The sequence below is a fragment of the Lissotriton vulgaris genome, chromosome 6 (assembly GCF_964263255.1).
Source record: "Lissotriton vulgaris chromosome 6, aLisVul1.2, whole genome shotgun sequence".
Classification (NCBI taxonomy): Eukaryota; Metazoa; Chordata; class Amphibia; order Caudata; family Salamandridae; genus Lissotriton; species Lissotriton vulgaris.
Window position 1 is genome coordinate 286,199,869 of NC_141694.1, and position 144,179 is coordinate 286,344,047.

Here is a 144,179-nt window from a genome sequence, read left to right on the forward strand (position 1 = left end):
ATATCACACACAAGTACTGCACTAAGAAAAGGCACTTTGGGCCACATGTACTAACCATTTTTGCGGTTCTCAGAATCGGCCAATTTGATGCAAAAAAGGGTTTTCACATATATGAAACCCAAATTACGATTCAGTAATATGTTACCGAATCGCAATTTAGGTTTGCGATTCGGTATTAGGAAGGGGCGTGTTTAGGGCGTCCCTTCCTAATATCGAATCGCATCGATATGTATGAATGTTTTGCGACCGAAATGCGTTCACAAAACATTTGCATTTTACCATCTACTTCAAGTAGGTGGTAACCCATTCACAATGGGGAAGGGGTCCCCAAGGGACCACTTCCCTTTTGTGAATTTTTGTAAAAGCATTTTTTAAGAGCAGGTAGTGGTCCCATGGACCAGTGCCAGCTATTTGAAAATGAACTTTTCATTTTTCTTGCAAAGCATCCCGTTTTCCTTCAAGGAAAACGGGATGCTTTAAAAAAAAAAATGCTTTATTTAAAAGCAATCACGGACATGGTGGTCTGCTGACCCCAGCAGGCCACCATCCCTGTGACGTTTTGCGATTCCTAGGGGGTCGCAATTTGCAACCTCCTCATTAATATTCATGAGGTAGGTCATTTGCGATCCCCTAGAAATCGCAGAAAGTGTTCAACACACTTTCATGCATGCAGTTTTGCGATTTTCCTAGTTGCGAATCGCAAGGATTTGCAATTAGAAAATCACAAAACAGGGCCTTCCTACATCTGGCCCTTTATGCTTAAAAGTGTGCATTTCAACTGGCGCATCCTGTTGCTTAGCACATTCAAAATAACAACACAGAATATTATTAAAACAGCACTAAAGCATCTTACAAACAACAAAAACAACATAATACTTCTACAATAGTGGAAATATCATCTAGCAACCTAATGCCCTAAAACCTACTTCAATGTGCTATACTATGAGAATATGGAGTGGCCTAACCTGCATCTAGAGTTTGTTAGGGAGAATCAACAAACTGCATAACTGTTTACAGCAAGAGTCTATAGTTATCAGTAGCCGGGAGAGTGTTCCCTCAAAAGGAAAACACGCATCAGCTTCTCTCCTTCTTGACTTGGCTTGGTATCAGCTTTCAGCGCAGAACAAGATGCTGCGGCATCACAGCAGGCTAGAATAGTCTATCAAGATCATCTAGCAGTACCTTGTGTGATAATCTGGAGTGAAGGACCTCTCCTGCCAAGTGTTTACTTGGCGTGTCCTCAATGCTGTGGCTTATCTGATAAGGGAATTTCTGATAAAACCTTAGGAATGTCTGACATAACCTGTGTGAATCCATATGCTAGTCTTAGACACGTTATTATAAACAAATACGATAAAAAGATGCAAATTCAGACTACATTGTTTGTTAATATTATCTGACCTTAAAATATAAATAACAAGGCACATATCACAGACTGATGCCACATCAGATGTCATATCAATGCCAATGTCTGCACATCAGGTGTCTTATCGATGTCATTGTCTGAATGACTTGACACTTTCACTGTTTCTTGGAAAGATAAGGACATCAGAATGACTTGACACTTTCACTGTTTATTGGAAATATAAGGATAGATGGCATCTATGTCAAAGGCATCCATTGCGATGATTAGGTAAAAATAGAGAAAATTGAGTTTCGGCCTGTTTAAGATGGAGTTGCTCTTAGGGGCGTTATGTTATTTTGGATCCGTAAAACCAGCAGCATCTGTCCAAATGTTTGCGAGAGATCATGCAAAAGAGGTATTTGCTTACATGACCCCCCTCCAGATGAAAGGCGATAAGCAACCAACCTGCACTCTGGTTGTTCTCATCATCTAAGTGGAATGTCAGCTAACCTGGAAAAGCTATCTGCATCAACATGGTCACTCCCAGGTCTGAGTATCACTGTGAAGTCCACACACTGTAGAAAAATTGACCACTTCGACAGTTTAGGGTTCTCTCCTCTCATCAGCATAAGCCAACTAAGAGGCTTGTGGTCAGTGTGAACTCTGAAGTGAACCCTACACAGATAGGGTCTCAGCTTCTTCAGGGACCATACCACAGGAAAAGCTTTCCTCTCAATAAAACTCCAATACTGCTCTCTGGGGAGGAGTTGCCTACTGATAAAGGCAACTGATTGATCCCGGCCCTCATCATTTACCTGTGCCAACACTGCCACAATCCCATCTTCAGAAGAATCTGTTTGAACAATGAATACCTTGCTATATGAAGGTACTTTTAAGACATGTGCCGAGCACAAAGCCACTTTCATGGCCTTTTGACACTCCTTATTCCAAGTAACCCTTTTGTGCTGCTTCTCCAAAGTGAAGTCTGTCAATAGTGCCACAGTGGTACAATACTCCTTCAGAAATCTTCTGTAGTACCCAGACAGGCCAAGAAAAGTTCTGCCATGGGTCTGAGTATTTGTAGGCTCCCAAGCCAGAAGGGTCTAGATCTTGGATTGAGGTTGTTGTAAATGGCCTCCACCTGCTTTGTGGCCCAAGTATACCACAGCATTTTCCTGTTTTTCACTTACTTGAATTAATAGTTAGTCCTACCTACTGCAGGGTCTGTAGCATGTCCTTACAGTGAACCATAAGCTCCTCCCAGGTGGGACTAAATACAACAATATCATTCAGATATGCTGCACTGAAAGATTCCAGAACTGGTAGGGCTATATTCACCAACTGTTGGAAGGTGGCAGGTACATTCTGCAAGCCAAAAGGCATCATTTCGAATTAAAAGTGGCATTTTGTGGTTGAAAATGCAGATCTCTCCTTGGCCTATTGGGTTAGGGCAATCTACCAGTAACCTGAAGTTAATTCAAATGTACTTAGATACTTGGCAGCCCCCAACTTGTAAATCAGCTCATCAGCTCTTGATATTGGGTGAGCATCAGTCTTAGTGACTAAAAACACGTAGGCCTATGTAGTCCACTCAGAGCCTCATCTCAGGTTTGTTACCTTTGGGTTAGGTTTGGGCACCAGCATCACAGGGATGTCCCAAGGACTGTTAAAGGGTTCAATCACCCCATGATCTAGCATTTTGACAACCTCAGCCTTCATGCTAGCTCTCACCTGGTCTGACTGTCTGTAACTCTTACTCGACAGGCAATCTGCCACCTGTACCCACTACAATTTGTCCAGGCAAGGGAAAACAGACCAGAAAACAGCCTCCACAAATGCTAACAGTCTCTTTAGTGTTGGTCTGCTAAAGTGGAAAAGGGCACAACTCCATCCACTGAATCATCCTTGGCATTATGTGTAGGTCTTCTTTCCATCCATCTGTTTCTATGAGCAGTTTCATGTCAGCCTTGTCATAGTGTGATTTTAGTCAGTTGACATATATCACCCTATAAGGATGTCTTGGGGTAGCCAAATCTACCAGATGGGTGACTTTCCCTTTCTTCTCCAAAATTGGGTAGGGCCCAGTCCATTTGTCTTAGACAGCCCTGGAAGCCAAAGACTCCTTAACCCACAAAAATTGACCTGGCTTGTGCTCCACCAATGAGGACTTCTGGCCATACCAGTTGACAAGCTCTTGGCTGACTACCAGATTCTTATTTGACTTTTTCATATATTCAGCCATGTGGGAACACAGGCCTAGTACACAGTCCACTATGCCCTGCTCTGGTTCCTTGCGAAGCTTATCCCAACCTGCTCTGACCAAGCTTAGTGGTCTCTTCACAAGGTGTACAAACAAAAGTTCAAATGGGCTGAATAACAGGCATGGCAGTAGTGCATCCCAATTTCTCCTGAGTTTGCCCAGAAAATCCAAGATAATGCCTTTCATAGTCTTGTTGAACCTTTCAACAAGACCATTAGATTGAGGGTGATAGGGAGTGGTGAACTTGTAAGGAATACCACATTCGTCCCATATCGTTTTTAGGCACGGAGACATGAAATTAGTTACCCTATCCAAAATCACTTCCTTAGGAAAACCTACTCTGGTGACAATGCCAAGTAGGAGCCTTGCCACTCTGGGTGCAGTGACTGTCCTGAGGAGAATTGCCTCTGGGAACCTGATGCATGATCAACTACCACCAGGGGAAACCTATTCCCAGATGCAGTATAATGGTCAAGCATTCCAACAACATCAATCCCTGCTCTGTCAAAGGAAGTCCTAACCACTGGTGGTGGTATTAAGGGAGCCTTTGGCTTGCCCCTGTCTTGACACTGGCTTGACAAGTGACTCACAAGTGACAGAACTCCTTCACCTTTTGTGGCATCTAGGGCCAATAGAAATCGTTGACTAATCTTTCCCAAGTGTTGGTCTGTTACAGATACCATGGGCTAGGTTTAGGAGAAAAACTTTGCACTTGCTCGAGGACCACCACTCTCCAGGCTGCTCCTGGTTTGGGGTTGCTTGCATCACTGTACAGAAATACCTCATCCCAGTATACCGTGGGTACCACTGCCATTCACCTTCTCTTGTCTCTCAGCCAACTGACTAAGGACCTCAAGAATAGGGAAAGGCCTCTGCTTCTGGCCCAAGTCATCTCCGGAGGGACAGCCTTTGCCCAAGGGTTGAACCGCTTTTAGTTTTGAGGACTTTTTGAAGCTGACTGTCCAGTCAAGTTGCCCTTTCATTTGCTTTTAGGGACCTGGGCCATTTGTCTAGGCTCCAGGTTCTCTTGACTCCCATGTAGTGTTGTTTGTGATCTTGTTTGTGATCTTGTCAGTTCATCCTCCAGGGTCAAATGCCTGTCTCTCTCCACCACTGACACTAGTTCTTACAACAAGGACCCCCTGAGCTGGGTACACTATTTCTTCATCCTAGTATCCCTCTATAGGATGGTATCCACTTGTCAATGTCATCCTTCTCTACAAACTTAGGTGAAATACATTTGGGAATCCTTGTATCATAGGCACCCCGACAGTTGCCTCAGCCACCTTTTCACTGCTGCACTTCTTGCTGGGTTGCAGACATCACTTGTCCCTCCAATTGTTGAGGGCCAGTCTCTTCTGCCCCAGGGCCAACCATAATTCCTCCAAAACAAGCAGCCTCATCTGGTCCTCGAGGTTTCTAGGCCCCCCTCTCTGAAGTTGAGCTTTTCTCACTTCCAGATATATGAGTGTAGAGGTCAGGAAGTCATCGTACCCCCATCCTCCTCATGGATGACTCACCGGTCAACCTCCTCTTCCCAGCTGTGTGGGTTCATTTCATCTTCCTAAAAGGCCTGGGCTCTGTGAGCCTCTTCAAGGCTCTGAGGGCTTTCTCACTGTTCTCTTTCTTGACCGAGGAAGCTAAGTTGATCTTCCTGTCCTTGCACAAAGCTCTCAGTTAGTTGATCCTGAAGGTGGCAAGTCGATCTATGGGCCCTATTAGGATGGCGGACGGACCTGCGTCCGTACGCCACCCCAGAGGAGGACGGACCATCCGCAGGGGCAGCGGCGGTCCCTTCGTGCAAATTAGGATGTGACCGCCACCCTGGCGGTCACATCCTGTATGTTTAACATTGCGGCGGGTGCTGATTGAAGCAGCACCCGCCGCAATGTTAAAAATGCAAGCAGTGCATTTGCATGCACAAAGCGGCAGGCAGCGCCCGGTGCCTGCTGCTTCATGCATGCAAATGCAGGGGGGTACCATAGGTACCCCCCATGTGCACCCCCACCCCTCCTTTAACCTGGGGGCCCGCAACGGGCCTCCAAAGACAACACCGTATGCCTTTCTACGGCGGAAATGCCGCCGTGGAAAGGCATATGACCGCAGCTATCGTAATATGGCTGGCGGTGTCTGATAGACACCACCAACCATGTTAGAGCTTTTCCGCCGCGGTCTGAAGGCGACCGCGGCGGAAAAGCGGGTGACGGAAAATAGATCCCCCAGCCATCCTAATCTGGCGGGGGGTCATTTTCCAGTCCGCAGCGGATAATCCGCATCCTCCGGGCCGGCGGTGGCTTCTGCCGGCCCGGAGGATGCGGATTATCCGCAATCCTAATGAGCCCCTAAGTGTTTACTGAACTTTTTACCAACTTTAAGACACTTTGCAAAAAATTTCAAAACTTTTTCAAAAATTTTCAAAACTTTTTAAACGTTTGGTAAATTAAAAAAACTGCTTTTGATTGAGACTTCTGAACTTGACAAAATGAAGCAACTCTGATTAGCAAATGCTAGGTGTTTGCTTGATGGATTGTTACGTTTTTGTATCTTTTTAACTGCAGGGTACTTCAAAACACAAGTTATAGATCCCACTGGAAGGCGCAAATGTGAAAAGTGTGGTTTATTATATGGTGTGGTTATACAACCTCATTAGTGAAGTCATAAATCTGCATTAGGTCCAGTCAGGTTCTTTTGTAAAACCTTAGCTCAGTCCTTGGCAGCTGTGGCTCAGTGCAGACAGTGTGGGTGTGTGATTTGGGGCATGACTCTCTGAGTGGCTCTGTCAGTGGGTGCATGAGTGTCTAGGTAGGTGTGTGAGAGGGTGCATTAGTCTCTGAGTGGGTCTGTGAGTGGGTGCCACTTTCTCCCTTTTCATTTGAGCCCACGGACTGTACCAATGAAACAAAATGGCGGGCGCAACTCTCTGCTCAGGTTGCAGCCAGCCAATTACTGCATCTCTGTTGGCAAGCACATTCTCAATTCGGTGCAAAATCATCTTGAATACTTTGCTGCCACAGATATACAAATTTGGATTGTCTTTAATTTCTCAAAGAGTACTGAACTAATTTACACCAAATAACAAAAGCGCAATCTGCAGACCAAAAGCTAGCTTTCTTCTAAATCTGATGGATTCAGTCCAGCAACTTGGGCTGCAGGTGTATCTCAAGAGTCTATGGGAATTAAAATGGAAACCAGGGTATTATTTCTGATAAGGTACGTCTTGTGCAACACTTACTATGGGTTAGAGACTGGATGAACCCAGCTGCAAAGTTATGTAGGGATATCATTCTCGATTGTCTCATGCTGGATAAGACCTTTTCATGTCTGAGATATATACAGGATACCTTAGCAACCCTGGGTTTATCTTCATGCTTTACTGAACCCAGCAGTATTTCCAAAACGTATAAAACAGAGGTAAAAGCAACATTCTCGGAGCACTGTGTAGACACAAGAATGAAAAATGAGTTAGCAAAACCTTCAGTCTTGAATTATTACAGATCTTTAGTCACAAGAGAACCCCCTATGTATTTATCTTTAGCTCTAAACAATGGGAACAATCACATTCTCTTTCGCTTCAGGGCGGGGTCAATTTACTGGTCCCTGTTTTTTAATAACTCCTTAGACCTCGCGGGGAACACTGTATCTTCTTGGCCCTGTGATGATGAATCTGCAAATTCACTTTTGCACTTTATGCTCTTTTACAAGTTTTGCAGTTTTGCTCGCAAGCACTTTCTGAAACCCTTGTGTCGCAAGCTAGGATTTCAATAGTGTAGCATAGCCATTCTCCACTCACAGTTTTTAAGTTCACCTGAAATATCCTACCATGTCTGTGCCTTTTTGAAAGCAGCCACTCGGACTAGAAAAACCATAATAGGTTATTTGCACTCTGGTCTTTGCGTGCTTTTATACTTTTTTATTGTATTTCTTTATTTGTATGCATCTCTAGGGTTTTTAGGAAGACTCCAATATACACTTATCACATGGGAGGAGAGTGATTTCCTGTGTTAGCTTCTTTATACCTTTGCTTATCTGCTAATGTGTAGGTAGTCATGTCTTGTACTGAGCCTGCCTGTCACAGGTGGAGCTACACTGAGACGCCTCTTTTAACTTTGCACTAGTTTCAGATTTATGTTCTCCGCCTCTTTTCATTTCTTCTTTTTAGCCTCTGCTGATTGTGATATGAGTGTATCAGCGCCTCAAATTTGGAACGTGGATTGCATCTTTGATCCTTTATAAATGTGGTTATTTGTTGAAATGTGGAGTCTCAAAGCACGTCAATGCTTATACATTTTTAACAAAACAATTTTTTTATCAAATGTAAAGTTGTTTTAAAACTCTTTAAGAGAACATGGATTTGTATTGTATTTTATGCACTTTTATGGTCTTTTTTTAATTAGACTGAATAAAGATTTTTAATTGAAATTGATTTGAAAGGGAAAACACACTTTTTTTGGCCCTCTCACAACACAACCTAATTTCACAATTTTTTGGGAAAATTTAATAAAGAATCGTCAAACGGTGCCAAAGAGATAAGCAAGTCGAAAAATGCTTTTCCTATGGAAACAGGGTCCTAACTATATACATATCTATATGTCAAAACAATACCCTTTCAGGCATAGAGTGCCCCATAAAATATGCAAAAAAGAAGCAGAGAACTCTGGGTAGTTCCCAAGTTAAGTGGAGAACAGCTTCTGTAGAGCATCCTACAACATCAGAGACAAGCTGAGCTATAATGATAGCGAAACACGTGTCAGGGGTTGCTTTTCTTCTTTCCTGCTTGGCCTGGATGTTATTTTACTAATCCAAAAATGTAATACTGTACATGGAGTGGTAAAAGGCATTTGCCATTTTACAACTCAGCGTGGATGACACAGTGCTAATCCTATACTTAAAGACTTTGCTGTAGAAATAACGAAATACTTTGTCATTTTCTATCTCTGCACGTATAGCACTGTGCTAATCCTATTCTTAATAACTCTGATAGAAAAGCAAACATTTGAGCATATTCAGAGTGTCGCTGGTGTTTTAGTATGCTCTATACAGGAGCTTCTCTCCACCTAAACTTGGGAACTACCCAGAGTTTTGCATACATATACACACACACACACTCACGCACACACACGCACACACACACACTCACACACACACACAATTCTTTTTTAACTGAATAAAACTGTTGGAAACTGAGGTATGATCTTATACCAAACACATAAAACTACAGATATTTCCCACTTATCTTTTGTGGCAAGCACAGCTCATGCCCCACGAAACATAACTGGCACATTTCAATAGTTGTATGTGTTTGAGCCAGAATCATAACTCATTTTCTAACTGTGGCATTTTCAGTGATTTTATATATTTTTGATAATCTTTAGTCTAATAAATCTTTAGTCCAATAAAGCGATCTTTATTCCTAATCCCCCTTAGCATACCCTTCAGCTGTGCTCAACAGGTTTTGGCAGCAAGGAGACAAAAGCGGTGAACCCTCACAGCACACAGACTTTAGTTGTGCACTGTGAAGTTTGCAGGCCAGGCCCTGCACCAAACCTGTTGTGGTGTTAAAACCCCCAGTGGATATGGATCCATTTGTATAATGTGCGATTTACCAGTTGAGCCTGGCCTCCAGCTTGGCCCTGCACTGAACCTGCCATGGTCGGACAATCTCTGCTGCTTATGGCTATGCGCAGTAGGGGTTCGCCACTAGACAGTAAACTTTGGTCCTTGGTTCCTGGACTGGTTGGGAGATCAAGGCGTCATTTTGAGGGGTCTCAGGATACGCTGTTCCTTTTTGCGATCTATAGTCCTGAAACACCTAAAATGGTGCCAGTGGGGTTATTGTTCACGGAAAGGTACCACAAACCCTAAGTGCTATTTTAGGTACTGTGGATCCCAAAGAGGATCTGTGGACAACTTTTCAGTTTTGTTTTTTTCTAAACCATGTGTAGTCCTTTTGAGAGAACCTCTTTTTTAAAGGCCTGTGGGTCTGGGTGTACTCACCCTGCCATCTTCTGTGGACTTAATTTCTTTTTTTTCAGGAAACAGGCACCATGCCTTGCATCCTGAAATGGTGACCTCTAGTTAAAATGTTCTCTTGTGGACAGCTACTTGGAGCGCTTGGATCCATCTTTGGATTTGTGATTCTGAAATGGACAATTGGATTAAAGGCTCCTTTGTGCATTGGAAAGCCTTTATTTCTTAAAATTCTTAGATTCGCGGATGTACAAAGATCCTCCACAAATAAGACAGATAAGATATATAAATAATGTCTCCCTTTTAGGCACATCCTGTAACTTTTTTAAATGCTAATATCTAAAAACCTATTGATCTGATATATAACACATCGACAAAAGCAGAATTTATTCGGAAAGTTCCACTCTCATGCCAAGTTTGGAGTATATACATTCAACGTTTTTTGCTGCAGGCAAGAGAAAACTATCCAATAGGATCTAAAATAGCAAAATATCTTTTTTTACCCCTCCCCTTTAAACTCTTCCCCCCCAAAGAAACTGCATGAAACTAGCAATGTCAAATCTTAGCAGATAATGACACACAACTCATCATCTCCCTCACCGATGAGAACTACACCACCAAGATTAATTTCACCTCCACCATGACCAACGTGGCCAACTGGATGAGGGATAACTGCCTAAAACTCAACAAAGACAAAACTGAGATCCTGATCTTCAAAAACAAGAGCTCCCCATGGGACTCATGCTTGTGGCCAGCCTAACTGGGGCCCACGCCCCCTCCCAAAGCTCATGTCAGAATACTCAGTATCATCCTACACAACAAACTCACAATGACTAAACAAGTGAACGGAGTGACCTTACCCATCTACTTCATACTTAGAATTCTCCACAAGATTTTTAAATGACTCTCCACATACATGAGACACACGTTCACCCAGACCCTCATAGCAAGCAGACTGGACTACGGCAACGCATTCTGCACCAGAATCTCAACCCATTCACTCAAAAACTACAGACCTTCAAAACACCAGCGGCAGGCTCATTCTAGGCATCCCCAGAAGCGCTCATATCACTGCCTACCGTACAGAACCACACTGGACACCCATACACAAAGGATGGGAATTCAAGCTGCCTGTCCACTCCTACAAAGCCCTCCACAGCACCGGACCTGAGTACCTCGTAGACAGACTTCAACTCCACCATCCAACCAGACATCTAAGTTCAGCCTCACTAGCCCTCGCTCTTATCCCCCGCATCTGCAGAAGCAAGTTAGGAGGACACTCCTTCTCCTACATTGCCACCAAGACCTGAAATAAACTCTGTTAACACATCAAGACCGCCCATTCACTACTTAACTTCTGCAAGAAACTGAAGATCTGGCTGTTCAACTAGGAAAACCACATGACTTACGTTTCTGCTCCAGTGCTTGGATACCCTCTTGGGGGGAGCGCCACATGACGTACGTTTATGCTCCAGTGCCTGGATACCCTCTGGGTGGTAAGTTGTGCCATACAAATCGACCTAACATAACATAACATAACATAACATAACATAACATAACATGAAAATTTCCATGGCAAACCTTAGCTGACAATGCTTTCCTATTGCCAAAGGAAGTGCAGAGCCATCCTGTAGGAAGCTGGCTCTTTATATACTAAACCAACTTGAAGTATATCATGCAAAAAGTCCAGCGATTTCCTTATGAGTGGACATGGGCTTGCTCTAGCAATCCCAATGTGCTCTTCTAGGGGGTAGTGTGGTCGAGCATCTTTAGGATTATCAGAGAGGAGTGTTAGACATCTGCTAATACATACAATAGTCAATAAATGAAGCACAAGACTCAATTATGAGATCCACACCAATTTATAAAAATAACACAAATCTTTATATATGTTTAGGCACCAGAATCAAAATGATCAGGTAAGTACATTTTTGCAAGAGAAATACTTTGCGTTTAAAAAGGCGACACTACGTGCATTTTTCAGAAGCTGTGGGAGGAAAAACAAGAGTGCCATTCAGGTACAGTATTGTGACTTACAAGACCAATCTCTGGGACGACAGAGTCAGGTGCCAAAGGTTAGTCAATGGGGATCAGTCTTCATGAAAATAGCCTGCAGGTTTTGACTGGGAGGCCAGTCGGGTTGAACCAACAGGAGGGTTCTAGTCTTGCAATGCTAAGGGGCATTAGGACACCCGTGTTCCTCTTCTTCTTGGGCCGGGGAAGCCGGGTTTCTTCTTGCTGGAGGAATTGCGGTTGAGAGGGCCTGCAAACAATGTCTGCAGGTGATGTTGGGAGTTCACGAGGGGTGATCCAAAGTCTCTTGAGGGCTTGGGGACCATGCTGACACCATTGGCCCACTTTGACATGGGTTGGGGGGTCTAGAGTGCCGTGGTGCTTGGAGGCATTGGGTTGTAGCGGTTCCGGAGTCCTCCCTTGTTCTTCTTGGGGAGCCTGAAGGATGCAGGAGAGCAGCTCTGCTACTCCACAGGAGTTCCTGAGACTTTATTGAAGGCAGGCCATCCTCCCAGCCTTTGGAGGCATGACAGTTGCAGGACGAGACATCTTTGGCGCAGGTTCAAAGGGAAACCACACATAGATCGGCAGGGCTGGTGCCAAGTCCGTTGCTCTTCTTCAGTCTTCTGCTTTTGGGCTTTTCAGTGTCCTTCTTCTTTGTAGGAGCTGATTTTCTGGTGCCAAGGATTCAACTAAATACAAAATTTATGGGCGTTAGGGGAGTGTAGGGTAGTAGCCAATGGGTTACTTACCCCTGGGTTCACTACACCCCATATAGGATCACTTCTTCCGGGAAGAGGGCATAACCCTGTCCCAGAGATCCTAGATTTGCCATCACCAAGATTGCTTACTCGGTAAAGTCACCTCCACTTTAGGTAACCAACCTTAGGGGTGGTACTGGCCTTAGGGTGGACATGCCTATTTGTCTAGCAAATCTTCCCACCTGTCCAGGTGCCAAAGTGCCCTGGACAAAGGGGCTTGGCTTGTTCTCCTGTGAGAGAAGCCAGATGCACATACCAATGGTGGTGGGCTCTTTGAAGCTCCCCTGCCTTGGAAGGCTAATCTGCAGGTCACCCCATGTGTGTGGGGGAGGTGTAAGTACCCTTTGCCCCAGCAGGCTTGATTTCTGGCCTCCTGAGAACCAAGGCCCTCACCCTTGGGGGTTAGAAACTTGTCTCTGGTGGCAGGCTGGCAAAAACCAGTCCGCCAGCACATCAGTAGCTGGTAGGTTTTCAGGGGGCACCTCTAAGGTGCCCTCTGTGTGCATGTGTCAATAGGTCCAACACTGGAATTGTGAGGGTTTATTAATACGAGATTTTAATACTAAACATCACAATTTTCTGTGAAGCCATCATGTAGCTGGGCAACTCGTTTTCACGAGTGTCCAGCACATGTACTTAAACTGGCTCCCCTTTTCAATTGTACTGGCAGCAATAGCGCTGACCAGCACAGGGGCATGTTGGCTCACGCAGATATGCTCATACATGCAGTTGAGTGCACCCTGACTTATGACCAAAGGGCTTGCTGTAGGGGTGATGTACCTATACTGAATGCAGTGTTCTGGAGGTGGCACACAGAGATATGTGTCATGTTGTGTTTTCACTTTTGTCTGCATCAATACACGCAGCCTGCAGTGGCAGTCCATATGTGTTTGGTGAGGGGGGTCCTTTAGGGTGGCACAATTCATTCTGCAGCCCTTAAGGACCTTCGACCCTGCCCGCAGGTAGGTCGCCCCCCAGCCGCCCCACGGTCCTCCCGTGACGCGTGAGCCCCTCAGGTGATCGCCACTTTGGATTTGTGTTGCTCCGTTTATTTTAATTTTTGTGACTCTTGCTCCGATGTTATTTCATTTCTGTGTCTCTTGCTCCCCTTTTGCCTTGAGCCCCTTTGCCTTCTGTGACCCCTTGCCTCTGTGACCCCCCACTCCCCGCATTGTCCCACGCTCTCCCCCGATCCCCTCTGTGCCTTCTCCCCACCGCTGCGTCCCTGCCGCCCGCCCCCTGCTGTCCCCATTCGTCGCCCCACTCCCGCCTCCCAGCTGCTCCCCCCTCCCTCAGCCCCTCATATGGAGGCCGCGTGGTGCTGAAGGGAGCGACCTTTGACCCTGCCCGCAGGTAGATCGCCCCCCAGCCGCCGCACGGTCCTCCCGTGACGCTGACACCACTGTCCCCTGCCCCCCGCCGCTGCCTGGTGCCGTATGATCCCCTCAGGTGATCGCCGCATTGGATTTGTGTTGCTTCATTTTATTTTTCATTTTTGTGACTCTTGCTCTGTTTTTATTTCATTTCTGTGGCTATTTCTCCCCTTGTGCCTTCACCTTTGCCTTCTGTGACCCCTTGCCTCTGTGACCCCCCGCTCCCCGCATCGTCCCACGCTCTCCCCAGATTCCTTCTGTGTCTACTCCTCGCCGCTGAGTCCCTGCGGCCCGCCCCCCTGCCATCCCCATTCGCCGCCCCACTCCCGCCTCCCAGCTGCTCCTCCCTCCCTCAACCCCTCATATGGAGGCCACAGCGCGGCCGCGTGCAGCGGGTGCGCCGTTGGCGCACCAAAGGAGCACCAAAGGCAAGCCCGTCTGCGCCCGTCCGCGCCTGGACCGTGCCCAGAGCCAGATCCCCTGGTCCCCGCCGGAGCCAAGGTACCCGACTGAAATACGACTCCGCCGCCCTCAAACCACTCAACACCGGACGACCACCCGCCTGCTACCGAGTCACTTCTAAACGGAACCACAGACTCTTCACCTGTCAAGCCTGTAAATTCACCTGCCTCTGACCCCGCCCCCCGCCAGCCATGCCAAGCAACAACGACAGCCACCTCAAGTGCATCCTCCTCAACATCCGCTCCGTCCACAAGCATGCCGTCGACTCTGGGACCTCCTCGACTCAACAACACCAGACGTCGCCTTCCTCACGGAGACCTGGATGAGCACGTCCTCGGCCCCCCACATCGCCATAGCAATCCCGGATGGCTACAAGATCACCCGGAAGGACCGCACCAACCGAACCGGAGGAGGAATCGCCATCATCTACAAGAACACCATCAACATCACGACCAATGCCAAAGACACACTCTCCACCGCTGAACACCTACACTTCCAAATACACACCGACCCCAAGACCACCCTGAGAGGAACGCTCATCTACAGAACCCCGGGCCCACGCACACAATTCAGCGAAACCATCGCCGACTTCATTAGCCCGCACGCCCTAGCCTCACCAGAATACATCCTCCTAGGGGACCTGAACTTCCACCTAGAGAAAAACAACGACAACAACAACACCACCCTGCTCGACAACCTGGCCGACCTCAGACTCAAGCAACTGGTTGACACACCCACCCACCGCGCCGGCCACACGCTCAACCCCATCTTCTCCGCCAGCAACCATGTCTCCTTCAGCCACTCCACAGAACTACACTGGACCGACCACAGATGCATCCACTTCACCTTCAAAAAGAATACATCCCACCACCGCACACAACAAATCCCCTGCAGATGCTGGAGCAAAATCACCACAGACCAGCTCCTCTCATCACTAAGTTAGAACCCGCCAGCCGACACCGCTGAACCTAACAACGCAGCCCACAACCTTGCACAATGCATCACCAACTGCGCCGACGACCTCGTTCCACTGAAGAACCCCCCAGGCAAGATTGGCAACAGGAAAACATCATGGTTCACAGACACCCTCAAAGAATCAAAGAAATCCTGCAGGACCCTCGAAAAAACCTGGCGCCACGATTGGACTTCAGAAAACATGACAGCCCTCAAAAACGCCACCCGCGAACACCACCAGTTGATCCGCACCACTATAAGGATATCGTTCAAAGACTGGACAAGAACACCCACAACAGCAAGGAACTCTTCAGCATCGTCAAAGAGCTCTCCAACCCCAGCGCCAGCAACAATGACATCACACCGTTGCAAGACCTCTGCAACTCCCTCGCCACATTCTTCCACCGTAAGATCACTGATATGCACAACAGCTTCGGACCCCAAATGCCGCCTCCAGTCACAGAACCAACTACGCCTACCACCACCCTCAACGCATGGACGCCCATCAGCACGGAAGACACCACCCACGTCATGAACACCATCCACTCCAGATCCCCCACTGACCCATGCCCCCACCATATCTTCAACAAAACCGACAGCATCATCGCACCCCACCTCCGGAACGTCATAAACAGCTCCTTCACGTCAGCCAACCTCCTGGAGAGCTGGAAGAACGCAGAGATCAACGCTCTACTGAAAAAACCCACAACGGATCCCAAAGACCTCAAGAACTTCCGCCCCATCTCTCTTCTTCCCTTCCCGGCCAAAGTCATCGAGAAGACCGTCAATAAACAGCTGACAGCTTTCTTCGAGATGAACAACTCGCTCGACCTGTCCCAGTCCGGATTCTGAGCAAACCACAGCACCGAAACCGCTCTCATCGCAGCCACCGATGACATTAGGACCATGATGGACAACGGAGAAACAACCGCCCTCATTCTCCTAGACCTCTCGGCAGCCTTTGACACCGTCTGCCACCGCACCCTAATAACCCGCCTCTACAACACTGGGATCCAAGGAAAGGCCCTGGACTGGATTACATCATTCCTCTCTGATAGAACCCAGAGAGTCCGCCTCCCTCCCTTCTGCTCCGAAGCCACCAAGATCATCTGCGGCTTACCTCAGGGCTCCTCACTCAGCCCAACCCTCTTCAATATCTACATGATCCCACTCGCTCGCAAACACAACATCAACATCATCTCCTACGCCGACGACACCCAACTGATACTCTCCCTCACCAAGGACCCAGCCACCACCAAAACTAACCTCCAGGAAGGAATGAAAGACGTCGCAGAATGGACGAAGCTCAGTCGCCTGAAGCTGAACTCAGACAAGACGGAGGTCCTAATCCTTGGACAAAAACTCTCCGCCTGGGACGACACCTGGTGACCCACAGCGCTGGGCCTTTCGCGCGGACTCCCACGGACCACGCAGGATTCATCCTGGACTCTTCCCTCTCATTGGCCAGGCAAGTCAACGCCGTATCCTCATCCTGCTTCAACACTTTGCGCAGAAAGACTGTCACCCAGGCCCTCGACACCAGCCGACTGGACTATTGAAACGCCCTCTACGCAGGAACCACAGCCAAACTCCAGAAACAACTTCAGCACATACAAAACGCCTCTGCCCGACTCATCCTCGACATCCCCCGCCACAGCCACATATCCGCCCACCTAAGAAACATGCACTGGCTCCCCGTCAACAAGAGGATCACGTTCAGGCTCCTCACCCATGCACACAAAGCGCTCCATGACAAAGGACCCGAATACATCAACGACCTCCTCTCGTTCTACACCCTCACCCGCCAGCTCCGCTCAGCCAGCCTCGCCCTCGGCCCGTTCCACGGATCCACAGAACCACCGCTGGAGGAAGGTTGTTCTCCTACCTGGCCGCAAAGACATGGAATTCACTCCCTGCACACCTTCGACTGACCCAGGACCACCTCCCCTTCAGGAAGCACCTCAAGACCTGGCTATTCGAGCAATGACAGCACCCCTCCCTTTAGCGCATTGAGACCCTCACGGGTGAGTAGCGCGCTCTATAAATGTACTGATTGATTGATTGATTGATTGAAGGACCCTCTTTAGCCTCCTTGCTCTGAGTGCCAGGGGTAACATTTACTAGGGACTTACAGGGAGTGCCATAGGTATTGCCAATTGGGGTACAATGGCACAGTTTTGAGGAAAAGATATAGGCATGGTATGGTACCTGGTTAGCAGGAACCCAGTGCCCTTGCAGTTGAAATTGCATCACTCACCAGGCAAAAAGTGGGGGTAACCAAGTCAAAAATGGGTACTTTTCTACAGATCCACAGGAGCCACGCCTACATGCTGCTCCTTATTAAACAGTGGCAACTTCCTCTGTGTAATATACATATAAATACGCATTCAATGAAAAAACAAAGGTTAAAGTGAAGTTATGGTAGCCTTGATTATAACACTTTAACATATTTAACATACATCTTAGGATCTCACTTTAAATTCATACTTAAAATGCAGTTGTGGTTATGAAGTAAACTAAAAAAATCACACAACGTAACAAAATATGGTTTGGACCATAATCCATAACTCACATAAGAGCCATCCAAACCAACCATAACTAGCCCTCAAATGCAATGATCCTGACTTTGCCCTAATGAAGCAGCTGCAATTGCAAATGTTTTAAATCGTCTTGCAGATGTTATTACATATCAATTACCCTTACCACTTTTACAGAGATGACTATAAATGTAGTATCATTTATTAGTTTGTGTGGTGTTATTTTGGTATGTACATTTCTCTTTTAGGTGTTGTTATTTACTGGCATAAATATTGGAAGGTCATAAGCATTGTATGTGGTGTGTGACGTATGGTCTGCCTGTCTGTTGTGTGAGTTATGGATTGTGGTCCTTTGTTTCTTTCCGTGATTTTGTTTAGGTCTCGCCTAGGCAACGCTTGCGCTGTCCCTTCGAGACATGCTGTATTCATCTCCTTGTGTTTGCTGTATTCAGGATATGGGCACTAAGCTCCATTCATGTCCTGCTCATCTTTACCATTGGCTAATCTTCCTGTCTTTTATCAATGATGGATTTTAATTAATCAGCAGGCTTAGTAGTCCCTCCTTAGTACATCCCTCTCTCCTGTTGTTACCTCCCATAAGCAGGGCCGGACTGGTCATTCTGGCCACCGGGCAATTCCCCAGTAGGCTGGATGGGGTGGGGGCCGGTTTTTGTGACCGGGGGCCGGTTCTGTTGTTGGGGCCGATTTGGACCGATTTGGCAGGTCCAAATCGTTCCCAACAACAGAAGACAGTGCTTACATTAAGCCCAATTAGGCCGCTGGCCTGTCTGAGAGGCCTGGTGTGAGCACGCTTCTCATGCTGGCAGTGCGGCACCGATTTCGAATAAATTACTTAATTTTCATCAGGCGGCAGCCAGGCCGCCACGGCGCCACCCGGCCCTACTCATAATTTATTACACCCCTTCGTCACGTCACCACCTGACCTGTGACTGTCACATGATCATGATGATGTGTAGGAGACACGGCGCGCAGCGCGCAGATGTCACTGCTTCCGCGTCTGCGCGCCGCTTTTTTTTTTTTAAGGGTGGGGTCTGCTTCGATGCCCATGCACATTGGGAAAGTGCGCGTGACTGAGGCGAGGTAGGCATTCAGAGCGAGGCCAGAGAGGGAGACAGCAGGATAGCCAGGAAAGAGAGCGGCACACGCACCCCATAATTTTCCCCTGTCTGGACTGCCGCCCGCAGGTGAGTGTTTTTTCTTTGCAGTGGTGGCAAGATCTGATTGATTTATGGGTGGTGGCACAGCACTGTCTGGGCCTGGGGGCCAAGGGAGCATCGTCATGTCAGTGTCGGGTATGGAAGGAGGCCTAGAGATTGATGCCCTGACTGTCTGGTGGTGGGAGACAGGCCTGGTGGGCGAGGTTCCTGTTGGAGGCTGAGGACTATGAAGCAGCGCCTCTGCAATTGAGGCGGGGGCACTCGCCTCTAACATAGCACCCCTGGATACGCTCGAATCTGCACATGTGGCTGTATCCTGATCTCTTCTGTGCTGCACATGCCTAGAAGGCCCTGCGTATTTCCTTTTCACGTTTTCAGGGCATCCATTAAACTCACATATTTAGTGTAGGTTTAGTAACAGCAAAGTCTGGTGATTATTTTATTGTGCTTCTGCCGTTGAACTCCATGCACTAACTGGGAGACTTTTCGTGTTAATGCATGTGCGGAAGGTGCAAAAAAGAAAGGCACATACATCCTTCTGCTCTGGCGTAGCACACAAACATGGTCATGAAACGGCCCCTGGTGCATCTCACTTTCCCTACACCAATTGAGACGTAGGGCTGCCACAGGTGAGTAAAATGACTGTAGGCGACAAATATGTTGCCCTGTCTGCATTGCAGACCCTGTACTTAACCTCCCATGAAATGCTAAGTGATGTAATACAGACTTGTACTACAACCCCTAGAGATGGCAATGTAGATGCTGCAAGGACCGACATACACAGTACATGTTAATGCTGCCCCTATGGGTAATTTGGGTATGGAGCGGGGCCTGCTGATATCAGCAAACCCCACCCACGAAGACCACGTGGCTCGAAGGAGCTGCTGCAACAGGGAGCAGCGACATGAGCCTGTAGCATGCTATGCACGGAGGGCCAGGCAGAACATGTGAGTGCAACTTCTGTGATGCTATTGAGCGCATTATTGTGATTTGAACCTTTGGGCGTTGAAACGATGTCCACAACATTGGTGAGGGGCTACACGGTTGTAGAATCTGACCCTCGTTTACAGCCCTGAGCTTTCACTTGGCACCTCACTGCATTCTTGAGTTGCAACCTTGGGTCACTGACATGGACTAGGGTACCAGATTACAGTGTCCTTAAAACGGATGCATGGTGTCCCGGTGACATGAGTCACGCGGCGGCCAGTATGACCACACAGTTTGAGTGGTCCGTGAGGCTCACTGTCGGGTGTTTACTTTCTGATATTCCTGCACACAACTATGCTCACAACACGCCTCCTTTGTAATTGTAAAGTCTCACCGTGGCTGGTGGAGGACGGCGAGCAGGACGCTAAAGGAAGGCAACGGCGTCCAGCAGGGAAAGTTGGACAGCTGTTCGGCACGACTGTGTGCCCTTTCCCTTTCGCTGAGCTGAGAAGGAGAAGCCACAACGAATGTAAAGGGTGTTGACCGCGAGTAACGCCTGTGAGTTTCAGGTTCCACCACAGATTGAGCTGAGTTTCTATATTTGCCAAGTTAACTATATTCAGAAAAATATTGTGATAAAATATGCAACTACAGATAGCAAATAACATAGTCTTGCAACAACGTGCGTTTAAAAATGCAGAACACAATGAGTTGGAGTTAATTTAGAGTGCATATTAGAAACAGTGTCTTTACAGGCCTGTGTAACAAAGAGCTTTTTAAGAATTTTGTACCGTTTCCTGCCTCTCTGTTATCCCCTATTCCGATTTTTGACCGACACCCTTTATATATATTTTTTTGTTTACTTCACATTCTGCAGACCTTCTTCTGACCAATCAATTTGTATGTCTTATGTGCACGAAGCCTGCACTATCAGCTGCACCATCATGGTGAAAGTATTATATTTTCTACTTACTTTAATGGGCTTCGGTTCATCCTCCGTAAGACAGTGTCTTTTTTTTTTTTACTCAAGAACATTTAAGCATTGTCTTGAGACATTGTCGATCACACCTTGGATCACCCTATTGGATTATTTTATTCTTACTCTTTTCCTATGGATTTTTGGATGTCTCCTTCCGCTTTCACTGGAGTCCAAGAAGGACTACTGTACATTTGAAATCAGTTAGCGAGTGGCCGACTGAGAGAACGCTGACCAAAGTATCCCAAAAAATGGTGCTGCAGAAAATAAAACAGTTCTTTTTATCTGTAGCACCCTTTTTCAGATGCATTTGCCTGTGTTTTAGTAAAGCAGGTTTAACATTCAAACAGCGTGCGCACTCCTGATATGAATATCGCACAAATTTCAATCCTACATTGTATGCCAATGCAGGTGCAAAATTACCCCCTTCTCCCACCCCAGCTCATTAGGGAAAAAACTGTGTAAAGTGTCAAATGAATTTGAAAGAAATTGTAGACAAATCCAAATGTATTTTCATTGTATTTTTGTTACTTTATATTCGTTATTTATGTTTCTTCATTGTTGTTTCACTATCTTTTTTTTACTGGTGTATTTATGCATAGATATGACATTTCAAGTCTGGTTAGTCTGCCCAGTATCTCCTCTTTGCACCCGCGAATTTTAGGTTCTTATTCGACTTGGTTTGATCACTAAATCTTCGAACCTACTAACACTGGCTGTTCCTTCGTCTTCCTTGTTAGACCTCTTGTCACCCTTCCCTCCATCTCTTGAACACTTCAGTCTTTTCATCTAACCTGAAGAGTACTGGGAACCAGCAAAGTATTCTGCTTGTTAAGCTGAGCAATGTCTTATCCTCTTATGAAACTATTGATCAATCATAATGCTAAGAAGTAGATGACCCACCTTCATTTTAAAGTAGATAAGATAATGTGGAGGCCAGCCACAGGCCCACACCAACCCATTCCAGTGATCCATCCCTGTTTTGGATTCGTGTCCATACATAGTAGTGTTCACAAATGATGGTAGCTTGGACTCTGGAGCTATAGGATCTACAGTTAAATTGAATAATAAGGCAACATATTGGGTCCATTCTATTGTTAAGTGTGGCACTAACCTGTTCAAGGAGATTCTTTTTGTAAGAAGAGTTGGTGAAGTATGTCCTGTGCCTAAAAAGTATCCAGGGGAATGTATATTTTTACATTTTGGCTATCCTATGGTTGTGGGAGAAATGTTGGGTTAAGCCAGAGGAAGCACTGTTCGGTCTGGAGTAATAAGGGTTCTACCCCTGGAATTTGTCTACAAATATTTCAATCAGGTTAACTCTGCTCATGATAATAGGAACACGTCTTTCCAGCTTCTGTATCATGCGAATCCATTCACGTCCAAGAATACATTTATGGTTCCATCTGGCTTTGAGGATAATGATTGATGGAGTGCTGCGGGGCAAAATGGTAGTTCTGTTCCTGGCCGCATACACTTCCCCGAGACTTGTAATTTGTGCCTTTTGAATCATTCCAGAAATGTTGGCTTGCCATGTGGGCAATGTTGTACAGAACAGCTAACTTATTTTCCCTGTATTTCCCTGAGCCTGGTAGGAGAGCAGGCCCTTCCTGGTGGGCTGAAATACCCCGCTGCGGTGGTATATATTCAGAACACAGGGATAAGTCCTCTAACCAGCCCAAGGGGACTTTCAAATTGTTGTGTTGAAATGTTGCCGGTCTGGCTTCTGAAATGTTAATTGAAGATTGGTGTAAGATTATTAACAACTTTCACATCATACTTTTGCAAGAGACCTGGGCTATGGGTGATGTCTTTTATGATGGGTACAAATGTTATAATCTCCATACCTGTCCAATGACTTCTGGCCGGGCCAAGGTGGGATTGGCTGCATGGTGTAAGTTCTATATTGGTTGTAATATTGTGCAGTTGTATCCGGGGGGAGGCGGGGGAATGCAGGCTTTTGATTTGAAGTAGGGCCTCAACTTAGGTCTGGTTCTCCAGTCAGTGCTTAATTTGTAAAATATTAAGTTCCAGGGCTCTGACCAGGAAGCCACTGCAGCTTGCATCACCCATCACCCTTGTCATCACTGCCCAAAAACTACTAACCATCTCTCTTGCGCGTAAATTCAGATTATTCCAGGTCCCCAAAGCTAAAGGAATGGTTGGGGAGGCAGGTATTATCAATTTTAATGTATATTGTATTCCTAAATTACCGTTGTTCTGCTCATCTCTAAATTAGATGAGCAGCGCCACCATGTGTTCTAAGTATGGTGCTGACAATTAGGTGCCGGTGCCGAGCAAGCAATTAAGTGCTGGTGCTTAGCACCGGAACGCCCCGGCTCAAATTAAGCACTGGTTCTAGTAAATTTTTATAATAACAATTTTTCATTTAGATATCTTTCCCCAGCTGTTGTATTTTGTGGATATATTGACAAATAGGAGTTCAAGTTAATGTTTGGGTTTGCCATTCAATATGATTTTGGCTGGCCATTTCAAAGCAAAATTGGAGGCTGCTCCGAATCTGTCTGCATCAACTATTTCACCATACTTATTTGATGCCAGTTCGGAGATAGATTTGGATTCTAGGGGGATCTTTTACTCAATCTTTTGGCAGTACATGATTTGGAGAGTATAGGGGCTGGTCTCACTTTTACTTTGTTCTCTGTGATTCACTACTTGTGTCTATTTTTGATGCTCTCTGAAAGAATGTCTATGGGTACATATGACTGGGTGGGTAACCTGATGTTCTTTATCTACTATTTACTGTGCTTTGAAAGTTGATACAATTTGAATATATAATGAAAAATGTGCTGTAAAATTCACCATTTTGGTCTGTTGTTTTCCCACATTTTCTTGGGGGAAAACCCCCGAAACCCCCCTAGTAGCGGTCGGGCTTGCTCGCTACGCGCCGGACGGGGGCTGGTTTGGCAAAATTTGCCAGGGCTGCTTTCAGTTCCCAGTCCGGCCCTGCCCATAAGGACACCTCCTCTTAAATGTGTCCTTACTCTCTAGCTTTCATTAGCAGTTCGGAGAACTGTTTACTTAATTAATGTGTTGCTGAAGCAGGCACAACATGCTGTTTGGCAGCTTCTTTTATATCCAGCCAGACACAGCAATGCCTCTTTAAAGCTGCTCTGTGGCGTGGCATCCACCCTCCCCTCTTTCTTCTTTTTTTTTACAGCTCACCGCACAACTTTTTGTTTTGGTTTTTCACTATATGTTTACTTTTATTCAGGCAGTAACAATGGCGGCCACGCAGGTATGCACAGCTTGCCAAACTCTTTGCCGCTCCGTCTTGTTTCTTGCACGGCGGTCTCTTAATGGGGGTTGTCCTATAACTTTTAAATATGCTTTATTCCCTCCTCCCTTCCCCGCTGCACACACGCCATGCGAAGCGGGTGCCGTGCTAATTAAATAAATCTGCAAATGATTTCCTCCATTGTTCCTCCTCCCTCCTCATCCCTCCCCCATCCATGCCCTTCATGTGGCTTGGTTTTTTTGTTTTGTTTGTACCGAACGCGGTGTCCACTCCATAGTATTTGAGTTTTTTTCTTTTTTTCCACATAAGGGAAGCCCTTACCCTCCATTAATCTGTCCTCCGTCTCTGCAGCTCACACAGTGCTACCTCTACTCCGGTTGCAGTCAGTGCTCCCGCAGCTGTCCAACACACACCTTCGCCACTATCAGTCTTGCAACCTGGCCATGGACAAGGGGGAGTAGGAAGGATCCATGAACCTCCCTGAGGCGTGTGTCAGAACGTGAATAAACTAAAATGTACACATATGGAAGAGTTTTGCATTCATATCAGGTATTTTTGATTTATTTCAAATAAACATTTTTGCACAAAAATATATGGTTCCTTTGAGCCATTTTCATATGGTAAATATGCTTTATCGTCCCCCTTCCGTCACCCCCTTTCAACACCACGGGCACCTGCATTTAACAACACGGGCGCCCGCTTTCAAAATAACAACACAGGCACGGATGTCTACAAACGTCAGTTTGTTATCCAAAACTACAGCCTTCAGGCACTAGAAAATAATGGCGCCCATGCCTTACAGTTCCTCATCCTGATCCTACCCACTCGGCGACCTGCTTTAGGATTGAGCACAGCACCCGCAGGCCTGGACTCCCTGTCGTGTAAAACGTTATCTGTCACCTTTTCTAAATCTCTTTGCACTCCTCTCACGGCAGGCTGTAATTCAGTGCACCCAGATAGAGTCAATCCAAACGTTCTTCACCTCCCTCCTTAGACATCATAAGGTAACTAAAACTGTGCAAAAATGTATCCTTCAAATGATCTTGGCATCCCCATGCCTGTGCACTGAGCTATTATAGATGTTCAGTGCACCTTCACAATCTCATGCACGCCAATTAATGACAACGTCACCTTGTGGACAACCTCAGAGCAACCAGGCAACCAATCAAACCTGACTGACCTACACTAGGCTGTGTCTAAGCAGCAAATATTTCAGCGCTGCAAGGTCATGGTTATGCACGAGTTAATCATCCCCCCTTTAACTTTCCAGACCTATGCCCATCTCCTTTCTCTCCTGGTCAGACCTACACTCCTAGCCATGTTGCATGTTGCAGTACCATATGTAGCCAAAAGTAGTTTCATGGGACCTCTTTTGGCCACTTATGGTACGACACCCTGCAACATGGCTAGGTAAGAAAGCATTTGCAATGCAATAGGTCTCGCATTTGCGAAAGTTTTAGCTATTGGCATTATAAATGACAATGTCTTTTATTTATATGTTTTGGAAAGCTGCAAGCGGTGTGTAAACCGGCACTTTCTACCTATAGTCCTTGCTTATAAGAAGCAAGGCTGGCAGTAAAAGAGGCGCAGTTACAGCCAGCATTGCTTCTCATAATCAACAACTATAAGTACAAAGAGATACTGTGTAGTGAGGTGCACACCCACCGGTTCATTAATATTAGTGTGCCAGTAGTCGGTTCAACATTCCACTACACACAATGGTAAATGCTGGGACATGGGCCTGAGAGCGAATCGCAGACCTCCGCTCCAGGATTGAAATGCAGCATGTGCCTGCATTTCAATTCCAGTCCCTTAAAGGGTTGTTAGTCATTATGCCACAAACTTACTTTGTGATATCTCAGAAGCGGTCCTCAGACCCCAGAGAACCACAAGGACGGCCTTTGACTGCCGTGCATTCCAAATGATCCGCAAGGTATGCACTGTGTGCATGCGATTTGCAATGGTTATGGCAAATGTGCATATATTAGCAAAAATAGCACATGTGCAGAAGATGTGCAGTGCGTAGTAGTGCTTTGCGTTTGCAATTTCAGCAGCACCGTTTTTTGCAAATATAAAGAACTTTTATACGTGGATCCCCATTTTAACATCATCAATATGTATTGTTCATACAAGTTGTTTGTGCATACTATATTCTTGGTGAGTGGTTTATTTATTTATTTTTATTTATTTTTTACACTTGTATGGCGCACAGCTACCCAAAAAGGGTTTCCCGGCGCTGATGGCTTGTCGATGAACAGAAGTAAGGGATGAATTAGGTCAGGAGGTTTATTTCTGGAATGGCCAGGTCTTTATGTTCTTCCTGAATCTGGCATAGTTTTCTTCTTTGCGAATTTGAGGGGGGAGTTTGTTCCACAGAGTGGGCCCTAGGACAGAGAAGGATCTCCCTCCCATTCTCGCTAGTTTGAACCTGGGAGCCACAAAGTTTGCTGCGGTTTGGGAGCGCAGTTCTCTTCCCGGGATGTATGGGGTCGCTAGAGATTGCAGGTATTTTGGTGCGGTGCCAGTTTTGATCCTAAACATATAGCTCAGGGCTTTGAACCTGATGCGGTTTTCTACCCTGAGCCAATGTAGGTCATTTAGGTGTTTCGACACACTGGCAGTTTTAGGGATTTTGCATAGTAGTCTTGCAGCCGAGTTTTGGACCAGTTGTAGCCGTTTAATGACAGCTTGATATGAGCCCAGATAAAGAATGTTGCCGTAGTCAAGCCGAGACGTAATCAGTGCATTGACTACGGTCTTTTGAGTTGCAAGGGGCAGCATCCATAGGATTTTTTTCAACCATTTCATGATGGTGAAACATAGGCCTACCACTTTGTTTGCTTGTTGTTTCATCAATAGGGCGTTGTCGATGGTAACCCCCAGATTTCTTATGTGGGTAGCAGGGGTGGGGATGTTACCTAGCTCGGAGGGCCAATGAGAGGAGTTCCATAGGTCTTTTTTTTCCCCAAGAGGAGGACTTCAGTTTTGTCTCCGTTTAACTTCAGCTGGTTTGTAGACATCCAGCTGAAGATATTTTGGAGCCCCTGTTTGAGACGGGATGGGGCAGTAGGGTTTGACTCTGACAGTGAAAAGATGATCTGAGAGTCATCTGCATATGTCATGAGGGTGAGTCCTGACCTGTCTGCTAAATCAGGCAGGGGTCTAAGGTAGAGGTTAAAGAACAATGAGCTCAGGATGGAGCCCTGTGGTACTCCATGTGGGGCACTGACCGTGTCGGAACAGGCGATGAAGGTTGCGATCTGAAATGTTCTATGTGCCAGAAAAGACTCAATCCATTTTAGTGCGGCACCCCGGATACCATTTCTCCCAAGTGTAGCCAGGAGTTTGTTATGTGAGATGGTGTCAAAAGCCGCACTCAAGTCTAACAGGATGAGTGCGACTGTTTGACCGTCATCTAGGAGTTTCCTGATGGTTTCGGTTACTCCCAGTAGGGCTGCTTCTGTGGAGAAACCCGCTCTAAAACCTGACTGTGACGGATGAAGGAGGGAGTTATCTTCGGTGAAAAGAGTGAGGGGGGAGTGAATGTGTCTTTCGAGAAGTTTTGAAAAGATAGGGAGAAGAGATATGGGTCGGTAGTTCGCAAGTGATTCAGGGTTGGCTGTGGGTTTTTCAGAAGTGGACTGACCATAGCGTGGTTCCAGAGTGAAGGGACTGTGGAAAGTTGAAGAGAAGAGTTTAGAGTGTCGGCAATAATGGTCAGGGAGGGGACATCAATTTGTTTTAGAACACTAGCGGGTAGTGGATCACGGGGGGAGCCTGATTTGATGGTCTTGAGGGTGGATTTAAGCGAATCCAAGGTGATGGGAGGCCAATATTCTAAGGTGTTTATTTCGGTCGACCAAGGGGGCATTACTTCTTGTGGGCCGTCAGCGGAGGTGTTTATGTTGATCTCGGAGATGATTTTGTCAATTTTTCCTCTGAAAAAGGAAGCACGGTCTTGGCATTGTTTTTTGTTCAGTGGGCGGGCCGTTGCGGTCGTTTTTGTACCAGCAAGATCTTTTACCGTGTTGAAAAGCGTTCTTGCCTTATTGGGTGCTGTATTAATGGCGTTCGCCACATAAAGGGCTCGAGCTTTAATGCAAGCAGAATGGTATTCATTTCTGGCTTTATGGTATGTCATTTTTTTATCATGTGCATAGTCTTTGCGCCACTTTCTTTCGAGGGTTTTACATTTCGATTTTTCGATTTTCAGGGACTCGTTAAACCAGGGGGCTGGGGGACGGTGGGTGTTACTTTTTGTCCGAGCCGGGGGGAGACAGCCTTCAACGGCGTTTTTCAGCCATGAATGTGTAGCCATGGCAATACTATCCATGTCAGGGGCTGGAGCAGGGGGATTTATGGCTAGAGTTTTGTTGAATTTTTCAACGCCAAGCAATTTCCAATTTCTCGTAGAGGACACAGGCCAGGCATTGGTCGTTTTAGAGGATGCTGGCAGTGTTAGGCAGAAATTAATAAGATGGTGGTCTGACCAGCATATCAGGATCGTATTTAGCCATTTTAGTTCAGGAATATTAGAAAAGATGGGATCTAACAGGTGTCCTGCCTTGTGGGTAGGCCCAGAGTTAAGTAGCATTATTTTTAGTGCTGCTAGGTCGTCTAGTAGGTTGGTGCATGCCACGCTAGTGGGGTTGTCGAAATGCAGATTTAAGTCTCCAATTAGAAAAAAGTTTTTAGATGCGAGATGAAAAGGTGTGATATGGTTAGCCAGACTTGCTGCCCATGTGTTGGCATTCCCAGGAGGCCTGTATATTAGAATGCCGGAGGCCGTAAAATTGGGGTTTAGAGTGATTTTGAAAAAAGCCGCTTCACACACAGGTCTCAGACTCCATGTGAGTTCTCTACTGAATATAATAGCGATACCCCCCCCCTACTTGACCCTCTCTGTCTCTCCTGACAATAGCATAGTTAGGGGGGAGGGCAGTTGCTATATCAGGACCCGCACTTTCGTGCAGCCAGGTTTCCGTTAAGAATAGGGCACAGGGTAGGGTTGGTAATTGGTGAGAGTGAAATTACAGTTACAGCAGGAGGTGTTTCTTTTTTGTGAAGGCGATAGTACAGTACAATTTTTATGTTTTTCGGGGCGTAGGCCCTTTAGTTTGTCGGAGCTCATACCTGTGATTCGCAGGATTGGTAGGGTATAGCTCTGTGCCCCATGCCCCGTACTGTCCCGGACGGGCCCAGACGGACTGGTCTTAGGCTTGTCTTTGGCGCGGCTATGGCGTGGTCGCAGCGCGTAGTCGCTGCGCATCATAGAGGGCATCAGGCTTATGTAGAGGACGGGCTAGTCATCAGCTCCGCCTCTACACGCTCGGCCAATCAGTGCCTGCCTCGGCCGGGAAGCCGGAAGAAGGTACCTGCCTGCGCCCTCCACACAAACAAGCCTAGCGCTTGCGGTGGACCGGGGCTGCAGGAGTGACGAGTGCCTCAGTGGTGAGGGGGTACAATTTGTATTACAACAATTAAACACACGGTGCAATTAGTAAAATCAATCGACGCAGCTCATTTAAAATATTTATCGCGCTTTTAAAACATAGAAATCGTTTAGTCTGCGCAGGTCAAAGTACAGGCATTTAGTTCAAGAAAGTAGGCGGTGCAATTATCATTCTCAATCACACAGCCAGAGTTTGTTAAACTCCAAATCGCTTCACCATTTACTTCGCGCATGTCATCAGGGAGAGTGAAGGTGTACAATGGGCTTATGTAGAGGACGAGCTAGTCATCAGCTCCGCCTCTACATGCTCGGTCAATCAGTGCCTGCCTCGGCCGGGAAGCCGGAAGAAGGTACCTCCCTGCGCCCTCCACACAAACAAGCCTAGCGCTTGCGGTGGACCGGGGCTGCAGGAGTGACGAGTGCCTCAGTGGTGAGGGGGTACAATTTGTATTACAACAATTAAACACACGGTGCAATTAGTAAAATCAATCGACGCAGTGCATTTAAAATATTTATCGCGCTTTTAAAACATTAAAATCGTTTAGTCTGCGCAGGTCAAAGTACAAGCATTTAGTTCAAGAAAGTAGGCGGTGCAATTATCATTCTCAATCACACAGCCAGAGTTTGTTAAGCTCCAAATCGCTTCACCATTTACTTCGCGCATGCGAATGTCATCATGTTTACAGAAATCATCCTTTTTTGTCATTCAATTGGAGTGCGATTTTGAGTATCTTTTTAAAGATACCTGAGGATACCTCTAAGCAGGGCCGTTTTTAGGTGTTTTGCCTCCCTAGGCTAGAATAAAAAAATGCCGCCCCTCCCTTTTACAACCATCACTTCCTCGCCCTGTCATCCAAGCTAGAAGAATGAATGCAGTAGATATTCCCGATCTCATGTTTTTTGCCGCCCTCACCCTTTTGCCGCCCAAGGCGGCCGCCTAGTCTTGCCTAATGGTAAAAATGGCCGTGCCTCTAAGGAATAAACGTGCTTCGATTGAAACATTTTATAAATTTAGCTCTGAAGAGCTTTAGCCTCTGCTCTATGGTGACGTGCAGAAACCACCAATATCTGTGAATACAAATTCATCATGTAGATTGCATTTATGGAACACATCATGATGATTAAAGAGCATCCTGACACTACTTTCAAATTGGTGCAGTGAGACTCTAGATAACTGATTTCACTGGTGTCTTGTGACTTCCACACTCAAATTCCAGTATATAACACTAGTAAGGAAAAAGCAGAATGAGTTGGCCACCCAATAACATCATTTAGATCTGAGTGGTAGTGGTGTGGAGTGCAATAATGTCTATTAATCAGGTTACCAGAGATTGTCCGTCTTTTTCCTATATTTTATTGTATTGTATTGTAATTGCGTTTATATAACGCTTACAACACATCCATATTTCCAGAAGTTGAAATGGTCTTTTTGCTTTTTTTGTGGTATTATCAATTCACCTCTCTTAGATGTTTTTTATTGACAGCGCAGGATAAAGTAATGACGTAATTCTTCAGATTACTAGACAGATGTAAATATAACAGAAACAACCAATCCAGGGACCAAGAATTTAACAGGAAGGATACTGTATCAACAGCACACCTCTTGATAGTTTTCAGCGATTTCTAATGGTGCAGAATTATCATGTTGCTCTAATGCCAACAGGCCTCATTTACAACAAAATGACACACCGCTGCACCAAGCTGCGTCATTTTAAATGCACAAGGATGTGTCTATTTACAACAATACAACACATCCCTGTGATTTTCCCTGCGCTGGTGCACACTTGGCTGCCATGGTGCAAGGGTGCCTGCATTGCAGGGATGATTGTTGTTGTGCATGAAGGACACCTTCCTGTACAAAATATTAATTAATGGTGTTTTCCTCTTCCTGCAGCACGCATAGAAAGAGGAAAAAACAAGGAGAAATAAAAGTATTTCTCCTCATTGCACCTCCTTACGCTTCCCCTGGGGAGGCGTAGGATTCTGAGGAGTTCCTAGGTTAACGAAACATTGTAAATCTGGAAATGCAGCAGAATCCATGAGTGTTGCATGGGAACACCTAGAGAAACACCTTTTAAAAGGTTCGCCCAGCACAATGAAGGCAAATGTGTTGTATTATCATAAATACACTGCCCTCAGGTTAGCTGCAAACTTGCTCTGCCCTGAGAGCAACCCATTCATGTAAAAATACGAGCGGCTGCTTTAAGAGCTCTGTGTTTTAACAGAGCAGGTGGCACCTACCTGCACTGTTAAAGGGGAGTAGAGATCCCCTTGCAGGTGGGTGGAGTCAGTGACTGCACTAGCCTGCAAGGGGATATCTGGGTGGTCAATGGGACCCCCTTTCACTCCGCCAGAGGCCTGCAATCAGGGGGCACACTGACAGTGCACCACCTTTTAGGTGGCGCACTGTCAGTGCGCTTCTTGAGAGCTTCTTTGCATATGTCCCAATGTATATAATACGGTGTGGTCACAGACCCAAAGGGATTCCCCCATGCAACTGAGGGAACACCCCCTTAAGATCATGCTGGCGCTTTAGTGGTACCAGTACTATCGGTATTACAGAAGGGGCTGCACAAATTTCTGCAACCCCTCGCTCCTCGCTTCCGAGCAGAGTGGTCGCTCCCCTGCTGCTGCGTCCTCGTTGCAGAAGGCTTACTACAAGACTTGCAGTATTTTTTCACATTTATATCCTGCTTTACGTTCTGATTGCCGCTGCGCGCTCTGTGTAACGATTTAGCCCATTTGCATAGTTAATTAGCTGACTGCTACAATTGTTGCATTGCCAGCGTGACTTTAGCTGCAGATTTAATCCCTGATTAGTTGCGTGTGCTCAAATTCGCCGCTTTGCTTATTGTCATTGTCAATTCACAGCATTTCTCAGCATTTGTGTTCTCCCCCCAAGCGCTCTCTCTGTCCTGACCCCTCCGCCTCCATTTTGTTATTGTTGACCTCCTCCTTAGCCCGACCCGCCTCCCAGCTGAACCGCCCTCCCACAGTAAACAAACAGCGCTCCATTGCCTGGAAGCGCCGTGACTCGCTCCTCGCTTCCGAGCAGAGTGGTCGCTCCCCTGCTGCTGCGTCCTCGTTGCAGAAGGCTTACTACAAGACTTGCAGTATTTTTTCACATTTATATCCTGCTTTACGTTCTGATTGCCGCTGCGCGCTCTGTGTAACGATTTAGCCCATTTGCATAGTTAATTAGCTGACTGCTACAATTGTTGCATTGCCAGCGTGACTTTAGCTGCAGATTTAATCCCTGATTAGTTGCGTGTGCTCAAATTCGCCGCTTTGCTTATTGTCATTGTCAATTCACAGCATTTCTCAGCATTTGTGTTCTCCCCCCAAGCGCTCTCTCCGTCCTGACCCCTCCGCCTCCATTTTGTTATTGTTGACCTCCTCCTTAGCCCGACCCGCCTCCCAGCTGAACCGCCCTCGCCCCTCCCCTTCCTCTGTCCATTAATGTCAGATGGTCCCACGCGCAGCGTCCACGCGCTTCGGACACGCCGAAGGTGCGCCAAAGGTAAGCCCGTCTACGCCCGTCCGCGCCTGGACCGCGCCCAGCGCCAGACCCCCTGCCCCTCGCGCTACCCAGCCCTCCCGCATTACCTACGATGCCGCCACCCTCCTAGCCCTTAACCCCGGTCGCGCCCCCAACTGTGTCCAAGCCGCTCCTGGACACACCCATGGACCTTTCTCCTGCTACTCCTGCAAATTTAGCGGCACCGACAACATCTCCGCTACGACCACACCACAGATTCCCGAACCCAACCACCTACAATGCATCCTTCTCAACACCCGATCGGTGCACAGGCACGCCATTGACCTATGGAACCTACTAGACTCCTTCTCTCCAGACGTCGCCTTCCTAACAGAAACATGGATGAATGCTTCCTCCGCACCAGACATCACCATTGCCATCCCTGAAGACTATAAGATCACCCGCAAAGACCGTACCAGCCACACAGGAGGAGGAATCGCTATCGTTCATAAGAAATCAATCCGCATCTCAACTAGCTCTGACGCCAACCTCGCCAACTCCGAACACCTCCACTTCCAGATCCACATCGACCCCAAAACAACGCTCAGAGGCACTCTCCTCTACAGACCACCAGGACCTCGCGCAAAATTCAGTGAAGACATCACGGACTTCATCACCCCACACGCGCTCCCCTCCAAAGACTACATCCTTCTGGGAGACCTCAACTTTCACCTCGAAAAGATCAACGACCACAACACCGCCACCCTCGTGGACAACCTCGCCAACCTCGGACTTAAACAACTAGTCACTTCCCCCACCCACATCGCAGGTCACACACTCGACCCCATCTTCACCTCCAGCAATCATGTCTCCTTCAGCCACACTACGGATCTCCTATGGACCGACCACAGTTGCGTTCACTTCACCTACAACAAGCCGAAACCCATCAACCACTCCCAACCTACCCTGCAAAGAAACTGGAACAAAATCACCACGGACCAAATCTCCGCATCGCTCCTTCGAAACTCCCCAGCCCTCTCTTCTAACGCCAACGAAGCCACCGCCAACCTCACCCTATGGCTATCCAACACCGCCGACACCTTAGCCCCACTGAAAAAACGTCAAAGCAAACCTGGCAGCAAGAAAGCCTCATGGTTCAACGATGATCTCAAGAAGTCCAAGAAACTCTGCCGATCCCTTGAAAAGGCCTGGAAAAAAGACCCAACCACCAGCACCAAGGACGCCTTCAAAAGCGCCACCCGCACTCACCACCAACTGATCCGAAAAGCCAAGAAAACAGCATTCAAGGATCGACTTGACAACAACGCCCACAACAGCAAGGAACTTTTCAACATCGTCAAGGAATTTTCCAATCCCTCGGCCAACTCCAACGACATCACCCCCTCTCAAACCCTCTGCGACTCCCTAGCCTCTTTTTTCCACAACAAGATTGCAGACATCCACAACAGCTTCGACAACCAACCCGGAAACCAACCCACCCTACCATCCGCTGACCATCGTCCCCCCGTGAACACCCTTAACGCCTGGAACCCAATCTCCACTGAGGACACCATCCGCCTGATGAACTCCATCCACTCAGGATCCCCCACAGACCCATGCCCTCACCACATCTTCAACAAAGCAGACTCCGTCATAGCACCGCACCTCCGAGACGTCATCAACTGCTCCTTCAACTCCGCTACCTTCCCAGAAGACTGGAAACACGCTGAACTCACCGCCCTTCTGAAAAAACCAACAGCCGACCCCACCGAACTCAAAAATTACCGCCCCATCTCGCTTCTTCCATTCCCGGCCAAAGTCATCGAGAAAGCCGTCAACAACCAGCTCGCCGCCTTCCTCGAAGCCAACAAATCCCTCGACCCCTCACAATCTGGCTTCCGAGCAAAACACAGCACTGAGACCGCCCTCATCGCAGCAACAGACGACATTCGAACTCTACTGGACAATGGAGACACAGTCGCCCTCATCCTCCTCGACCTCTCTGCAGCATTCGATACAGTCTGCCACAACACCCTTCTACAACGCCTCAATAACATCGGAATCCAAGGAAAAGCACTTGAATGGATCACCTCGTTCCTCACCGGAAGAACCCAGAAAGTCCGCCTTCCTCCATTCAAGTCCGAGGCCTCTGAAGTCATCTGCGGCGTACCTCAAGGATCCTCACTCAGCCCCACCCTTTTCAACGTATACATGAGCCCCCTCGCGGCCATCGCACGCCAACACAACCTCAACATCATCTCTTACGCGGACGACACTCAACTGATCCTTTCTCTCACCAATGACCCCAGCACCGCCAAAACTAACCTACACGAAGGAATGAAAGAAGTTGCCGAATGGATGAAACAAAGCCGTTTGAAACTGAACTCAGACAAAACAGAAGTCCTCATCTTAGGTACATCCCCCTCTGCTTGGGACGACTCCTGGTGGCCGGAAGCCCTCGGAAAAGCACCCATCCCGACAGACCACGCACGGAAGCTTGGCGTCATCCTGGATTCTTCACTCTCAATGAACAGACAAGTCAGCGCCGTATCCTCTTCCTGCTTCAACATTCTCCGCATGCTCAGAAAAACATTTCGCTGGATCCCCTCCGAAACAAGGAAAACAGTCACCCACGCTCTGGTCACTAGCCGACTGGACTACGGAAACACCCTCTACGCAGGTACCACCGCTAAACTCCAGAAGAAACTCCAACGAATCCAAAACGCCTCAGCCAGGCTCATATTAGACATCCCACGCAACGAACACATCTCTGGTCACCTTAAAGACCTCCACTGGCTACCCGTCAATAAAAGGATCACTTTCCGACTGCTTACCCACGCACACAAATCACTCTACGACATCGGACCAGATTGCCTCAACTCTCGAATGTCCTTCTACACTCCCTCCCGCCAACTACGTTCTTCCAGCCAAGCCTTCGCCACTGTACCTCGCATCAACAAGACCACCATGGGAGGCAGATCCTTTTCATACCTGGCTGCTAAAACATGGAACTCACTCCCCGCTTACCTTCGCCTCACCCAGAACCACCTAGCGTTCAGAAAGCAGCTTAAAACATGGATATTTGACAAATAATCCTCCTCCCCTTCCTAAGCGCCTTGAAACCCTCTGGGTATGTAGTGCGCTATACAAATTTCATGACTTGACTTGACTTGACTTGTAATACCAAAGTGCCCCAGGGGCACGCAAATTGGGCACAAATGCCAGTTGTGCCCCGGGCGCACTATGTGTGATAGGGCCCCTGAAATCCCTGCCCTGGGATCACTTCTTCTAGATGTATTTTCACTGCATGCACTCTTCTTCATCTCTGCTAGAAGTCTTAACGATAGAGCTATCAAACCAGTGCAGGTGGGCAGGACTCCATGTTTCTAGTCCTCCCCTTTTAAAAATCATTTTATCAAGTGACAGATGGCCCCATGTATTAAGCCCAAGTCACAAACAAAGGTGGGCACGAAGGCAAACTAATTGGGTGAGCCAAGCAGAGCCTTGATTCTGGCTTGGCTCTAAGAGTCCATGCATGAGCCTTATCACAAAAACATTTGTCAGGTACTTCGTGCAAGAATCATAAAGTAAAGATAAGAAACAATTTCATCATTTTTTTTTTAAAGTGTATTTCTCCATAGTACATCAGATTGAATCTCTTCATAGACCGACATTTAGTAAAAATTAAGTTTTTAGAAACATTCATGGCTTGCCCCCTAACAACAATGTAATCAGTGAACTAAGAGGAAAGTCAGGAGTCATGTAAACCCTAAACGTGGCCATAGATGGAGCAACTTTATAGGCTATTAAATTCAAGAAGAGGTACTTATACAGTGCACATTCTGAGCTCAAGTGTCTAAAAGTGTCCTCATATGGGATAATAAAGAAAAAGGAGGCGCTGTGAAATAAAATATTTGCCTAGGAACACACAGTTTGGACAACTAGAGAAGTTGATATTGATTCCAGGTTATCTGGTTTCACATTTTGTAATTCAGTCACCAAATGGGTATCTCAGACTCTCCCTCTCCCTTTTACTTCACTGTTTTGCCTTTCATTCTTACCTCACAACAAAACAAACGGGCACAGACCTAGCTGATCTGACTCAAGACGCCCAGACCTAACTACCAAGCCAAGAATGCGTTTATTTGGGGTCACATCCCAAACACCTAGGTGAAGCTCCGCTCTTGACCTAACCCCTGCAGTTTTCTGACAGGCTTTGACAAGTAAAACTTAGCAAAAGATATGGGAGAAAAGACCTGTTAAAAAGTCAAAACAGGCAGATTTCAGTGCCATAAATACCAAATCTGCATGCCGCATTCTGAGGTGGGAAACATACAAAACCATGGTAGCACATGCCTAACACAGATCAGCTTGCAAAGGTGTAAAAGTTGTTTCTAGTTTTATATGTTTAGTGGGCAAAGGACACAAATCCATTATTTGAGGGTTTTTTCTTTGGATCTTGTTCTTTAAGATATTAGTCAAATATTAGAATTGCCCTGTCAGTAAGGCATGCCGTTCAAGAAAAGCTAAACAATACAGTATAGGTACACAATGGAAGCTATACGAGTTTAAGGTTTCCAGACCCAGCCGGGAAAGGAGTTTATTTTCTGGAGGCAATATCCAATCTTACAATATAGACAAAATAGCTAGACACAAGCCTGTGCCGTACAAAAAGGAGGGGAAAAATAGTAAGGATAGCGTAAAAGTGAAAGTGGTGTCTTTCAGGCAAAGGAAAGGAGCAAGGACAGGGTACTGTAAAGAGTCAAAAATTAATATCAGTATCGCCTGGAGTTGGGTATACACAATCACATTTGACAATAATACAAGTGTAAAACCCACTCATGGGTGTCGACGTTTCGATCCCTTTAGCTCAACTAAATACACGGGATCATCATCAGGACTTTTATAATAGACAAAAACATGCCTGAATGAAATAAACAAAGCCTGTTAGGAGAAAAAGAAAAGAGCAAAAAAAATTTCCAAAGACTTGAGAGAGTTTTTCACATATATGCCAACTTAGTAACACTTTTACAGTGTGTGACCACGTGCACAGTGTTTGTGCCCTAATAACAGCCAACAATATTTACATATTCCTCGGATTCGCAGTGTCATGCGTGAAAAATTACGTCAAAAGGCTGTGTCGTGAGGGTGTTTGGACTCGGGGAGGAAGGATATACATCGTGGAGTGAAAAATACCAGTCTAAGTGACTAAGGGTGGTGCAACTGGAATGTGCCCTGCCGGTTCAGTATTGAAACTGGGGTGTTCATACCTCCGTAGGTCGGGGGGAACGACCTCTAACGGTGAGTGGTCCTTCTCTTCAAATTACAGCGATGGTGCTGAAATAAGGGCAGACCATTGAGGGGAATTAGGGTTGGTGAAACTGGAAGGTCATGAGAGCAGTGAGGAGTAGGATAAAAACGGACCTACCACGTAAATACACGTCAGGGAGGGCTTTGAGGGGGTCCGGAGGAAGGTTACTTAATTAACAGGTAAGTGGAAGTAACTCGAGGTCCGTTTCCAACTGCAGGTAATAGCAGCTCTGAAACCACAAAGTTAAATTTAGCTTGGGCGTGTGGAAATGGAAAGTGCTTCCCATCCAAGGGGGTAGGAATTAAGAGGGCATACCTTACTCCACTCTGTGTGTGATCAAGGAGTAGTTTAGACAATGCAGGCAGCGATGGCCGTACATGTAGAATGCCAACAGTGTGGCGTTAAGGACGCTGTGAAGAGACAAGGGGGAAGCAATTCAGCGCATGATTATGCTGGCGAGCCAGTCACTGGATGGGAAACGAAGCCAGGGACGTTCACTCACCAAGTCTGAATGTAGACGCGTCTCTCGTGGGGCTGCTCGGTCGATGCCGGATGCTGCGCAATGGTCGCTGTGTACGGGCGGACTGGATAAAGCCTCGCCGGTCACGTGACTGGTGTTGCGAGCGTCAAAAATGTTAGTAAAGGCGGGGGCCATCTTGGAGTGGGTAGTGGCGCTTTCACTGTGGGTGAGTGCTCGGAATTACCATTAGTGACCAAAGTGAAGCATTCACAGTTTGTGACAAAAGTAAATTTTAGTTTTTAAATATCAGAATAGAAACCAGGTGCTGACATAATTACATTACTTCTTATTATTCATACTTCATGTATGAATCCAAAGTACTGTTTCTTTGTGGTAACACTCTGTTTATGAGTACCGGATTGTTAAATATAAACAGATTTTACCAGTTTGTCATTCCGTTAATTTTTCTTGGTATAGTCTCTTGCTTCTGCATACTCTTGGTTCAATCAAAGCAAAGTAGTCCAGTCCTCGCTGCGATTGAGTCCTTTTTGGATGGTATTGAACTGGATGATTGATTTCAGTTCCTCACGGTTCAGTATCTGTTGTAGGTTACCACCTCTCTGAGGTAATTTGATGGCCTTCAGAACGGTCCAGCGGAGATCATCTGCCGTGTGGTTCAAGTGGCCAAAATGTTCAACCAGGGGTGCGTTGGGGGTTCCACATCTTATGCGACTGCGATGCTGACTTATTCTTGTTTTTACTTTTTGTGTAGTCTGGCCCACATACATCATGGGGCAAGGACATAAAATCGCATAAATAACATTGTGACTGTTACAGTTTGTGAAATCCCTCATGTCAATCGTGATGTTATTGTGACTAAACGTGCGCCCCTCAAGTGTCAGGTCACATACAATACATTGTCCACATTTAACATGACCTCTCAGTGGGGGTAAGCCCCAGTTTGACTCAATTGTGTTCATGGAAGGTGGTGCTGGTAGGGCTGCTCGAACAAGATGGTCTTTTATATTCCTACTTTTTTTGAACGCAAATAAGGGTCTGTCAAAAGTTAGCTGGCCCGAGTTTAAGGTTGGCCAATGTCTTAAAATTGTTTGCAATTACGTCCTCAAAAATTGATTACTTTAGAGAGGCAGGCGTCTTATGCTCCAAACTAAAGGCACGAGGCTATCCAAGCAGAATAGTAAGGAACGCTTCTAAACGGGCTTGGTACTGCCCTAGGGAGGTCCTGCTCCAACCTAAGACCAGGCCCAACACAGAAAGAATAGCGTGTGTTACGACTTTCTCACCTATCTCGAATAAAATCCGCAAAACAATTTTAAGACATTGGCCAACTTTAAACTCAGGCCAGCTAACTTTTGACAGACCCTTATTTGCGTTCAAAAAAAGTAGGAATATAAAAGACCATCTTGTTCGAGCAGCCCTACCAGCACCACCTTCCATGAACACAATTGAGTCAAACTGGGGCTTACCCCCACTGAGAGGTCATGTTAAATGTGGACAATGTATTGTATGTGACCTGACACTTGAGGGGCGCACGTTTAGTCACAATAACATCACGATTGACATGAGGGATTTCACAAACTGTAACAGTCACAATGTTATTTATGCGATTTTATGTCCTTGCCCCATGATGTATGTGGGCCAGACTACACAAAAAGTAAAAACAAGAATAAGTCAGCATCGCAGTCGCATAAGATGTGGAACCCCCAACGCACCCCTGGTTGAACATTTTGGCCACTTGAACCACACGGCAGATGATCTCCGCTGGACCGTTCTGAAGGCCATCAAATTACCTCAGAGAGGTGGTAACCTACAACAGATACTGAACCGTGAGGAACTGAAATCAATCATCCAGTTCAATACCATCCAAAAAGGACTCAATCGCAGCGAGGACTGGACTACTTTGCTTTGATTGAACCAAGAGTATGCAGAAGCAAGAGACTATACCAAGAAAAATTAACGGAATGACAAACTGGTAAAATCTGTTTATATTTAACAATCCGGTACTCATAAACAGAGTGTTACCACAAAGAAATAGTACTTTGGATTCATACATGAAGTATGAATAATAAGAAGTAATGTAATTATGTCAGCACCTGGTTTCTATTCTGATATTTAAAAACTAAAATGTACTTTTGTCACAAACTGTAAATGCTTCACTTTGGTCACTAATGGTAATTCCGAGCACTCCCCCACAGTGAAAGCGCCACTACCCACTCCAAGATGGCCCCCGCCTTTACTAACATTTTTGACGCTCGCAACACCAGTCACGTGACCGGCGAGGCTTTATCCAGTCCGCCCGTACACAGCGACCATTGCGCAGCATCCGGCATCGACCGAGCAGCCCCACGAGAGACGCGTCTACATTCAGACTTGGTGAGTGAACGTCGCTGGCTTCATTTCCCATCCAGTGACTGGCTCGCCAGCATAATCATGCGCTGAATTGCTTCCCCCTTGTCTCTTCACAGCGTCCTTAACGCCACACTGTTGGCATTCTACATGTACGGCCATCGCTGCCTGCATTGTCTAAACAATTCCTTGATCACACACAGAGTGGAGTAAGGTATGCCCTCTTAATTCCTACCCCCTTGGATGGGAAGCACTTTCCATTTCCACACGCCCAAGCTAAATTTAACTTTGTGGTTTCAGAGCTGCTATTACCTGCAGTTGGAAACGGACCTCGAGTTACTTCCACTTACCTGTTAATTAAGTAACCTTCCTCCGGACCCCCTCAAAGCCCTCCCTGACGTGTATTTACGTGGTAGGTCCGTTTTTATCCTACTCCTCACTGCTCTCATGACCTTCCAGTTTCACCAACCCTAATTCCCCTCAATGGTCTGCCCTTATTTCAGCACCATCGCTGTAATTTGAAGAGAAGGACCACTCACCGTTAGAGGTCGTTCCCCCCGACCTACGGAGGTATGAACACCCCAGTTCCAATACTGAACCGGCAGGGCACATTCCAGTTGCACCACCCTTAGTCACTTAGACTGGTATTTTTCACTCCACGATGTATATCCTTCCTCCCCGAGTCCAAACACCCTCACGACACAGCCTTTTGACGTAATTTTTCACGCATGACACTGCGAATCCGAGGAATATGTAAATATTGTTGGCTGTTATTAGGGCACAAACACTGTGCACGTGGTCACACACTGTAAAAGTGTTACTAAGTTGGCATATATGTGAAAAACTCTCTCAAGTCTTTGGAAATTTTTTTTGCTCTTTTCTTTTTCTCCTAACAGGCTTTGTTTATTTCATTCAGGCATGTTTTTGTCTATTATAAAAGTCCTGATGATGATCCCGTGTATTTAGTTGAGCTAAAGGGATCGAAACGTCGACACCCATGAGTGGGTTTTACACTTGTATTATTGTCAAATGTGATTGTGTATACCCAACTCCAGGCGATACTGATATTAATTTTTGACTCTTTACAGTACCCTGTCCTTGCTCCTTTCCTTTGCCTGAAAGACACCACTTTCACTTTTACGCTATCCTTACTATTTTTCCCCTCCTTTTTGTACGGCACAGGCTTGTGTCTAGCTATTTTGTCTATATTGTAAGATTGGATATTGCCTCCAGAAAATAAACTCCTTTCCCGGCTGGGTCTGGAAACCTTAAACTCGTATAGCTTCCATTGTGTACCTATACTGTATTGTTTTGATTCTTGAATAAGCTAAGGACCCTTGTTCTTTATAACGCAGTTATACCCATGGTACTTAGCTATCCGTTGGGTCCCCTTGTACTATAAAAAGGTTCAAGAAAAGCTAGCTCTAGAAATCAGGCACAGGTCTTGGCATCAGCCATTAAAGTCCAGATTAACACAACCCGAGGCAAAATCTTCTGCAGAGACTTACAAACCAACGCAAACAACATTTTTTGTTAGTTTGTAAACCAAATTGAGTTAAATGCCTTGCGTTTCTTTGTGTCTAGGGAGTAGTCCATGGGTGGTGCATGAGAATTCCCATGGGTTTTGTTGAAAATTCCTGCACCGATAGACAGGTTACACTATGACAAAAGGATGACTGCGTTGATGCATGATAGCCAAAAGTCTACCAGCGCAGGGAGAGAGCAGAACAGCGTCACATGTTAGAAGATATAGTGCTGTTCCGCTCTCGCTCATTGATGCAATACAGCGTAGCAAATTTACCCGCTGAGCTGCGTTGCACCATTTCCTTGCAAATTTGGCCCTAAATGGCTGAAGAGCTCTTCCCTTATTTGTTTTGTAATATAAATATGAATGACGCTGACAGAATGGAGCAGTTAAATAGAGTTTGCCCCTCGACAGGAGTAGTTCCGCTACTATGGAGCGCTAGGAATCTGGTCAAAGGACACGTACAAAATAAAATAAAATGGCATGTAAATTTTTTTTTTTTAAATGTAATTACAAAAATACCTTAGACTATCATCTTAGCTACTATCCTCTTCTTTATGCTAGCTTGTGTATGGGGTATACAAAGTATAGTAGAATCTGGAAGCATGGAATATATTGAGGTCACTGAGTGCTGTAATCAGTAGCGGCTGCTGCTGATGGGAGTGGTGAGGCGGGCGGTTGGGGGAGATTAATTAAGACAAAAATGGATTTTAAAAAGAACCACTTACCTTGTAAGGGCCGGCCGCTGCCTCCCTGTGTCCACTTCCTTATTTCTTTCTCCAGTCCAGCCGACAGCAAGAAGCACCCAGCACATTGGCTCCCTTGAGCCAATCACAATGCTGCAATGCAGTGTTACGATTGGTCTGAGCGTTGTGGTTCGGCGCTCAGATGGTAACAGGGAGCCTGTGCATGTTCCTCACCAGGCTGTGTAATGCAACCTGGTGGAAAACATGCAAAGTGCGCATAAACTGTTTGGTCGGCCCAAGAGGGCTTTCCCTGCAATGGCCAGCCCAGTCCGCCTACATTGAACAAGGACACTGACTGCATGCAATAGGAAAACTAAAATGATAATAATTATACCTTATTGTTATTTTATTGTTCCTTTTTGCACAGTGGGGCAGCGCTCCTCCGCCTTAGCAGAAGAGCCGTCACTGGCTGAGATGTGCTGGGATGTCAGTTGGTTAGATAGCTGCTGCGATGAAGTCCAGTATGGGGTGCTCTAGAAAAAGACTAAGGGAATTTTTTATGAATTGTGCTGTACTGCATTCTGCCAGAGCAGCGGATGCATGTACTCAGCGGCTCTGAAGGACGACAACCATTCACGTGCAGGGATCTCCACCTGCCTTGTGTTGATCTCTGTTCCTTCAGAGGTGTAGTCAGCTCCTCTGAACTCAGTCATTTTGCTGAGCAGCCACCATTTTTCATTCTGCCGTTCAGCAAATGTTAATGTTTTTCAATATCTAAAATCCAAAAGCAGGAGTTTTGTTTTTCTTAAAACAAAAATGAATGGCCCTGACAACCCTGGAAGTTGTTTTTCCAGGGTGTCTGGGTCATTTTTAATTTGTTTCTGCTCGGGACTGCCAAGGTTTTCCATGTTAGCTGTTACGTATCCACACGCTAAAATAAAATCCTCTGTGTTAACAAATTTAAAGAGTAATTTGTCTTATAATATTTTGGAAAGGAGAGACCTTGGGCACTGGACTTAACTGGTGTTTGCAGATGGAATTTCATCTCAATTGTACTGCTGGTGTGTGCTGACGAGCCCTCTCATGAAGTACATAGTTCTTCTTGGTGCAAGCAATGGATATTTTCTTATGATGCCTCTCTATCCCAGCACACTGGGTTGGATTCCTGGCTGTTCTTGGCAGTAGAAGTATCCCGCAGGTTTGTACTCTGGAGAGTGTGACACCAGAGCAACAGGGGGTCATATCAGCCATGTATGTACTCTAGCCATTTTGAATAAGGCAGCACTGTACGTCTCTGTATCCTTTGTCTGGTCTCTGCTCTCAGTTTAGCAAAATTACATGAAGATTAGCCACTTTGCAAGCCTCATTCTGTCAATCATACAGTACCTGTGAAAACTGGTCCAGGAACAAGTGCCAGTAAGAGCCAACGTAGGGTTGCTAGAGTGTGGAACTGACAGAGACAGAGTGAAGTATGTCCTAGCCGTGCATTAGTCGCCCTGTAGCCAAGGAGAGCAGAGGCTGGTTTCACAGTGGAGATGGGATAGGTAATGACCTTGTTTATTGCAGCTGATGGAAGTGATGTGGGTATGTATGTATGTATGTATGTGCATTTGGTTGAATATTTCTCTGTGCATATATATGCATTTGTGTGGTATTACATATGTGTTTTGTATGTGGCTTGTGTCCCTCCTTGAAAGACATTATCTAACTCTGGAAGCCATTACTGGTGTCAAGGAATGCCACATGTATATGGTGTTCACAATATAAGGGGTTCACCTCAGGCACAATGATGTCTATTCCAAACATAATTTTGGCCTCACATAATAACAGTAAAGCTTTGACATATGTTAGGCATCCTTGGACTAATCATAGTGAGAGAGCGCAAAACTGAGTTAGAAACTGTAGGGGTGCACCATATTCATGAATAATCAGCACCCACATATATAAAGGACTAAAATCGTGTTTAAATGTGATGTATAGTTATGAAATAATGTGTCAGAATTCACTTGGAATAACGTAAAGAGTTTTGAAAGTACTAATGCCACGATAATCTAGAAATATTGTTTGCAGTGAAGTATTAATCCAATCGAGAGATGCTTAATAAGACATTAGAGTATTAAGCTGCTCTATTAGAAATTTATTATTGTATTCATGTAACGAGATAGACGTGCTTAAGTTAGAAAATGTGTTTAGAAAATGTATTCTTGCCATAATAATGAAGGCCTAATGAACGAAAATGTATTGCTCATGTTAGGATGTGATGCCCGGAAACGTGCAGAGGCCCAGGTGGGGAAAAAGATTGTGTAGGCCGAACTGAGAATGTTTCACTTGACATTAAATCATGGAAATGTCTTCTCTAGAAGGTTGCTTTAGAAAATTAATTGCAAGTAGCAAGGAACTGTGAATCGATTTATGTGCGCTCCTTTGCAGGTGCAAGGTTAACTAGAGATTGTAGAAGAAGGGCCCATTGTGTATGAGTGTTAGGATGGTAGTCCCAGATATGGAGGAGTAACTGCGGAATTTAGGGAAGCAACTTCAAGAGAAGAGAGCGCTGGGACCCAAGGACGTTTTCAACGGGCAAGGATGAAGATGCCGTAATGGAAATTTCTGAAAGTTAATACTTTTGAGAGGGGAGTACCTGAGGGCGTGTCATCCATATTGTGGGGTTTTCGTATTAGGGACAGCACCCCGAAGAGAAGGCAGAGCAGATGCGCATGAGGGCGAAGAAAGATGTTGGTCAGGCAGAGAGCTTTGCTATGCGAGATGGGTTTCTTAGGCTAAGTCCGAACAAGTGAGTGTGCTTCCTTGGAAGTCACCACGGCTGACACCTTTGATAGGAGGGAACTTTGTCAAGTAGGGATGTCACTTAGCATAGTGTAGGGACAGATGAATCTGGATTTATTCCTTTCCTTTCCGATGCCTACTAAAACCCAGGATATAGCAATTCTTGTTAGCTTGATGATTTTAGAATTGATATTGGTATTGTTTCTTAGTCGATTAAGACTTTTCCGTAGAATCATGTTTGTATTAGTGCCTGTTTATCTTCTGAATCTTTTACTGAGGTGTTTATATACGCAACTGTTTTTGGCTTTATAATAAATCTTTAAACCCGATGTTATGTCAGTGGTTCTTTGGGGAAAGCAACGGGGATCGTCCAAGTTGATATTACACGGTTAAGACAGATTGCCCTCTACACTCTATGACAGGTAAAAAGGTCTAGTCGACCTGTGACGGGATTCTAGAAATGATATCCTGGTTCTAGAGAAAAAATCCTGCCTTTCCAGTTGGTAGCAGAGTAGGATGGTTTATCTTCTGGAGTGAGGGTAATCTAGATGAGGTTAAGATTTCCCCAAGGTCCATAGAGATCTAGAGATGTGCGTCCGCAGAACCGCGGACGGAGGATGGCGTTCCACGGAAAATGACGGAGAGTGACGGTGCGGCAGAAGGCAGCAGGTCGTAAGAGAGTGAGTATGAAAAGGGTCATGCGTGTTAGATTGCGGTGTGTATTGTGTTGTTGAATTGTGCTGTCTAGCGGAGTTGAGTGCCTGTAGTGTGAAAGGAGATCAGGTTGTGAGCGTGCGCAACCGGTGAAAATCTTTGATTCAAAGCGAGTTTAAGTGGTTCGGGTGTATCGAACACCCATAGTAATTGTCGACCATTGTAAGGGGGTCATGAGGTACCATTGATCGCCTGCGGGACCGAGATAGGGGGAACGAATGTGCGAATGCGTGGGTAACGGAAGCTGGTTGGAAGTTGCCGTGTGTATGTAACCTATCAGAGGGGCGATTGTCTGGTCGTTAAGTGGACAGACATTTGCCAGTTCGGTGACAATTACAGTCAGACTGTGGACGTACAGTCAAAGAAGTGGTTGCTTGGTCGGAAGTGATCATTTCAAGTGTATGATTGGGACGCATGCATGACCGAGAGACGAGCGGAGAAAGGAGGGGAACTGCTGCGAAGTGGAGGCGAGTGACGTCAGAAAGAGCCGCGCTGGGATAGGACGGTTAGTGTGGAGCCGCGCTGAGACTGGGCGGTTAGCGAGAAGCGAGTGACGTCAGAGGAGAGCCGTGCCGGGATAGGGCGGTTAGAGTAAAGCCGCGCTGGGACTGGTGGATTGATATTGGGAAGTAAACGAGCACTGTAAACAAGGAAACGTTGTGGGTTTCATCATGAAATGTTTAAAAGGATTGCGAAGCTGTTTTCAGGGAAAAAAGAAGTTAGAACCTCGGGGTGGGGAAGAGGCTCCACCCGAGGATACGCCAGCCCATTACATGGCTACGAATGTTGGGTTGCATACCATATTGTGGCTTGGGAACTGGTGTAAGATGACTGACGGAAGTGAGGAATTGACGTTTCCTAGATATGGAACGTTTAGGTTGGAGGTGTTGTACCAGTTAAAAGCGACTATTGCTTCTTTGCGACCTTTGCCTAGACCAACACAGTTTGAAGCATTGAATGCATGGATCAGGGCAGCCTACGAAAAGAACAGAGATAGGCAACAGGAGAGAGTAAAGAGATCAGTTAGGGCGGTACAGGACGCGAGGTGGGATGCACTGGCCAAGAGGTGGAGAGTGCAGACCATTGAGGGAGACAGACTGTACCCACTGTTGGTCAATGCAGGGGAGGCGCAGAGAAAGAACACCGAGGATGACGACAGTGAGACGGACGACAGTCTGATAGAGAGACTGTTGTCAGAAAGGCCACCTCCATATAATCCTGAGATAGAGGGGGGGCCAACGCCACCAATAGGAAAAGAGACATCTGTAGTAGACGGCGGAGTCTTAAGAGAGAGCGACTTGGGTCCAGTGGGGGACAGGTCCGGTTCAGTGGAAGGAGAGGGGGTATCTCAGCAATCCCGAGAAGCGAGAGTAGTGGGCAGATTTACGGTACAGAAAGTACACTGCCAAGAAGGGGCCAGTGCTCAGAGGTTGCCAGATGCTCTTACGGTGCCTGTCACCATAGGTCCAATAGTATCAGTGTACAATCCAGAACAGGCACAAGGTGAGAGTCTGCCACAAATAGACAGAGAGAGAAATACAAGCGAAGGTAGAAGTAATGTGGCGGATGAGTGGAACCAATGGTCCAGACCTATAGAAAGGAGCACCCCTTTAGCAGCATCGGCAGACTCATCCAGAGAACAGGGGGGTTTAAGAGGGCCGATGGATTTGAGAGGGCCACGGCCAAGGCCGATTAGAGAATTGAGGCCGGATTTACAAACTTGGGAGACGATTGTGGATACCCAGAGCGACAGGTCAAGGGATGAGTATGAAAATGGAGGCCAGGACAGTAGGGGGGTGTCCCACTGTATGTCTAATGGAGGCAGACATGAATGGGACCGGGGGAGTGAGGAATATAGGGGAGCGGCATCTCCGACCTCTACCGAAAGGAGACAGGAATGGGACCACGAACGCTGGGAAAGAGGGAGAGTTCCCCATAATACACCCGAGGAAGACAGACGAGTGAGTCAGGAATATAAGGGGAAAGGCTCGAGTGAAACCTCTAGCCAAGGCACATTGATGGCGGCTATAAAGGCCAGGAGAATAGATGTGCTGAGACTTAAATCAGAGGTGGAGGAAATAGTAGAAGGTACAATACCCCTGGAGAGAATAGAACTTTACGAACCAGATGAACTGTTGTTTGTAGCGAAAGATGTTACTCGCAGGGCTAGGGCAGCCCACGAGATGTTAACCGAGTTAGCGAACAAATACTCAGTGGACCTGACCAGGACAAAGGCATTTCAGGGTGGCCATAGGTTGCAGTATTCAGACCAAGATCTAGACGAGAAGAGAATGATCGGATTAAAAACTCACATCAGAGAATTAATTGTGGGAATCCGAATATGGGTCCAACTGGACAAATGGGAGGAAAAGTGGTCAAGGAAGAAGAGCGTTCGGCGAAGTACTATAGAGACAGCACCGGGAGCGGGGCTGATGCATACAGAAGCATACCCCTTGAGGGAGGTGGCTCATGGGGGATATGTGCATGTACCTTGGAGTAGGGGAGATTTGGCTGCCTTTACGAACACATTTCCTAAATTGAGAGAGAATCCAGTAGAATGGTACAAGCAGGTAGAGAGGTTCGTAAAAATCTCAAAGGTACTGTGGGTTGACCTGAACACATTGTTTGACATTGTAGTCCCAGGAGACCTGTGGGTAGCATGTAAGGTCAGCGTTGAATGGCCCACAGAGGAGCCAGAACGAGATGCAGCCACGAATGGACCCTCACCTAGGGTGATGGTAAAGTACGAACAGGTGATTACATGGTTAAAGACTAAGGTACCACCACAGGACATAGATTGGGTAAAAATAGATCGAACTAGACAAGAACCGAAGGAGACGGTCCATGAGTACTATGAGAGATTATTGCAGATATTCAAGCAGTGCAGTGGATTGGATGTGATGGATCCAAAGGACATGGGACAGTTTGTGTCCAAGTTTGTTCTGGGACTGAGACCCGAGATCTGTCTCATGATACAACAACATTTGATTTGTTGGCAGAACAAACCTCTAGACGAGATCCTGAGGTATGCCAGATACTGCAGTGATGAGATAGACTCTAAGACTAAGAAGCTCAAGGATAAGCTGATGTTAGTCCAGATGCAACCGGGTGGACAGGGTCAGTCTGGAAATGGAACATTAGGGAGGAAATCGGGCGGACAGAAAAGAGACAATGAGGATTGCCAAAGGCCAAGAGGATCCCTGGCGACTTTGAAAAAGACAACTAGGTGCCATCAGTGTCATGAGATCGGACATTGGAGACGCGAGTGTCCCCATAACCCAGAAAATCAGGTACAAGAGGAGGAGGAGGAGAGTCAAGCCCCTCAAGTACCGAGGGCTACAGTAGCTAAGTTCAAGGTGGCAAAAGGGGGGATCCCTGCCCCTAGAGCTCCAGTTCCCCAGCCACCAAAGATTGCGGCAGTGTAATAAACGAAGATGAAGCGGTAGGTTCAGGTAAGGAAGTTTATTCTCTTCAATGATGACTCCACCCGTCATGGACGTCTGGTCTCCGTGAAGCCGGTGGTTACAATGGCAAACGGAAAGACTCAGCCGTCCATGCACGAGGGAAGTAATTCAAAACACAACAGGGTATACACGGGCCGTGGCACGTGTATACATATATTCAAAAGTAAACACACTAGACTCAGGCTTTGGCTCGTGAGGTGGACAGGAGTCGAACCCACGAGCCAAACCCACGTGAAAGCGGCAACGCGAGCGAAGCCCGCCATTACACCACCTTCCCCCTTACAACAGTCAATAAAATGGAAAGAGAAAACATATGAAATAAAAATGGATCTAACCACAAGTAACACAAATGCCTAAAATTTAATGAACTCGTTATATCTCTCAGGAGCCCTGATGTGTCTGCCGAAAGAAGAAACTTTTGTGTGAGTAGGGACATCCTGGCTAACAACAACGTTTGGGGGATCCAGAGAAACCTCCCCTGAGGGTTGCCCCGAAGACTGAGGGGCTTGTGAAAAGGAATGGCTAGGAACACCGGAAACAGAAGGGGCATCCATCCAAAAACTCCAATCCAAATTACCGGAGTTACCATTATGCTTCCTTCCTTTGATAATCTCTGCTTGGTGATCAGAGACTTTCACTAGTTGGCGTTTGTTCCACCAACCCTTTTTCCCCAGAAAGGCTGCTCCCTTACTCACTTTAACTACCTGAATGGGTGCAAAAAATTTTGAGCGTCCTTTAACTACCCTACCTGGATTCTTGATTAAAACCCAGTCACCAACCAGCAGGTCCACCAATTTACCATCTGAGGTACCATCAAACTGTAACTTCATTTGGCTCTGTTTTTCTAGAACAGATTTCTTGACAGAATCCAAATCGATAGTTTTACTAGCAGAGTCCTGACGCAACCAGGAAGGAAATAGAACAGAACGATTCTCTCTACCTCTCAGTAAGGAAAACGGGGAGACCCCAGTCACGCAATGAGGAGAGGTATTATAGTGCCATACTTTTTGCTTTACGAATTCAACCACATTGTAACCACAAGAAATCGCCGTCTGAACACCCTCTTTGATCACTTTATTCCCCCTCTCGACAAGACCATTCGAAGCTGGAGAATAAAGAGAGACTTTGAGTTGTTTGATGTCTAATTGTTTCAAAAATTTGGACATTTTATCCGAAACAAAATGAGTCCCGTTATCTGTGACGATAAACTTGGGAGATCCCTCCAAATCAAACACCCTCTTGAGAAAGGTTATTGTGGAATCTGAATCAGGAGTTTTAACAAAATCAAAGTACATCCACTTTGAAAAATAGTCCACCAAAAGAATAATGTACTTATTCTCCTGTTGGAGAATGGAATATGGCCCCGAAAAATCTACCCCAACTTTCTCCCAGGGAGAGTTAGGGAAATCCGTGGGGTGCAGGGGAACTTTCAGTGTGCGCCAATGTTTATCGGATAATAAACACTCCGGGCACGAGTCAATCAAATTTTTAACTTGGACATCAATTGAGGGCCACCAATAGTGTTGCTTAATGCGCATAGAGGTTTTAGTTGTCCCCAGATGCCCTTGGTGAGCCTTATTAATAATAGACTCTCTCAGTTTAAAAGGAGGGACAAATTTCTCACCTCTTCGTACTACGCCGTTCTCAACAGACAGTTCTTCAGAAATTTGGGCAAAACTACGTAGATCGCCATTCAAACTTCTCGGTTCAGGCCAACACCGTGTGGTAAACTCTATCACTTTTAACAACACATTGTCTAAAGCAGTGGCTTCCTTCCAATCACCCTCAGAAATCACATCACTAATTTCATCCACTGCATCCACAAAGGTAACACATTCGACGTCCTCTACAAGAAAATCCTCCTCATCGTCCTTCTCCATAGCCATTCTAGATAGGCAATCAGCCCGAAAATTCTTGCCACCAACAATATGCTTAGCGGAAAAATTGAACTCTTGTAATTTAGAAACTAGTCTCATCAGTCGAGCTGACATGGACGCTGAACTGGATTTATCAAAGATGTAAATTAGTGGCTTGTGATCAGTGACCAACTCAAATCTCCTACCCCAAATGTACATTTTAAACTTGTGGACCGCCCAAGCACAAGCCAGAGCTTCCCTTTCGATAGTACTGTACCTCTGTTCAAACTCTTTGAGTGCTCTAGACGCAAACGCCACAGTTTGTTCCTGACCATTCACCTTCTGTGTAAGAACTGCCCCTAGACCAGAAATACTCGCATCCACAGTGATAATTGAGATGGCATCTTCTCTGAAGGCATGTATGGCTTTAGCAGAAACAATCATCTTCTTGATCTCACAAAAAACCTTGTCTAACTCCTGTGTCCAAACGAAACTAGACCCTTTCCTCAAAAGCTTCCTTAAAGGTTCCACTATTTGGGAATACGACTGGACAAACCTTGCATAATACTCTGCAAGTCCTAGGAAGGATCGTAAGGCATCCTTATCAGGAGGAGGTTTTGCGTCTTCAATGGCTCTAATGACTGAAAACTTGGGAGTGATACCTTGGTCAGAGACTGTATGCCCCAGATAATCAATCTTGTTAACTGCAAACTTGCATTTGTCTGCGCGAACAGTCATGTTCCTAGACATTAAAATTGAAAGCACGTTTCTGAGAATAACGTCATGTTCGTTTAATGATTTGGCAAAAATCAAAATGTCATCAAGGTACGCCTGCACACCCGCTATACCTTGAAACAACACATCCATCAGCTTCTGGAAAACGCTTCCAGCAGACGCTAACCCAAAAGGGAGGCGAAGGAATTTGAAAGCTCCGAAAGGAGTAATAAAAGAGGTAAGCTCTTGCGATTCCTTCGCTAAAGACACCTGATGGTACGCTGACCTCAGATCGATCAAAGAAAACCATTTAGCGTCGCCTATGTTAGCCAGAAGCTCGTGGATTCTTGGTAGTGGGTGACAGTCAACGATAATGTTCTTATTTAATGAGCGTAAATCCGCACATAATCTAATTTCCCCTGTCTTTTTGCGTGCGACTACAACTGGTGCGACCCATTGTGAAGAATTGATGGGGGAAATGATACCTTGTTTACACAAATCATCCAACATTATTTTTAATTCAGATCTGACGCTCAGTGGGACAGCTCTAACTTTATGAGCAATTGGTTGTGCCCCGGGTATCAATCTAATCTTATGCTCAAATCCTTTGACACTCCCTACCATTTCCATGAACACTGGTTTAAATTCTGACAAAATTTCTTGAACCTTTGTGTAATGATCATCAATTACAGCAACAGGTAAATCAGTTTTAAAGGTAGGTAACTTCCCAACTTTGATGGGGTTCTCATCACCTGGAACTAAATAAAGACCCATCCTGGCTAGGTCTTTCCAGCCCACGATGTCTTTGCCTTTTTCTGCTACATAAATTTTAGTGACGGTCTCCCTCCCCAAGCATTGGACTAATCCTTCAAAATACCCTAGCATGTTAATATTCTTCTCCCCAAATGCTAGAGGATTAACATCAGATTCAATCAGTTCGACTCTTTTGTCCCATTTTTCGTAAAAAGTTGAATCTCTAAGGATAGTGTATGGGGAGCCTGAATCCGCCATGACTTGAAGATGCACATTATCAATAATAGCTGCACATAGTGGACCCATAATAGAATCAATGTCACCATTAGCATCAAGAGTTACGATAATGTTTTTAAAAGATTCAGTACATGCATCAAAGTCTACCATATTAACATTCGGAGGTTTCTTCGCGAATCTGCAAACCCCCTGAAAATGTCCAATTTTTTTACAAATAGAACACCGTTTCTTGAGAGCAGGGCAATTTGGGGCGTTCCCAATGTGATCCTTTGAACCGCACCTATAACAAAAATAAGTTTTTTTTCTCTGGTTAAATTTATTGGATTGAACTCTGCCTTTATTAGCAATGGCACACAGAGTTTCTCCTTCATCAGAGTCATAACAGTCTATAGCATTAACACCCTGCTTAGGTTGATCCATAACAACTTTGCTGGTTAATGTAGAACGTTCAATGCTAAGGGCAAGGTCTATGACTTCACTTAAAGATGGATTCTTGCACCCTAGAATTCTCTGTTTAATCTTCCTTGATGCGCAATTAAATACGAACTGGTCTCTAATAAATTTATCAGGAGAAGGTTCGAAATTGCAAGTGATTGCTAAAACTCTGAGTGCAGCGATGTACTCTTCCACCTTCTCGTCCTCTTTTTGCTTCCTGGCATAGAAGTTATGTCTCTCTAACATAATGCTAGGTTCATCACAAAATTGTTTTTTTAACCTTGCAATGGCTTCAATGTAAACGTTCCAAAGGTTATCCCCACTTTCATCATGTGAAATGGGTGGTGCTATAGGAACAATACTTTTAAAGATTCGTTGACTAGCTTGCCCTAAACAACCAAAAAGGATAGCGAACTTTCTTTTGTCAGAATATTCAGCAGCGTCAATAGCCACTAAATGGTTCTCAAATAACCCAAACCACTCAGACCAAATTATGTCTGGAGTGCCAGGTTTGTCTAAGAAAGGTGGAGGTTGAGTAATCTGGTGCCACTGGTTGTTAGCCATGTTGAATGCCAATGTAGAAGTAAAAGGTTAATAACTTGTTGAAATCATAGAAATCTAAACATTACCAAAGTTTTAAAATGAGGATATGCAATTTAAACAAAGGAGAAGATTAAAACTTTAAATGACTGTTCTGTTGTAAATATGCTAATTCTGAAATGAAAAGCGTGCGTATCGCTGTGATACACGGTGCACAACCCTGTGATTAAATGTTGAAAGCGTGCGTGTCGCTGAAGTAACACACAATGGTTAAATGTCAAAATAACAACGTGCGTATCGTTGGAGATGACACGCGATGAATAAGTGTTAAAACAAAATTAAATAAATAAATCTCAAGAGCGTTGTAAGTCGAAAGCGTGCGTGTCGCTGTAGTGACACGCAATGTTTTCAATCACAACGTGCGTATCGCTGAAGATGCGCTCCTTAAATAAACACTTTCAACCAACACAGTACCTTGTCGTGTCTTCAGTCTTCACCGATACCTCAATAAAGTTGTTGAATAAAGGAACATCCAATGAGGTTGATCGAGTAGAAGGTGATTGTAACCGCCCAATAGGAGTCGCAGAAAGACCAAATTTAGAAAGGCAACTCCGTTGATTGGAAAAGCGGTAGTTTCATCCGACCAATGACATCACTCGAAATTGACGAGGTGCTGAATCCGGAAAAAGGTCAGCGTGGGTGGGGTGGAGTCTCCCGATCGTCGCCAAAATATGTAATAAACGAAGATGAAGCGGTAGGTTCAGGTAAGGAAGTTTATTCTCTTCAATGATGACTCCACCCGTCATGGACGTCTGGTCTCCGTGAAGCCGGTGGTTACAATGGCAAACGGAAAGATTCAGCCGTCCATGCGCGAGGGAAGCAATTCAAAACACAACAGGGTATACACGGGCCGTGGCACGTGTATACATATATTCAAAAGTAAACACACTAGACTCAGGCTTTGGCTCGTGAGGTGGACAGGAGTCGAACCCACGAGCCAAACCCACGTGAAAGCGGCAACGCGAGCGAAGCCCGCCATTACAGGCAGGGAACAGGGTTTGCCAGCAGATGCCTCTCCTGGTATTTGGAGACGAGTATCATCACTTTGACCCAGTGACAGGATGGTGTCTGAGTGAGGAGGAGAATTGTACCTTAGGAGCAGTTTTGGAGATAGACCAGAGGGGACCCTTTGTAGAGGCTGATGTAGCTGGACACCCCACCACTTTCCTGGTGGATACGGGTGCTACTCGTTCTACGGTACGGTCTGCGGTAGTCCCTAACTTACCACTTTCCGGACAAACGATCCAAGTTGTAGGGGTCGCAAATAGGAGGATGACAAACCCACTGACTGAGCCAGTTCCAGTAAAAATAGGGAATTTCAGGGACAATCACCAGTTTGTGGTATACGACTCTAGTCCTGTGTGTCTGTTAGGTAGGGATCTGTTGTGTAAAATTAATTGCACCATCTACTGTACACCTAAGGGAGTAGAGTTAGAGACAAACGACGATGATGCTGCCTTTAAGGTTACAAACACACATGTGTGCATAGAACTGTATCCTGCACTAACGGTGGAGGAACTCCCCTGGGATTTGAAAGAAGCAGGCAGACAGGAAGTTTGGGACTTTACAGGAGAGGAGATTGGATTGATCAAAGGAGTGGAGCCAGTCAAGATTCAGGTGAGACCTAATGCAGAGTTTCCAAGAACACCCCAATACAAGTTGACTCCAGAAACAATTGCGGGAATAAAACCTGTGATTGAATCCATGATTAGACAGGGAATTCTGAAAGAAGTAATGGGCAGTCCATGTATTTCCCCGATCATGGGCTTGCAGAAGCCTAGCGGGAAGTTCAGGATTGTTCAGGATTTACGAAAAGTGAACAACATAGTTGTTCCATGCTGTCCAGTGGTACCGAATCCTTCCGTGATACTATTTCAGATACCGGCACAGGCTGAATGGTTCACAGTGATAGATTTGTGTCAAGCTTTCTTCTCGATACCATTACATGAGGAGAGCCAATTTCTTTTCGCTTTTAAGCTGGAATATCACGTTTTAACATGGTGTCGTATTCCTCGGGGGTATACGGAAAGCCCATCGATCTTTAACCAATGTTGAAAAGGAATCTTGAGAGTCTAGTACTGCCCCAGAACTCGGTTCTCGTACAGTACATAGACGACCTCCTTGTTGCGTCAGAGACAGAAGATGCCTGTAGAATTGACACCGTTGCCCTGTTAAACCATTTGGCAGAAAATGGACACAAGGTATCCCCCAGCAAGTTAGAGTACTGTCTGCCAGAGGTACAGTACCTGGGGCACAGAATAGAGAAGGGAAAAAGGAAAGTGTCTCCTGACAGGATAGAGGCCATAATGAAAATGATGGTGCCATCCACTCAAAGAGAGGTTAGAATGTTCCTGGGGATGGTTGGCTACTGTCGCCAGTGGATTGCCAATTTTTCCCTGAAAGCGAAACCCTTGCAGAAACTGACGCTCAAGGACGTAAGTGATCCGGTACCATGCGACACAGACTGCATGATGGCTTTCCTTGAGTTGAGAGAGGACTTATGTTATGCTTCGGCTCTGGGAATGCCTGATTACACCAAATTGTTCTCATTGTTCTGCTGCGAGCGAGAGGGTTGCGCGTTGGCAGTTTTAACCCAAGATCATGGAGGTGTCCGTAGACCAATTGCTTATTTCTCGGCTACCTTAGACCCAGTAGCCGCAGCGTTGCCCGGATGTCTCAAATCCGTTGCTGCAACAGGTGTCAGCATTGAGAGATGTGAAAGCATTGTGATGGGACATCCATTGGTGGTACATGTTCCACATTCAGTAGAACTGTTAATGACCAGGACCAAAACGCAGCACCTGACCAACAATAGGCTCACACGCTACGAGCAGGTCATACTTGCCGCAGAGAATGTGACCCTTAAGAGGTGCTCAGTTTTGAACCCTGCTACGTTAATGCCATTGCCAAATGTCATAGATGATGATTGTGAAGACCACGACTGCCTTGAGGTGACTGAACTGTGCACCAAACCTAGACCAGACATCGTCGATGAGCCATTGGAAGACCCTGATGAAATTTACTTCGTTGATGGCTCATGCATAAGAGACAGTGCTGGACAGTTAAGAGCGGCTTGTGCTGTTTGCACAATTCATGGGATAGTCGAAGCTGCCTGCCTAGAAGGAGTACACTCCGCTCAGGTGGCTGAGATAATTGCGTTGACGCGTGCCTGTTTGGCCGCCAACAAAATTCGAGTCACCATATACACCGACAGCCGATATGGGCTTGGTGTGGTTCATGACTTCGGTCAGTTGTGGTCTCAAAGGGGTTACATGACATCGTCAGGTTCCCCTATCAGGAATGGAGAATTTGTCAGGTTACTGCTGGAAGCTCTGCAGGGTCCAGCAGAAATTGCTGTGGTGAAATGTGCAGCCCACAGCAAAGGTGCTGATTTTGTGTCCTTGGGAAATCGTTATGCCGATGAAGTTGCACGCTATTGTGCAGAACAAGGTTACTCATTTACTGACCAAGTTATCGAAGGGACACAGGGAGGGACCGAGCTAAACATGATACTTGAAGTGGCTGATACCTGGGATGAATTGAGGAAGATGCAGGAACAAGCGTCAGATTTCGAGAAAAGAGTGTGGGTGACCTCTGGTTGTATCAAAGGGGAACTGGACTTGTGGATTTCAGCTGATGGGAGAGCTGTGTTGCCGAATGAGTTGGTGAGCCCGATGGCTCGACAGATACATGGTCTTGTGCATTTGGGAAGGGATGCAATGATGCGAGTGTTCAGACAGACTTGGTACAATCCCAAGTTTCGAACGGCTGCGGAAGCAGTATGTCAGAGGTGTGTTACGTGTCAACAAATGAATGTTGGGAAAAGGACACCGGTCACACTGAGTCACGTTGGGAGGTCTGGTGGGCCTTTCAATAGGATGCATCTGGATTTCATTGAAATGCCGAGGTGTAACCGCCTCAGATATGTCTTGGTGATTGTGTGTGTGTTTTCCAGATGGGTTGAGGCATACCCAACTCGTAGGTGCGATACACTCACGGTAGCCAAGTTATTGTTGAGGGAGTTAGTGCCAAGATTCGGGGTCCCGACCTCTTTGGAATCGGACAGAGGAACGCATTTTAACAGTGAAGTTGTGAAAATGCTCTGCTCTGCACTGAACATTGACCAGAGACTGCATTGTGGCTATCGACCAGAGGCTTCTGGCATAGTAGAGCAAATAAATGGAACACTCAAGGCTCGAATGGCGAAGGTGTGCTCATCCACGTCCCTGAAATGGCCAGATGCTTTACCGTTGGTGCTAATGAGCATGCGTAGTACACCAGACAGAAGGACAGGACTCTCGCCACATGAGGTGTTGATGGGGAGGGCTATGAGGTTGCCGTCCGTCCCTTCAGCAGCCTTGTTAAATATCACAGATGATCTGATTCTTGACTACTGCAAGGGACTATCTGATGTCATCCATTCTGTGTCTCTTCAGGTGCAGACTGCTGAAATTCCAGCTTCTAGAGACCTTTGTCACGACCTGTGTCCAGGTGACTGGGTCCTGGTGCGGAAGCACATGAGGAAGAGCTGCTTGGATGTGCGCTGGCGAGGCCCGTTTCAGGTCATCCTGGTGACGAACACCGCCGTGAAGTGTGGTGGATTGCCGAACTGGATACATGCTTCTCACACCCGAAGAGTTCCAGCACCCCTGGAAGAAACAGCTCCTCTCGTTGATGGAACTCCAGTTGTAGAGGAAGATCCACTGGAGGGGACAAGTCAAGCTGTGGGGGTATCGGAAGAGGCTGGTAATCCATCCGACCAAGCTGGAGGAGATCACGGTGACAGTGACACGGAATCTGCCTCTGAAGGGGGAAGTTGCTGTGAAGGTGATCTCAACGCAGAGCAGGCTGAAGGCAGTGATGAGCAGGTTGTGCCAACGAAAAGCAGAGGAGTGAACAGCACAGAGGCAAGTTGGCCTGAGAGGCGGAGAAGGCTGAACGTGAGGCTGACCTCTGAAAGAGATCTTGCACCTGTATCTGAAGAGTCAGACCCGGAAGTGGGAAATCAAGAGTCAGAGCAAAAGGGTCCGAGGAGATCAAGGAGGGTGAGAATACCTTGTCGAAGATACGCCACTCCGGAGTGGACCTACCCTTTGACAAATGCCAGGTGTACTGAGGTCCGGGAGGGTGAGGTCAGTGACTGTGACTGGTACGATCCCACACGTTAAGCTTGAAGTGATACTGTTGGTACCTGGACTGGAAATTGAAGGTATACTGACGATCACAATTCCTAATCCCCCTTACCTAAGCAAGATACATGACTTAATCCTAAATAGACTGATCTTTCCTACGTTTGGTCCTGAGATACCTGCTTGTGATTCAGTGGTTCTTCGAATGGAACTCTTGGATTACGTGCTATGTGCAGTTGGAGAAAATATCATTGTTGACTTTTAAAGACTTTGTAAATAGTTGCTGAATTCACTTAGAGCCGAGTGGAAGAAGAAGAAACTTAGGGACATCCCTTAGAGGACGGAGAAGGGTCAGGGTTGCCTGAATGCAAATGGAAATGAAGAAATGAAAGGGGATTTCTGCTTCTAGGTGTGGTTCGATTCACGAAGCCAAGAAAAGGACTTTGTGTTGCTGCTGGAAACGAATCGCACTGTTGGAGACCATGGAGGCTGGGAACCCGACTCGTAGGGCAAAATGTATTATAAGCACACTTATAGGAGTAGTGATTTTCTTTATATTTTAGTAGTTTTAGTTTTTTATTTAGCACCACAAGAGCAGGAAGTGGAGGTCAAGGGAACACCTACACCTACCACTCCTAGCCAGAAAGAGGTAAACATAGGAGCTGAGAAAGCTTTGCTAGCAGAAGAAAGCCGTAGATTACATGCAGATTTGTCTAAAGGAAACTTTGGAAAGAATGCGTATGCGAAGTTGTTGTATGAGTACATTGATGCGATGGATGCGAAAGATTGTTATGTGTGTATGCAATTGCCGGCTTCAGTAGACGAGGGTATTAGATACCATCATCTGCCATTGACATATGGAATTTCATGTAGTTTGCTGCTTAGCATATTTTATGGGCGGAATCATTTTGAATATTTATTTTCGAACTATGATGCTGTGCTTCCAGAAGTCCCTAATTATAAACACTTGAACAAGTGGGATTATTATAAGTCAGAGGATAGACTTAGATACTTTTTCATTCCAACACGAGAAATAGACACCTCATATGCTCACCGACATATTTTGACCTGCTCATTGGCAGAGGTAGAGAAGAAGTTCATAGAACAGGTAGAAGATAGGTATCAAAAACAAAAGCAGTTGCAGGTGTCAGGGCAAGGTAAAGTAGATTGGACGGATGAGGAGAAGTTGCATAAGACAAGGGGAAGCTATGGTCCGATAACATTGGACGAAGTACAGAAAGGGAAGTTATGCCTGCACAGACCAAAGACGTATTATGAAAATGTGTATGTGGGCCAAACAACTTGTGAACACACTTTCACATTGGAATATTATACTAAGGATTTCCTGAAGAGTGTGGTGCAAGTGATCCCTACGGTGTACTTTGTTTGTGGGAAAAATGCGTATGTGAGGTTGCCGGATAAGTGGTATGGGACATGTTACCTGGCGATTATTTTTCCCAAAATTTAACATACCGAGGACTTCACCCTTGTGGAAGGTGGACACTTGACGAGGGTAAAGCGAGGAGAGAGTGCTGGTGTGATAGTGGGTGATGCTTTTGGAGCTGCGATACCGATGTTGGGAGTGATCTTGAATGACGTGGTGGATGAATTGTCAATGAGTACAGCTAATTCATTGGTGTTGATTGAGGGTGAGATGCTATCGATAAGGACAATGGTTTTGCAGAACCGTCTTGCTCTAAACGTCCTTCTGGCAAAAGAGGGCGGAGTCTGTAAACTTTTAAAGGTTCAGGAATGTTGCACGTATATCCCAGATAATTCCAAGGATCTGAAGAAATATATACGTAACATTACTGCAATTCATTACGAAATTGAGGATTTGACGCAAGAGAATGCGTGGGAAACAGTTGGCAAAGGATTTGGAAGTGTTGGAAGCTGGTTTGCTAACTTGGGAAGGAGTTTCCTTGGATATGTGTTGAAACCCCTCATCATTGTGGTGGCATGTGTGATTGCCCTGTGGGGTTTGATGAGACTGTATAAATGGTATGGGTCAAATAGGTTAGCAAGGTCAATGAGAGTACAAGGGCAGAGATTGGAGAACTTACAGGACAATCAATATCGAAGTTTAAGGGCATTGGAGATGCTCAAGCGAGGGAACCTTGCGACAAGTTCTGTGTAGCTCGGTCCCACCCTAAGAGGTGTTAGGTTGGTGGTGATGACACAGGTCATCAAAGGGGGGACTGAGAGAGCGCAAAACTGAGTTAGAAACTGTAGGGGTGCACCATATTCATGAATAATCAGCACCCACATATATAAAGGACTAAAATTGTGTTTAAATGTGATGTATAGTTATGAAATAATGTGTCAGAATTCACTTGGAATAACGTAAAGAGTTTTGAAAGTACTAATGCCACGATAATCTAGAAATATTGTTTGCAGTGAAGTATTAATCGAATTGAGAGATGCTTAATAAGACATTAGAGTATCAAGCTGCTCTATTAGAAATTTATTATTGTATTCATGTAATGAGATAGACGTGCTTAAGTTAGAAAATGTGTTTAGAAAATGTATTCTTGCCATAATAATAAAGGCCTAATGAACGAAAATGTATTGCTCATGTTAGGATGTGATGCCCAGAAACGTGCAGAGGCCCAGGTGGGGAAAAAGATTGTGTAGGCCGAACTGAGAATGTTTCACTTGACATTAAATCATGGAAATGTCTTCTCTAGAAGGTTGCTTTAGAAAATTAATTGCAAGTAGCATGGAACTGTGAATCGATTTGTGTGCGTTCCTTTGCAGGTGCAAGGTTAACTAGAGATTGTAGAAGAAGGGCCCATTGTGTATGAGTGTTAGGATGGTAGTCCCAGATATGGAGGAGTAACTGCGGAATTTAGGGAAGCAACTTCAAGAGAAGAGAGCGCTGGGACCCAAGGACGTTTTCAACGGACAAGGATGAAGATGCCGTAATGGAAATTTCTGAAAGTTAATATTTTTGATAGGGGCGTACCTGAGGGCATGTCATCCATATTGTGGGGTTTTCGTATTAGGGACAGCACCCCGAAGGGAAGGCAGAGCAGATGCGCATGAGGGCGAAGAAAGATGTTGGTCAGGCAGAGAGCTTTGCTATGCGAGATGGGTTTCTTAGGCAAAGTCCGAACAAGTGAGTGTGCTTCCTTGGAAGTCACCACGGCTGACACCTTTGATAGGAGGGAACTTTGTCAAGTAGGGATGTCACTTAGCATAGTGTAGGGACAGATGAATCTGGATTTATTCCTTTCCTTTCCGATGCCTACTAAAACCCAGGTTATAGCAATTCTTGTTAGCTTGATGATTTTAGAATTGATATTGGTATTGTTTCTTAGTCGATTAAGACTTTTCCGTAGAATCATGTTTGTGTTAATGCCTGTTTATCTTCTGAATCTTTTACTGAGGTGTTTATATACACAACTGTTTTTGGCTTTATAATAAATCTTTAAACCCGATCTTATGTCAGTGGTTCTTTGGGGAAAGCAACGGGGATCGTCCAAGTTGATATTACACGGTTAAGACAGATTGCCCTCTACACTCTATGACAGGTAAAAAGGTCTAGTCGACCTGTGACGGGATTCTAGAAATGATATCCTGGTTCTAGAGAAAAAATCCCGCCTTTCCAATAGTATATGGCAGTTATACGTGCCATGCTGTGAGAATGCTTAGCCTAAATATGGCCATCCATCACATACTCATGACCATCTTTGAAATAATAATGTCCATGGCTGACATGATGCAATGGTTCTTAGTATTGCCATAGGCAGCCAAGGCCCAATTGTGGCTTTGGCATAATGATGGGCATCTTTGCATAATGTAGGCATCTTAATCATTATGGTGGGCATCCCTGGCATGTGATGGTAGTATCTGGGCAGGTAGAGCAGAATCAGTCAATGTGACACATTTGTATTGGGGAAATCACACAATAATGTTTGAGGACCATGCATGAAAACTCAGTTTGAGGCAAAAATTTGCTTTTTTTTCAGTCGTACGGCGAGCCGGGAAGTGTGGTACAAAGTAGGTACATGGCGGTTCCGGGAACCTTGGAATCTGTCTATAGGGCCAAACTAGACTCCTCACCTCGAGGGGGTTGAGTAGTACACCAGTATGGGTTTGGTGTTTCTGGTACTTTGTACCAGTCCTGCACAGGCAAGTAGCCTTCCCTGTTGCATGCAATTATATGTGCAAGCCATTTGTGTGTAATGAACCGTACTGGGGCACTGACATTCCTTTTGTCCTGAAGAATGCCCAGACACAATTTTAGCCATAAGAAAACTATCATAGGATTATTGTATTTCGTTTTTGCCCCTCCCAATAATTATCATAAATATACTTATTTTTATAGTGCCCCTCTACTCTGAATAAAGGGATATCTGAGCGTGGATAAGTCATTTTTTAATATTCATCCCCAATCACAAAAGAGAATGTATACAAAGAACTCGCTGGAATACGATCAAGCCCATCCTAGGCTTTAACAGCCAGGATGAACCCAATGATGAAGCATTACTAGAGTGAGTGAGGGTTGTAAATAAAAAGGAAAGCCTGTTCCTCCCCTGTATTTCAAGACACCCCCCTATGTTACCTGGGCTCTGTGGGTTTGCTTGTGCTTGGGCAGACAGGTACTTTTTTGTTTTGAAGTTCTTTTTCAGAAAAACACAAGAGTTACTTGGAGCGTTTTAATCTAATATGAAAAATGCATATTTGATGCAAAAACACTGTTTTTTGAGAAACTGATCTGCAGATATTTTGAAGCAAAAGGACTAAAAATCCAAATCGTATTTAAAGCTGCTGTTTAAATAATAGTTCTAACAGAGTTAAGGATCTTTATAACTGTCAGTATTTCTATTGTGCTAGTGGGTGCTTTCAGCCGTGACTGTTATTTTATTAGTCATGTGAAGGCATTTCACATTGCTAAAGCTTTTCCTGACATCGTTGTTAGTAATCCTGTCTTATTCATTGGGGTGGTTGGTGTTCTACAACAATATCACATTTCATATATCATATAGCCAAAATATTGCATTGACAATATCGACAATATCGACTACCACAATGTCATGAAGGTACGTATTTATAGATAAGTTAATTTTCTTTTACATTGGTTACCGCACGTATTTTCATCTTGAAGATATATGTACCTTCACAGTACGTAGATGTGGATTTAAGAAGAGTAAATCTATACTTACGTACATATATGTACTTTAATGGTATCAGTCAATATTCTGGATATGATTCTGGCAGGACTATATTTTGTTACTCAATATATATACATACATCTGGATAGCCACTACCATTAATGATGCAAGATATGGTTACTATTGTGATTGTATTTGATGTGGTCACTAATGCAACCCACCATGACAGAATACCTCTTATTTGGCAAGATCATTCAAGAAAAAGTATAAACTTGGCTCAATGACATGGACCTGGACACAATCTCAACCTCAAAAACACACTATGAAAAAAATAAAGATGGCTTGGTGCCAATTCTCTCTTCTGGAGAAAATAAACCATTCCTCCCAGAAATAGATTTTAGAACTGCTGTTCAACCCCTCATACTCTTACATCTGAATGGTGGAAGTGCCTGGTTCCATGGCCTCCCAGACTCCAAGATGACCACCTTAAAGGCCCTTAAAGGATTCTGATACACTGCTACACGTTTCGTCCTGCATAAATATGATCACATCACCCATCCTGCTACATCCTTACAAAAACCATCACCACTTACACATCTGCCCATATAGCTGACAAGCTCAAAATCTCTGATGGCTCTCAGCAAACGCATTATTATATTTATATTGAAGGGATACTTGAATGTTTGAGTAGTACACGGGAGAGGCAAAACATGGGTAGCAGTTGCAGATTTTTATTTCCCATATATAGTAGAGCTGCCACTGAAGAGTCAATGGGGAGGCAGGTATCTGTGCAGGATGCAAGACAAGACGAATAATAATAATAATAAGGGAATTTTATAAAGCGCCTGGTACGCTCAGATGGCGTGTCCCCGCGCTGAAACCGAAAAACTCAAAAAGCAGAAGAGTGAAGTAAGCCCAGTTATCGTGAAAATAGATATGTTTTTAGCAAGGTAAAATGGGTGGGAACTGGGAAGGAGTCCAAGGAGTAATGCATGAGGCAAGGACATCTTTTAAGACATCACAGAAGGTGGCAAGCATCACACGTCTAGAAGGAACAGCACAGGAATCAGAGAGGGAGGGCAGCAGAGGGTCCAGGAAAGCCGTGCTGAGTACGGCGGCAAAGCAGAACAGGGTCCCGATGAGTGTAACCAGGGGCGTGGTTTATTCAGTATGGTGTGGGGTGTGTGAGCTTCAATTTTCCCAACAATCATGCTGGCAAATTATGATAAAATGCATTATTTGAGAAGCAGAACAGGAGGGGGCTCAAGAAGCAGTGGGAAGGGATAGCAGTGCGGATTGTTACGGTTGCTTAAAAGGCAATGTGTTTTAAAATAACCAACAGTTTTAGGAACTTCAAAACAAAGAGGAGCGAGAGAGAGGGTAGGGTGTGTGTGTATGATTTTGTCTGTGCGTGCACATACAAATCGTCGGTCACCATCTCCGACTGAAAGCACCTGTACCCAACTATTAATCAGAAAATACATGTATTAGGGGTGTGTAGCACCCTAAACACATCCCCCCAGGGGTTGTGCGCCTGGTTGTAACAGTGCATTATGCGGGGAGACACAGATGTGCAGCATCTAAGGCAAAGCAGTGCAAGATCTGGAGCCCAGCAGAGGAGTCTAGGACCAGATAGACACAGGGCCCTTACTGGAGAAGCATAGGTTCAGGTGGAACAGCAAACTTTATATGATCATTAGCAAACCCACATATTATGCTTTTAACTTGACAATCTCGGGCTGGAGAGAGTAAGTACAAGCAGTGAGTTAATACCTTCTATGGTACATCCCCATGTGCCCTTTTAGACGAAGGGAGCATTTTCAGTTGCTTGGATAAGCATCCATGTGAAGGACCCTAGGCAGTACAGACTGAAAACTCCTTGAGATGCAAGCAATACTATAGGAACATTCCTGCTGGCCTGAGGGGGCTTACGTCAGGCTTTAAACACTAAGGGCCTTTTTGTGACGTTCCGTGGCGCAGAACCCAGCGTGATATTTATCAGGCAGCACTAAGCCACTTTTTTTGGCTTAATGCTGCCTGATAAATATCAGTCCATTTAACACAGTGTTCTGCGTTAAAGGGGCGTGCAATGGGTGTTGCTGGGAGCGTTCCCCACAACATCCATGGTCTTTTGACACTGCCCCAGATTTATGAGAAATCGTAAATCTGAGGCAGGGCCAGAAGCTTACACCTCCCCAGGGGAGGCGTAAGGGAGGTGCAATGGAGGTGCAATGAGGAGAAATATCACTATTTCTCCTTGTTTTTCCTTTTTCTATGTGATGCAGCGCACATAGAAAGAGGAAAACGCCTCTTGTGATTGTTTTTGTACAGAAAGGTTTCCTTTCCTGTACAAAAATAATAATCCCCGCAAGCAGGCACCCTTGCACCGTGGTGCAAAGGGGCCTGCGTTGGCACACAGCAGCCCATTGTGCGCCGGCGCAGGGGAAAAGGACAGTAATGCGCTGTATCTTATAGATACCGCGCATTCCTGCCTTTTTCTTTTGCCATAGGGCAGCGCAGCAGGAAGGCCTGCTGCGTTGCCCTACGGCAAAGCCTCATAAATGAGGCCCTAGAGATTTTGAGTGAAAAATGGTCATTATGGGGTGCCGGAGGCATCATAGAAACAAAACATTTTCTTGACTTTTACTAATGACTGAGTTCCTTTTTGGAATAAAGTTTGGCCCCAACCTTAAAGTTTTTCCATCATCAAATATTCTCAGATCAGGAGGAATGCATTATAGTGCATTTAACTCACCAAAGGGCCTTGCTGTAGTTATGGCACCCAATAATACCACTTATAGTAACACAAACTTCTCAGTATCATTATCAGGTGGTTCAAACTGTGGTTCCTGTAACGCTGTTAACAGGACCTGTAAATCCCATGCTGGAAATACACTCTTCACTCTTCACGGAGCTTTGTTTCTGCCAGTAATTTCATAAGCAGAGATAAAAGGTGCCAAAGACCTCCCTGAGAGTTACTGGGTATTATTACCTGGAGGGCTACCTCTTCCATTGGTATAGCGCCTGGTGGTTCTGAAGATATTTTCATAATGGAGGGGATATAACGGCCTTTAACCCAATTAATGGTCTTTTTTAGTTCTGCACTGTTTCGCTGAGTCCAAACATTGTTCCGCTAATCCTTCACCAGATCACAACGCTTAGAAGTAACTACAAAGGAAAGTATGTTCAGGAATAGACCGCCCTTTCTACTGCATCTATCGGATGTGCTCATTAGTGGTGTCAAAAAGAAGTGTCATCCTAAGTGTCTCTCTATAGGCCCCCTGATCTGTATTAGCATCCATCTCTTGCTCTTCTTCTCTAATGTTAATCTATGCTCTCTTCTTTTTTCATCTCTTTATTTCCTTTGATTTTATCCATTTCTTATGTATTTTTCTTTTGCTCCGATTTTTTTCAATTTTTTATTCATCCTTCTTTCACAATCCGTTATTTTTCTCTTTAACCCTTCCTTTCTTTCTTCCTTTGCTTCATTCTTTCGTTTTCTTTATTTCTTCCTTCTTTGTTTATTATTTCAGTCATACTTTTCTATTTTATTTCTAGTTTTTTTCTCCCACTTCCCCTTCAATTCCTTCATTCTTTTATCTCCCTTATTTTCTCCCTTACATTTTCATTGCTTCTTTCATCTTCATTAAATCTTCCCCATCGGGTATTTTCAACTACTTAATAATTCTCTTAATTTCTTACTGTGCAGTCTCTTTCTTTCGAGTCATTCCCCCTTTCTTTCTGTTTCTGTCTTACTAGCCCATTTCCTTCTCACTCTTTCGCACTCTCTCATTTCATTTTTCAAATTAGTTTTCCCTTTTTCGATGTCTTATATTTCTCTTTAACATTTTATTTTTTCTTCATGTCTCCCCCAATTTCACTATCTCTACCTTTCTTTCGTTCATTCCCTTCACTTTGTTCTTTTTCCATCTCCCTTTCTCTTCCTTTGGCTCTCGCTCCCTTCATTTTCTCTCTCATTTTGATTTTGCCGCCTTCCTCTGTCACCTTGTGTGCGTCTAATTTGCGGCCTGACAACTCAAGTTTCGATCCCTCTTTCCCTCAGGCTGTAGTGAGTCTCCGCTGTTGCAGGCCTGCGTACTGAGGTCACAGTTGAGGGAGTCGCTTTAATGTGACACTTGCAAAGGTAGAAACAAGGCCGGTAAAAGCAGACCTGGCAATCTTGTTGGGCCAGCTGCAAAACCAGCCCCCAGTAACAAAATCGGCCCCACTGCTGCAAAATCGCCCCCACCCTTCCAGCCACCAGGTGAAATACCGGATGCCCGCTACAGACCTTCCTGCCCTGGGTACAACAAAATTGTGGGATGGCTCCGGCCCTCAAATACTTGATGAGCTCTGAACATGGCTACCCTTAGAAAATATAGGAACATATCTTCCTTCTGCAGCCCAGGGTGAGCCAACTGCCTCCACCGTTCAAACGCCTAAGCCACAGTGCAACAAGCACTGGCAGCTAACACGTCACGCTCGTTTTCTATCATTTCAAGCGAATAGTGGGCAGCTTTGGAAATTCCCCAACCAATGTAAATAAAATGTGTTTAAGCATGTCTAAGAGTCAATTGTTCGCATTAGCAGTTTGAGTAAGTGGGAACTATGTGGGAGGATTGCAGATTTTCAGGCTGCTTTCATGTTTATTTAGCCATGAACACATATAAAGCGGCATGCAAATATGTGCACACAACAAAGCGTGAAGGCAGAAGCCATCTGCCTCGAGTTAAAAGGAATGGAGGAGCGTGTTCTTTGTAGTTAAATCCGAATGAGCCTGGGAAGATTAACGTGTTGAGGACATACATTAAAGCTTTCACATCAGTCGCCCCAGCCAGGACTTGAAGAGTAGCTAAAACCACACTAACATGCGTGCTTATAACAGCGGCATTCATTCATCTTTTCTGCCCTCCAAGTGTGTAGCGGAAGGTACTCCGAACCATACACAAAATATAGCTAACATCACTCCAGTCAGCACTGCCAGAACAGCATAAAACACACTGTACCGTGTAGTTCAACTAAAAACGAAAACGTGTAGGATGAGTGAGTTAAACGGTACTTTAAATACACAAATCACCTGTCTGTGAACAGACAAAGAACCACGACCTTCACATTATATCATCAGAATTGACCCCGCTTTGCACTCAAAAAGCAACAGAAATACCCCCAAACATGTTTCAAATCAGGTATAGCTGCAAATGACACCTGAAGTGGTAACCACTTGTTTTTCCACATTGGAAGGTGTGGAGTTAGGCACAACTTTGCCATGCAGTAAAGTGGTAATACAATGTTGGTAATATGCTAATACCACATTACTTTAAATAACAAAATCAAGGTAGATGTTAAGTAATCTGCTCAATACACATTCAACACTGATTTTCACACTTTACAATCTCTGCTCTAATGGATCCCTTCTCTAATGGGGCATATAGGTAGGAGAAACAACACAAACATACTCTCTAGGCACAGTTGGAACCACTTCATACTGCAGTACAAGTGTAGCTGCAGCCCATCTTGCACTGACATCATAGAAGTAGGCTCTTGATCCAGCGGAAGCGTTATAATAGTTTTAATTTTATCTCTTACTTCTGCTACTTACTCATTTATGCTTCTAACCGAACTGGGCCCTCTACAGTTAGACGGATCACAACATTACCCTTATCACAGAGGCGAATGGTCCTATGATGAATCTTTCTCCGACGATCAATCAATCAATCAATCAATCAATCAGTACATTTGTAGAGCGCGCTACTCACCCGTGAGGGTCTCAAGGCGCTGAGGAGAAAGGGGGGGTGCTGCTACTGCTCGAACAGCCAGGTCTTGAGGTCTTTCCTGAAGGTGAGATGGTCCTGGGTCAGTGGTAGGTGTGCGGGGAGGGAATTCCATGTCTTCGCTGCAAGGTAGGAGAATGATTTTCCTCCGGTGGTGGCTCTGCGAATCCGTGGGACGGTGGCGAGGGCGAGGCTTGAGGAGCGGAGTTGGCGGGTGGGGGTGTGGAACGAGATGCGGTTGTTGAGGTATTCGGGGTCCATGTTGTGGAGCGCTTTGTGTGCGTGGGTGAGCAGCCTGAACGTGATCCTCTTGCTGACTGGGAGCCAGTGCAGGTTTCTCAGGTGGGCGGATATGTGGCTGTGGCCGATAGGAAGGGTGGGAATTAGGGTGTCTAAAACACAATGTTAGTCACCCAGTGCCTCATTTATGAGACTCCTCGCGCCTCCAGATCGTCACTTTTTGGGACGTTCCGTGGCGCAGAAGCCTGTGTGATATTTATCAGGCAGCACTAAGCCACTTTTATTGACTTAATTCTGCCTGATAAATATCAGACCCTTTAACGCAGTGTTCTGCGTTAAAGGGGCGTGCAATGGGTGTTGCTGGGGGCATTCCCAACAACATCCATGGCCTTTTGACACTGCCCCAGATTTACAAGATATCGTAAATCTGAGGCAGCGCCAAAAGCTTACGCCTTCCCAGGAGAGGCACAACGAGGAGAAATATCTTTATTTCTCCCCGCATTCTGCAGCACACATGGAAAGAGCAAAAAGCCTCTTGTGATTATTTTTGTACAGAAAGTTTTCCCTTCCTATACAAAAATAATCATCCCCGCAACGCAAGCACCCTTGCACCATGGTGCAAAGGTACGTGCGCTGGCGCACAGCAGCCCACTGTGCGCTGGCGCAGGGGAAAAGGATAGGAATGGCTGTATCTTAAAGATACGGCGCATTAAAAGACAGCAATGCGCCTTATCTTATAGATACAGCGCATTCCTGTCCTTTTCTTTTGACGTAGGGCAGCACAGCAGGAAGGCCTGCTGCGCTGCCCTTTGGCGAAACGTCTTAAATGAGACCCCCAGTGAGGACCATTAATTGGTGACTAACTCACAAGTTCAAGAGCGGGTTCAAATGCACCACTCTCAGGACCATGCTATAGAAATAAAGTATCGCAATGGGAAATCCCAACCTCCTAAATAAGTTAAGTCTAACAAAAATTGTGCATACTAGGAGGTCTGCTACAGCAACACAGAATAAAAGAAGCAGAGTTTGATACTCTAAATACATTTGCTGTTTCTCCTTACAGAGCATTTATATTTAATAGCAAAATCGCACAGTTCAATGAAAGAACATAAGTATACAATAATAGTCTCAGACATATTGTATTAATGATCCAAAATCAATACAGACAAGCATTTGCAATGCAATAGGTCTCGCAGCATTAAAGTTTTAGTTATTGGCATTGTGTATGACAATGCGTTGCATAAAATTTTTAGCAGACTTTGAATTGGTGAGCAGTGAGAGTGTGTGCAAGAATATGCTGTTGCTCACAGCTGTTATTATTCACACAGCTCTGATGATGCACCTCACGCACGGGCTCACAGCTGTTATTATTCACACAGCTCTGATGATGCACCTCAGGCACGGGGCTGCCTGCAGTTATTATTCACACAGCTCTGATGATGCACCTCAGGCTAGGGGCTGACGCAGTTATTATTCACACAGCTCTGATGATGCACCTCAGGCACGGGGCTGCCTGCAGTTATTATTCACACAGCTCTGATGATGCACATCAGGCACGGGGCTGATGCAGTTATTATTCACACAGCTCTGATGATGCACCTCAGGCGCGGGGCTGCCTGCAGTTATTATTCACACAGCTCTGATGATGCACATCAGGCACGGGGCTGATGCAGTTATTATTCACACAGCTCTGATGATGCACCTCAGGCACGGGGCTCACAGCTGTTATTATTCACACAGCTGTGATGATGCACCTCAGGCGCGGGGCTGCCGGCAGTTATTATTCACACAGCTCTGATGATGCACCTCAGTCATGGGGCTGACGCAGTTATTATTCACACAGCTCTGATGATGCACCTCAGGCACGGGGCTGCCTGCAGTTATTATTCACACAGCTCTGATGATGCACCTCAGGCACGGGGCTGCCTGCAGTTATTATTCACACAGCTCTGATGATGCACCTCAGGCACCAGGCTGAGGCAGTTATTATTCACACAGCTCTGATGATGCACCTCAGGCAGGGGGCTGCCTGCAGTTATTATTCACACAGCTCTGATGATGCACCTCAGGCACGGGGCTCACAGCTGTTATTATTCGCACAGCTCTGATGATGCACCTCACGCACGGGCTGCCTGCAGTTATTATTCACACAGCTCTGATGATGCACCTCAGGCACCAGGCTGACACAGTTATTATTCACACAGCTCTGATGATGCACCTCAGGCACGGGGCTTGCTGCAGTTATTATTCGCACAGCTTTGATGATGCACCTCAGGCACGGGGCTCACAGCTGTTATTATTCACACAGCTCTGATGATGCACCTCAGGCACGGGGCTCACAGCTGTTATTATTCACACAGCTGTGATGATGCACCTCAGTCACGGGGCTGCCTGCAGTTATTATTCACACAGCTCTGATGATGCACCTCAGGCACGGGGCTGACGCAGTTATTATTCACACAGCTCTGATGATGCACCTCAGGCACGGGGCTGCCTGCAGTTATTATTCACACAGCTCTGATGATGCACCTCACGCACGGGCCAGTTTAGCAGCAATGGCCAGGATTTCCCCCAAATCTAGCTGGAACTCTGGCTCTTCAAATGTTGTTAGTAGAATAATTAAGTAATAATTGGTTTGGTAGAAGCACCGCTCCCAAAAAAAAGCTTTGCCCTTGTATTCTTTCTTGGAAAAGGTAAAGCAGAAATGTCTCCATCCAATCAAATTGTTTCACAAAAGAGCTTATTTCTTTGAAGTAGGGGGTCACCTCTTCACACGGTTCCAAGAAGACGTCTCACAGTCAGAGCAGATCAAAGGATGAGCATCGATAGATCATTTGTCAAACGTATCTTTCCTTTTTCCAGCACACCCACCCGTAGGCTTCTGTTGTTCTAGAGGGCTTTCCATCCTATCATTGTTGCAGTGGCCTGAGTTACTGCGTCCAATTCACCAACCTTGTTCTCGTGTCACTGTTAGCAGTGAGCAATAAATGGGACTCGAGGTGAGACGCCCTTGCGATTCCAGAGTCCGACCAGTAGGAGAATAGCATCCAAAGAGTGGATTCCCCAAGATGGTAGTCAGTAGTAAAGCTGTACATCATACAGGAAAAGGTGCAAAGAGAAAGAAAGTGATTTGACTACGACCTTACAAAGGCAGGCAAGCAGAGAATCTACAAACAGAACTCAGGCCTTCTGGTCCCACAGCAGGAAATGTATCCACGAGAAAAAGCAAATGGACACTTCCTTTGCGTTGTTAGAAGCACTCATTGAGTGCACTATCTAACATTAAATGGCACCTTAGTGCTAGTGGAAGCCTGTCGTGGCCTTTCCATTTAGTACATAGCTGATTCCGCTTGTAAAGATGTGTTGTTGGTATTGGTTTAGGTAGATTAGTGCTGCCCCCTCCTACCCCCCCCGTGTCCCCCAATGCCCTTCCATACGTTTCTTCGAATCACCTTTATCACGTGATTAAAACCCCTGCACGTGCCCACTTTTGCACCTAATGCTTAGTACTTGTTAATATGGTTTCAAAGCACGGACACGTTGCCACATCCCCCGACTGCACAATTTGGAAAAATTGGATTAAAATACACACCACCTGGCTCCACTGGCTGCAGCACAATATTTTGATTTATGCTGCGAGAAGCCTCAAAGAGTCTCACAGCTTCTCACAGTGAAAAGGGACTTTTCAGAAAGTTGCTAAGCACCCTCCTCATTAATAGTGATGGCACGGGGCTCTGCTTGAGATACGGTGCGAGAATTAGCAACTGCTGACATGTGACATGCCTGCACCGTAAGGCAGAACTCCAGTACAGCACTTGGAATATGCCTGCATCGCCACCCGTGTTCCATTAAAGGTCAGGGGTCAAACTGGGCACTAATGTGAGCTCCCCAGACTGCACAAGCACAGTGTAGGCTGTCAAGTAAGAACAGCTTACACTGTGTGAATGGTGACCGGGAGCCCGAGCAAAGCAGGAATAATTCTATGCTTTCGCAAGCAGTCGCCAAGCACGTCACACCAGGCGGGCAACGAGAGCCAAATTTCGGGGGGGGGGGGGGGGGGGGGAGGTGGGGGGAAGATTAGGGGGGGCTAATTCTTCAGAGTGGCTGTAAGAAGGGGTGCGCACACAGCAAAAGCCTCATTTACATGTAAGTGGTCGTTTAAAGACCTGTTAAGTGCTCGGGTGTGGCTGCAATTAGATGCTCGCCAGTCCACGAAGCTGTCTTCGCCCGGGCTGACACACACGAGGAGGGGGGGGGGGGGGAGGGGGCTGAAGCCCCGTGAGACCAATGGGTGTTGCGCGCCTGCGTCACACTGTGCGAGGAACCTCTGGGTTGCCACCTTTGGATGTCAACGTGCGGTCTGCAATTCATATGGTTAATTACGAAGGGCAAAGCACTTTGGTGACTTTTGCAATGTACAAAAGTCAGTGGCGCTATGCTTGCGAATGAGAAGTGTTTTGCACACGAAGCACCTTCTACGAAGTCTAAGTGCAGCTTCATTAAAGCCTTTGCCCCTGGGCATCCTTCTATCAGAGTACCAAACGCTCAGCTGTTTTTAACCAAAAAGGAAAGCTGCAACAGGCAAACTGAACAGAGAACAGCAGGACATTACGCCACGCCAGACACTGCTCAACGTGAATCTTGGCTGCAATGCAAATACTCGACAACCATGTTTAATACCATTCCGCCACAATCCTTCTTTGTAGTGGTTACGTGAAACACACTCCTGTGCATTTTCTGGCCTCCAAAACACAGCTCGAGTCTACAACCTCGCAAGACAGTAGCGCGACTAGTGTGGGAGGTTTGACCAGGGTCACACCTGCAAGGACGCTGACAAATGTACTGTGCTTATGACACTTCTGCACCAGCAATGTTATTAGCCTTAAAATAAAATAAAAACTAGGAAATGAAAAGAACAAGGGAGAAAAAAGGGAGGGACATAGGCCAGGAGATGGAAGAGAAAGTGAGGCGGGGAAACAGGACCAGAGACAAAAGTGCCCTTCATCTGCACCGGGACACCTGTGCTGTCGCAAAAATACACGTTACAGGACAAACATTAACTGCTACCCACGTGTCTTATATGCACACCTAAAAAGGCGCAACTGCACTGCTAACTCCAAAGTGACAGCCGATACATAAATCACGCATAGATGCGCCATTTCAGGTACATGTAGTAGCCTTTTCTTAACGCCACCACACCTTCACAGTTGTGCAAATCTCCATGCGGGGACCAACCCTTGCTCACTTCGTGTAGATTTGCTTGTGGAAAATTGAGAAATACAAATCGTATGTACTGGCACCAAGTTCGCACCTGTGGTGAAAGTGCACGAGGTACACTTCACGTGAGCTACGTAATAACAAACAGGGCAGTATGTGTGCACTAAATACAGTCACAGAAGGCCCAGCAACGGCGTCAAGCTGCATTTAAATACAAAAAGTGCACTGCGTGAAGGGTTTTTGTTCCAGTCCCTCTGCAGTATGTGTAATGGGAAAAGTGCACTTTGTACGTACCATCTGCTGCCACGAAAGTGTAGTCATCTTAAATATTGGTAGTCGCAGCCACCGCAGCGAACACGGAAGACTACGAAACCAAACCGAAAGCAGCTCAGTAACTGAGGGCGGGGGCTGCCTGCGCATGCGAGTCATTCCAAAGTTTCGTTTTTTAGGAGCGAGCCCCGGAGCGAAAACGAAGTGGCAGCTGAAGTCCCGGGTCCCAGGAGGGGGCCCGGGTGAAGACCAGCGGATACCAGTGCGGACCTCCCATGCTCAGACTGACCCACTGGCTCCCGAGGGAGAGAGAGACACGGAACACGGAGAGAGAGACACGGAACACGCAGAAAGAGACCGGTGAGTGGGGGGGATGTGTGTGCGCCGGTGTGTGTGTGTGGGGGGGTCTCTGTGTGTGCGTGTAGGTGCGCTAGTGTGTGTGTAGGTGTGGCGGCGGCGACAGGGGGGGGGCCTGTGTATGCGTGTGGCTGTGTATGCGTGTGTATGTGTATGTGTATGTGCGCATGCGTGAGTCTGGGTGCGCGTGCACGCAGTGAAATCCAGCCGGAGAGAAGCGCGTGGCAGTTTCTTGTCCTTCATTCCCCCGAGTCAGCTAGCTATAGTTCTCCACCTGGACCGCATCCTTCGGATGCGTATTCCCAGGCTCGACCTAATAAGCAATCTCTCAAGCATTTTAGTCAGGATTTTTACAGCATTCAGTACAAGACTACACATTTAGTGGGGAATTGTAAATCCAAGGAGGATGGTTTAAAACAGTATCAGACACAAAGTTACAGATTGCTACCACCATTAAAGGCAGAAGGATGGTTCATTTCTCTAACAGCATCCAAAGTTTCTAAAGCAAAGAGGAATCAATTTAAAGTCCATTAAGGGCGAGTCTATAAGCGTGAACAAAAAATGGAAATAAGGCACAATCAATTAGTTTGGTAAAGAAGGATTCCAGCTCGACTGCTTAAGGAATCAGTATCAGCAAAAGACAGTCCAAAATAAGAGTTCAAAGATGGTTTATAAAATCATAGGGAAAGCATTCAGTCCTCTTGCATAGGAAAAAGATATCATCTGCAGATCTGGCAAAGAAAAGAAAAAGCATGGCATAGAGTTAGTCTTCGAAGGATAAAATGGCATTGCCTCACAAATAAAAGAAACAGTATGGTCTCTGGTGTGACCCCCTCCTTTGGGTTTACTTTTTTATAGTCTTTTTGATGCTTTAGTGATGTAGTATCACTACACTAGTCAGTCCATAGCATGATTAGTTCACATATGAAAACACCAAATACAATTGTGTTATTCCTGCATACTTTCCCATGCTTATCATGAGAAAGAACTGGCTTTCCAGACCTCACAGGGTTGTCAGTTAGAAGTTTACATTGTATCTGTCTATGGCATTGGGTTAGGGTTCACTTTTCCACTAAATTCTAAAAGAATGTCCTTTAAATGTAGGATGATACGTGTACAGGACAAATAAGGCGACAATTGCAGAAATGCCAAGGGACCATTGTACTTGGGTAAGGGGAAAAATGCAGCTTAGGAAAGAACACGTTTAAAAAGGCCTTAAAATGCATGTGTCAGCTTTAAAAGGAATTAAACTCAATTAGAATCAAATTCAATGCAATAAATCATCATTTCATATAAGAGGAAAATAATTATGCTTCACAAATATATTATTACACAAAATTGATTAACGTTAATTATGGCCTACTGCCATAATTGTCAACATTCTTACACCTAACTTATTATTAAAAATCATTTCACTAAAACCGCTTCTTGTTTCCTAGGATCATTATGGTCTCTAGTATTACATTTGTAAATTTCAGATTCCTAACCAATTTTATTGCATAATGGCACCACAATCTATTCATGATGTATTTCAATGTAAGACAATAAAAATACTAAGCCACACCTTAGAATCAATAGTTTCAACAGTAAATGAATAATAAAACATATTTTTCAAAAGTAATCTTGTTATGGAAACCTATTAATACACATTATAATCAGTTAGCAATACATTTCTCCTTTTCTAACACTTTAGAAAACACTTTTACATGGCTGTTACTTCACTTATAACACATGCAATGTGCACGTCCACATTTTTGTGCCTAAAATTAGTGAATGTGTTGTGTAATGTGTTTGGAAATATTTAGCATCACTCTAAATGCTGCACCCTGTGGAGCAAACGTTCACCCACTATCCACTCTAAGACAGCAAAACATACTTAACCTTTGCTATGAAATTACCTCACTGAGCATTCTAGATTTAGCAAAAATCAATAATAAGTAGACTTTACATTTGATTAAGACAATCTGCACTGTCTAGTAGAGCAAAACTTCGAATATTCGCCCCTGTGGTAATGGTAGAAATTACCCTAACATGAATTTTAAATATAAAACGAAACAGGCCAGCTTGCATTCTGCTCTTAACTGAACGTACTACAACATGCACTAATAGTACTGCAGAAACTACTCCACCCCTCACTGTCGGCACAGTAAGTTTAGAAGAAATCTCCCAATGAACACTTTGTTCATAGCAGACTAAACTATTACCTAAAATTCATATTCCAGAGAAATCACCCACTCCGCAGTTTAAGAATAACCTACATTTTCCATATTACATTTGGCCCAATATTTATTACAGATCTGTGTTTGTGTGCAACACAAACTGGCACAAGCACCAGGGATCCAATGGCATACCAACAAAAGATACTCCATATATTCACCTGGGCCCTTAAACGCAAACACACTCAGTTGAGTAAGCCGCTGGAGTAAAAGTTCTGTAGAAGGACCATTAGTTGAATTAGTTGATGGTAAAAATGACATAAGTTAACTTATTCTTCACCTAATGTAAATAACCACAGACTCGGGAAATTTTAAAATCTTTATCTAAATTTAAAAATGCATGTGAACCATCTCAAATACACAGTGCATTGACCGTCATTCGCAGGAAAGAAAATTCACTTCAATCATCAAACATATACTTTTGAATTATGCAATGATTAGTGCTTAGAAAGGGAGGGGACAGAGAGAAAAGAACATCTGCAAATAGCATGAAATTATAATTACCAAGTGTTAGATTTGGGGGTCTCTAGTTGGCACAGGTAGGTACTTGTGACAAATAGGAACCCTCGCCTCTAGTCAGGATAAGGAGATTACACTCCTAAAATAACCCCTGCTCACCCCCTTGGTAGCTTGGCATGAGCAGACAGGCTTTATCTCATAGGCGTTGTGTGTTAAGCATTTGTGACCACATACAGTAACCCAGTGACAACACTACAAATGGACACCACACAGTATAAGTATACTTTATATTGAGTTACCACAAGACCACAAACAACAAAAATACACAATATTAATACTTTAAGATGGTAGATTAAGCTTAGTTCAGTTCAGTTCTTAGATGCAACACTTTGCGTCAATGCTTAGGTTGCTGTTGCGCTTCCACGACAAGCAATTTCGCAGCGAGGCAAATGCGCAAAGTTCAGGTGCAAAGAAATAAAGACGTGAAGATCTTCCAGATGCAGCACGCTTCTCGGGAATGCGAAAGTTCTCGGTTTGATGCGTGGACTGCAGCCACGACACCCTCGTTCCGCGATGCGCGGTAGCAGCTCCAGCGGCGACACTCTTTTCCCATGATGCGTGAAGCTACCGCACGATGCAACAACTACAGCGACGAAATCCAGGATGCAACGGCAGCAGCTCAGATGGCAGCGAGCTTCTCAGGGATGCGAGGTGCTCTTCTTCGATGCGGTGCAGTGCGACAGTTCCAGTGGCGACACTCTCCTTCGGAGTTGCGACAGCAGGCAGAGCGACGGTGACACGCTCCGACCTCGTTGCATGACTCTTCTCTCGATACGGTGCAATGTGACAGCTACAGCGGCGACACCCTCCTTCGGAGTTGCGACGGCAGCAGCAGCGATGGCGACACCCTTCCTCTTCGTTGTGGCATGCTTCTCTCTGATGCGGTGCAGTGCAACAGTTCCAGCGGCGACACCTTCCTTCGGAGTTGCGACGGCAGGCACAGAGACGGCGACATGCTTCTTCTCATTGAGTCGCGCTTCCAGCTCCTTGCTACACGTAGTTCCTCAGAAGGCCCAAAACAGCAGCAGGCACTTCCAAAAGAACTCTGGGGAGCTGGGGGGTGAAGTATGTTGTCCCTGAGACTTCAGCAGGGTTCAAGCTCTTTTCCAAGCCCTTGGAGATCCTTCACAAGTGAGTATTTGATTGATTCAGATGTTCCGTCCATCACCACCCCCTTTTGTACCGCTTTTGGCCGCCATAAGTGTGGCAGGGTATGCTCAGACGTGAGTCCCTTGCTCACTTTGCCACTGGATTCAAGCAAGCCGGGCTGAAGACGGCTGGAATGCCATAAACCGGTCCTCGGAAGCTTGTTTCCGGTCCAGGGAAGACATGGCTTGACAGTTCAGGCTGGACTGTTCCCATGAGGCACAGGGTCAGACTGATTTGCATATAGCCATGTCTGAACTGGGGTGGCAGAGTGGGCTAAAGAATGGTGATGGATTAAACCCAGATCTTTTGACTGGGTGTGAGTGTTTGATTGATTCAGATGCTCCGTCCATCACCACCCCCTTTTGTACCGCTTAGGGGATTGGCCTGCAGTGGTTGCCTTACTGCCAATGGAAAGAGAAAGGAACTTTGTGTACTTTGCTTTCAACTTCGACACCGTTCGACGGTGGACGGTGTCGTTCGACACCGTCCCCCATGAGGATCTCCTCACTAGGCTACATGACATCGGTCTAGGGGGGACGGTGCTCAACTGGTTTTGTTCCTTCTTAGCCAACCGCCGACAGACGGTCTGGGTCCCACCTGGATCTGCCGAAATGCCGCCATTGGGAGTCGGAGTCCCTCAGGGCTCCGTATTGAGCCCCACTCTATTTAACATCCTCATGACCCCTCTGCCCACACTGGCAGAGTCCTATGGGGCCCGGATCGTCTCTTATGCTGACGACACCCAGCTTCTGTTCACCTGCCACAAGAGCGAAGATTTCGATGGAGCAAGTATCCGTGAGTGCCTTGGGGCTGTTTTTAATTGGTTCCAACTTAACAGCCTCAAGTGCAACTCGGATAAATCCGAGATACTATTCTTCGGATGCCCATCGGAACCAGTATGGCATGGCTGGTGGCCTGCTGACATGTTCCCCCCAGCTCAGTCATCTAAATGGGCTAAGAACCTGGGAGTCAAAATTGATAATGAGCTTTCCCTCAAATCCCAGGTATCCACTCTTACGGGAACTTGCTTCGGGATCCTCAGGATGCTTCGTAAATTCTTTCCTCTTCTATCCGAGGAACATTGGAGGATAACTGTCCAGGCACTTATAGGATCCAGATTGGATTATGCAAATGTTCTATATCTGGGTCTGCCAGAATATCTTCTACAGCGCATGCAGGTGACCCAGAACGCTGCAGCTCGAGCGATTATTGGCCTGCATCGCCGCACTAGTGCCTCAAACCTTCTTCGATCCCTCCATTGGCTTCCTGTACGGAAGAGGATAATGTTTAAGGCCATGACTTTGGCCCATAAAGCCCTGCATGCCAACGGTGCAAAATATCTCCAGAAGAGACTGGATTTTTATCGGCCTACACGATCCCTAAGATCGGAATCACTGGCCCTGGCAGTGGTGCCATGGATAAAAAGGGCCCGACTGGGCGGCCGGTCCTTTAGACTTCTTGCCCCCCAGCTATGGAACTCCCTACCACTGTCTTTGCGGACCACATCGAATCTGCTTGCCTTTAGGAAAGGTCTAAAAACCTGGCTGTTCGCCGGTTAATGCGTTTCTTCTTTTCCAGGTCTCTGTCTTTTTTTTACTGTTATGTTTTCCAGTTCTTCTTAAGGTCTGGAGCACAAAGCGCCGGGACACTCCTTTGGAGTAGCCGTTGCGCTATAAAAGTCCCTTTTAACATAACATACCATAACATAACTTGTGAAGGATCTCCAAGGGCTTGGAAAAGAGCTTGAACCTTGCTGAAGTCTCAGGGACAACAGACTTCACTCCCCTGCTCCCCAGAGTTCTTTTGGAAGTGCCTGCTGCTGTTTTGGGCCTTCTGAGGAACTACGTGTAGCAAGGAGCTGGAAGCGCGACTCAATGAGAAGAAGCATGTCGCCGTCGCTGTGCCTGCTGTCGCAACTCCGAAGGAAGGTGTCGCCGCTGGAACTGTCGCACTGCCCCGCATCAGAGAGAAGCATGCCACAACGAAGAGGAAGGGTGTCGCCGTCGCTGCTGCTGCCGTCGCAACTCCGAAGGAGGGTGTCGCTGCTGTAGCTGTCGCATTGCACCGTATCGAGAGAAGAGTCACGCAACGAAGTCGGAGCGTATCGCCGTCGCTGTGCCTGCCGTCGCAACTCTGAAAGAGAGTGTCGCCGCTAGAACTGTCGCACTGCACCGCATCGAAGAAGAGCACCTCGCATCCCTGAGAAGCGCGCTGCCATCGGAGCTGCTGCCGTTGCATCCTGGATTTCGCAGCTGTAGCTGTTGCATCGTGCGGTAGCTTCACGCATCATGGGAGAAGAGTGTCGCCACTGGAGCTGCTGCCTCGCATCGCAGAACAAGGGTGTCGCGGCTGTAGTCCACACATCAAACCGAGAACATCTTGCATTCCCGAGAAGCGTGCTGCATCTGGAAGATCTTCACGTCTTTATTTCTTTGCACCTGAACTTTGTGCATTTGCCTCGCTGCAAAATTGCTTGTTGTGGAAGCGCAACGCAACCTAAGGTACATTGACGCAAAGTGTTGCATCTAAGAACTGAACTGAACTAAGCTTAATCTACCATCTTAAAGTAACAATATTGTGTATTTTTGTTGTTTGTGGTCTTGTGGTAACTCTATATAAAGTATACTTAGTTTTTATATAAACCCTGTGTGGTGTCCATTTGTAGTGTTGTCACTGGGTTACTGTATGGGGTCACAAATGCTTAACACACAACGCCTCTGAGATAAAGCCTGCCTGCTTGTGCCAAGCTACCAAGGGGGTGAGCAGGGGTTATTTTAGGAGTGTAATCCCCTTATCCTGACTAGAGGTGAGGGTTCCTATTTGTCAAAGTACCTACTTGTGCCAACTAGAGACCCCCAAATCTAACACTTGGTAATTATAATTTCATGCTATTTGCAGATGTTCTTTTCTCTCTGTCCTCTCCCTTTCTAAGCACTAATCATTGCATAATTCCAAAGTATATGTTTGATGATTGAAGTGAATTTTCTTTCCTGTGAATGACGGTGAATGCACTGTGTATTTGAGGTGGTTCACATGCATTTTGACATTTAGATAAAGATTAAAAAATTTCCAGAGTCTGTGGTTATTTACATTAGGTGAAGAATAAATTAACTTATGTCATTTTTACCATCAACTAATTCAACTAATGGTCCATCTACAGAACTTTATGATCAGTGAAAGATTGGTCAGGAGTTTTGAATAACTAATCTTGAAAATTGTGAAGAAATTTATAAAAAACTTTTACTCCAGCGGCTTACTCAACTGAGTGTGTTTGCGTTTAAGGGCCCAGGTGAATATATGGAGTATCTTTTGTTGGTATGCCATTGGATCCCTGGTGCTTGTGCCACTTTGTGTTGCACACAAACACAGATCGGTAATAAATATGGGGCAAAATGTAAGATGGAAAATGTAGGTTATTCTTAAACTGTGGAGTGGGTGATTTCTCTGGAATATGAATTTTAGGTAATAATTGAGTCTGCTATGAACAAAGTGTTCATTGGGAGATTTCTTCTAAACTTACTGTGCCGACAGTGAGGGGTGGAGTAGTTTCTGCAGTACTATTAGTGCATGTTGTAGTACGTTCAGTTAAAAGCAGAATGCAAGCTGGCCTGCTTCGTTTTATATTTAAAATTCATGTTGGGTTGCTGGCTTGAAACTAAATCAAGTGATTTTACTAATGCTAATGCGGGGAAAGAATTAATAAATAAAGGGAAATAGAGTAGAGATGGGTGGTAAACAGTGAAATCATTTATTTTTTAAAGTAACATCTGTCTTTCTGACTATATTACTAGTGTGCATTTGGGCCTCTTGTGCATAACTGAAGTAAGCTGAGCTATATGACTGTATTGTACAACTGTGCATGTCTACTGAAAGTGAGCCCAGGATGATTACACTGATCTGAACGGAAGTCAAGGTCGTAAGATGACTTTGCCTGAGAACAGGCGGTGAAAGGTTCAAGCTGAATGGATCTACATGTTCGCTTTATACAAATGAAATGTGAATGCGGGTGGGAAATAAAGATCATGAATAAAGCTTAAGGGGATGGGTTTGTGAACAATGGTCTGACAGAATAAAGTGACACATAAGCATGGTGTGGTGATCTTCCCCCTTGCCTGACTAATCAGATTTAGTATTTTTATGGTATTAAAACATTAATGGGTGGTATATGCAGAACACAAGGTATAATTGAGTTAGCTTTTAGTTAGTTAGTGAGATGGAGATTTGCAGAATGCTAAACAGTTTGGGAGACGTCAATGCTGAGATGATGTGAGATGTGGGTGTTGTCGGGGTAGCAGGAGATGCTGATGAAGAATCAAAAGTAGAGCCTATTATCCTAAATAAATTAGGATTAGACAGAAGATCGCGGAAGAATCTTGAGGAGGAAGAGAGTGTCAGAGAGGGGTGGGACACAGCTGTCAGTATTTTAATAGGTTATCTTTCCTGTCCTGATTCCTGTCCTGAAGTCTTTGTCACTTGATCAATCCCGGGGGACCCTTACCAGCCCTTTGGCCAGGGGGTTGGTCTTCACACCATCCTTGGTGTTAGACCTGGCACCATTGGCGTGGGTCTCCCTTCCATTTTTGCTGTTGCTTCATGTATTTTTACTGGTATTAGATGCGTTGGGCACTGTACCACTGCTATCCAGTGCCACAGTGCAAGTGCTCCCTATTGTAAACTGATATATTAATCAGTGGTTCCATGTTTGGCTATTTCGTTTATTTGTCAGACTCTAGTCTAGTGCACTGAGTGTGCCCAGGGCATGTAAATCCAAATGCTGCTGGTGGGCCTGCAGCACTGGTTATGCCACCCACAGAAGCAGCCTGGTAAAATTTGCCTACGGTCGGCCATTGCAGAGCCTGCGAGCAGTCTAGTACTGTCACATTGATTGGGCAAGTGCACCCACTTGCCAGTCACTAAACCATCCCTTTGCTTCATATCAGACACTCCTATTGTAGGCCGAAGGGCAGGGTGCATTGTAAGTATAAGGTAGGACAAGCCCTGATGTGTGTGGCATGTCCTAATAGTGAATTACAACTATTTTCGTTTTTCACTATTGCAAGGTTACCTGTTTTCCATAGGCCAGAATGGGCTGTTAGATTATTATGTGTTTATAATCCTAACTGTCTCAGAGAACATAGTAGAAATTTGAGTTTAGTATGCCTGAACTCAGAATGATAAAATACATCTTTTAGTGAAGTTGGTTTTAATATTCTGTGTTTGCAAATACCACTTTTAGAAAGTAGGTATTCGCTTGTTGAACCCTTCAAACCTGCCTCTGCTAGGTTGTGTATTCCTTTGTCTGGTTTTGTGAGTGACAGGGCTGGGGGATTCCAAGAGACAGGCTGAGTCTCCCAGTGGTGAATAGAGAGCTCTGCATCTAGATGGGAGGGAGGAGTTGCACCTGAACCTTGAATTGGGCTATGCCTGCCTTCCACAATGCAGGCTTCACCCCCTGGGGAGCGGCTGATGTCTCTGCCCTGCACACTGAAAGAAGAGAAGGAGTCCTGTAAACAAAGTGCTCCAGGACTGTACTTGCCTTCCACAATGCTGGCTCCACCTCCTGTGGGGCGTCTGATATGCCTGCCCTGTACTGTGAAAGGAAAGGAGAAGTCTGGTAAACAGAGTGCTTCAGAACTGGTTTGGACTGGGCAAAGGCCCCTCTCCCCGCCGAGAACAAATGATTTTGGGGTATAAATATTGGGACCCTGATCCCATGAAATTAGATCACTTTTGGACTACAAGAAGAAACCTTTACTGAGGACAGGAACCTGAAGAAACGGAGGACAGACTATTCCCAAGCTTCCGAGGACCGGTTTATGGCATTCCAGCCGTCTTCAGCCCGGCTTGCTTGAATCCAGTGGCAAAGTGAGAAAGGGACTCTCGTCTGAGCATACCCTGCCACACTTATGGCGGCCAAAAGTGGTACAAAAGGGGTGGTGATGGACGGAGCATCTGAATTATTCAAACACACACTAGCGATTCAACTTGTGAACAATCCTTCCTTCCCACCTTTACAAACAGTCAATCAGTCAATCATTTGTAAAGCGCACTACATACCCGCGAGGGTTTCAAGGTGCTGGGGACGGGAGGGGCACTACTGATCGAACAGCCAGGTCTTGAATATCCTCCTGAAGGTCAGCTGGTCAAGGGTCTGTCGAAGGCTCAGTGGGAAGGTGTTCCATGTCTTGGCGGAGAGGTGGGAGAAGGATCTCCCGCCGGTGGTTGTTCTTCGGATGCGCGGGACTGTGGCAAGTGAGAGGTCGGCGGAGTGGAGCTGGCGGTTGGGTATGCAGAAGGAGAGCTGTCTGTTAAGGTAGGCTGGGCCGGTCATGTGGGGTGCTTTGTGTGCGTGGATGAGGAGCTTGAAGGATATCCTCTTGTTGACGGGAAGTCAGTGCAGGTTTCTCAAGTGGGGGGTGATGTGGCTGTGTCGTGGTACGTCGAGGATCAGTCGTGCGAGGCGTTTTGGATGCGTTGTAGTCGTTTAATGAGCTTGGTCGGGGCTCCCGCGTGGAGGGCGTTTCCGTAGTCTGCTGCTGAGGAGGGCCTGGGTGACTGTCTTTCTTGTATTTGTCCGGATCCATCTGTAGATCTTGCAGAGAATGCGGAGGGTGTTGTAGCAGGAGGAGGAGACAACGTTGTCTCGGAACCCTGCGGCGTGGAGGCCTGCGCGTAGAAAGCAGTGGCAGACAGTGTCGAAGGCAGCAGAGAGGTCTAGGAGAATGAGTGCTGCGGTCTCACTGTTGTCCAGCATGGTCCTGATGTCGTCGGTGGCGGCAATGAGGGCAGTCTTGGTGCTTGGTTGCTGCGGAACCCTGACTGGGAAGGGTCCAGGATTCTGTTTTCTTAGAGGTATCGGGTTAGCTGTCTGTTGACGATTTACTCGATGACATTGGCCAGGAAGTGGAGCAGAGAGATGGGCCGGAAGTTCTTGAGGTCTTAGGTTTTTTGAGTAGGGCGTTGATCTCAGCGTGTTTCCAGCTCTCTGAGAAGGTCGCGGTCTCGAGGGAGAGATTGATGATGTTGTGCAGGTTGGGTACGATGGAGCTGCTTGCTTTGTTGAAGACGTGGTGCGGGAATGGGTCTGACGGAGAGCCGAAGTGGATTGTGCTCATAGTCTTGATGGTGTCATTGACGCTCACGCTGGCCCAGGTTAGCAGGCCGTCGTGGTCGATGGTGTGCGGAGGGTTTGTTGTGTACTTGCCTGTTGGGGCTGTTTGGGTGTTGAAGCTGACGTGGATGTCTGCTATCTTTCGGTGGAAGAAGGTGGCGAGGGCGTCGCACAGGGCTTGCGACGGCGGGATGTCGTTCGTGTTGGTGCTGGGTTTGGAGAGTTCCTTCACGATGTTGAAGAGCTCCTTGCTATTGTGTGTGTTGTTGTCGAGGCGGTCTTTGAAGGAGGTCCTCTTGGCTGCCCTGATGAGGTGGTGGTGGTTGCGGATGGTGTCCTTGTGTGCTGCGTGGCTGTCCGGAGTTTGTTTACTGTGTAAATGTGTAAATGTGTTGTATTTGTATAGCGCGAACAGTAACCCGTAAGCATCCCGGCGCTTGTACTCCTACCACAAGGGAACCCCTCCTGGCTTTTCCTTGTGAGGTGTCCACTCCTGGGCATCCCATGGTGAAACCAGGCATCCCTTGTGTATCGGGGGCCGTTGTGGAGACTAAGCAAGCTATTGCCCAGAGTTGCAGCGTGGGGCCCATGCTTAGATTCGGCACTGAGGCGAGAATATCCGGTCAGAGGAATTTAAGCCCAATCCCGCCAAGGCAGGAATCGAACCCTGGTCCCTGGCCAGCGCTCTGCATCAAGGTCTGCCGCTCTAACCATTGAGCCACACTTCTCGAGTTTCCAGGAGGCTTGCTTGGAGGCAAGGAGTTCTGGGGTGAACCAGCTGCCCCTCTTGCTGGTGTCTCTGTGGGGGGGTTTCTTCAGCGGGGCGAGTGTGTTGGCGCAGTCCTCGATCCAGCGTCTAAGGCTATGGGCAGCGCCGTCGGAGGATTCGGTGGGTGGGCTGAGAGCGAGGTTTGCATGTAGTTGGTCTTCGGTGATTTTGCTCCAGCACCGGCGGGGGATCTGTTGGGTGTGGTGGTGTGTGGTGGGTTTCTGGAAGGTGAAGTGGATGCAGCGGTGGTCGGTCCAGAGGAGTTTGGTGGTGTGAGACGTGCGGGTTTGAGGAGAAGACGGGGTCGAGCGTGTGGCCGGTAGAGTGGGCGTTGTAACGAGTTGCTTCAGTCCGAGGTTGGCGAGGTTATTGATCAGGGTTGTGGAGTTGTTGTCATTGTTGTTCTCAAGGTGAAAGTTCAGGTTTCCGAGGAGGATGTAGTTGGTGGAGGTCAGAGCGTGCGTGCTGATGAAGTCGGCGATGGAGTCGCTGAACTGGGGCCAGGGTCCGGGGTTGTCGTTAGACGAGGGTGCCTCTGAGGGTGGTGTTAGGGTCTGTGTGGATCTGGAAGTGCATGTGTTCGGCGGTGCTGACCACATCATCAGTGCTAGTCGAGACCCTGATGCTGTTCTTGTGGACAATGGCGATTCCTCCTATAACTCCGTTCTTGCGGTCTCTGCGGGTGATCTTGTAGCCATCTGGGATGGCTATGGCGATGTCGGGTACGGAGGAGTCATTCAACCAGGTCTCTGTCAGGAAGGCGACGTCCGGGGATGTTGTGTTGAGCAGGTCCCTGAGCTTGACGGCTTGTTTGCGTGCGGAGCGGGTGTTCAGTAGTATGCATCGGAGGTGGTTGGGGTTTTTCTTGGTGGGTGGTTCGTCAGCTCTGAGGCTGGTGTAGCTGCAGTTCCAGCAGGTGAATGGACCGTGTGTGCGTTTCGGGGTGGCCTTGAAGCTGGTGTGGGTCTGTTTGGAGTTTAGAGCGTGCAGAGTGCTGGCGTCATAGTAGTGGCTGTCGTCATGGTGGGTGGGGGCCAGGGGTTCTGGTGCTGGGCACGGTCCAGGCGCGGACGGGCACAGACGGGCTTGCCTTAGGCGCGCCTTCGGCTCGCCAATGGCTGACATATATGGGGAGGTGGGAGGGAGGAGCAGCTGGGAGGCGGGAGCAGCGAGTGAGCAGTCAGGGGGGCGGGCCATATGGGACACAGCGGCAGGACAGTGAGAGACGATGAAGGGAACAGAAGGCAAAAGGGCACAAAAAACAAGGGAAATCAAGTGTCACAGAAGGCAAGAGGGCACAGAAATACAGGGAAAAAACAAGTGGCACAGACGGCAATAAGGGCACAGAAATACAGGGGCAGCTGAGAAACAGAAGGCAAAAACGGTCAGAGAGGCACAGGGTCAGCGAGGTGAACAGAAGGGAAAACCGGGCTGAGAGACACGGGGGCAGCAAAGGGTACAGTAGGAAAAACCGGGCAGAGACACGGGGGCAGCGAGGGGTACAGAAGGAAAAATCGGGATGAGAGACACGGGGATAGCGAGGGGAACAGAGGGAGGAAAATGGGCATGGACCATGAACAGGCAGCGGAGGAAAACAGAACAACAGCAGTCACAGACACAACAATGCAATACAGGCAAAACAATAAAACAATAAAGCGGAAGATAAACAAACCTACGGCATACCACTGACCACCAGGGATGAGGCGCAGGTGGTAGCCTGCAGGTGGTGGAGGGCCTGGAACTTCCTCAGCAGCGGCAGCTTGGGCGGGGGGACACAGACGGTGCTGTGAGGAGGGGGAGCGGCCTACCTGGTGGGGTCAAGGGTCGCTCCCCTCACCGTGCAGGGGCCAGCCTATATGGAGAGGTGGGAGGGAGGAGCAGCTGGGAGTCGGGGTCAGCAAATGGGCAGTGGGCAGTCAGGGGGCGGGGCCGCAGGGGACACAGTGGCAGGGGTGATGAGGGACGATGAAGGGGATAGAAGGCAAAAGGGCACAGAAAACGAGGGAAAACGAGTGGCACAGAGGCAGAAAGGTCACAATGTTAAGGGAAAATGAATGTCACAGAAGGCAAGATGGCACAGAAATACAGGGGAAAAAAACGAGTGGCACAGGAGGCAAAATGGGCACAGAAATACAGGAAAAACGAGTGTCACAGAGGGCAAGAGGGCACAGAAATACAGGGAAAATATGAGTGGCAGAGAAGGCAAAAAGGACACAGAAATACAGGAAAAACGAGTGTTACAGAGGCAAGAGGGCACAGAAATACAGGGAAAAACGAGTGTCACAGAAAGCAAGTGGGCACAGAAATACAGGGGAAACAAACATTTGCAATGCAATAGGTCTCGCATTAGGAAAGTTTGAGCTATTGGTATTGTAAATGACACACTTATTAATTTATGTGTTGGTTTGGAAAATAGCGAAATTAAAAGCTTTGTCATTTACAATGCCAATAGTTTTAACTTTTGCAAATGTGACACCTATAGCATGTGTAATGCAATATGTGTTGTATTTACGTGACTTGGATGAATTGAATTACAAATAAAAATGGCTATTATTTTTTTTAATAATTAATACTTAAAAAAAGTTATTGTAATTTTAATGGCAATAGCTTTTGTGAATAACATTTGTGAAGATTATGTTCATTGTATTTTATTGTGACAAAAATCCAAGAACAGAAGTGAACTATTAACATCTTTTTGTGGCATTTGTAATGAAGCTTGAAACATTGAGAGAACATATTTGAACCAGTTGTTGTTGAATGGTTGCACAGATTGATGCAGTGGTGGCGCGGAGTGATGTTGTGGTGGCGCGGAGTGATGTTGTGGTGGCGACGAGTGATGCTGTGGCGTTCTGTGATGCTGTGGTAGCGCATAGTGATGTTGTGGTTCCCCCTGAGTGATGCTCTGGTGGTGCTGAGTGATGCTGTGGTGATGCGATAGATAGATAGAGTGAGTGCGATAGATAGATAGACAGAGTGAGGGCGATAGATAGATAGAGTGAGGACGATAGATAGATAGAGTGAGGACGATAGATAGATAGATAGAGTGAGGGTGATAGAGAGATAGACAGATAGAAGGGTGATAGATAGATAGACAGATAGATAAAGTGTATTTATGTTGCATTGAGTAGAGTGTAAGTATGAGGTGTGTAATTTTTTTGGCACTGAGTGGTATTATGTGGAGTGTATTAACGTTGCATTGAGAAGAGTGTAATTATGTGGCATGTAATTATATGGCACTGAGTGGTAATATGGGGAGTGTATATTGTATTCAGTAGAGTGTAGTTTTGTGGCGTGTAAATATGTGGCACTGAGTGGTATTTGGAGTGTATGTTGCATTGAGTGCAGTGTAATTATGTGGTGTGCAATTATCTGGCACTGAGTGGTATTTGGAGTGTCTGTTGCATTGAGTGCAGTGGAATTATGTTGCATATAATTTTGTGGCACTGAGTGGCATTATGGGGAGGTTTTGTTGTATTCAGTAGAGTGTATTTGTGTGGCGTGTAATTATGTGGCACTGAGTGGTATTGTTTGGAGTGTATGTTGCATTGAGTGCAGTGTAATTATGTAGCATATAACTATGTGGCACTGAGTGGTATTGTGTGGAGTGGGTGTTGCATTCAGTAGAGTGTAATTATGTGGCGTGTAATTATGTGGCACTGAGAGGTATTTGGAATGTATGTTGCATTGAGTGCTGTGTAATTATGTGGCACTGAGTGGTATTTGGAGTGTATGTTGCATTGAATGCAGTGTAATTATGTGGCATGCAATTATGTGGCACTGAGCGGTATTTGGAATGTATGTTGCATTGATTGCAGTGTAATTATGTGACACTGAGTGGTATTTGGATTGTATGTGGCATTGAGTGCTGTGTAATTATGTGGCACTGAGTGGGATTTGGAGTGTATGTAGCATTGAGTGCAGTGTAATTATGTGGCGTGTAATTATGTGGCACTGAGTGGTATTTGGAGTGTATGTTGCATTGAGTGCAGTGTAAATATATGGTGTGTAATTATGTGGCACTGAGTGGTATTTGGAATGTATGTTGCATTGAGTGCAGTGTAATTATGTGGCACTGAGTGGTATTTGGAGTGTATGTTGCGTTGAGTGCAGTGTAATTATGAAGCATATAATTATGTGGCACTGAGTGGTATTGTGTGGGGAGTGTATGTTGTATTCAGTAGTGTGTAATTGTGTGGCGTGTAATTATGTGGCACTGAGTGGTATTGTTTAGAGTGTGATGTGGAGTTGAGCGGTGATGTGGAGTTGAGCGTTGATGTGGAGTTGAGAGGTGATGTGGAGTTGAGCGGTGGTGTGGAGTTGCGTGGTGGTGTGGAGTTGAGCGGTGGTGTGGAGTTGAGCGGTGATGTGGAGTTGAGCGGTGATGTGGAGTTGAGCGGTGATGGGTATTTGAGCGTTGATGTGGAGTTGAGCGGTGATGTGGAGTTGAGCGGTGATGTGGAGTTTGAGCGGTGATGTGGAGTTGAGCGGTGATGTGGAGTTGAGCGGTGATGTGGAGTTGAGCGGTGGTGTGGAGTTGAGATGTGGTGTGGAGTTGAGCGGTGGTGTGGAGTTGAGCGTTGGTGTGGAGTTGACCAGTGGTGTGGAGTTGAGCGGTGATGTGGAGTTGAGTGGTGATGTGGAGTTGCGCGGTGATGTGGAGTTTACGGCCTGCCACAGACACTGGGCAGTAACTGTATGTGACAAAAAAGACGGTAGTGGGGTTATTTAAAGTGCAGACAGTGTTGATAATCCATTCTATGTGGGCATCAATTGTGTTACATTTGGTACACGCTGGAGAGTGGGGGAAGGGGTGCAGCCAACTCACCTTCAGCTAATGCAGGTTTTTAGGCCAATAGTATGTGCATGAATGAAGGATGAATTCATTAAATATTCTTATAGGGCAAGGAGACCTCAACAAAGTATACATTGCATTTAGAGATTCATTTGTGATTCCCGCAAGTATGTACCTAGGCTACAAGGTGTAGCTAAACAAGAGGTGCTGCCACCATATTTAAAATTAAATTTTGACCCTGCACGAGTATTTTTTGTAAATATAAAGGGGAAGCACAAGCAGCCACATAAGTGCCCCGTCTGTGGTAAAAAAAAGCTCAAGCAATCACAGAAAAACATAGGAAAGGGGCAGAAGGCATTAAAAAACAAGCCGTCACCATTGCGTAAATGTATAAAAGCCTTTGATGCAGCAGGGGGCGGAGCGGATCCCTTTCAAGTGAAGCTGCTGGCGGCACCACGCTGGGGAAGCAACAGATGGCTGTCTTTGATGTGGTGATGCAAGGCAGGCAAGCAGGCAGGCGGATAGAAGCACGTACACGAGAAGACCACATGCACTTCTGGAAATCCGCTTTTTGAGAGCTTAGTTTAGCTCTTAGTTTAGCCCCTATAGTCTTGCCTATTAATATAATAGGCGAGCCCTAAAAACGAGTGGCACAGGAGGCAAAAAGGGCACAGAAATACTGTAGTGTAGTTCCTATTTTCCCTATGGGCCCTGCGCATTGGAATAACATAAACAGCAGTGTAGACGTAGGACCGAGGTCTTCTAGGTCTCTACTGACTATGTTAGACTTAATTTAGGTTTGCGCCAGCTAGCTCAGAGGTCACTGGAAACTTTCTTGAATGAATAGGAAGGGATCAGCTTCCCTGGCTCAGACAAGAAGGGATTCAGCTTCCGACAACCGCATAAACATGACAACTTTGCTCCCTCAGAATAAGAGTAAATCTCTAGAGTCGTGCGAAAACAATAGACAGCTATTTCACTCAGTCAGATGTGCGTTCTTAGTTTCACCAGAGTGCAGAGAAGAGAGAGACGGGCGTTTTCAATAAAAGGTAATATTTATTGAGCAGTCTTCCTTCTCATGCAAGAGAAATGAATTGCCACAATTGCAATACTTAACATAAAGTAAAGTACGTACAGTAAAAGGAGTGTTATGAAATAATACTGTAAAAGCATTGATAAGGTTTCTTAGCCATAAGACACTTTAAAATGGATAAAATATATACATACATATATACATAGGCTAACGTCCTCAACTGGTGCTTCTAAAATACGCCCACCCCGGTGTACCTGACCTAAGCCTAATACGTGGGAAGGAGTAAGTAAGTAGCAGTTTAAGTTAAGTAGGTTTGTTGCCAAGGATCTGTTCAAGAATTCTCTCTAAGGGTTTAGTCAGCACTGTACCTTGGGAATAGAATATAGGAGGTCTGGTATCTCTCTCTCAGGACTCGATATCCCAGTCACCCGCAAGGGTAGGCTGGAAACGCCAGAGTTGGATTTTCTCGGCAGGAGAAAAGACAGCGTCATTCTCAACGCGTCGAAGAGGAGGGGCAGCGTCCTTGGGCTTCTCGCGTCTGCTGGGCTCTCGGAAAGTAGATTAGCTGCTCTGCTCCAAAACCACCACCTTGTGTTTGCTTGAGGCAACGTTGGTATATTTATACCTGAAAGGTGCCTAGTTTGACGTAAGGTTTGCACATAAGACGTCAATAAAGATGTCACTAAGAACTGGCCGTTCTTACAGTGCTTGCAGGAGTACTATTACAAATCAGAACAAAGCAAGTGGGGATTTCCCAGGTTGCTGGAGGTTTGGTGTGTCGAAAGAACTCGGTGTGCTTTCTAGGAATCCAAGGAAGTAGCTTTTGCCGTGCCTTGGACTGCAAGGGTGATTTACTAAAATGTGGATCTGATTCTTTTGCCATTATAGGGATATTATTGATTATAGCCGTACAAGGGCATAAAGTCGCAATATTGATTCGGGTTTCTGGATAAAACACATCTATACAGGAAAAGCGAGTGTGACAGAAGGCAAGAGGGTACAGAAATACAGGGAAAAAACGAGTGGCACAGAAGGCAAAAATGGCACAGAAATACAGGAAAAATGAGTGTCACAGAGGCAAGAGGGCACAGTAATACAGGGAAAAAAACGAGTGGCACAGAAGACAAAAAGGCAAGAGGGCAGAGAAATGCAGGGAAAAAACGAGTGGCACAGAAGGCAAAAAGGGCACAGAAATACAGGAAAAACAAGTGTCACAGAGGGCAAGAGGGCAGATAAATACAGGGAAAAAATGAGTGGCACAGAAGGCAAAAAGGGCACAGAAATACAGGAAAAACAAGTGTCACAGAAGGCAAGAGGGCACAGAAATACAGGGGAAAACGAATGTCACAGAAGGCAAAAAGGGCACAGAAATACAGGAAAAACAAGTGTCACAAGGCAAGAGGGCACAGAAATACAGGTAATACGAGTGTCACAGAGGGCAAGAGGGCACAGAAAAACGAGTGTCACAGAAGGCAAGAAGGCACAGAAATACAGGAAAAACAAGTGACAAAGAAGGCAAAAAGGGCACAAGAATACAGGGGCAGCTGAGAAACAGAAGGCAAAAATGTGCAGTGAAGCACAGGGCAGCGACGGAAACAGAAGGCAAAAACGGGCAGAGAGGCACAGGAGCAACGAGGGGAACAGAGGGAGGAAAACGGGCACGGACCACGAACAGGCAGCGGGGGAATACAGAAAAACAACAGTCACAGACACAACAGTGAAATACAGGAAATACAATAAAGCGGAAGATGAACAAACCTATGGCCTACCACTTGCCACTAGGGATGAGGTGCAGGTGGTAGTCTGCGGGTGGTGGAGGACCTCGAACTTACTCAGCAGCGGCCGCTGGGGCAGGGACACACAGGCGGTGCTGTGCGGAAGGCGAGCGACCTACCTGGTGGGGTCAAGGGTCGCTTATCAAAAAATGGGGGCACAGTTCTGGTATGAGGGGTGCAAATTATCACCCACTCAATGCGAAGAGAGGGGAAGAGAGGAAAGAGAAAGAGGGAACACCCTCCCAACCCACCTACGGCAGACCCAAGACCTACTCGCCTTCAGAAGATTTCTCAAGACCTGGCTCTTCATGCAGTAGCGTCACCCCCTGCCCTCAGCGCCTTGAGACCCTCACGGGTAAGTAGAGCACTTTACAAATACTATGATTGATTGATTGATTGATTGATTGAGAGATACGTAGTCCTAGGAATAATTAGGACCCACTTGTGAGAGGGAAGAGCAAGTCATGTCTCTTGATTCCCTCACACACCCTGAAGGATGTCATGCTTCATCATCAGGCGTTTTGCTACTTGTTGGACTGGCGCTGCAATGCCCTACAGGTCCCCTGAAGGTTCGCTTTAGCGGAGATCTTTTGAGACAAAATGCCGTAAGGTGCATGGGTGTGAGCCCTCTACGAAGGTGGTGTAGTGCGTGCAACGTGAGTTAAAACTGTCTCAGTGTTGCCCGAATCGAAGTTTTTTTAATGAGAGAGTACCCTTTACAGAGTAAAAAACCAATAGGTTAGTGGTTACCTTGGTCTTGCTCATTGTGTGGAAGAAGTAAGCAAATTGACAATGGTGGAATTGTGCGAGAATAGACAAGGTGAAGGGCCGCGTAAAAACGTGCATGAAACATTTCGGGTACAAAATGTTCCATGGCACTTCTTTATCCACATTGAAGAAGCGTGTCTGCAAAGTTCCTGGAAGATTCAAAGACTCTGTGATGACTTAATATGTTTTTATTTTAGAATTCATGTTACTTTTGTTACAAATTTACATTGCTGTTTAGTGTTTGGAGTATTTCTTAGTTTTGTTTTCGAGCAATGTTTCTGTTATTGTTTTATGTGTCTTGGGAAAAGGGGGTGGTTTGTTATATTCTATACATAGCATGTTTATTCTATACTTAGTTTGCTACTCTAATGTGATGTTAATGGAGTTGGCCCACGGTCAGTGCGGTACGCAATACTTCTACCCTGCGTCACCGCTCAGACATTTGGTTGGAATGTTGAGGGTGAGGTGACAATTGGAGGTGCCTGTGAGCTGGAGTTGTTGATGAGAGATTGCCCACAAGGAATTGGATTTGTTTTGAATAGAGAGCCTTTCTTCACATCTTTGTCTGCAAAAGTGTTTGTCTCCTTTTAGTAGTGCTCCCATGAATCCACCTATGGATTTTGGTGCATTCCCAGATTTGCCATAAGTGGTGGACCTAGAAATGTACGAAAATGCAATGCCTCCTCAGTGGAGGTGTTTTTTCTTGCACAAAAACAATCCTGTCTGCAATGCAGGCACCCTTGCACCATGGCGCATTGTCCCTAGGCAGCAGATTGTGTGTCTGTGCAAGGAGAGGACAGGAATGCACTGTATTACGTTAAATACAGTGCATTCCTGCCCTTTCACGCAACACAGCATGGCGGCTTGTTGCCCTGCGCTGCGTGAAATAATGATAAATCTGCCCCTAAATCTGGGTCTTGACGTGCAGCTGAAATAACCCCAGTGTTTAACTCTAGGTTAATAGAACTCACCAGGGCCTTCTCTCCAATTATAACTTAAACCATGCACTTGCACTCGTGCATGACAGAAATTACTGCAGCCTGTACATTTACAGCACAGAAATCAGCCAACCCACCTCTAACGATAAAAAAGCACCTCAATCCATTACAGTAATAAACACAACTTGCATTCTATTTTCCCATTTACAAATAGGCTGTTAAAGTCACCCATGGAGAAAGTGAATACTAAAATGTTATGCTTTTTGTGAGGTAGTTCAGAAGGTAAATCTGCCTGTGCACAGATTTTCTTGCATAGTGTTAGTTTTGAGAGGCTCATTCGTGTTGATGAACGAAGTGCATTCTCAGTGATTTATTTATAACATTTGTGAATCTCGTGGCCATCAGGTAAGCACAGAAGATGTGACCATACATAATACCTGTTTACTCTGTTGACTGAATTTCGCGTGGGTTGATAAGCAGGCCTTTCTTGAGTGCTTGTAGCCTGCCCAGAAGTACATCCTCTTCAAGGTGCCCTTGGCTTCTTTCCTTGACTTCCATCTGGAAGGAGCTCAAGGCAACGTCTTATCAAATGACGCACTGAAAGAATCGTGAATATTTGAAACTCTAGCTCAGTCGCTTTTATTCTATGAAATACTCACAATTTTCCCATACGACCCATTCTTCAACACACCACATTGATTCATTAATATGAAAACGCCCGGCAGCAAGAACCCGTTCCATGCAATGCTGGTCTTCCTGCAGGGGTGGCTCTAGGCTCATGGAGGCCCTGGGCAGGGAGCGTAAGTAGGGGGCCCCGGAAGAGGGGGTCCAGGCGGGGCAGAGCGCGGAGGCTTGAGAAGAGGGGGGGGGTCAGGGTGTTTGGAAGTGGAACAGAGCCGGAGGTCGCCTAATCCCTGCCAGTATATATATCCATCCTCAGAGGATTATTATATTAAGGATATATATTGGCGTGGTGGCCCCTGGGGTTTGGTGGCCCTGTGCAGGTGCACAGCTTGCACATGCCTAAGGCCGCCACTGCTTCCTGTTTGGTTCAGAACTGCCCTCTTTCTGTTTGCCCCCTGTTAAAGACCAGCAGGTCACTTTCAATGCGGTTGCTTTTACAAAGAATCTGTGGTAATAGATACATAAGGGTGTGAAGCTATATTGTGATCCGTTTACTCTCTCTTACAAATTATGCTTCTCTGCAGCAGTGAGAATTTTTGCTTTTTCATGACCTTGTGAACAAGTTTCCCTTTTAGCGCATAACTCTGCGTGAAAGGGGCAATCCATGGGTGTTGCTGTGGGTGTTCCCACGCAACATCCATGAAACTTGACTCATTCCAAGATTTGCAACATTTTGTAAAGCTGGGAATGCGTCAGAATATGATGCCTCCCCAGGGGAGGCGTAAGGAGGCACAACGAGGAGAAAAACTTTTATTTCTCCTCGTTTTTTCCCTCTTTCTATTCGTGCTGCATTCTGCAGCATGCATAGAAAGAGGAAAATGCCTTTAATTATTATTTTTCTGCAGGAAGGTGTCCCTTCCAGCACAAAATTAATCATCCCCTCAGGCACCATTCCAAAATCACGCAAGGGTGTCTGCGTTGGCACACAGCTGCTATTTGTGTGCCGGCGCAGGGGAGAAGGACAGTAATGCGCCGTATCTTGTGGATTCGGTGCATTCCTGCCCTTTTATTTTGACGCACGACAGCACAGCCAGAAGGTTTTCTGTGCGTCAAAATATTGTAAATCGGCCCTAAGTATTAACTGTTTGTACCTTAAAAACATTGGTGTAGATATATGTAGCCCATCTACAAAAAGTGGCATAGGCGTGCATAAACTGCAACATATGTTATGCTATGCTATGTTATGTTATACAATGTAATGTCAGAGGGCAGGGAATGACTAAGAGGCCTTGTGACTAGGATAACGTTTCTCTAAATCACTCCTACTACCCAGGATGACAGAGTAGTAAATTATAAAGAGTAGAAAACAATTGGGGCCTCATCTTCAATATTTTGACGCTCAACAGTGCCGCAAGCCATCCTGCTGCACTGCCATGCGTCAAAATAAAAGGGAAGGAATGCTTCATATCTACAAGTTACGGTGCAATCCTGTCCTTCTCCCCAGTGCCCGTGCACAAACAGCAGCTGTGCACCAACGCAGACACCCTTGCGTCATTTTGCAAGGGTGCCTGCACTGAGGGGATCATTGTTTTTGTGCAGGCAGGGGCACCTTCCTGCACAAAAACAATCATTAAAGGCATTTTAATCTTTCTATGCGTGCTGCAGAATGCAGCATACATAGAAAGAGGAAAGAACGAGGAGGGGAGGAGTAGGATTCTGACACATTCCCAGGTTTAGAAAATGTTGTGAATCTGGGAATGCATCAAGTCCCATGGATGTTGCCTAGGAACACCCACAGCAACATCCATGGAACGCCACTTTCACGCAGAGTAACAGGTGAAATGGAAACATATTTACAAGGTCATGAAAACTCACACAGGGTGACTTTCCATGGCCTTGTAAATATGGGGAAGCCCATTGTGATGCTGTTGGTCAATAAAAGTGATGCACCGGTGGCGCAATGGGCTTGTAAAAAAGCCCCTATGTGCGTTTTTGTTTAAATAGAAAGGTAGGACCACCAGATTCATGGAGAGTAAATACATGCAGAGGTGGGGCCAGTGAACCATCACTTAAGACGTGGGAGTTATTAGAAGATAAAATGAGGGGTCCGGAAAAAGAGCAGAAGGTCCTGAAGAGGCTTTGTGACCACTATAAACACTGATGGCCCAATAGAATCCTTCGCCGGTGCAGTCTATAGCTCGACTTTATTCATTTACACAAGGTGAAGGGAGAGTTTATAACGCATGCAGCAATGCACAGCTCAACACACCAACCAGAGGAATAGATACAAATTGAGCTCCCCTATGGGGTAGTGAGATCTCACAGAGGCCCTTAGACTGGTCAGGAACCTGGCACAGACACAGAACGAACTCTCTGCTGCCTGCTCTGGTGCAGCCGACATGACCTTTGACAGTGCATTTACATGCCACCGTGTGGATAGGTGGGGAGAGGGTGTAGTGTGTTTACAAATTTCAATTAGAGCTCTCCATTCACCTGGCAACCAATCACTTTTGTTCTAAGGCCCTCAATCATTTATTGCAAATGAACGTTGTAACATTATGACGATACCTATATGACAAAATGTTTTATTCAATATGCTAATGTTTTATTCATTATTATAGTGTGCCTTTAGTTCATACGCTCATATAATATTCAGTGTTTTAGCTTAAAGCTTGTGATTTCCCACATGGACAAATATAGTTAGGATTCTAATAATTTCCACGAAATTCTTAACACGTTCTTTCAGAAATCAAAGTGATAGTTTCTCAGGATAGCCAGAATTACTGCATCTTCATCTCTCTCAGACAGGAGCAGCCAACTTGGAATCCAGGGAGCTTGTTTCTCCACCAGCAAGGACCCTGGCTGAGAGCAGGCTGGGCTCTCACATACAAATCCTCCCATTTTAAGCACAATGCAGCCTGCCTATACCAGACAAATATTCAATATCATACCATAGCTCTCTCAATGACATACGTTCAAGTGCTCAGCCTCCCTAGGTGCTGTTGATTAGATGAAACCAAGGATACACAGAACACGTTGAAGATGACATGTTCCCTGTGTCTTTCTCTCCTGATATGATTCTGTGGCATTTCAGTGTTTGTCAATAAAACCACACCCTATCAACAAAAATATATTGTTAGGTGCATTTCAAAAGTATACCTGAAAATGCTTCCAGACCTTGAATTTTGTATTTCTCTGGAACTCGGGATAGACTTGGGCCACTACATCCCCATTCCCTAAAACACACACAACATGAACTAGTTAAACTTGCTTTACTGTGTTATGTACTTAAAATTCTCAGGGGGTTGGCAGTACTTCCTCGAATTGGCAATTTGAGAGCACATAAGCAACCTAAAAGCTTCAGCAATATTGGAACTCAAGCTGTTGAAGATTTTGTTGGAAGCAGCTGTGGAAGGGTCTAACACCTGTATGGGTTTGGGACCTATAGACAAGGAAAGAGTACTGCATAATCAATACATAATACATACTCAATACATCAGGCAATGCAAAAGGACTATGTCTTATATAGTTAGGAGTACATTCTAAATGAACCTTTTTGCATATGGCATTGGCCAGTTTGTTCAGTAACAATATAATTACATTTGTTGTTATAAGCTTCCTCCTAAAGTGACTAAGCACCGTTCAAGATCCAAGGTCTTCCATAGCGTTGGTGCTCATACAGATAGGACTTTCATGTTTTTTTTATGCTATCCTCATCACATCACTTTTCACCAGAGCAGCCGACCCGAACCCTTTTTCACACTGTGTAAGTTACAATATGAAGTAACATGTGACAATGTGCTATTTCAGCAGTTCCCAGGGATGTGTGTGTGTGTGTGTGCGTGTGTGTGTATATATATATATATATATATATATATATATATATATATATATATATATATATATATATATATATATATATATATATACATACATACATACATACATACATACATACATACATACATACATACATACATACATATATATATATATATATATATGTATGTATGTATGTATGTATGTATGTATGTATATATATATATATATATATATATATATATATATATATATATATATATATATATATATATATATTACCTACTGGCGGTCGCCAGTAGGTAGTTATAGTTAGGATTTTTTTCAATGTTAAATCTGAAAATTCTATTTGGAATAACTTTGGCGCCGGTTGACGAATCTGCCTGAAAATTTCCTCAAAATGGCCTCGCGGCGTTCCGGTCCTTCCCTGAAAGTTTGGGGGGGATTCGTCAAGCGGGGGCCGAGATAAAAGGGGGGTCCCAAAACGCGTTTTCCCCATGTTAATTTCCGTAGGGCGGTCGATTTCACTTTTAGCCCGAACGGCTGAATGGATTTCCACCAAACTTGGCAAAATTGTAGGGACTGGTAGCCCGATGTGCCTTTGCTATGTCTCAAGATATGTGCTCCAGTGGATTTTGAGTAATTAAGGTTCAAAAAAATATATATATCTATAGCAGCGCTCCGGTAAGCGCACCGGTACGCGCACCGGGCGCGTCACGCGACTTGCGCGGAGAAAGCTGATTGGCTCTGGGGTGTCTGTAAACATTCTAAACAGTCCGGAGCGGCCGCCATCTTGTGTCTCGGTAGGATCGAGACACAAGAGGTGGCCAAAACAAAGGGGGAAATGACCATAAGGGGGCAGAGTAGACCCCCCTTGACCCCCTAGGTTTGATGTGGGGGCCATAAAAGGGCCCCACGGGGCAAAAAAATTTTTTTAAAAATTTTGATTTTCGCGGGGTGAGCGCCCGGTACGCGCACCGGTAAGCGTACCGGGGAGTGTACCATGGGGAAAAAGAATGACAGTTTTAAAAGTAGCTGATCAGAAAAAAAAATGTTTAGTTGTTTTTTTTATATATACACATACATATATATAAATGCATATGCACATATATATATGCATATATGTCTATATGTGTGCGTGTAGAGAGAGGTAGAGAGGTAGAGGTGTAGACGTAGAGAGGTAGAGAGGTAGAGAGTAGAGAGTGAGTAATAGAGAGTAGAGAGTGAGTAGTAGAGAGTAGTAGAGAGCAGTAGAGAGAGTAGCAGAGTGAGTAGTAGAGAGTAGTAGAGTGAATAGTAGAGTGAGTAGTAGAGAGTAGTAGAGAGTGAGTAGTAGAGACTGAGTAGTAGAGAGTAGTAGAGAGTAAGTAGTAGAGTGAGTAGTAGAGAGCAGTAGAGAGTGAGTAGTAGAGAGTGGGAGAGAGTAAGTAGTAGAGAGTAGTGGAGAATATTCCAAAGTTTGGCACAGCACCACTATCACAATGAGTCCAATCAAATCATATCACTTAGAGTACTTATTGAAGCGCTGAATCTTGGTGTATATTCAAATGCTTTTATTTTCCTTAAGTTTATGTACCACAGCCAGCCGAAACGTTTCGTTCTGTACAACAGAACTTCTTCAGGGCGTTCTTATTTCCTTCAAGTTATGTCGGTATCCCGTTGTCATATAACTAGATATTTCTTCCAAATGTTAGACGAGACATAAGTATATTCTTATTAAAAGTGACTAGGTATCAATTTTACCCACACAATTCGGGCAGACTTGAGTAATTTATAGCATCCTCAAAGTCAGTCTTTCAAAAATTCCAAAGTATAGGACATGATAATCCAAATCCAAATGTTTCTCAAGAAAAGTCATTTACAATCGTTCGGAATATCGGTGTTTGGGCAGATATGATCCAGGGACCCCCAGTATGCAAGGGGAATTAGTCCCCCCTCTGCAAAGGCGCCAGTGGCCTGCATTGCAGAGAGGTGTAACAAGGGTGTGGCCTCATTACACTTCTCTGCAATGCAGCTCCCTCGCGCATACTGGAGGCTCCTGGTGGACTAGTTGACCCCAGGGACCCCCAGTATGCAAGGGGAATTAGTTCCCCCTCTGCAAACGCGGCAGTGGGCTGCGTTGCAGAGAGGTGTAACAAGGGGCATAGTCTCATTACACCTCTGCAATGCAGCCCCAGGCGCATACTGGAGGTTCCAGGTGGGCTAATTGGCCCCCAGGGGCCCCCAGTATGCAAGGGGAATTAGTTACCCCTCTTCAAACATGCACGGGGGCTGCGTTGCAGAGAGGTGTAAAAAGGGTTGTGGCTTCATTACACCTCTCTGCAATGCAGTCCCCTGGCGCATACTGGAGATTCCTGGTGGGCTTTCAGGTCTTATATAGTTAGGAATTAGCATTAAAAAACCTTTGAAATTCACTGAAAAAACCACAGGTTTCACACCAGTTATAGTTAGGAATTAGCATTTAAAAAACCTTTGAAATTCACTGAAAAAACCATAGGTTTCACACCAGTTATAGTTAGGAATTAGCATTTAAAAAACCTATTAAATTCACTGACAAAACCAGTTATAGTTAGCTGGAAATTTTACTGATATAAAACCAATGAAATTCCACGTTATAGTTAGTTGGACTCACTATAACTTGCGCGTGCAATGCACTGCTGATGACGTCACATATTACATCACTCATGACATGGTCAGTGACATCACTCATGACATCACTGATGACACCATCCTTGTGACATAGTGACAGACCTCCTTTCACTGTAATGTAACCCTTGAAACACATATTCAAAAATAGAAACTGAAATTTAAAAAAAAATGGAGATACCCATATCAGTTACAACAAGCAATTCAGTAATTCCACCATCTATATGCACATCCAGTCATTCACCAACAGTTCTATATAGTCACTCATACATATACTCACTCATCATATGAAGTGATACACCTATACATCCTGTTACACACCGACAGTCATCCAAAAGTTACTCACACACATACTCACACGTGCAAATAAACTATTGAACATCCATTTATTTGAATATAGAGTTATACACACACTTCCACCTTACTTGTATTGAAAATTACACATATTTATTCTCTTAAACAATCACTTATAGAAACACATACTTATTTAAACAGGAACTCTTACAATCTCTTACTCTCACATATACTCACTTATATACATCAATATTCACATATACTAGATTAAAACATATGTAGTTACTGATAAAGACACTAGTGAGACAGTCATTCACTCACTAACAAACACATATACACACTCATCCATCCATACAGTCCTGCACATATGCTGTCTTCAAAACACATACAAACAGCGAGTCAGTCACTCATGCATCTATGTGCTAAGTAATACCCCCACCAAACCATATAGACACTCATACTGATACTAAGAGAAACATCTAATAACCCATATACATACGCATGTAGCTACTTACCAACACATGTAGCCACTTATACACAAAGTGAAACAATAATATATATATTTAAATATTTAAACATTACTCACTAATATTTATTTTTCAGAAAGACACATATTCACTGGATGGTGTCATCAGTGATGTCATGAGTGATGTCACTGACCATGTCATGAGTGATGTAATATGTGACGTCATCAGCAGTGCATTGCACGCGCAAGTTATAGTGAGTCCAACTAACTATAACGTGGAATTTCATTGGTTTTATATCAGTAAAATTTCCAGCTAACTATAACTGGTTTTGTCAGTGAATTTAATAGGTTTTTTAAATGCTAATTCCTAACTATAACTGGTGTGAAACCTATGGTTTTTTCAGTGAATATATATATATATATATATATATATAATACCTACTGGCGGTCGCCAGTAGGTATATATAGTTAGGATTTTTTCTCTATGGAACTTTTGAAAATTCTATGTCTAATAACTTTGGCGTTTGTGGACGGAATCGGCTGAAATTTTCAGGAAAATGGCACATTCTGTTTCTGAGCAGCCCCTGAAAATTTGAGGGGGTTCCGTCAAGGGGGGGCCGAGAAAAAAGGGGGGTCCCAAAACGCGTTTTTCCCATTCATTTTTCCATAGGGCCTTTGGCCTCACTTTTAGCTCGAACGGCTGAATGGATTTACACGAAACTTGGCAAAATTATAGGGACTGTTAGCCCGATGTGCCTTTGCTGGGTCTCAATATATGTGCTCCAGTGGATTTTGAGAAATTAACGTTTAAAAAAACAGATATATCTGTGACAGCGTCCCAGATAGCACACTAGATCGCGTACTTTTCGCGTAACGGAGCTTTGCGTAGCGAAGCTGATTGGCTCTCCGGTGTCTGTCAACATTCTAAACAGTCCGGTGCGGCTGCCATCTTGTCTCTCGGTAGGATTGAGAGACAAGAGGAGGAGAAAAACGAAGGGGGAATTTAATGAAAGGGGGCAAGGTAGATCCTTCTTGACCCCCTAGGAATGATGTTGGGGTTATTAAAGGGTCCCGTGGGGCAAATAATAAAAATTTGATTTTTCGCGGTAGAAGCGCTTCTCGGTTCGCGAACCGGGTCGCAAACTGGTAGCGAAACGTGAATTCGCCATTTTGTGTTTCGATTTAATTAAATTACTAGGTATAAGGGGGTACAGGAGACGTGTCCTGACCCCTTATGTTTTCTGAGGGTGGCTGAGGAGGCTCATATATGTTGATACATGTCTTCCAGCGGCTGTGCGTGAGCGTTTTTTTTTTTTTGCTGCGTGACGTCTGTTAACGTTCGATTCGATGGAAATCAGGAACTGTTGACCGCCATTTTGTCACTGCGAGTAAATATTTTGTTAAAAATAATTGTTATAAATTAATCCTTATTGATAAACATTGTCTGCGCCATCTTGCCTTTTTTTGCAATGCCACACTTTTGTTGAGCACGGCAGCCATTTTAGATGCCTTGACCAGACCCACTCTCTGCACGCCGCTGATCCTCAGCATGGCTCCCCACCCTCGCAAGCATCTCCCCCACGCACTGGTCACCCCCGCTCTCTCTCTCATGCATGGGCCAGAAACCTCCTCCCATCTGCGCTGCTCGTAAGCGTTTTTTTTTTTTTGCTGCGTGACGTCTGTTAACGTTCGATTCGATGGAAATCAGGAACTGTTGACCGCCATTTTGCCACTGCGATTAAATATTTTGTTAAAAATAATTGTTATAAATTAATCCTTATTGATAAACATTGTCTGCGCCATCTTGCCTTTTTTGCAATGCCACACTTTTGTTGAGCACGGCAGCCATTTTAGATGCCTTGACCAGACCCACTCTCTGCACGCCGCCGATCCTCAGCATGGCTCCCCACCCTCGCAAGCATCTCCCCCACGCACTGGTCACCCCCGCTCTCTCTCTCATGCATGGGCCAAAATCTCCTCCCATCTGCGCTGTTCTTCTCTGAGAATCACACCCTGTGCCCGCCCGACACCTCCCTTTCACCCTATTCACTACCGCACCCTCTGACACTCCTCTTCCTCTGTGTCCGATTGTCCAGGCCAGTCCCAGGCTATCAACTAGCCTTGCAGATGTAGTTTATGGCCCCAGCTGAAGAGAATCACCCCTCTTCAAAGGAGTTACAGTAGATCAAGGCCCCCACCCGATGAGATCCGTCACACCACACGCGTTCCTACTATCTGATAACCATCCTGTATTGTGCTTGGGGAGGGGATTCTCACTGTGAGGGTGTGTGGGACCGAGCCTGAAGCAGAAGATTCCAGGGATGCCTCTTTGTACATCAAAGTTTTTACAATTATGTGTCACATTAAAAATATATAGCACTCCAACAAAGTAGTAGGATTATAACATTTTAATAACGTATAAATATATACAACGCAACAAAAACAGTAAATACATTTAAACATTTTTTTAAAAAAGAAGCAACAATGGTCAGTAGCTGTGTTTTGTGCGAATAGTCCCAAGGCAGCACAACGTGCTGAGTTCTGGACGGCACCCAGGTGATGTTACCTGGGTGCCGCACTGGTTTTTGGTATCCTACAATGCAGCTCCGAAAAACGGCGTGGGGCATCCCGGGTGGTGCGGGGGGAGGCCTCGTCAGTAGTGGTCTGTTGTGCGAATAGTCCCAAGGCAGCAGAACGCGCTGAGATGTGGATGGCAACCAGGTGATGTCCAGTAAGTTGCCGCACTGGTTTTGGCATCCTACAATGCTGCTCCGAAAAACGGCGTGGGGCGCCCCGGGGGGGGGGGGGGGGTGGGGGTCGGAGGCGGCGTGAACGGGCCTAAGTTGGAGGCTCGTCTGCTCTACTGGGGCGCCCCTTTACCGTTTCAGTTGCCATTCCGCCCGCTTTTGCTACACTGTGCCTCATCCTCCATTCAGCAGTTTATCGCCCGCTCTTGCGGCTACAGCGTCTCGCTCACCATGTAGTTGAGTTGCGCCCACTCTTGCGGTGCAGCGATAGGCGGCTGCCACAGGACTCTTAAAATGGCGGACGGCTCTTCGGATTTGAGCCTGGTCCACTAAAATGGCCCTGGGACACCTTGGAACTCGGATGTCCCCTGAGCCTTGAAGATTTTACAAAAGTCTTGGGGGCCCCCGACTCCTGCAGGCTTCCGGTGGGGAGCGGCTGCCATGATTGCTCACGGAATGACCACGACGGAGCCACGAGATGGTGGTGCTCTCATGCTGACACCAGCCTCAGTCTGAAACATCCAGAAACAAGGTGGGGCTTTCATCGTTTGGGAAAAAAAAAATGTTTTAATCCAATGAAAAGTGTTATTTTTAGGTCATATGATCAAGCCTTCTATCATTAGGAAACCAAAAGTAAAATGAACCAATGAAAAGTTTTATAAACAAGTCACATGACCTGTTATGCTTACGTTACGCGCTGCTATAAAAAGCGTAGAAAATCCGTTGGCACGTGAGGCGGCGTCAGTAGCGGACCGATGTGCGAATAGGCCGAAGGCAGCACAACGCGCCAAGATCCGGATGGCACTGAGGTGGTGTTCAGCAAGTTGCCGCACTGGTGTGGCCATCCTACAATGCTGCGCCGAAAGTCGGCGTGGGGCGCCCCGTTGGCCTGTGAGGTCGCGTCAGTCAGTGGGGGCTGTTTGAGGATCTGACTGCATTGGAAAGCAATGTGATGCTGTGCGTCGCCCCCAAGATGGAGGCTCCTCGGCTGCAGTGGGGCGCCCCTTGGTGTTTCACTCGCTATCCAGCTGAGTTGCGTCCGCACTTGCGGCTACAGTAGGCCGAAGGCAGCACAACGCGCCGAGATCTGGATGGCACCGAGGTGGTGTCTAGCAAGTTGCCGCACTGGTGTGGCCATCCTACAATGCTGCGCCGAAAGTCAGCGTGGGATGCCCCGTTGGCTTATGAGGTGGTGTCAGTAGCGGACCGATGTGTGAATAGGTCGGAACCAGCACAAGGCGCCAAGATCCGGATGGCACGGAGGTGGTGTCATAGTTGAGAGTTCTGAGCAGTGCTTGTAACACTGTCTGAAGCTTATTTGCACCTGCTGCAGCTTCACTATTGCCCTGGTGTGGCCAAAGATTGCCCATGACATAGGCGGCCGGCTCCCGAGGTCCGGCGGAACTTTTTTCCTTTTCCTTTCTGCATCTTGTCCCACAATCCGTTTGACCTGAAGACACGACCAGGTCCCTGAATGTGTGCAGGGGGACGCTATTGGCGCCAGGACGCCCCTTTGCTGGGGCAGCTGTGCGCGGTATAAAAGCCAATAACATAACATAACATAACATATTGATTGAATCAAAATGGCGGCTTCACACAAAGCTGACTCAAGCGTTGCTGCTGATGCTATACAGACAAAAACTGGTTTTCAGTTTGTACATTCTTCAGGATTTTTCCATCCAAGGCTGGTTGACAGTTTGTAGAACAATGGCTTTAGATCTTGCCCTCCCCTCTTTTGACTGTTGGTTCTTGTTGCCTATCTCTTCTGTTGTCATTTAACTGAACCTTTTTTGACTGCCGAAAGGGGTTCTGGTCCGACCGCTGGTTGGTGGAGACATTTTGACTATATCCTGGACCTGCCCGGCCTCGCCCAAAATGGCGCCGGTATAAATGGGACTCGTAACTCCTTGTTGTGTACTGGTTGCACAACCTTGATATCACGAGATACGTATGCAGTTTTGAAGCACATGGCGGGCGGGGACGAGAATTGATTGAATATTTCGACATCCTTATTGATATTATGTTCTGATGTGTTATTGATTACTGTACTATTGAAAGTTCGAATTAACGTCACCCATGGTACTTGCCCGCAAATGTATATCTAGAAAATTTTATTGTAAGTGGCCCTGTCGTATTTTAATTACAAAATGTACCTCCACCGATTCCGCAACTGTTAGACACCTTAGTTCTTGCAACCTAATGGCCCGCTCCTTACGTTCCTCTACAGTGTAAATGTCTCCTCGTCATATACGATTCCAGTTTGCTCCGTTGCCGGCCCACGTGGTTATAGGCCCGTATTTGTATACTGACATTTACACAATAAAGGTTTTTAAAACAAAACATGGTAGTAGTATTTACATTGGTAAAGTTTTTAATTTCAGTCACTGTTTTCGAATCAGTAAAAGGCAAGTGAAATAAAGCAGTCCAATTACATGACGGATAAAAGGTATAATACGCAGGAACGCAGTAAAGATAAATGGTCAAGGGCTGTTGTGTTTTTTACTCCTGCAACATAAAGTGATCGATAAGAATCTGATATTCAGGCGTATCGGCGACTAAGACAGCAGGCCGAGCATCTTTTGCTCAACGGCTCCGTCATGGGACGAAGAAACGCCCTTTTGCTAGAAAAAGGAATATATTTTACTTGCAGGACAGTTGTAAATTTTCCGGGAAAGTACATTAGCCTGGAACATTATGACATATATGTTTAAGAAAAAATAATGTTCGAAAGCAATAAAAAGCGTAATTTTTAGGTCATATGGCCAAGCCTTTCATCATTAGAATAACAAAAGTAAAATGAACCAATGAAAAGTTTTATAAACAAGTCACATGACCTGTTATGCTTACATTACGCGCCGCGCCCCGGATCGCTTCCGGGAAGCTGCGCTTCGCGCACCGGAGCACTTCCGGGTGCGCTAACGCGGCGTGTCATATAACGCATTACGCAACAACGTAGGTCCAGAATATAGTCAAAATGTCTCCACCAACCAGCAGTCGGAACACAACCCCTTTCAGCAGTCTAAAAAGTTCTGTTAAATGACAACAGAAGGGACAGGCAACAAGAAGCATCAGTCAAAGAGAGGAGGGCAAGTTCTTCCCTACCGGGTCACGTTGGGGCGCTACCGGAACTGATCGAATTGGTAGTCTACAGTGTTTCTGGATGTTTCAGACTGAAGCTGGCGTCAGCATGAGAGCACCACCATCTCGTAGCTCAGTCGTGGCCACTATCAGTGATGTCATCAGTGATGTCACTGACCATGTCATGAATGATGTAATATGTGACATCATCAGCAGTGGGTTGCGGGTGCGCAATATATAGTTATTGCATCTAACTATATATGCAAATTTCTATGGTTTTGTGCGAGTAAATTAAGGTTTTGTAAATGCTAATCCCTAACTATATATGGGCTAAAACCTATGGTTTTTTCAGTGAATATATATATATATATATATATATATATATATATATATATATATATATATATATATATATATATATATATGTATGTATACATAAATTTTTTTTACACAGTGTGTAAAGACATTCTCTTTTCTGTAATATTTGCTGGTAGCAACATTATAAAAGTAAGACAAAAATTGGAGAAATTGCGAAAAAGCAACATTTCTAAATGGTGGGAATGTAAGTTGCATCAACGTTGTCTGGACGTGGGGCGCACTCCGAGAGGACTTCGAATACTGGGGGCCCCAACGTACGAAAATCCAAATCCCGAAATGCTGCTTGTGTGGGCAGACAACAGTGTGGAATCCTCAAAGCATATGTTACAGATATTGATAAAGTACGCTACCAGCGACAGAGAAAACATCCTTGCCAAAATGAATGCTCTATATCAAGAACTGGAGAAATTTGAAAACCAGGACGAGGTTAAGAAAATGCAAACCGAAATGAAGAACAGACTGCTGAAATACGAGCAGTCAATAAAAGAAAGGAAAGCAATTACATTGCAGAGAGATAGAAACTATTATTTAAACAGCAAGATCTGCACTTTCTCGAAAAAATTTAAAAACATCTGTCGTCAACAACTTTCTACTACCGCCGAGACACAAATGAGATTAGCAAAGCTCAGCGGTTCAAACTAAGCTCAGAAGTCGAATCCGTCCTAGAGAAAACGGGTAGTGGCCCACCAAACCAAAAAACACACTCCGTAATACAGGAATTTGTTTTTTTAACACATAGAGCGCATCATGCATCTCCGACCGCGGCCCCCACTCCAAAAGGAACAAGCATTTACAATGCAATGGTCTCGTCTTTGTTAAAGTTGGAGCTATTGGCATTGCTCATGACATTATTTTTGTTTTTAAAACATATAAATAAATGGCATTATCATTTACAATGCCAATAGCTTAATCTCTCGCAAATGCAAGACCTATTGCATTTGCACCCACACACACACACAGAGCCACACACAGAGCCGCACACACACACAGAGTCCCACACACATAGACAGAGTCACACACACACACACAGACAGAGCCACACACACAGACAGAGCCACACACACACACACAGAGTCACACACACACAGGGCCACACACACACACTGAGACAGAACCACACACACACACAGAGACAGAGCCACACACACAGACAGAGCCACACACACACAGACAGAGCCACACACACACACAGACAGAGCCACACACTAGCCAGCACGCTGCATACCAAGCACAACTCTATAAGAACAGTTGTGAAGTCCTTCACTAAATTAAGCAACACAGAAACACAACGTGACACACCCTTTCTCTCTATAACTAGTAAAGCAGAGAACAATTCTTGACAGAACATTCTGAATCTTATTCAATATAAATTCAACACGTCATTAAGGCACGCCCACCTCAGCAACCGCTGTTGAGGCAAGTGACTCACAAACACAAACAACTCATTAGGCACAATACCACACACATCCATATCAAAGACACAGAACCACACATACACACACACATGTGTAACACACCTCATCCACCGCAAGCAGACACCAGCAGTGCACCTATTGTACTGCCACCTGCCAGGGACGGACATCCCACCGGTGTTCGGTGTGTCTACACAACCAGCAAAGCCCAGGGCCACACCTTTCCAACACCAACATCAAACACTGCAGCTCCGTGAACAAGCCACCGATGCGAAACCGAGAGCCACACCAGAAGCACAATGTCAAACACCATCCAGGGCTAGTGCAAGGGAACAGTAACCAGACGGATGCACAGCTCGAAACTTTCCCGGGTAAAGCGCCTGGAGCCCCTACTCTGAGACTGCGCGCTGTAGGAATGCCAAAAACGTAACAAAACATAGTAACACGTACTATGTAACATAAGCAAATAAGAGGTAAAACATGACAGGGGTGTAGCATGCACCACAACCGAGGACAGCTCTTAAGAGAGTAATATTCAGAACACGTCATAAGAGACAGCTCCTGGTATTCAGCACACGTCATGAGACACAGCTCACAGATGGTTGGGGGGGGGGGTGTTGGGGGGGCTTGCACTCACCTCCAGCACCATCTCTGTCAGCTGAAAGCGCTTGTGCGAGTGCCTGTCGGGCCCCACGGGCTGGTGGTAGTAGACGCACAGCACCTCATAGCACTTCAAGGCCGGCTTCAAGCTGCGCTCCGTCAGCTCCAGCACCCAGTCCTTGCTGTCGTAGGTCGGGAAGTCCAGACTCTCCTCTGCCCTGCAGAGTGCGGGCAGGAGGAGCAGTGACAGCAGGAGGTGCCCCGGGCACAGCATGGCACCCACTGTAGGGACCCACACTCAAGGAGCGGGCACTCAAGGGGCATGAGGTGTACACAAACTTACTTAAAAGAGACTGATTCACAAGATCACCACCTTCATGGGGGGGATGGGTCTCCAGCCTCGGGCCCTCAGGCGCCCTGGTCGCCATGGAGTTGGGGGGGAGGGGTAGTGGCATGGCATACAACGAAGTCCGCTAGTGGGCCCCGTGTCCCCGACTGTGACCCACCGCGCCCTCAGTCTGCCACGCGCGGTATTTAGTCGGCCAGCGATCAGCGAAGAATGGCAGCCCCGCAACGTGGCAATCTAGCGTCTGCGTTCGACCCGATGGTATTGCCACAGGTCTAACACCTATATGCCCGACCTGGTGGGTGGGTGGGGGGAGATGCGCTACCTCCCCCATGAGCTATCCACGGCATTCCCACCGAGGAAACACCGCCACAGATCGCAGGTTCCCTCACGGCCCACGGCAAGGCTAAGACCTTCGCACTGCGACGAGGAGGGAGGTGGCACTCACCTTTTTGAGCCCGGCCGGTGCCCAACAGCAAGGTGGCCAGCAGCAGCAGGCAGGCTCGGACAGCCATCCCCGCTATGCGCAGCCCAGCGGCAACAGCCTGCAGTCCGCATGCATGGCGGGCGCAGGGCTTTGTTGTGGTCATGGCTGCCGGTGCCTCCCCGGCTTCCCTACCCTCTACCGCAACTTACGGGCTGGAGGGGGGAAGAGTCCGTGTTCAGGGAACCAAGCGCCCCCGCATGCCCCGCCTGCCTCTGCCCTTCTCGGCTTCCTGCTCCTCCTTCAGCCGCCGCGCGGGCCACTTTCAATCTCGGCCAACCCACACGTGCGAAGACCTCGGTAGGTTGACCGTCAGGCAGTGTCTTTTTGCAAACGGGGGTTCTGCGTTATGGAGGACTGGGGCAGGGGATGAACCAGCTAGAAGCACACCATCATTCTCCAAGGTCCTGCAAAAATGGATTGGAGAAACGCCCCGTCATTTTCAGACTGGGGGCGTGTTTTTCTCTCTCTCCTCTTCCCATTGGCTGGAATGTAAACAACGGGCGTCTTTTGTCTTGTTGTTGTTTACATTCCAGCCAATGGGAAGAGGAGAGAAAGAAGCGAAAAAACTCACCCCTCGGTCCAAAAAAGACAGGGCTTAAATGGAATGCCAAACCTCTTCTCCAATGGCTGGCCTCCGTTTAGGAAGCCAGTCAATGGAGAAGAGGGGCGGGTTTAAACTCCATACTAAGAAACATAAAATCTCGCCAGCAAGACTGTGCAAGCGCAGCCTTCGCTAGCCGAGACCTAAAAAGGCAGGGGCAGAGGACGAACAACAGGAGAAGAAAAGACAGATGCTGGGGCACAAGCCGCTGTTAGACCTGACATCATTAGCGTGAGTCTCCCTTCCATTTTTGACGGATTGCCTCCTCGGTATTGATATGTTTTTGCTGGTTTTATGCTTTGGGCACTGTGCCACTGCTAATCAGTGCCACAGCGGAAGTGCTCCCTATGTTAAATTTATGTACTAATTGGTTATTCCATGTTTTAGTTATTTGATTTATTTGTCAGCCCCTGGTACCGTGCACCATGTGTGCCCAGGGCTTGTAATTCAAATGCTGCTGGTGGCACTGGTTGTGCCACCCACAGAAGCAGCTTGTAAAGTGTGTCTCAGGTCTGCCATTGCAAGGCATATGTGCAGTCTAGCACTGCCATGTCAAGTGCACCCAATTGCCAGTCCCTAAACCTTCCCTTTGCATCATATTAGACAGCCATATCGTAGGCCCAAGGGCAGGGTGCATTATAAGTATAAGGTAGGACATGCTCTGATGTGTGTAGCATGTTCTAATAGTGAATTACAGCCATTTTCATTTTTCCCTATTGAAGGCTACCTGTTCTCATAGGCCAGAAATGAGCAGTTAGGTTATTACATTCTTATAATCATAACTGACTCAGGGAACATGGTAGAAATTCGACTTTAGTATGCCTGAACTCAGAATAATAAAATACATCTTTTAGTAAAGTTGGTTTTAATATTTTGTGTTTGAAAATACCACTTTTAGAAAGTAGGTATTTTCTTGCCTAACTATCCAGGCCTGCCTCTGCTGGGTTGTGTATTCCATGTCTGGTTTTGTGAGTGACAGGGCTGGGGTATTCCAGGAGACAGGCTGGGGCATCCCAGTGGTGAATAGAGAGATCTGCATCTAGATGGGAGGGAGGAGTTGCAATTGGGACCTGAATAGGGCTGGGCCTTCCCTCTACAATGCTGGCTCCACCTCCTTTGGCTTGTCTTCTGTCTCTGCCCTGCACTGTGAAAGGAGAGGAGCAATCATGTCAACAGAGTGCTCCACAGCTGTATCTTCCCTCCCCTGTGCTGGCGAGCCCTCCTGTGGGGCAGCTGATGCCTCTGCCCTGCACAGTGAAAGGAAGAAGAGAGTCATGTAAATAAAGTGCTCAGGAACTGGTTTGGACTAGGCAGAGGCCTCTCTGCCTTCAAGAACAAAGGAATTTGGAGTATAAATATTGGGACCCTGATCCCAGGAAATTAGATCACTTCTGGACAAGAAACCTTTCTGCCAAGGAGAAGAACCAAGGAAGCTGCAGGAGTTGTACTGCCCCTCTGCCAGTGTGCTGTTTGCTGGGTTGGCCTGCAGTGGTTTCTTCATTGCCAAGGAAAGGAAAAGGAACTTTTGTAAAGACTTTCATTTACAGAATATTCTCCAAGGGCTTGAACTGTGCTTGCCTCCTGCTGAAGTCTCAGGGACAAAAGACTTCACCTCCAGCTCCCCCCTGAATTTTCGTGCTGGGAATGCTGACTCCAGACACCTGCATGCCGCTGGGAGCTGGCAGTGCGACACATCGAGAAGAAGCGTGTCGCTGCCGCAGCTGAAATCGTTGCATCGCCGGAGAAGCGAGCCTTCACCACATCTCCCTGGAAGTGTGTGTTCATCGAAGCTGCCTGCTGTTGCATCACCGGAGAAGGGTGACGCCATTGTGAGAGTCGCCATCACATCACCAGAGAAGCATATCGCAGGGTCTGTCGCGGCTCCAAAGTACAGAGTCGTCTCAAGGCTGCCAAGGCGCCATCGCATCGTCATCGCATCGCTGCATCAAGGGCGCCATCTTCTCGCATCGCAACCGGATCATCGCATTGCATCAAGGCGCCATCTTGCGCACCGCAACGGGCACGCAGGCCGAGAATCAACGCATCACCTCCGCACCGTTAAGAAGCACGATGCATCCCCTACTCTGTGCAAGCATTGAGACACAACGCATTATCTGCCCCGGATCACGGAACCGACGCATCTCCCCTTTTGCGAGCCTTTTGTTTACTTTGCATTGCACAACCAGGTACTTTGTTGGGAACTTTGTCGCATTTACCATCAACTTGAACTAAGCAACTTTAATCATCTTTTAGGTAATCTTAAGTGTAGTATTGTGGATTTTTGTCGTTTGTGGTCTTGTGTCTAGGTCTATATAAAGAATACTTATTTTTTATAAAACCTGTGTTGTGTCCATCTGTAGTGTTTTCACTGTATTACTGTGTATATTCACAAATGCTTACCAAACTGCTTCTGAGATAAGCCTGTCTGCTCATGCCAAGCTACCAAGGGGGTGAGCAGGGGTTATTAAGGAGTGTAATCCCCTTATCCTGACTTAGAATTAAGGGTCCCTATCTGGACAATGGTAAGTACCATTGCCAACTAGAGACCCCCAGATCTAACAGGCGCAAACAGAGCAACCAAACAAACGAACAGAAGAACAAGGAGGAAGTAGAAACCAATAAAGACATTGACAACACAGTGATTAATCTAACCAACATTGCTCTCAATGAAGAAGAATAAAAAAGCCTCTTTTTGGGTCTAACCTTCTGTTTAAAAACTCATTTTGATTATGTACAGACTCATTTGGACATTTTCCAATGTGTTAGGAAGTTAAAATTGCAGAAGTATTTCTTTAATGCATCTAAAAACATTGGAGAAACTGTGACAACATACAACACCGACAATATTATCAGTGTGGAAGACATGACTCTTCTCCAGGACCTGACCGAACTAGGGTTGGAAGAACAAAGCAGCATGAGTTCACCCACCGATTTGGCATTGGCAACTGGTCTAGATATTTATGGTAGTGTGTGTACCCCCTATAAGCCCAAGTCAGTTTTCGTTCCCACTATGCCAAAAGACAGACTAGACCTCTTTGCTGAAAATGTCATATAAGACCACAAAGAACTGGTGATACAATGTAACAAAGATTTTTTACGAACAGACCACAACCAGAGGACACAACACAATGACCTTATCCAGAAAATAAAAGGACGTCAAGATATTGTAGTGCGTGGTCTGATAAAGCAGCAACGTGGTCCTATGGCCACTGGACAAGTACAATATAGAAGCACAAAAACAACTGCAAGACAGGGAATGCTACAGTCGTATCAACCCTACTAGCATCATTGGTATCAAAGAAAGGTTTCACAAAGCACTCTACGAATGGAGAGGTGTAGGACTCATCTCTAAGCAAGAACTTGAATTTCTAAAAAATGATTACCCTGTGACACCTCAGATGTATTTAATACCGAAGATACACAAAAATGCTCCAGATCCCCCGGGAAGACCAATTATAGCTGCAATAAGGATACTATTTGAAAATACATTGAGATACATCGATCATTTCCTTGAAACTTCTGTCTGTGAACTTCTCTCATACATCAGGGACACAGGAGATTTCCTGACAAAGATTATAGCATGTCTTGGAAAGAAGACTTTGTGTTAATGACACTTGATGTTAATACGCTGTACACCAGCTTAAAACACAGAGATGGGTAAATACATTGAGTTAATTTTTGGGGAAAAGACCTATACACCTATACCAACACACACTGATGTTGTTACAAATGGCTGAGTGGTGCCTTGACAGCAACATCTTTGTTTTTGATATACTCTTTTATAAATAGCTGCAAGGCACTGCCATTGGTACCTGCTTCGCCCCAGCTACGCGAATCTGCATATGGGCTGGTGGGAGAGCAGGTAGTCAAGACAATGCAGAAAAAAGCAATAACAGAAAACATCAGTTTATTTGTGAGGTACATTGACACAATTTTTATCATTTGGCAGGGTTCCCAGGAAGCGGCGAGAACATTCGCAGAAGAATTGAAAAGTAATAACTTGAACCTATCCTTCACATGTAACACCAGTACGGAGTCCATACATTTTTTAGATCTAGAAATCTATGTGGAGAGTAATAAGTTACACTGTAGGACCTATAGAAAGCCTACATCAGGTAAATCTATTCTTCACGCATGCAGCTTCCACCCCACTAAACTCAAGGAGAGCATCCCATTTGCTGAGCGCCTTCGAATGATGCGTAACTGCAGCACTGAAGCAGGTCTGAAGTATTCCACTGACAACCTATTTCGGAGATAAGAGTCTAGAGGGTATTGCCCTGAAACACTGGCTACTGCCAGAGCAAAAAGTCAAAATAGAAAAAGAGAAGATTTATTTTTTAATTCTGCCAAGAGTAAGAACAAAAATACTCATGGCTGTGTAGGAACCCCAAGACTCATCACAGGCTACAATACGTACCACACAAACCTCCGCAAGATACTCCAAAAACATTGGCGAACAGTTCGCAGTCACCAAGTAATGGCTCTACTTGCGCCAGGGCGTCCACTATATCTTTCAGAAGAGCAAATTCGATGCGGAGAGAGCTTGTATGTAACTCACCTGTGACTAGTTAGGGGTCAAATTGGTTAAGACCGCAAAGAGGCTTCCAAGGATGCTTTAAATGTAAAGCATGTAAGCATGGTGTCAACACCAGAACAGTACAAATACCCTTTAGACAGCTACCCCATGAAATCCGAGGCAGCTACTCTTGTAAAAATGATTTTGTTGTCTACGTTCTACAATGTACCTGTACCAAACAATACGTGGGCAGTACCATCCACCCAGTACATGTCCGTATACTACAACACCTCATGCCCATCACCAATGATGACCCCAGCTACCCAGGCGCCAGATACATAAATTAGTGCCATGGTGGCAATGCTAAAGATCTCTCCTTCTTTGTGATCAACACCATCCCCAAGAATCTAAGAGGAGGGAACAGACAGGACGCTTAGGAGGTTAGAATCTACATATATCATCCTACTTAATTCTAATATTCGCATGGGATAAATGCTGATGAGGCACTTACTGTACATCTATAGTCTATTGCTGCTTGACCCACTCCAGGTCCTGCTCATTTGCTTTAGGCCCATTTCTTCACTTCACTTGGTTTAATTATTTTCACTCTTTAGTTGCTACAGTTATACACTATACTTTGCAGAAGGCTCTGTGTGTCTTCTATTTCACCCCTATTAGTATGACACAATAGTATTTGTGGTAGATTCTACCCGTTTGCCCACTTGGGCGGTACCCTTCTGTCTTTGACAACAGGTCAGTCTTAGGTGCATCTAGCAATATACGGAGCCATATGTATAGATTGTGTAGTATAGATAATACATATGCGTGCATCATAGATTGTATTTGCGGCACAATGTGCCTTAACCACTCATTCTCTTGTAAATCCTGTAATTGTAATAATTGTACGTGGTGGAATAATGAGGAAACTTATTCTTTTGTCTATGCCTTACAGGGCTCAAGCCTGCTAAACTCCTTTAGTGACTAGCTTTTATTATTTCATTTTAATCAGTTACTGTAATTTTCTTTGTCACATTACTCCTGTGCTGAGATAGATTTATTCTATAACAATTATTTTATTTAGTATGATTTATTGTACTGTCACTTCCACTAATGTATGTGTAACTTCTACATTTGGAGAGGTGTGGCTCACTGGTTAGAGGCGGCAGACCCGAGTGCAGAGAACGGCCCGAGACCAGGGTTCGATTCCCGACGCGGCAGGGTCTTGGACCAGGATCAGCGGACTGATAATTCTCGCATCGGTGCCTACTCCGACCAGGGATCACACTCGGCAACTCTGGGCATTAGCTTGCCTCATCTCCACAACGGCCCCACACAAACGCCGGGGATGCCTGGTTTCACCTTGGAGACCCCCAGGAGGGACTATCTCACAGGGAAAGCCAGTACGGGTTCCCCAGCGGTCTATAGCGCTACGAGGCCTCCGGGTAGCAGTGCGCTTTACAAGACACAACAATTTACAATTTACATTTATCAGCACTAAATGCCACTCGGCCCCCCTGCAGAGGCCAATTTCAGCCCTGGGTACCCCATCCCCCAGGGCATCGCCACATATATATATATGTTAATACATTTTTTAAGGAGGGGGCTGCATGACCCCCCTCCTGAGGCCTCTATTGACCCTGGGGATCCCATCCCCTGGGGAAGTGCCTCTTTTATTATAATTTTTTTTTATTGAGGGAGGGGGGCCGCATGGGCTCCTTTCACATGGCCAATTCCGGCCCCGGGGACCCCATGCCCCGGGGCATTGCTACATATATATATTTTTTTAAAGCAGGGGGGCTGCATGGCTCCCCTCCCGGGCCACTTCTGGCCCCGGGGACCCCATCCCCCTGGCCGGCCCTATCTGTTGGAGACCATGGGGGGGGGGGGCAATAGCCCCCACCGTCCCACCGGCTCCACGCCTCCTGCTGGAGCTGGCATTGCTTTTCCACATGGGGAGCTGCTGACATGCAGCTCCCTGTGTGGAAAAGCAATCTGCTTTGCTTTTTGGAATGACAGGACGGGAGTCGCAAGGCTCCTGCCCTGTCATAGCAAACAGCTGTGACCCAGGAGTGAGCACCCCGGGACACTGTAGAAGCCGGCCCTAGGGGGGGCCCCTTTAGTGCCCCGGGAGGCGGCAGTCCCCGGAGGGTGTGGGAAGACTCAAACGCCCCCCCAGCTTTATTTGATCTTTTTTAAAAACCCCGGGGGTGGCGGTCTCGGGGGCAGCGGTGACCGTGTGCCCCGCAAAGAATTAATAAAAGCCCCGGGGGTGTTGGCCACAGGGCTTGGGGGGCCTTGGAGGCCCCCACACATGAAAAAAGAAGTCTCAGGGGGTGGCGGTCCCCGGGGCTGCGGGAGGGCTGAGTGCCCTCCTGCACATAATATTAAGCAAGCCCCGGGGGTGATGGTCCCCGGGGCTGCGGGGTCCCCCACAGGCCCCCGAATATATATTTGTTGGAAATGCCCCCGGGTCGGGGCCCACCCGGGTCTCAATTAAATGAAGCACAGGAGCCTGCGCTTCATTTTTTAAAACAAATCAGCGGGATTCTCGACCCCAGCGCAAATCTTGACAATTATTTTTTAAACAAAATGCTTTTTTTGGCCCTGGGGGTCCTTGTGGGACCCTCTGAGCAGGCCTAGGAGGTCAGGGTGTTTCTACCCTGCCTCCTTTTCGTGTTTTTCAACCTTGTTTCACTGTTTTCTTGTGCCTCTGCTCTATCGTCACAAGAAGGCTCAATCCTGCTATTCTGCTTTAGTGACTAGATTTTATTATTTCATTTTATTCAGTTACTATAATTTTCTTTGTCACATTACTCCTTTGCTGATAGATTTATTCTATAACAATTATTTTGTTTAGTTTGATTTATTGTACTGTCACTTCCACTAATGTGTGTTTAACTTTTACGTTTATCAGCACGAACGGTTACTGTGACAACCAACTCACTATATATTGATGAAATCCAATGGCGCCCAATGTAGTGAACAAGGCGGCTCTCCGTCGAAACACGTCTAGGCTATCACTTCGAATAAACGGACTGTGCTAAATTCCCACGGAGTCAGCGCTTGTCATTGTTGTTGTCAGAACTGGTACTATATATTCACTCGTACAAAACCATAGAAATTCCCCCGTTATAGTTAGTTCGGATAACTATAATTCGCGCCCCCGCAATGTACTGCTGATGATGTCATATATTACATGATTTATGACATGGTCAGTGACATCACTGATGACATCACTGATGACATCTCAAATGACATCACTGATAACATTATCCAGTAAACGTGTGTTTCTATAAAGTTTAAAAATGTATTTTATATATGCCAAGGCATGTTGAAGAATGAATGGGTGTATAAGTGTCTGGATGGAGGGTTTAGTATGTGCGTTACTGTGAGTTATTACATGTGTCTTATTGAATGCATGGGTTAGTGACTAAATGTGTGAATGTCTGTATCAGTCTGTCTGCTGTTGTATAAGCTGCTCCATGGGTTGGTTAGTAGCTCCATGAGTGTCTTTATGGGTTATTGATTGGTTGCCAGAGTATTTGTATGGGTGCCTGAGTGTGTGTGTGGGTGCATGGAAGGTGTGTGAATCTGTGCATACATGTTTGAGTGATTGATTCACTGGCTGTATGGGTTCAATAGTGCATGTGGAAACAGCTGTATGGGTGGGTCAGTGTGTGTATGGGTGTGTTACTGAGTGAATGGATAACTCAGTGGTATGTCCAAGTAACTACATATATAAAAGGCAGTGTATGTGAGAGTTGGTATATATATTTGACTATATGTGAGAGTCAGTGATTGTGAAAGTGGCTGAATAGATGAGTGTGTACTTGTACCAGTGATTGTATAAGAGAGTAATTATGTGTTTGTTTCTGTTTAAATAAGTGATCTGTGGTGTGTATAACTCTATGGGTCAGTAAATGGAAGCGCGATTGATTCTTTGCATGACTGACTAGGTGTGTGAGTAACTCTGGATGAGTGCTGGTGTGTGTGTCTGTGTAGGTGTATGAGTGTACATGATAGTGTTGTATTTATGAGTGACTGCATATATGAGTGTTTGGTGAATGAGTAGATGTGTGTATAGTCCTAAGAACCAGTGAGTAGATATGTAGTAAGTGGTATTGGTGTGTCTATGGTTTCAAAAATGGTATTCTCTATTTTGTCGTGGGTGTATCTAAGGTTATATTAGGGTGTGAGGATGTGCATCAGATTATCACATGGATAATGTCATCAGTGATGTCAAAAGTGATGTCATTTGAGATGTCATCAGTGATGTCATCAGTGATGTCGCTGACCATGTCATGAATGATGTAATATGTGACGTCATCCGCAGTGCATTGCAGGGGCGCGAGTTATAGTTAGCCGAACTAACTATAATGGGGGAATTTCTATGGTTTTGTACGATATAATGTCCCTGAAACCTATGGTTTTTTTCAGTGAATTTCTAAGGTTTTTTAAATGCTAATTTCTAACTATAACGTGCCTGAAACCTATGGTTTTTTCAGTGAATTTCAATAGTTATTTAAATGCTAATTTCTAACTATGCCTACAAAGGTAGGACATGTGAAGAAAGAGTAAGAAAAGCACTGAAAGAAGCAAGACAAATGCTGAAAGAGTCAACAGAAGTCCATGAAGACAATCAAAAGTGCTGGAAGAAGCAAGAGATGTGCAGAAAGAACCAACAGAGGAGCATAAAGCCCTCCGATGCCCCCAACTTTTTACTGACGGGTACTGGTTGTAACTGACTCTGACTAACCAGGACCGGAACCAGTGCTATGCTAAAAGACACTTAAAATACAGTGAAAACACCTATATACACTCGGGAACACTATGCGTTGGGGTACCCCTGTGATTAGCATGACCTCCTCTGTATTTTCCATGAGTTAGTGCCTGGGTCATTGCATGAGTACATACGCACTGAGTGGATGATTAGAGTACTGCAAGGAGAGTGCATGGTGAATTTATAAGTGCTTGAGTTTTGGCGGAGTGATTGATAAGTACATGGTGCTGGCTGAGTGATTGGGCAGTGACAATGAGATGGCTGGACTGCATCAGTAGTGCTCAGGGGATTGTAGCAGTGCATGTATTAGTGCCTGGGTCATTGCATGAGTACATGGGTAGTGACTGGATGATTCGAGTGCTGCAAGGACAGTGCATGATGATTTTATAACTGCTTGGGTTTTGGCGGAGTGATTGGATAATTACATGATTCTGGATGGGTGATTTGAGGAGTGCATGGGTAGTGACAGAGAGATTTATGGACTGCATGGGTACAACCTGGGTAATTGGAGGACTGAATCAGTACTGTGTAGGTGTTTACAGGTCTGCATGGGTAGTGCTCAGGGGATTGTAGCAGTGCATGTATTAGTGCCTGGGTCATTGCATGAGTGCATGAGTAGTGACTGGATGATTAGAGTGCTGCAATGACAGTGCATGATGATTTTATAACTGTTTGGGTTTTGGCGGAGTGATTGGATAATTACATGATTCTGGATGGGTGATTTGAGGAGTGCATGGGTAGTGACAGAGGGATTTATGGACTGCATGGGTACAACCTGGGTAATTGGAGGAGTGAATCAGTACTGTGTAGGTGTTTAGAGGTCTGCATGGGTAGTGTTCAGGGGATTGTAGCAGTGCAAGTGTTAGTGCCTGGGTCATTACATAAGTACATGGGTACTGATTGGATGATTAGAGTACTGCAAGGACAGTACATGGTGAATTTATAAGTGCCTGGGTTTTGGCGAAGTAATTGGATAAGTGCATGGTGCTCACTGAGTGATTGGAGGAGTGCATGCGTAGTGACAGGGCGATGGCTGGAATGCATGGGTACTGCTCAGGGTATTGTAGCAGTGCATGAGTTAGTGCATGGGTTACTGGATGAGTGCATGGGTAGTGACTGGTTGATTAGAGTGCTGCAAGGAGAGTGCATGGTGAATTTATAAGTGCTTGGGTTTTGGCGGAGTGATTGCATAAGTACACACATGTCACATCAGGCCCGCCCCCTCCCTTCACCACTATACAAACACGCCCCCTGGCGCGTTTTATGTTGAGGGATTAATTCCCTTTGAGTCCTGAGGGTCCCTGGGGGCAACTAGCCCATGAGGTACCTCCAGTAAGTGCCATAGAGCTGCGTTGCAAAGAGGTGTAAAAAGGGGCGTGGCCTCTGAACACCTCTCTGCAACGCAGCTCCCTGGCGCATATTGGAGGTACCTGGTGGGCTAGTTGGCCCCCAGGGACCCTCAGGATTCAAGGGGACTTAATCCTCCAACTTAAAACGTGTCACAGGCCGCGTTTGCACACCTGTCACAAAAGGCCACACACCCTACCTGCACCACTGTGCAAACGTGCCCCCTGCGGCGTTGCAAATTGGAGGATTAAGTCCCCTTGAGTCCTGAGGGTCCCTAGGAGCCAACTAGCCCATCAGCTGCCTCCAGTAAGCGCCACAAAGCTGCGTTGCAGAGAGGTGTAAAAAGGGGCGTGGCCTCTCAAAACCTCTCTGCAACGCAGCTCCCTGGCTCATACTGGAGGAACCTGGTGGGCTTGTTCACCCCCAGGGACCATCAGTATTCAAGGGAAATTAATTCCCCAACTTACAACGCGCCAGGGGGCGCGTTGCTGAGTGATGCAGGGAGGGTGCTGGGACTAGCCTTGATGCCGGCTTTAAAAAATTATATTTTATTTTAAAGGGGGGGGGCTGTGTGGCTCCCCTTCTTTTTCGTTAATTGGGGCCCTGAGGGCCCCATTCTCCAGGGCCTGCTCTTTTTTTTTTACTCCTGGGGCATGGCCACATATATATATTTGTTAATACATTTTTTAAGGAGGGGGGATGCATGAGCTCCTGAGGCCTCATTCCCCGCAGCAGTGCCTCTTTTATTATTCTTTTTTTATTGAGGGAGGGGGGCCTCTTGGGCCCCTTTCCCATGGCCAATTCCGGCCCGGGGACATCATCCCCTGGGGCATTGCCACATATATTTAAAGGAAGCGGGCTGCGTGGCCCCCTCCTGAGGCCTCTATTGGCCCCTGAGACCCCATTCCCCGGGCCGGCCTTTGATTATTTATTATTCTTTTTTTATTTGGGGAGGGGGCCATGTGGCCCCCCTCCCGAGCCACTTCTGGACTCCATCCCCCGGGGGAGCAAGGGGGGAGCCCCAATGCCCCCACTGTCCCACCGGCTCCACGCCTCCTGCGGGAGCGGTCATTGCTTTTCCACATGGGGAGCTGCTGACATGCAGCTCCCCGTGTAGAAAAGCAATCTTCATTGGATTTTGGAAGCGAGAGCTGGTTTCCCTGCTCCCGCTTCCAAAATCCAAAGCAAGTTTGCTATGATAGGACGGGAGCCGCAAGGTTACCGCCCTGTCATAGCGAATAGCAGTGTCCCAAGAGTGGGCACCCCGAGACACTGCAGGAGCTGGCCCTGGGGGGTGGTGGTCCCCAGGGCCACAGAGGGCTCCAGGAGGGGGGCCTCGCAGCCCCCTCCCAATGTGATTGAAGCCCCGGGTGGGTGGCGGTCCCCGGAGGGTGTGGGGGGCTCAGGCCCCCCTACACAGGTTTTTTTTTTTTTCAAAAGCCCCAGGGGTGGCGGTTACCGGGGCAGCAGGGGGCTTTGTGCCCCTGCAAATAATTAATAAAAGTCCCGGGTGTGGCGGTCCCTGGGGCTTGGGGGAGCCTTGGAGGCCACCCACACATTAAAAAAGAAGCCCCTGGGGGTGGAGGTCCACAGGACTGCGGAAGGCCGAGTGCCCTCATGCACATAATATTAAGCAAGCTCCGGGGGTGGCGGTCCCTGAGGCTGTGAGAGGGTCGAGTGCCCTCCCGCACATTATATAAAGCAAGCCCCAGGGGGTGGTGGTCCCCTTGGCCCGCATATATTTGTTGGAAATGCCCCCGGGACCTGGCCCACCCGGGGCCTCAATTAAGTGATGTCATTTGAGATGTCATCAGTGATTTCATCAGTGATGTCACTGACCATATCATGAGTGATGTAATATGTGACCCCATCAGCAGTGCATTGCGGGCGCGCGAGTGGCAAATTTTTCTGGGTTTTTTTTTAGTCAAATGTCCAACTAACTATAACGTCCTTGAAACCTATGGTTTTTTAGTGAATTTCAAAGGTTTTTTAAATGCTAATTTCAAACTATAACGTCTGTAAAACCTATAGTTTTTTCAGTGAATTTCAAAAGTATTTTAAATGTTAATTTCATATTTTAACATTTATAAAACCTATGTTTTTTTCTATTTTTTTGTAATATTTTGAAACTCTATTATCCTTTTTTAACTTTAAAAATGATGTAACGTTTTGTATCTTCAACCAAAAATATGAACATCTTTTTTTTTTGTTGAGAAAACTAGAGTCCCGTACCGGTAGTGTACCAAGCTCCATCAGCATGCGAATCCTATCTGCCATATTGCTAAACTTGTAAATGATGCGCATTTCGTATCCGACGGGTTCGTTGCACTGCGTCCCGTGTAACATCATATACGTATGAGTTTGCGCCAAGTGCTACTTTGGTATGCGACGGGTACGCAGTACCAAGCCGCGCATTACGTCATGTACATATGGGGCCGCGCCCACTGCGCGTTGTGTATACGAGATGTATGGTGTCACGTCGGGTACACCATTTTTATGTCTCAAAACTATATCTAAGTAACTTTAAAGTGTATATGAGAACAAGCGATAATCGAAAATATTTTTAACATTCATATATTTCTAACTGTAATAAACTTATATTATGGTAAATATCTTTTCTCAAAATTGCGTCCGGTACGGTCTCCTTGCGAGCTGGGTGCACAATTGCCATGTGACCTTAAAAAAAATTATTTGATTAGTTCATAACATTTCCCATTGTAGCAATTGGAGAACACCACCCATTTTAGTCATTCTCTCTACAGCATTTGATGAGACACACCTCTTCTACTAAGAGAGCTTTTTTGAAAACTTTTTGCTATGTGCACATATCTTACACTGCACACAACATGCACCCATCATCTTCATCAATATTCATTGTCTGTAGAGTAGCCTTCCACCTGTGATTGCCATGCACCTAAAAGTTACATAACCAACGTTTTCCCCAATGCCAGAGGTAACATGGTTGCATCTCCCTGTCCACAGCACAATGTAATGTGGTACGGCCCAGGGGCAGTATCATGCTTAGATAATGAGCACACGGACACAGATAGATAGAGAAGTGGGTACGGGCACGTGCGCTCGACTCCTTTTTATTACCAGGGTCAAATATCCAGTGACGTCTGCGCTGGATGCATGTGGGGTGAGTGTAAACTAGCCCTCAGGGAATGGTTGCTGCTGGCATTAACTACAACAGTAATCATGTAATCACACACAGAGATTCACTAATAAAAGGGTCAATAGTTTGTGCTACAGTAAGGTAGGGACAGTAAATGTGAAATAATACCCCAATTGATTCTATCGTAAAAGAACCATAACTTGTGGTATACTGAGACACAGGCAGTAGATCTGAAATAATACACAACAAGATTGTATCATAAAGGGTCCATCAGTTCTAGTGCAATCAGATAGCCACATCAAAAGCATTCAGCATGTGCACAGCCAGCGCTGATGCGTGCTGCGGGCGGGCCGTACTAGGAGCAATGTCTGTTGCCTACAGGACTGCATAATCTGCAATAGCGACTCGATCTGAATTGTGAACACTGCTGTCTGCAGTGTAGGCCAGAGAGAGCGGTCAGCAAGGGCCCACAGCCACGTAGCGTTGACTTGAGCTGCCCAGTTTGCAATACAGGAAGCAACAAAATAGTGTGTGCGGAGCCTGGGATGATGCGTATGCGTGGAAAGGTGAAAAGTGTGACCACAATGGCAGTCATTCATTACTATGCAAGAATTTCCAACTGCACAACGCTTCTAAGCTTACAGCCCCCAATCTTGCGTGCTTTCTTAAAAGCACCCCAACTCCCACAATCAGACCAACATTCATACAGCTTCTAACGGCAGTTATCTGCTTCTTAATAACATGGACTGCTACGGAATGTGAGCTGGTATACCGAATGTCCTTACTGTTTCATACCAAGTAACTTTGTGTGACAATGTCTATTCCGACCCAGACAAAGTAACTCCCAAAGTTCAACTCGGCCTTCAACACCTACTTTGAAAACAGATTTCATTAAACTGAGCAAACTGAAAGTGCTTTTGTTTCAAACAGAAGTGTCCCTCACTTCTGCAAAAGAAATTTGTCAACTGCAAATAGCACGAACTTCAAGCAAAATACAGTCCCTTTTAAATACAAACCTCCGATTACACTTTGTGAATTGTTACACAATTTTCAACACATCTGACACTCAAGCTCTGGCATACTTTCTTAACACTGTCTCCTCCGGCCTTGTCACAGGCTTTCAAACTGTTTTTGGTATAATACCAGACTTCATTCATTCGACCATCTCTGGAATAACAGGAACAGTACCCATAATTCTCGCTCTCTTTGCGGCCATCCTACTACTCTTTTTGCTTGTAAATAATGGCTGCTCTCCCTGTGGTAACGAGCATATCCTACAGAATACGCCTATATAATAACTTTTCGGCTGCCTGCCTCTATCTATTATGGTAAAACACCGTCACTCCGCATTTTTTACTCCGCATACCTTTACTCCTCATACCATGATAACGCAGGTACCGTTACTCCGCATTATTTCACAACGCATGCCATTATATATTATATACTTTTATCTCGCATGCTTTTACATCGAAATTCCTTGTAAAAGCATGATTGGTAAAAGCATATGTTTTTTATATTTAAGTGTAAGGTAAGTTGTAAGGTAAGTATATGGTTTTAGTTTGGGGTTTTGGAGTATAGGTTTTTGGGGTTTAGGTGTATTTTAAGGGTGGGTTTGGGTTATGGGGTGCAGGGGTATTTAAGGGTTAAGGGGTACAGGGGTATTTTTAGGGTTCAGGGGTAGGTTTGGGTTTTGGGGTACAGGGGTATTTTTAGGGTTCAGGGGTATGTTTGGGTTTTGGGGTACAGGGGTATTTTTAGGGTTCAGGGGTTGTTTTGGGTTTTGGGGTACAGGGTTTTTTTAGGGTTCAGGGGTTGATTTGGGTTTTGGGGTACAGGGGTATTTTTAGGGTTCAGGGGTATTTTTAGGGTTCAGGGGTTGTTTTGGGTTTTGGGGTACAGGGGTATTTTTAGGGTTCAGGGGTAGGTTTGGGTTTTGGGGTACAGGGGTATTTTTAGGGTTCAGGGGTATGTTTGGGTTTTGGGGTACAGGGGTATTTTTAGTGTTCAGGGGTAGGTTTGGGTTTTGGGGTACAGGGTTTTTTTTAGGGTTCAGGGGTTGTTTTGGGGTACAGGGGTATTTTTAGGGTTCAGGGGTAGGTTTGAGTTTTGGGGTACAGGGGTATTTTTAGGGTTCAGGGGTAGATTTGGGTTTTGGGTTACAGGGGTATTTTTAGGGTTCAGGGGTAGATTTGGGTATTGGGGTACAGGGGTATTTTTAGGGTTCAGGGGTTGTTTTGGGTTTTGGGGTACAGGGGTATTTTTAGGGTTCAGGGGTATGTTTGGGTTTTGGGGTACAGCGTTATTTTTAGGGTTCAGGGGTATGTTTGGGTTTTGGGGTACAGGGGTATTTTTAGGGTTCAGGGGTAGGTTTGGGTTTTGGGGTACAGGGGTATTTTTAGGGTTCAGGGGTAGGTTTGGGTTTTGGGGTACAGGGGTATTTTTAGGTTCAGGATGGGTTAGTGTTTAAGGGTGCAGGGGTATTTAAAGGAACTAGGGTGGGATTAGTTTTTAGGGTGTATAGGGTCATTATTAATTTTAAAAAATTATAATATAATGTAATTTAAAAGAAATTATGTTTCATTTTAATAAAAAATATATTTATGTGTATATATATATATATATATATATATATATATATATTTTTTTTTTTTTTTTTAAATAAAGTACTGTACAAAGCTATGACTTCACCACATATGCATTTGTGAAGTAATTGCATGCGGAGTGAAGTCATATGCGTTATCAAAATTTGAGGAATTATGGCTTGCGGAGTGATGGTATTTGCGTCCTAAAAAATGCGGAGTGATGGTATGCGGGATTTTTGTATGCGGAATGGGATCACATATTCATCTATTATCGGAGCCAGCTACAACATGACATTTATTTACACATATGCAATCTGCGTGCAACCATCTTTCTATTGCAAAACTTGCCCATTCGACTGGCGAATAGATCTATGCCTTGCCAACATCCCAATGATCGCTCCCGATATCCAGCAGGTAATGGAGTATCTTCAAAACCATGAACTTGTTTGTTCGGGCAGTTGAGAAATGGAGGATGCAACGCAAAAAGGTATCCTGGCAGAATGGGATTTCTGCACAGCCGCGAAAGATATCCTGCTACATGCGATCTTTGCTAACATCACAGATTGCCTGCCAATTCAACATTCGGGGAACATTACTGTCCCTTCGAGGATATGAATTGGATTGCTTCGCTTTTCCCACACAATGGCAACAATCGCCTTTTGGAACATTACACATCTCAAGCCGCTGAAGAACTTCTAGACTGCAATCTCCAAGACTTGTAAGAAATTCACGTTATTCTTAGATTTAATTTTTCCATCGTTTTGACTTTTTCCTATACTTTTTTTAATACACTTCAATTGAACTATTTTCATATAATAACTTTCTAAGTATGCTCAGGCATTTGAACTCTGCTTTCATTATTGCACCTTACATCGCCAGCCTAACCAGGGATGGGTGATGTATGGCCTACGCAAATACGCTATTTACTTGCTAAATTAGCCTAAGCCCGACATCCATTTTGAAACCATGTCTATTCTTTGTGCACACCTCTCTCTGCCTGCCTGTTATCCACAAAGCCATTTCACACAAACCGAAGCCCTTTCACACAAATTAGCTCATCCTCAGCCTCTGCTCACGAGCTGGCGATCAAGTTCAAGATAAAAAAACAAGACATTGTTTAGTACATGGTTGGCACAGTGTGGTAATCGTATCCTACCTTTATTTTCATTATAGGATTTAGTCATTCATGTCTAATAGCTATTGTTTATGTCACATTGAACTGTAACTTGGAATGTGGAATTCACTGATGCAGGAGCTCAGGTTTGAATACAGCAGCAGCAGTTGGAGTTTTCCTCAGCTCGATGCCTTAGCTCTTGCACAAGAATGTTTTTTTGAAAGAGCTGAAGACAATAATGTAAGGTTTGACAAAAAGGATACCGAATGTGCTTCTGAGAAGTGCAATGTTTGCGTTCCTCCTCAAAGGTCCGATGTGGGTAGAACTATTACCAATTCTGACACGCACCAGATTGAATCTACTGTCGAAGATATTGCTGACTGTTCTGCTGTTGATAATTTTGTGTTACAAAAAAGGAGTACCATAGTACCTAAGAGGTTTGAAGATTACATTTTGCAATATTTTTTTTTATTTGTTTTCTTAAAGGATACATGTGGTAATCGCATCCTACCTTTATTTTCAATATAGAATTTAAAGTCATTCATGTCTAATGGGTATTTTTTATGTCACATGTAATGTGGAATTCGCTGATGCAGGAGCCTACGTTTGAATACAGCAGAAGCGGTTGGAGTTTGCCTCAGCTGGATGCCTTAGCTCTTGCAGCAGTGGGTCCATTTATGGCACTTAAATAAAGACACTTTTTATATAAGTTCAGACAGGTAGGAGTGAGTAGTTTGCTTCCCACTGCCGCTGTAGTCTAAACACATACTAACACCACCTGCACAGCTATGCTGCAGCGGCCAGTATGCTACGGCGCCCAGAGCACATCAGTTTACAGCAATCAGCTCATGGTTTAGGCACACGGTTTCATTCCCGAGTGTACCGGTACCTCACCTCAGCACCATCTCACTCTGCGCAAAACAGCACTTTCACACCGGTAGGGGTGAATACTTCGCTTCACACTCCCTGTGTAGCACACCCTAACCAACCCACAGAGCTCACAGCGTTCATACCCTACTCTTTCCTACCTTTTTTTGTCCTTTTTTCCCTTACTCATTTCAACAGAATCACAAAATGGCTGCCAACACATCCTAATTGCAACCAGTAAGCAGTAAGCTCGTGCTCGTAACGCCTCAGCCAATCAGATGGCAGAATTCCCAAATATAGATATCTGTAAATTTCAGTATTTCTACTACTACTGAACAGATGTACACCAAATAAACAAAAGCTTGTTTCTAGACCAAGCCCCTTCTCCCTGCCAAATTTGGGGTAATTCCGTTCGACCTGTAGCCTTGTCTAAAGTTTCCTAGGAATTTGCATGGAGAAACCATGTCTTAGGACCCCCCTTTTTTGTTAGCCCTTCCCTTGATGAATCACCCCCAAACTTTCAACATAGGAGCTGATATGAACAAAGAATTTGTTTTGGAAAATCTCAAACAACGCTAAAGTTATAAGCAAAACAAAAAAAAACTCTCTTCCCATCGAAACTTGGTCCTATATATATATATATATTCACTGAAAAAACCTTAGGTTTCACACATGTTATAGTTAGCTGGGCATTTCACTCCTACAATATCATTGAAATTCCCCCATTATAGTTAGTTCAGCTAACTATAACTTGCGCGCCCGCAATGCACTGTTGATGACCTCACATATTACATCACTCATGACATGGTCAGTGACATCACTCATGACATCACTCATGACATCTCAAATGACATCACTATGTCGTTGCAAGATTCTGAAAAAGTACTTCGGGCCTCGAATTGCCCGAAGGGATTACATGCGAGTGTATTGCATCTTCTTAAGAGCATAACTCGCAAATGAACAGATCGTACCTTAACAAGCAACTTTCATGATGTAAAGATATACTCATCCAGGGAGTGATTACCCCTTCTTAGCCACACACCAACCAGGGGCCTTACCATAACCCCATCTGGGTGTGCCCAACTGGGCACCAGTCGAGGCTGTCACCTCCCATACACGCCCTTCCCAGTCCTGATGAAGACCCACTCTGACCCATTAAGAGGGCTTACCTAGGGTTGAAACGTCGACACTTTGGACCAGCATTAAGGACTCTGTGAGAAGACCAATGGATGTGGTCCTCAGAAGTTCCTGAAAACCTTTTACTACTGGCCAATTCCCCTCCCTGTTCCTTTTAAACACCACTGTATATTTTGACACCCCCACAAAATATCACTGAGCACTCACTGTCACCTTTCTTCACATTTGATGTGCCATTATGTATCTTGTACAGCCTTTTCATATTTGAAACCAGGGTAACTATAAATGAAAATAATTTATAAAAGTATTTTTTACCCTGGTTTGTTTGGATTTACATTATTTTTTCCTAGATGAACTCACTGTAAAATGAATATAGTTTTTCTTCTTTGATGAAAACGTAATGTATGTATTGTTTAGGACTCAGGAAAACTCAAAGAAAAAGTACACACCCGACAGAGCCATTTGTATATTTTATATATCTCGTCAGGAGGCAGCTTGTACCAGCCGATTTTTCCTTTTAGCGCCGCTTAAAACATTAAAAGTGGGGAGAGGATGTGGCATAATGGCCAGAGCTGCCGACTTCGGCGTTTGAGAACTAGAGGGCATATTAGCAAGGGCAGTATCGCTGCTTTAGCTGCACTTTTTGCAGCTAAAGCGGCTATATTTTTATTGTACTAACAGCAAGCTGTCGCTAACAACTGTTAGCGACAGCTTTATGGCGAAAGCGACCGTTTTAGGTGCTGCTTTGTATGTCAGCAATATTTATCGCTAATAACAAGCAAAGGAGGCATTCCCAACTTGAAAGCGATTGAAAGCAGTCACAAACACACCTTCCGCCTATTAGCAAGGCCCTCGAAGCAATAAAAAAACACACGCTACCTACGTTTATCGCTGGATTTTAGCACCTGCTACAATCCTGACTTAGCCATAGTTTTCTATCGCTGGAATTCCCGCGTTATTACTGGAGAATCGCCGCTATCGCTGGTTTATTATCGCCTTGGAGATAAACATTGATAATAACGTGTTATCTCTGCAATGTAAACCAACGATAAAAAATACAGCGCTAAGCGCGCTTTGCGATAATCATTGCAAGTCCTTTCTAATATGGCCCTAGGTTCCTCAGCATCCTGTGATTCTGGGGAAATCACTTAACCATAAATAAATGTGTCCTTAGCTGGTGCTCATGCAAAGGACCAGTGTTGATGATTAGGTGCCCGTGCTGGACACCGGAAACCACTGGCTCAAATTAAGCACTGACATATGAGCTTGTTAGCATTCACAAACTCCTCTCCAATCCTTTCCCACCTTGGAAATGTCCCTGCAGCAAAGGGCAGTAGCAACTCCCCTCCCAGGGTGGAAGGTGGAGCTGCACATCTACAAAACTTGTGGGTGCTAGGAAAAGGGGTTTCTGGTGCAAAATAAAAAAAATAAAAAAAATTGATTTTCTCAGCAGGTAGAATTTCCACAATGCTGAGTTACACCCTGCATAAAACTCCGCATTCGGGAAAATATCAAATGTCACTCGAAACTCCCAGTAATGTCCCTGAAATCTACACCTCTTCACAGCTTTCCAGGTGAACTACTGCAATTGTTTGTTAATTCCCAAAACCCATACGTAAAAGTAGGCCTAAGGGTGTAAATGTACACTTTTATTAGTGAACTGAGCTTGTAGATATATTATTTGACTAGGGCATATAGATGTTATGTTAGAATTGCGGTGAGTGTTATCACGGCCGGAGTGGGAACAACAACCAGCCCTGATAATCTGCTCGACCGCCCCGGTAATAGGGAGGGGGGCTGCTAGTGAGAAGCCCAGCTCTAGCTGCACTGCACCCCCATTTGTTACAGGGTACCGATATTGCAGCACTGCTGCAAAACCAGCCCCCAATGACAAAATCGCCCCCCACAGGTCCAAAACTAGCCCTCACCCTTCCACCTGGAAAACGCCCGGTGCCCGCTACGGCCAGTCCGGGCCAGTGTAGATGCAGATTTCACCAGTTGATCTGCAAGGACGAGCTCTTCAGGATCCCCTGTCTCTTACATTCTGACTGATCAATGTTCTTTTTTTTGTGTGTTTTTGTTATTTGATTAAAATGGAGCGGTATCCCTTATGGCCGTTTATTTTCTAAAGAGATACTGCAGAACCGATGTAATGAAATCATTCAAGAGCTTTTTGAAGGAGGGCTGATCATATTTTAGATGGTTCAATAAGCCTGAAACACACAAAGGCGATAAAGTCGATTTACAGTAATAAATTAGATGTGCATCCTGCCAGAGTGGGAACAGAGAGAACATCTGAAGATTAAGATGCAAGCAAAAGGGCTTGAATATTTCAGGCAGTGACTCTAAAATAATTGCCTGGACAAAGCATAAAAGATGATAATTGCATCCATTATGCAGGGAAGATTACTTTTTCAAACTTCAAAAAGGTTACAAATGCACATAATGTTTATATCTAACTGCTGTTTTTAGTTAATAAAAGAACAGGACAACCATTTGTCAGAATACTGAAAAATCGCCTTTCCGGTAAAAATTTGCCGCTCACAAAAAGGGGGTGTTTGTGACTTAAGATTTATGACATAAGGTGTCGCCATACGCTCATTCTGCAAGACACCATATTGAACTGTTATCTTATCGAGATGCAAGACCACCGGCTGACTGCCTATATGTGATCACTGCCTCAGCACACATATGGAAGTTACATGTACTAATGGAAGACGCAGTGTCACAAAAATAACACCGATCATGAAAACATTGGATTTTTGACAGCACATGCTTGTAATGCAGAAAGGGACAAAAGTGAAATTGACATTTACACAGGCTTATTTTCCTTTATGAAGGTTACCTCCCATATCTCTGTTGATCCAAACATGCGCTGGTTAAACCTAGCAGCCATAGGAGACAAAGGGGCATATTTACATGTACTGACGCATCTCTGCAAATCAGCAGGGATGCGCCAGAACAGATGCGTCATGCAATCCTCTCCGTCCGCCATCACAGATGCGTCTCATTTACAATGCGGCGCACCATGGTGCAAGGAAGGGAAGATGCGTGACGCATCTTGTGGCGTATGGGCGGCGCATTGCTGGAGTCGTGTCGCAAGCGTGACGCAACTCCTGCAATGCTTAGGGGCCACCCATACTCAACGTGGTGCGTCACTCCTTACGCCTGCTTCAGGCAGGCGTAAGGATTTGACGCAGCAGCGTCGTAAAACTGACTCAGTGAAATCTTGTAGATTTCACTGCATCAGTTTTATGGGGTTTTGCTGCGAGGGAACGCCCACCCTGCAACAGAACGCCCACATGAAACCTGACGCAGGTTTCATGTGGCACAGGGCTTTACAACGTGACGCATCTGCCTAGATGCGTCACGTTGTAAATAAGTTGCAACATGGCGCATTGTTTACGCCGCCGCTGCGTCACAAAAGTGACGTAACAGCGGCGTAAAAGTGTCGCAAGGGGCTTGTAAATCTGCCCCGAAGAATGAGCAGGTAGTGTATAGCAGGTTATGGGAGGCTTTTCCAAAGAGACAAGGATCATACAAACTCACTGAACCCAAGAAAAGTTTGGCCAAGAGGTAATTGGTACACAGGAAGGCATTGCAGCAAGGGCCACAGAACCGTGTTCCACACTAGGAAACCTCCCGCACAGGTCAATTGAAGGGCAATGGCAGATCCATGAGGGCGTGTACAGTACATACGTATAGTTATGGCATCTCTCATGTCCGCCCCTCAATGGCCATGGTAACCACAACACAGTCCCACACTGTAGTATGCAAAATCACAAGACAGTGAAGCAGCATAGGATACTCCTCTGTGCAGGTCAACACTAGCCCAGACTTTAACTGTCCAGCAGTCTTGGGTACTGTTAATTTAGCATAGACCATTGTGATGTTTGGTGGCAGCAGGACTGCTCATGTCCCTGCTGCAGATGACTGAGAGATCCAGTTTATGTAATATGGACGATGGTGTATTCTCCCAAACCAAGAATACTAAACATGCTATCTGTCAGCCTTCTGTTCCTCAGTGTACTCCGAACCAGCATTTCAGTTACTGTTGCCCCTTGGTCAGGCTACATAACGGTTTCCTGCTTCTTTTCAACTCATAGATGCAGACACATTCTATACATCAAACACTGTGTCTTTACATGTATTGCATTAAAAAAACTAGAGATGAAGGAACATTTTGAACATAGAACCTGGTGCATTCCATGGAAAATCAACAGAATCTTCCCTGAAGTTTTATCCAAGTGTCCCCATTGTCCTGCACCCCACACAGGAATAAAACCACTACAACTATATATTGGACTAATGTCCTTGTGAAACTGAAGAGTGTAACAGACCAAAAAGACTTGAATCATCTAGAGGTTTATATCCTTGGCCTCTTCATATGCTCAAAAGCTTGTAAAGCGGAGGGTACATTTTTGGATCTACTTATCGCTCGGAGGGCCATTGCAATAAGATGGAAAGCCGGCAACTCTCCCACAATTAGAGACTTGCTCAATGGGACTCTGCTTGTCAGACGCTGAGAGTTTTGCACTCCTTAGAGGGGAAGCGAGAGGGCTTAGAAATCAAAACACCAATTGCGCATCAGTGAGAAAAGATGATTCATTCACTTAGTGATGATTTGAAACCCCATTGAAACTCCAGATTAATTTGCTTAAGCGTTTTACTGGCTCATCTAGATTTGTGTGGATGAGGATATTATAGAAGTAAACTTCCTCAATGTAAACAGCTACATCCAGGGACTGATTGGAAACAGCAAACAGCCCTTGCTACATCATTCAATTGAAGGCACTACCTTGTAAATAAGGCCCCCTTTCACGCTATGGTTAGCGTGAAAGGGGTGGGCAGTGGGTGTTGCTGTGCGCATTCAACCACAACACTCATTGATTTTGACTCTGCCCCTATTTACAAGGGTGGCATAAATAGGAGGCAGCGCCAAAATTAACAACTGGGAAAACCTGGTCGTACCCTGGCGCAACGAGGAGAAATATTTAATTTCTCCTCGCTTTTGCTGTTTTCATGTAAACTGCGTTGTGCAAAACACCAATGATTGTTTATGTGTAGGAAGGTGTTCCTTCCTCCACATAAACAATCATTTAAAAAAATTACGTTTTGCAACTTTTATGTGTGCTGCATTAAGCAGCACACATAGAAGTTACAAAAAGCCATTTAAAGATGTTTTATGTGCAGGAAGGGACACATTCCTGCACATAAATAATCACTCCCCTCAACGCAGGCATCCTTGCACCATCGCAGGGGGAAACGCAGAGCTGCACCATATTCTTGTGAAAATGATGCAACCCTGCGTTTCTAAAGTGATGGAGCGTGTCGCTAGCCTTCTAGGCTTAACCACACGCTCCGCCACTGTCATTGTAAATATACCCCCAGATTGCTTTGCTTAAGAGTTTTACTGGCTCATCTAGATATTTGTGGATAAGGATATTATCGAAGTAAACTTCCTCAATATCCAATTAGACATTAACAAAGTGATTAATAAGATACCCGCAGGCAAGGTACATCATTCAATTGAAAGCAATGGAAGGATTGACCCGGGCAGTCCCCTGTCCTTCCTGGCCTATCAGAATCTTAAAAGAAGGACTTCCACCACATTATTCAGGGCCCTTTTAATAAAAGTAACCTCTCACATTAAAACTGGTCACATTTACACATCATCCCCGTAGCCATCAGGATCACCCAACGCTGTTCCAATTTAGGAAATAGTTGAACACTCAATTCTTTAAAGAACACTACATCACAGTGCATGAATCATCCACATCCCAGCATTCACTCCTATTACTATTTGACTTTATCCCTGTCTTTCCCCATGTAAAGTGTTCCGCTGCCTTTTGGCTAGGTTCGCACTATAGAAAACCCATATACATACATTATAGTCCGCCACCCTCGGACTCAAGCAACTGGTCAACAACCCCGCCCACTACGCCGGCCACACACTCGACACGTCTTCTCCTCCAGCAACCACATCTCCTTCAGCCACACCACGAGCTCCACTAGACCGACCACAGCTGCGTACACTTCAACGTCAGGAAAACAACGACCCACCACCGCCCACAACAAACCCCCCGACGATGCTGGAGCAAGATCACCACCAACCAACTCACCACCTCCCTGAGCCAAAATCCTCCCACCAACACTACGGACCCCAACGAGGCAGCCCGCAACCTCACACAGTGGATCTCCGACTGCGCAGATACCCTTGCTCCACTGAAGAATCCCTCAAGCAACCCCGACAGCAAGAAAGTCGTATGGTTCACCAACGACTCAAAGACTCCAAGAAATCCTGCCGTGCCCTCGAGAAAGCCTGGAGTCACAATAAGTCATCGGAAAACATGATAGCCCTCATGAACGCCACCCGCAAACACCACCAGCTGATCCGCACCACCAAAAGGACCGCATTCAGAGAATGACTGGACAACAACGCCCATAACAGCAAGGAACTCTTCAACATCGTGAAAGAGCTCTCCAACCCCAACGCCAGCAACAACGACATTATGCCATCAATCAATCATGGGCATTTGTATAGCGCGCTTCTCACCCGGGAGCTCTCAAGGCACTGGGGGGAGGGGTCCGTTACTGCTCGAAGAGCCAAGTCTTAAGGAGCTTCCTGAAAGAGAGATGATCCTGGGTCAGCTGGAGGTGGATCGGGAGGGAGTTCCATGTCTTGGCTGCCAGGTAGGAGAAGGATCTTCCCCCGGTGGTGGCTTTGCGGATGCGTGGTACGGCGGCGAGGGCGAGACTGGACGATCGTAGCTGGCGGGTGATCGCGTAGAAGGTCAGGCGGTTGTTGAGGTACTTGGGGCCCAGGTCGTGGAGGGCCTTGTGTGCGTGGGTGAGGAGTCTGAACGTGATCCTCTTGCTGACGGGGAGCCAGTGCAGGTCTCTCAGGTGGCCGGAGATGTGGCTGTGTCGGGGGATGTCCAGGACGAGTCGTGCGGAGGTGTTCTGGATGCGCAGGAGTCTTTTCTGAAGTTTGGCTGTGGTTCCGGCGTAGAGGGTGTTTCCGTAGTCCAGCCGGCTGGTGACGAGTGCCTGGGTGATCGTCTTCATGGTTTCGGTGGGGATCCAACGGAAGATCTTGCGGAGCATGAGCAGGGTGTTGAAGCATGATGATGAGACGGCGTTGACTTGTCTGGTCATCGAGAGGGAGGAGTCCAGGATGAAGCCCAGGTTGCGTGCGTGGTCGGTTGGTTTCGGAGTGGTGTCCAGGGCAGGGGGCCACCAGGAGTCGTCCCAGGCGGAGGGCGATGATCCCAGGATGAGGATTTCCATCTTGTCTGAGTTCAGTTTCAGGCGCTGTTCTTCATCCACTCGGCGACGTCTTTCATCCCTTGGTGTAGGCTGGTTCTGGCGGTGGCGGGGTCATTGGTGAGGGAGAGGATCAGCTGGGTGTCGTCGGCATAGGAGATGATGTTGAGGTTGTGTTTGCTTGCGATGGCTGCAAGAGGGCTCATGTAGACGTTGAAGAGGGTTGGGCTGAGTGATGATCCTTGTGGTACGCCGCAGATGACTTCGGTGGTCTCGGATCTGAACGGGGGGAGGCGGACTCTCTGGGTTCTTCCGGCGAGGAACAAGATGATCCACTCCAGTGCCTTCTCTAGGATTCCGATGTTGTTGAGCCGCTGTACTAGGGTGCGGTGGCAGACAGTGTCGAAAGCTGCAGAAAGGTCCAGGAGGATGAGGGCCGCTGTCGAGCAGGCATATGATGTCGTCAGTGGCTGCGATGAGGGCGATCTCGGTGCTGTGGTTGGCTCGGAAACTGGACTGCGAGGGGTTGAGGGATCGGTTTGTCTCGAGGAAGGCGGCAAGCTGTCTGTTGACGGTCTTCTCGATGACTTTGGCAGGAAAAGGGAGGAGCGAGATGGGGCGGTAGTTCTTGAGGTCGGTGGGGTCCGCTGTTGGTTTCTTCAGGAGGGCGCTGAGCTCGGCGTGCTTCCAGATCTCCGGGAAGGTGGTGGTGTTGAAGGAGGTGTTGATGATGTCCCGGAGTTGGGGTGCGATGATGGAGTCAGCCTTGTTGAAGACGTGGTGGGGGCAGGTGTTGGTTGGTGATCCGGAGTGGATGGTGTTCATCGTGCGGGTGGTGTCTTCGGTGCTGACCGGGGTCCAGGCGCAGATGGTGGTGGTGGGGGGCGTTGGTTCGGTGGTTGGGTGCGTGGTTGGTGCGCGGAAGTTGTTGTGCATATCGGAGATCTTGTGGTGGAAGAACGAGGCAAGTGAGTCGCAGAGGTCTTGCGAGGGAGTGATGTTGTTGTTTCCGGCGCTGGGGTTGGAGAACTCTTTGACGATGCTGAAGAGTTCCTTGCTGTTGTGGGCGTTGTTGTCCAGTCGTTCTTTGAATGCTGTCTTCTTGGTGGTGTAGAGCAGCTGGTGGTGTTTGCGGGTGGCGTGCTTGAGGGCCGTCATGTTGTCTGTGGTCTGGTCGTGGCGCAAGGCTTTCTCGAGGGTGCGGCAGTTCTTCTTGAAGATCTTGAGTTCGTCGGTAAACCAGGGGGCTTTCTTGCTGCCGGGTCTGCTGGGAGGGTTCTTCAGTGGTGCGCGGTCATCTGCGCAGTTGGTGAGCCACTGTGTGAGGTTGTTGGCTGCTTCGTTGGGGTCTGTTGTGCTGGTGGGAGGGTTCTGGCAGAGGGAGGTGGCGAGCTGCTCGGCGGTGATCTTGCTCCAGCTCCTGCAAGGAATCTGTTGCAGGTGGTGGGTCGTGGTTCTTCTGAAGCTGAAGTGGATGCAGCTGTGGTCAGTCCAATGGAGTCTGGTGGAGTGGCTGAAGGAGATGTGTTTGCTGGAGGAGAAGATGGGGTCAAGCGTGTGGCCGGCATAGTGGGTGGGGGTGTTCACCAGTTGCTTGAGCCCGAGGTTAGCGAGGTTGTCCAGCAGGGTGGTGGTGTTGCTGTCCTTGTTGTTCTCCAGGTAGAAGTTGAGGTCCCCTAGGAGGATGTAGTCAGCGGAGGGGAGGATGTGCGGGCTGATGAAGTCGGCGATGTCTTCGCCGAATTGGGTGCGTGGTCCCGGGGGTCTGTAGATGAGGGTGCCTCTGAGGGTGGTCTTGGGGTCGGTGTGTATCTGGAAGTGGAGGTGTTCGGCGGCGGTAAAGGTGTTGTCGGGGTTGGTCGTGATGCGGATGGTGTTCTTGTGTACGATGGCGATGCCTCCTCCAGTATGGTTGACGCGGTCCTTCCGGGTGATCTT